General features: G+C 38.3%; 2 protein-coding genes across 2 annotated transcripts; one reads left to right on the forward strand and one right to left on the reverse strand.

The window, feature by feature from the left end:
* Positions 1–1,162: 1,162 nt before the first annotated feature.
* plppr1 (phospholipid phosphatase related 1) lies at positions 1,163–46,598 on the forward strand. Its single transcript, XM_087791131.1, has 8 exons — positions 1,163–1,320; positions 16,469–16,575; positions 24,506–24,694; positions 32,598–32,730; positions 35,479–35,729; positions 36,643–36,819; positions 43,902–44,033; positions 45,294–46,598. Exons 2-8 carry the CDS (start codon positions 16,516–16,518, stop codon positions 45,324–45,326), a joined length of 975 nt encoding a protein of 324 aa, XP_087647257.1. The 5' UTR covers positions 1,163–1,320; positions 16,469–16,515; the 3' UTR covers positions 45,327–46,598.
* A 4,605-nt stretch (positions 46,599–51,203) lies between these two features.
* On the reverse strand, positions 51,204–99,202 carry grin3a (glutamate receptor, ionotropic, N-methyl-D-aspartate 3A). Its single transcript, XM_087791132.1, has 10 exons — positions 98,438–99,202; positions 92,002–92,735; positions 79,479–80,148; positions 78,399–78,782; positions 76,461–76,606; positions 73,756–73,871; positions 71,990–72,141; positions 61,128–61,289; positions 60,987–61,057; positions 51,204–52,719 (listed from the first exon to the last, which is right to left on the reverse strand). Exons 1-10 carry the CDS (start codon positions 99,200–99,202, stop codon positions 52,185–52,187), a joined length of 3,735 nt encoding a protein of 1,244 aa, XP_087647258.1. The 3' UTR covers positions 51,204–52,184.
* Between the last annotated feature and the right edge of the window lie 44,977 nt (positions 99,203–144,179).

Here is a 144,179-nt window from a genome sequence, read left to right on the forward strand (position 1 = left end):
GCTAAGCTAAAAGAAGTCAATGCTAAGCTAACTGAAGTTGATGCTAAGCTAAAATAAGTTAATGCTAAGATAACTATAGTTGATGCTAAGCTGAAAGAAGTTAATGCCAAGCTAAATTAAGTTGATGCTAAGCTGAAAGAAGTTAATGCTAAGCTAACTATAGTTGATGCCAAGCTGAAAGAAGTTAATGCCAAGCTCAATTAAGTTGATGCTAAGCTGAAAGAAGTTAATGCTAAACTAACTATAGTTGATGCTAAGCTGAAAGAAGTTAATGCCAAGCTAAATTAAGTTGATGCTAAGCTGAAAGAAGTTAATGCTAAGCTAACTATAGTTGATGCCAAGCTGAAAGAAGTTAATGCCAAGCTCAATTAAGTTGATGCTAAGCTGAAAGAAGTTAATGCTAAACTAACTATAGTTGATGCTAAGCTGAAAGAAGTTAATGCCAAGCTAAATTAAGTTGATGCTAAGCTGAAAGAAGTTAATGCTAAGCTAACTATAGTTGATGCTAAGCTGAAAGAAGTTAATGCCAAGCTAAATTAAGTTGATGCTAAGCTGAAAGAAGTTAATGCCAAGCTAACTATAGTTGATGCTAAGCTGAAATAAGTTAATGCTAAAATAACTAAAGCTGATGCTAATCTAAAATAAGTTAATGCTAAGCTAACTATAGTTGATGCTAAGATAAAAGAAGTTACTGCTAAGCTAACTATAGTTGATGCTAAGCTGAAATAAGTTAATGCTAAACTAACTATAGTTGATGCTAAGATAAAATAAGTTAATGCTAAACTAACTATAGTTGATGCCAGGCTGAAATAAGTTAATGCTAAACTAACTACAGTTGATGCTAAGATGAAAGAAGTTAATGCTAAACTAACTATAGTTGATGCCAATCTGAAAGAGGTTAATGCTAAGCTAACTGAAGTTGATGCTAAGCTAAAATAAGTTAATGCTAAGCTAACTATAGCTAATAAGCTAACGAGCTAACATGCTATTTATCAAACACACACACATTGGGTGTAAAGAGTGGAAGAGAAACCTAACAACACGGAGCTTTAACGCTACATACTCGAAGGGCAGCCCACTCGCGCGGAGCCCACGGTCCACACACGGGGTAGAGACGCTCCTGGAGAGCGTGTTCTAGTCCCCGCCCTCCCAACACAACACCGCATCCATCCGCGTCCACGCTGCGTGATCCCCATCACAAACCCCACTCTCCGTGCCCATGGAGTAGCTGCACCCGCCGCGGAAGACCCCCAGTCTCTCCTCGCTTTTCTTTCTCCATGGATCCCACCTTCCTCCGGAATATCTCCTCCTGCCATCGCGGTGAGTGGATCGTGGCCGTGGGTGAGAGAGTGGGTGAGAGTGGGGGGTACAAGTGATCGTGGAGCTATTGTCTGTCACTGAGGCAAGTTCCGGAGCTCGATGGCACCAAACTACTCGGTTCTGTAGCACGAATCCGTGGTTCGCGTGGAAGGTGTGCTCGTGGAGCGGGACCACGCTCAGGCTCGCTCGTGGAATTGCGTGGATTTTTTTTTTTGGTGTCAAATGGATGGAATATGGAGGAGCGTTAGACCCGGATAGATAGACACCTGTCTCTCTGCACGAGCATCGACGCCCCGGTTCTGGAAGCGTTTCTACTCCAGCGTCGATGCTCGTCCACGGGAGTAGTAGTGGAATTGGATTTTTTTTTTTGGGAGGTTTTATGTGAAGGAAAATCTGTCTTGAGTTCAGCCCGAAATACACATTTGGGCCAATATCTCCCCGCCCCCCCCCCAAAAAAAAAAATCCGAGGCAGACTTCCCTGCTTACTGAGCCCAGAGAGCAGCAGAGCAACATGGAAATACAACATGAATACATCTTAATCCATATATAAAGATATAGATATATCTATATATATCACTGCTTGTGCCATCGTCAAACATCCCATGATGCTCCAGTCTGTGGTGCTTTTTTGTGGCCCTTGAATTAGAAATGATTTAGAAACGGAACGTTATTTCATTTACAATTGTACTTTTGTAGACTCTATACCTATTTGAAAACATGGGTGCATCTCTATATTCATTTTTAATACTTTAAATGTCTACAAACCTTCATGTTGACTTATGGTGTGAAGAATTTTGAGCGTTATCCATGTCTTTTTGGAGTTAAAGGCAGAAATGTATGATCATATTACAGTCGAGACTTAGCTAATTCCAAAAAAGAAACACCAAAAAATACATCTGCTCGGCTATAATGCCCTTTATTGTATTAAAGCCCAGACATTGCATCTCTATATTGATTTTTAACACTTTACATTTCTACAAACCTTCATGTTGACTTATGGTTGGAAGAATTTTGAGCGTTATCCATGTCTTTTTGGAGTTAAAGGCACAAATGTATGATCATATGATAGTTGAGACTTATCTACGTCCAAAAAAGAAACACCAAAAAATACCTCCATACTGCTTGGCTATATTGCCCCTTTATTGTATTAAAGCCCAGACATGAGAAATTACTTCAAACTATTTTTATAAAAAAGATAAAGGAGAAATTTAGGTTCGTTTTTAACATAATATTCTAGTGTAAAGGGGTAGATCTTGGGCTTGTCCACTGACACAAGCTGTGAACTGGGACACTTGAAACTACAATCAAGCTTAAAAAAAAAGCTTATTCAATTTTTTTTTTAGGTTCAATTTCTCACGTTGGGACTTTAATACAAGATGGACGAGCAGTATGGTTTTCTTTGGATGGGTTTTTTGGATGAAGAAAATTAAACTCTGGTTGCTACCGTCATGTGAACTTCTGTCTGTAACTCCAAAAAACACACATATTACTTTAAAAATTCTGCCTCAATTATCAGTCGACATGAGGGCGAGTGGAAAATGAAATAAAATTGTGGGTGAATTATCTCTTCATGTCATTAGAAAAAGTGTTTTGACAGCTGTAGTTGTACCTAAGTTGGAAGCGAGCGGGTTGTGTTTAGCGGACAGATGGCAGGTGTGTTGGCATCAGGTGAGCCTTCAGTTGTCAGCAGGGTCCGACGGCTGGACATGTTCCCCACATACGCCCACCAGAAGTGTGTGTCGGCGAGCACTTAGTGTGTGTGTGAGAGCAGACGTGCTGCCAGAAATAAGCTAGCATCACGACACCATGGTACATCTGTCATATCAAACTGATGCAAACCATAAAGTCAGCTTTTGTCGTGGTCACTGTTTTAGTATGGACTTGTTGTTGTATTATGGGATGGCAGTTTGAATCTGCGTTGTCTCTTTAGCATAATGTTGTTTTATCTTTTTTCCTAAACCATTTTAATTCAACACAATAGGAGAACATTTCTAGAATTTGTTCCTTGTGATGATAATATTGGTTTGCATTCTAGATGGGCTGATTTGGAGAACATTATTTTACATTGTATTGTAAATTAACTTGAAATATAAAACAATAATTTACTTAAAGAGGTGGTTTATTGTAGGTGCTTTGCCCACAAAGATTTCACTCTAACTTCTCCACATCTAAAGAAACCCTCAGTCGTTGACATTCCACAAATGTTCAGTTTTTTTTTTCACATAAATGTTTCATAGTTTTCACTTTTTGACCCCTGGATTTAAATCTTGTAGCACATGCTATAGCCGGGAACTCAACTCCTGCAGCTGAGCCACCGGTCGTGGTATAGGAATGTATGTAATCGAATGTATGAAATCTTATTGTACGCAATTTATCGCTTCCAAACAATCTGGGTGATGAGAGTTTAACGTCTTAATCTCTAAAAATGTGTCACGTCAGTCATGTATAAATGTAAATAAACAAATTGGATCCAGTACATTTACAGAGTAATACATATGATTTATTTTACCTGTAGACAACTGTTTTACTAGCTGTAAACAACTGTTATGCTGCTGCTATAGCAAAATAATATATACATTGTGATTGTTTATTTTTTGTTATCTTAAATCTCTAGTAAAAAGTTTTATTGTACATTTGTTATCTGATGAAATACCTCAAATTACATATGTGACAAATCAATGTTGTAGATTAAAATGAATTTAAAAGCCATGCTCTACACCAAACATTGACTTATAAACAGTATATTTTTCTATATAAACTAAATAACACTTATGAATTGCTGTGATCTGTTTTTCCTTAATCAACTATAGTCTTACTTTAACTGTAAAGTGTCTTGAGATAACTTTGTCATGATAAGACACTTTAAAATTGAATTGAATTACTTATTTAGACATTTACGAACAGCACTGGTGCCAGGATCGTTTTCATATTGTGCTGCTAAAGTGTGTATGTCAATATAGTTGTGTTTGTGTAAGTGTGTGTGTGAATGAAAATGTTGGTACAGAGAATTCTTCATCATAATAGCAAACATTAAAACGGAACACAATACTGATGCATCAACCGGGAGCCACACACTTGGCGTCAAACATGGAGTGCTGAGAAAAGTGTTTTGTTGTGGCGTTTAACCGACATGTAGCTTTCTATCATGAACTTCCTGCTTTTTAAAGAAAACATTCAAGAGATGGTTTGTATCTTTAAAAAATCACGAGTTGGGACTCGTGCAGAGTGTACATCTTTGTTAAATCTCAGATTTTCACTGAGGTGTGTTTGTAGCTTCTCAAGCTGTGAAGCCGGCTCTGCAGGGAGCGCTGTAGTGTTCGGCACTTTAGGAGGAACAGGAAACTAACTCCAGACTCTCGCCAAACATCTCCACGGTTTGAGGAGGATGTGCCCAAAACACTCAGTCACCTTAGTCCTTTTAAATATAACATTTTGAGCTTTTTATTTCTGTTAATATAAGTACATTTACAACTTGATTGACACTACATGGTCACAGAAGTGATTTGTGAGTTTGAGAATGTCCAGCTGATTGGACCAGTTTCTCACGAGTTACAAAATGCTGGCGAAGTTTTCGGCTTTCCAATGACTCCCTTGTAGGGCTGCACGATTAAAAATAAGTGCGATATTTGATGTTGGTATTATTATTAATTGAAAAATATCACTTATAACGCTCAGTCTTGCGGGACTTGCATTGAAATTTCCCGCGAAACTGAGTGACATCAGAAAGGAGCTGCCGGCGTGTCGCGAAATCACCAAATTAATTAAATTAATAATAAATCTCACCTCCTTGTACACGCACACATAACAGTTTATAAATAACATGACGCTAACAAGTTAGCTCATTAGCATACGGCAAAGACGGACATGTTTACACTTGTTTGTAAGTTCCGCGATCTTATAAAAACCCTAAAAACAACAGATGAGATGAAAAGTACTGACAATATGTTGCTTTTGAAAAAGGGGTTTGAAAGAGATGAGCGGCTGCTGACTGGATCACTTGTGTTTATGGAGCTCTCATAAGTTAGTCTTACTTCCGTGTATACACTGAGCCACGCTAAGTCAGCCTGCCGGCAAGATGCGTCGCCATAGCAACCTACCCTTGCATAGCTCACAGACAGACCGAGACGTAAACGACAACTAGACATAGAAGTACAAATTGACCACTTTACAGAACGGTCGACCTGATTGGTTGAAGTGTGCATTTAAGAAGTGCTTGATTTATACAATAGAAAATTATAAATTATCTTGCATGTTTTCGATTATGAATATCCCACGTGCCAATATCGCGATATCAATAATTTTTCGGTATATCCTGCAGCCTTACTCCTCTGGTGGATTTGCATTAGTCCGGGTAGATAAACGACTATTCTAATGATTAGTCGGACAGTTGGATTTATCCGGGGCCAAGCAATTGTGCCAGAGTCGGCCTTGCAGCGAAATCATCTCGGTTCACGTTTGAAAAATGGAAGCCATAAAATCACCGCTGGAACATCGCAGGACCTAAATTGTTTTAAAATCGCTAGACGATGGTAATTTCAAAGGAAACCGTTGGAAGAAACAACCTCCAAACCTCACATCTGATATCATTGGTTTCCTCTGCTCCCGTGCAAAGGGACTCAGTATTGATCATGTGCATACTGGATGATGTTGCCGCTCACACGGTCCTGAAGGTCCTCAGAGGTCCACAGATAGCAGGTATTTGATTTCCACATGATGTAGTTGCAGCCGAGCGAGGAGTGGGTTAGTGGGTGGGGGTCGAGGGAAGGGATGGCGAGGAGGGGAGGGTGGGGGGGGGGTAATGTATCTGTCACCGTAAAGTCTCAAGGGAATCACCGGCTGGAGGGTGAGATGAGGTCTGACTCCGGAGAATGACCGACCGCAGATTTATCAGATGGGATGCTAAATGAGGAAGGTGGATGAGAATCAGTAGAAATAAAACACAATATTAAAGCGACGACAAATACATTTTCCACTTGGCTTTAAGTAGTGAAATGAAGTGTTGAGTATTGAGGACACAAACACTGGACCTCTTCTTCTTTACCAATCCATTCAGACACAGAACCAGATGAGAGGAGAGGTTCGCTGGTTCGATCAATACTTAACAGTGGAGGGATCAACATTATGAACAACAATAAGACTTCAATTTTATTCTTTCCAGTTATTCAATTTTGACTCAGTCATTTAAATAATTTCACCATTTGAATCAAGATGATCTGTCCTTTTATCACACTTTATCTTAAAATTGACCCTTTTTGTAATTATCTTATTACAGTTTAGTTTTACTTCTTTTTTTATTTTTTTTCTCCAAGAAATTGTACAACATAATAACTACATGATGGTCTTCATCTTTGTGCAGAAAACAGTCACCAATATGTTTTTGAAAACATTTTGATCAGACTTAATTAAAAAAGTATTTACGAAAGTATTTATTTTTGCAGAGAAAACAAATCAACAAACGCATTGCCAGTTTTAATACCACTTATATTAAGAGAACACTTACTTTAATGTCATACTATGGAGCATAATGTTGTTTTATCTTTATTCCAAAACCATTTTAATTCAACACAATAGGAGAACATTTCTAGAATTTGTTCCTTGTGATGATAATATTGGTTTGCATTCTAGATGGGCTAATTTGGAGAACATTATTTTACATTGTATTGTAAATTAACTTGAAATATAAAACAATCATTTACTTAAAGAGGTGGTTTATTGTAGATTTCACTCTAACTTCTGCACATCTAAAGAAACCCTGAGTCGTTGACATTCCACAAATGTTCAGTTTATTTAACGTTTTTAAAAATTCCAGCATTTTGAGATTTCTTTTGATCTAAATATAGCTCCCAGTGAGTAGCGTTTGTAAAGTGGCATGAGAGGAATTTGCCCGAGCGCCCTTCAGCATCGCCTAAAAAAAGAAAATATAGGCGGCAGAGCTTGCAAAACTGTGTTTCCTTGTGTACGATTTACATTCATGCATATGCAAGTGCACCTCAAGCGTTGTTCATTAATGCTGTTTGTTTAGACGCGGAACAGCCAGGATTCCTGCAGGATTAATTTGCCGCTTGTACTTTGCAGGATCTGTTGACTTTAAATGATGAATGAATGAATATATAAATATATTAAGATTAACTACTATAGATTCTTTTAAACAGAGATGAGCATTTTCTTTTACCAGAAATATTTGTTTTTTACATGTCATTTGTTTTGTCATCATTTAAGTATTTACAGCTAAAACTTGAGGTCAGTCACACATTAAAATCTACCAAAAATTACCATAATATTTGCACGGTTTTAGAACTTTAGTGAGTCTTTTGAGATGACTCGCTGTTGGTGTTTTTTTATTTTATTTAAAGCATTACATTTACGTTCTTTTATTACATTATCTGAGTCTGTGATCGGGGTTTGACTTGCAAGGAATCTGGTGATACGATACGTGGCACCAATTTGTAGTATTGTGCGAGTACTTGACTCGTATGTTGCATAATTTACAGACCACATAACTCTTGTCAAGGTCGTAACTGCTTTTATTTGTTTTGAAACCAAAATATGTGCCAACATCAGCTTTAAAAGCCGCTGGAGTCGACTGTATTAGGGATGCAAATGATCGATAAATTCATTATCTTATCGATTGATGATCGATTAATCCATAAGCGGCAAGTTTTCTGAGGAGCTGATCTTCCTTCTGAATATCTACTGTATCCGTAACATAAAATGCTATCTTATAAGTTATGATATAAAGAAAAAATGCAAATCATATTCCATAATCAAAGATGTATTCATCCGCAAAATTAGAAACATTAATAACGGCACAGCAGAATAAAAACAGAAAAATACAATATTATGTAGGCTACTTTAACTTGAATATAAATTCTCTCATAGCAGCATAATAAAATAAAATACAAATAAGGTGTCACATGTGAACTATTAGAAACATTTGAAACCCCCCTTAAACTTTGTAGTGTGAAAATACCACAATAACATTAAAATAACTTAAAATATAGGCTACCTGTTCGTAGAACAAAAACATCCATAGTGCTCCTCATTACATCTGCTTTCGCTGAGTCACATACCCTACGTCCCAGCGCTGTAGTTATTGTAAGTAAGTAATTTATATTTGTAGAGCTCTTCTGCAGACCAGGCTGAGGACCACTCGCTGCTTGTAGCTAGATGTTTCGTATTTAGGTGGTGGTTTAACAAAATCGTGTTGTAGTCTTGAAATGCTACCCAAAATATCATGCATTTGCCGTCTTTGTCATCATTTATTGACTTAAAGTGAGTCCAAACTGTGCTCCATCTTGCCCTCTTTATCCTTGGTCAGTGTTGTTGTGTAAGCTTTGCTTCGCTTGTGTTCCTGTGTGCGTCTGGTGTCAAGTGCGCCCTCATGTGGACTCGCCAGGAATTACAGATTCAAATTTCAATTAATTGCAACTAATTTATTTTACTCGAGTAATTTCTTATCCACAATAAATCGATTATAGATTAATTTTCTGCATCCCTGGACTGTATCCTCTCATCCTTGGTCATCAGTGGGTTTTCACGGGATTTCAATCGCCATTTTGCTCTGGAGGATGTAATGACTGCTGCCATCTAATGACCTAAAGCATAAAGGCAACAGAAAAATGAACAAACGCTGGGAATATTTGCATGTTAATTGTAAAAGAAAATAGAATGATTTTATTTTACAAATGCATTTTTGAACTATAAACATTTGAAACTATGATAACTCTTAAATATGCTGTCAAAGCCAAAAATGAAATAAATAAATAAATGAGAAAAATAAAAATAAAAGATAATTAAGTAACTCAATACATAATCCATACAGTGGTGTCAGATATCAATACAGTATCGTGGAAAATAATATCACTATATATTGCTATATAGACATGTTCTAAAAGCCGTTGTCGGTGAGTATCCTCTCGACCACCAAGCTGCTTTGTTTTTTGGGTCAGAGGCAGCTGATGCATTCATTTCCATAATAACGAAATTACGTAGCAAATTTTGTTTTTTAAGTTTTGAGGAAGATACAACGGGAACCAAAAAAATAAACATTGAGAAAGTGACAGCAGTGCTGGAGTTTAACACCAGGGGGAAGAAGAAACAAATTCATTCAATCTAACATGATGCAATTATAAACTCTATTTGAATTAGATGTTACCCCACAAAAGTTGCTTATAACACCACCTCCTCACAATCATCGCTTATAAAATCCGACACCATGGTTCTCAGACAGAAGATTGCTGTACAACCAATACATAGATTTCTCTCTAAAAGAGATTAATCTTTGGATCTTGTTTTCAATTTAATAAAAAATTAATTTGAGCTTGAGACGCTGTATATTTGAATTATTTGAATAATAATGTATTGTCTAAAAATGTTGTAGTGGTCTGTTATGATCAAGATGGCCAGATGGTCTAAGTTTCTACTGCCATCTCTGTCACCAGATGTAAGTATAAACCATAAAAGTAAAAACATGATTGTGAATACAGGTGGTTAAAAGTAGTTTTCTCCGTAGGGTTTCTGGACTGTGTCTTTAAAATAGGGTGAGGAGCGATGTCGGAGGTCAAAAATTGAAGCCACTTGAGATGACTCCTGGCTAGCTGGGAAGGGACCCTTGGCTAAACCAACAAAATAAAAGTAATAAATGAAAGTAAAATGAAGGTAAATATTTGCCGCACCTTCAATTAAAAGGCGCAAAGAAACAACATCCATGGATATAAATGATCTGGCATCAGCAGTCAATCATACAAGATGTCACATGACCTCAGCTGGTTAAAATACTGTGGACTTGAAACAACATATTTTAAAGAAGTGAAGGCCTTCGGAGACTGTATACAACTGGAGACAGCATCTGAATAAAATAACTTTTCTCTCCCACCCTTCAATCTGGTCTCTCCAGGGAAATGTAGCATTCTTCCTCGTAGCTGATGTATTTTCTTTTCAATACCGAGGGACTTTATATTCCTTTACCCGTCTTATCAACAACATGTTTGCGATGAAGCTCACAAGGAGACTGCGGAATGTTTTTCTGTTTTTGCGTGTTTTCTTCTTTGAAATTATGAGTCGAACAATAACCTGTCATGTTGTTATAACAATCCAATGTTTAAAGAGGAAAGCACCCTCTGTCCAGTCGCCTATTAAGTCAGTTATTTTTCACCCAATTTTATTGCCTTGATTAATTCAAGCGAATATGTTGTATTATTTAAAAAAAATGATGTTATCTCAGCATTTGAAAGACCATTGATTTGATTATTATACAAACGAGGATACAAAAGGTTGTATAAATTGTCAAATTTAATTTAAAAAGACTTATTAAACCGAAGCTAAAGAGTTGTGAAGTCAGTGTTTTTATTACAACATTGATTTTCATTCATATGAATGTATTCAACCTTGACTGTTGGTGTTCCATATGTATACAAAGTAAACCATGCTCCCCGCCTCACATGAGGACTGAAGTGCTTCACCGACTGATGGCAATGATTGGCTCAACATGGGATGATTGTGGTTATTTTTCCACTGTAACCTGAGGCCATTCACTAAATGTTGTCATCACCGGCTTTCTATATACAAGAAAAAAACAGTATCCATCCTCCTCATTAAGTGATTAATATAACATATATATATATAGATATATAGATATAGTCAGGTGCATTTTTTTCCCCACATAAAACTTCTGCACACATTTTTGAGTAGTAAATCAAATCTTTATTTACACTATAATTTGTTTGATAACACTATCAATCTAATATATTTCATATTTTAACATCATTACACGCTTGTGTTCCCTTTTGATGTGTGAGTGTGAGTTAATTTATATGCATGGCCTTTGTTTCCACCCAGATTTTCATGTTCATTTACACCACGATATATTTCCGTCCAGTCTTTGATTAATGCTGACGCTAACATCTATTGCAACGAATGATCTTTGTTTGCATCACATTAACGGAACAGAAAATATAACTTGAAATGTGAAACTCTTCTGGTTGTCGTTTTCTCAGAAAATGACTCTTTAAATCGATAACTCCACATATATAAAAAGGAAGAGTTGTTGTTATTTTTTACCAAAAACATTGTAAAACACATGACAAGTGCTTTCAATGCCAACAGAGGGAATGTCTGATCTCTATATCTTGCAAAGAGAATTAAAAGAATGGTTTGGATTTTTGGCTCTGGAGGCCCTTGTTATCTACTTCCAAATAGAATATTCTGAGCCCTTATTTTTATCTCTCTAATTAGTTAAGGCTTTTACTCTCCATCATTCTTTTTTTTAAATACTTTTATACCCACACTTACATTTTCAACTACCATATTTTTCATCTTCTCATGGTTTGGCTCCTGCGACTTCTACTAAGGTGCGACTTAAAACTTATACTATATGAAATAAAAACATTTATCGTAATTTAACAAGTCTTTCATTTTCACACACTAGAGTTCACTCTAGGCTTGTTTTCCAGTATCTGCTTCTACTATTACGCACAATAGGATGACGCTCAGAAGTGACACTGATGATTAACAGATAAATGATTATGTTTCATTTTAGTGTTTTCTTTTTTGTCGCCCCATTGGTCCAATGGGAATAATTAAAGAATCCAAAATTGGAATGTGTAGTTGAGAATTATTTTTTATCATCCATAATAATATATATATCAAGTTACACGCTCCAAAAAATACAACAATACCAGCCTGTTTTGGTGCTGTAAGTATGGAATACACAAGTTCTTGGCGGAACCTTCGGGGGCAGTAAACGCATATGTGTGGGCTGTGATAGCCGAAGAAGAACCTGCTTCCAAACCTATCTCTTTTAAAAACAACACACTGACTATATAACAGTAGTTGGTTCTGTTGTTTTTTGTACATTGATAAGAAAACAAATGGTAACATCACCACTATTTGAATGTTTAATGATTTATTTTGTGATTTTTTTATTTTATTTCATAAAGTTGTGTACTTAAAAATGCAGGGTTCTTTGCTTTTTTTCAACTAATAAAATGTCAGTATCTTGACAAGCTTAGACTAAAGTTCTTCCAATTTCTACGTTGCATCGTATTTTATCTTTACCAGTTATTCTCTAATGGAGTTTTATGGTTGAAGGCCAACCCAGCTACTTGGGGTGAGACGGAAAGAACGCCATGAAAGGCAAAAACATTCATCTGATTAACCTTCTGAAAGAAGGAAACCAGAGTGCCTGTAGAAAATCCATGCAAGCAGACGGAGAACATACAAACTCACTGCTACATAAAAACAGTTGCCTTAAGTTGGGACTGAACCTTCAACCTTCCTGCTACAGTACCAACTACTACTTTCTCTGCTGCCTGTTCTTCAAGATCAATTGAAATTCAAAATGTAAACTCCACAATTGTACTCACAGAAGATCGGAACCAGAGGATTTCAAGGGGTCGGTCCCTCTCATTACACGTCCTGCTCCCCGGAAGCTCTCGCATTTCACAGTGGGATCAAAGTCTCGCTGCTCTTAACCTTCACACGCCGCCCGTCCTAGATGGTCGTCCCAAAGGGCAGCCATTCTTTTTTTCCCGAGCTGATTAATTACAGTCGGTAGAAGAGCGGCGAGACCGTCGTCCCGGCTCATCAAACTCGCCGCCTACAGGCCCTGTCAGGATCCATCAGGATCTGCGCCGCGCTCGGGCCGGACGGTGATGACTTTGTCTAGACGCTCCTGAGCCGGCGTCGAAATGCTGAGAGCGGAGCGATCGTCTGTTTCAACTTCATCTCACTTTTTTCTCTCAAACTGTCAGGGATTTCACCGCAGACGTGAACGAACACTGTGTGTGTGGCGTGAAGTCTCGTACCACCTTGACTTCATATTTCAGGTTGATTCATCCCAAAATGATGAATACATGACTTTTTTTGTTGAAGTTTAAAAAGAAGGAAAGAAACATTTGTGTCATGTGATTACACACACCTGATGTGGTTGGATCAGATTCACGACGATGCTGTTTTCTTGAGGTGCTGAGTGGCGATTTAAAGAACGAAAATGTTCGCTTAAACCACAATTCACACCAGGGCCGGGTCTAGGCAGGGGCAAGAGGGGGCCTGGCCCCCTCAAGATTTGTGGCTGCCCCCTCATACATGCCTGTCTAGACCCGGCCCTGATTCACACATTAGTGCAGCCATTGGGAAATGGAAAAATTGCACAATCACTTGTGCTGTGTCTCAAATCGCATACTAGCGTACTCAAAGTTAGTATTTTTAGTGTGTAAGTGCGTCTCAATTCTTAGTATGCGAAATTTAGTGCGCCATGCACACTAAATTGGCGTACTAAAACACCCACAAAACTGAGTATGGTTCGATGGACACTAACCACCCTAAACGGCCGCCATCTTAATGACGTTTTAAACGGAAGTTACGTCATATATACAGTATATATGCATATATATGCACATATATATATATATATATATATATATATATATATATATATATATATATATATATATATGAATATACTTACAGGTGCATTTTCCGCAGCAGTAGAAGGACGACACGTCTTCGGTGCTGATACCAGCTTAAATATCTCTCGAATATATCGATTCTCATATTTTTTCTTTATTTCTTTTTCCAAACTTGCAATCGTGCTGCCAGCAGGTGTCGACAATAGCGGTCAAACAGCTGGTTGCAACCATCGTTAAATAGAAGTAGAAGAAGAAGCTGTCGCGTCATTTCTGGTTAGTGCGTAGCGGCAGTGTTTGATTTGAGACATACTACATACTTTGCGTACTAGTTAGTATGTACACTATCCTGATGCATGCTAACTTCTAGTATACTAAGAGAAGTATGCGATTTGAGACACAGCATTGGTCTCGGTGGTTTTTGACCTCTTGAACTCTGAGATGGCGCTTCCACGATGTCTGCACTAAATCCTCCGACTGGAGTCTATATTCGTTCATGATTCGCTACATTATTTACGATCACGTCATAAGTTTGAAACACTAGGTAAGGGGTGTCAAATTCAATCACACAAGGAGCCAAAAGCTAAACAAGCAAAACTTTTTTTACAATTGAATTTGCAACTTTTCATTCTTGGAATCTCTGCCCATCATAATTTTATAACTTATATTATAGGTCAAAAAAGTCGACTGATATTTAATTTCACTTTAACAATCTCTTTGGCCACATTATTGGTCTGATTTTTGACCCTGGACTAAGAAATTGTTGTAAAGTTTATGTATAAAAACCCAGGTTTTGCAGGATGTTGTGTCATCCTTGCAGTAGTACCTGTCCGAGGTCCTCGGGGCTGATGTAACCAGATGGTAGTTTTTGCTTTTTTAGCAATTACTGAGCAGAGGTTTTAGATGAAAACTTTAAAACAACAGTATGTGTAACCGTGCAAACTGAGCTTTGGTTGTATCAGAGCAAACAGGATTTGCACGGTCATTAAACTTTGGAGTCTTTTAATACACTGCCAGGATGAATACTTATTTCTGGGGACACGACAATCTTCCTCCCCGTCGTAATATGAACTGGCATTGAGTCACCAGAGGCCGATTACACTCTAATGTGCACTGAGACGGATCATACGAACATTTAGACGAGAGTTTACTTGAGGATTTACGGAGAAATGCCAAAATTTACACGACATAAGACTCTTCATCTCCTGACAAAGCGTGTCTCAATTCAATTGGAAAACCTCCTGCCTCCCGAAAAAGTGCAGCTGTGTTGAACAAGAGTGTTGGATCAATAGTGTGCTTACTCGGCTTACAGGTGGAAAATGAAATGTCGAATTAACAACACAGGTTTTATTTTGGGACTTTTGAGACAAACACACAAACGGCTGAGACATGTTACTTCCCTAACAAAGTGGGTTGCTTCTGAATTTGTCTAAAATACTTTTTTACATTATTCATGAGAAGATTATTAAATTAAGCTCATAGTTGAAATGATATCATCTCGTACAGTGATTCCCAAACCCCCGGAATGTGGACCAGTAACAGAAAGAAAAATATGATTATATAATTTTGGTCGTATTGATTTTCATTGCCTGAAATGATTTTTTAGTTTAAAAAAAAGAAGGTGGGAATAGCTTGTGATTCTAATCATTTGAAGATGCTTGTTTCACTGATATGAAATAAACCTTTAAACTACTGAAACTGAGTGAAACGCAAACTCAAAATGATTATTGTTTATCTGTAGGTCAGTCCCTGAATATAACGGTTGCGGACCCCTGATCTCTTACAGATTAAGAAAGTAAAGGATTAGCAAGTATCGCCTTAACCTTTTAAAACCTTCATAGACAACAGTTCATAAAAGTAATATGACTCTTTTTTTGTCCAACTATTTGAATGCTTGTATTGTTGGGCTGTCTGTCACATTTTTAAGTGTGTTAAACTGTCTTTGAACTTCTAATCTTGTCTGATAGAAAATGTGAATCAAACCATGACTTTGATCTCAGAGCTGAACACGCCTTGATATGATAAGTTAAACCAAAGTATTTTCCTGCAGCTGAATACTTACTTATTGCATCCGATCCATGAGTTATACACATCGTATTTACAAATAACATATAAATTGTCAACGTATTTAAAGTCATTATAAATCCTACAGTGGTGAAGGGGGTTCAATTCAATTTCTTAATGGGCCACATTATATACTGTGACTTGTATGGAGTTCCTAAAAGACGAATGGAAGGAAGTTAAACAAAAAGTATTAATATGATGGAAAAACTTTTAAAAAGTACAAGGAAAAACATACTGAGTAAAAAAAAAATGGAAGAAGGAAGTCAAGAAGTGTAGTTTTACCATAAATCAAAGAAATGTTTTATTCTACATTTATATTATTTGAATTTAATTTAATTACAAAGGTTTCCTTTTCATTTTTTTAGGGAAACGAACAAGTAGGCATAACTTGCTAAAATAAAGTGTAAAGAACGAAATACAAACACAAAAAAGAAGATGTAATGTAAAGAATGAATTAAAAACCCTTATGTCGTCGTCTATGTTTGTTGAACTGAAATGATTTGGACGATCAAAGTTGACTTTCATTAATATTTTTAGTTTAATTAAATGCTTTAACTGTGCTATAAAGTTTAATCGAGGACAGAACATCGATGACCGTATTATTGTCACCTGTGTATCAACGTTCAACGTGAAGGATTTCCGGTCTTCATCACTGACGTTTGTCTTCTGTGTCTTTACAGAGTGAGCCTCAGTGAATCCTGAGAGGAAGTTCTCTACGCAGGAGAAGATGGCGTCCAACTACACCCTCCGCAGCTACTCCATCATTCCGTGCTTCATCTTCGTTGAGGTGAGTCCGCATGAATTTTTAAATCCCTCCGGACTTCTATGCGAGGGACACTTTTAACCATTTCAGTTACACTGGCCGAGCGTTTGTTTTGATCCTGAAACATTTAAGAATCCAACACCTTTCAACGATCATGTGATCCAGCGTTTAGTTTTTTCTGTCGGAATGCTTTCGCGCGGCTTCTAAACATCTTGACTTAATCCTCTGTTCAATTGAACGTGTCTTATCTCTCCGCCGCCGTAATGAAGGTCTGTAACTAGATGTTGTTTAATTGGTGATTGTGTTAATGACACTGATCCAGATCTTAGTCGGTCCGTGTTTATTGTTCAAGTCATGACGGAGTTCTACAAGCTCTCTGGACTTTAGGATCATGCTCTATGGTGTATAAATATGACAAAAAGAATCTGAAGTTCATTTATTAGTTGTTATACATTTACTAAATATCTTTTTATTTCATTCATATTTTTTTTTATAGAAGCTTATTACACTAGAGAAGACAGATTGTGGCATTTGTTCGTAGATTTTTCACAGCACTAAGATTATTGGTTGAAAACCGGCTTAAGTTCTACTCAATAACATTTATATCGTCTTTCAAATCAATAACGACAGATCGAAGTTTGTTAGCAAGATCAGCGACGTTAGCGAGACGGTATTATGAAACGTGAGAAAAATAATATTAACCTGCTGATGCTTATAGAACAATAAAATTCTTCAGCTACTCTGGATAAGAGGCAACAGGTTGCACGTCCATTAGGACACACAAAGACACACAAACATTCACACACACACTCACACCTACATACAATTTAAAGTTCTCAATTAACCTCCATATTATTTCGGAACATCTGACATAATCGAAGTGCATTTAGTAAACCCAAGCAAATTGCTGGCAGTAAAATGGTTGATAAAATAAATCATTTTTACCCTTATCCATATACATATTTGTATTCATTTAAACCTATTTAAATATATATTTATACCTCATTAAAGTGCGTATTAGCAATAATTTAGCAATATTATACATGTGAAAATATAACAACTGTGCGATATTATTAGTATAGATTAGTAAGAATATATTTTTTTAATACATTTGTTGTATTGTCGAGTACTTGACTCTGGCGTTGCAGAATTTACAGACCACATGACTCTTGTCATTTAAACTTCAACTAAAATATGTTCAAACTTCAGCTTTAAAAGCTACTAAAGATGACCGTATCCTCTCGTCCTCAGTCATCGCTGGGATCTCGTTGGATTTTAACGTAGCTTTAGCCGTGGAGGACGTAATTTTTGAAGTTTAATGGCGACACAACAAATGCTGTGAATATTATGTTTTTTGCAATTTAAAAAATTGCATCTTTTTACATTTAAACACACTTTATCGAAATATAGATGGTGAAATGACTCTCAAAAAAATAAAATATGATTGAGACTGTGCTGTTGAATATCAGTACAGAATTGTGCACAAAATATCGCTTGTATATTTAGGTTTATAAGTACCTATAGTCATTAAATTGAATAATTTAGCAGTTTGCATTCTATCCAAGCATCATGAGCTGTGTTTTAACATCAATAAATGTTACATAAATACACACAGTTGTTCTTAAATAGATCCCTCTGGTTCGGCGAACACACCGACTACAATAGAATGTACTGTGAAGATGTAAACGTGCGAGCGTGTGAACTGTTAAGAGATATTCTCTGTGCTGCTCTAACATCAGTGCGGCGTCCTCATAATAAGGCAGCTGTGTTCTCTCCTTCTTCCTTCCATGCTCAAGTGAAGAAGCTCCTCTGGCAAGAAGACGGCAACATTCTGTCGAGCAGCTTGCTTTCCCTTTTTTTTTTTTTTCATTTTCATTACACCATTTTCACGTCACCCTCTCAAACACATCACTCTCCCCTTTCTCACTTCCTTCCTCCCTCCCTCTCTCTCTTTGATGCCGGCGTCGCATCTCCGCCGCCGCCACCGTTTTTCTCACGCCTCCTCCTCCTCCTCCTCCTCCTCCTCATCCTCCTCCTCCTCCTCTGTATCACTCCATCTCACCATTTATCCACTGCTTTGTCTCGCTCACCTCGTTTCTTTCACTTACTCACCCCGCCTGTCACCGGGTGGGTGAGGCGGGGGGACGATCACGTGACGCTCGTAATTGGAGCAGCGAAGCACCAGGGGCGGCGGCGTCCATGTTTGTTTGTGGTCGTGTGATGATCATGTGACTTGTTGCCTCTTCCTCGATCCATCACCTCGACACAGGAGATCCATTTGTCCTCATCTTTTTCCATTAGCCTGTGTAATACGAGATGAAAGGAGTGTAAAAATAAGAACGAGGGAGGAGAAGAGGACTGGACGGATAGTGGAAGGGACAGGAAGATGAAAAGAGGAAGAGGAATGTATAATAAAGTGGGGGAGAGAGGAAGAGATCTGTGGCTCAATTAAGCCTAAAAATAATGAAGCGAGCTGGAGAAAGGGGGAGAGATAAGAGGCGGATGCGAGCAGAACCTCCTCGCAGATTATGTAACGTGGAGAGCCTCAGGATTTTATGACCCTACCTTCTGCACAAATTGAAAAATGACTGTATTTCACTCCCGCTGTGATAAATGCTTGCTGCCGGAGTTGTGTGTCCCACTTTTAATCTTGGATAATTAATGGCTGATCACTTGGATTTTCAACTTGACAAGATGTTTTTCAACACGCCTTTAAAGGAAATCTGAGGTTCCTATTCTGAGTCTGTAGTTTGGGAAATGAACCGATGATTTTCAAGTTTGTCACTTGGAAAACTTTGTTAGCCCACCGTGGTCAGGTGACAAACTCATCCAGCTGCACCCGTTGAAAGTACATACAGTATGTGGATTTACAGAAGAGAACATCCTGCTGTAAACGATTTCCATTTTTATTTTGTACTTCAATTCATAAATATCTAAATTCTTAATAAAACCTGCCTATGTTCGGACCTAATTTTCATTTTCTCTAATTTCTGTGCTCTAACCGAACAAAAGTAATTTAAAATGTTCAATCAAATATTGCTTTAATAAATAATGTTATTTTAGCAACTGGATTTTGTGTACATTTCTTTGTAATATATCAGCCTAGATCACATGAAAGGATTTTTTAGGATAAGGATGTTTCAAGTACAAAATCCTCACATGTTTTTTCGATATGTGTTGAATATCTTATATTTTTATTAATCTTCATACAAATGTTAAAATATTAAGATATGGAACTTTTTCCAGTGTGTGTATGTGTGTGTGTATATATATATATATATATATATATATATATATATATATATATATATATATATATATATATATATATGTTGTGTCGTGATAACAATTGATGATCTTAATTACAAAATTGAAGTAACATTTATTTAAACTTAAGTAAATGTTTACCCATCATCTTTTGAATTTAATTTAACAGTAAACATTTCACAGTTTGCCAAGTTAAAAACCTTAATAGTATTGACATCTCAAGCTGACTCAGGAGTACATATTGGCCTGCTTGGTATTTTATATGTCCATCATACGGGATGCATTTTATAAAGATTTTTATAGTTGTTTTTTTTTCATTTTAGTGGAGCTGGAATCTTTCATATTTCAATGTTTGAAACTTGCCTCCCTCGTCTGGAGGCCGGGCTTTGCTGGGATGTGTTCACTGGCAGTAACTAAAGGTGCTGCTGAAACCTTGTTGAAAACACAACCGTTTGTACCAGCGAGGAGGCACAGCAGGCGTCTACCTGCCCACACTAGTGGTTGATCTGTCCGAGGAATACGCATAATGTAATGTACTTTTATCAGCAGGTGCTGAATTCACTTTTGTCAAACATTCAACATGAGTTTCTGGAGTGAATGTAAGACCCGTGTGGATTCACACAAACCATTTTTTTCAGAGAAAATCCATTCGTTTCTTACTTAGTTTGCCATCATGTGTATGTGTTTACGAATATCCACTGGTGGGTAAAGTGGAAACAAATGAACCCCCACTGTGTTCACACACATTTTTTTAACCAACAAACCAAACCAGAGGTCCAAGCTCAGAAGAAGAACTGATATAGAATTCATGACTCTTCCAGTGACTCGGATCCCAATTCACTCTGACAGGGCTTCACAGTGATCCGCATTAAAGATTCATGTCTTCTAATAACAAAGACTTGGAGAACGATTTTTCACTCGGGGTCGAATAAAGTATGGCTTTCTTCCTCTTTTTAATGACTCCACTCTAGCAGGGAATTTGTGTTTTTGTGGAATGTTTTTTTGTCTCCCTTCAAGTTGAAAAGGGAAAAACATGAGGATCATAAGAGGGTTCTGTCAACTTAAGATGCTCGCTTCTGTCAGTCTTTCTTATTCTTGCCGACAAGCAACTGAAAAGTCTTGTTCTTGTTTTACTTTCCGTGTACATCTTTCAGTAGAACATCTGAGGTGAAATAAATGAGATGACTTTCATAGATATAAATGTATACACTCAACATTCTTGTAAGTGTATGAATACATATCAAAACCTTCAACTTTTATATATTAAAACGGATGATGAGCAGCCTTCAAGTATAAAAAGAATATTTTCTTAGCCTTTCAAAAACCTCTGTGACTCTTGGGTATGCAGTCTAAGTCTCTCTTGAATCTAGTCAGCGTCGTCCAACTGATACTGTAGAGGAAAAATTCAGTTTTATTTCAAACAAAATGAGCTCTGAAAGCATCTCATCATGCTACGTTACATAAGCTAACGCAATGCAAAGAATTACAAATGGATTTCTGGGTATAGTTTGTGTAATATTCCTGCAAAATAATATTTATATTAATTTTCCACGTTATTGTTCTGCAGTGCTTTGCTTATTTATCTGATTTTATTTAAGTAAATGATCATATACTGCATGATTACAAGGCTTGAAGTCAATATTGTACCATGATAGTTGGAAAAATAAAATAGAGTTAAATCAGGATGATTGATGATGAACAACGGCTGCCATTTTTATGATAATCCTTCTTAGGCTGGACAGTCTTTAATTGTTATTTATAGTTCTTCAAAATGTATATAACTCAGTCATCTATTAGGGTCAAAGAGCAGCTCCTGTCCACTACCAGTAATACAACATTTAAACTTCTAAAATCAACAAAGGAAAGAATATTGTTATTTGATTATTATTTTTCCTTTAATTTAAACCCTCAACATTACTGCGTTGATATGTTTGATTGAAAATTAATTTAATTTAAATGTATGAGGTCTGTTTTGCACCGTAAATTTTAACTTGCAAACATTAACTTAATGTTTGATTAATTTTCTCAATGTTACTTTTTTCCAACCACATTTTACAGCAACAGTCAAAACAAAGTCAGCTGGTATAAGATATTCAAACCATGAAGCTCCGTCTTTGGTTTATTTTATTTAAATGCAAATAAACTCTGTTGCCTCATTATCATTCATGAGTCAAAGAATTATCATATTTCCAGGGCCAAGTGGTGATTCACTTTATCTGTGTATCATCGGCTTTGGACTCGTTTGCAGAACAAGAGGGACGTTCAAGCCTCCTGAATAATTTGTGCAGATCTCATATTTTTGCATGAATTCAACCAATCCAGGGCTCATTTGGACGATACAAGATGCTGAATTAGATCACGGAAGTAACTAATGGAAATATAACTGTGTTCTGCGCACAAATTCTCTAAAAGTGTCACCATTGCAGGCACACACACACACATACGTGCACACACACACACAACCATCTGCCAGGACAGTGTAAGCCAAGATTTTTCCTTTTTGTTGGTTTCTTTATTCTGCTCGTTCAGTAGCACTATTTAAATCTCCTATTATTGTGCACATTTTATTCATGCGAGTCCAGGCAGGAGCTCAGCATGACATCAGCACTTCACATGGACAAGATAAACAATCTTTCTCCATCATCTTCAGGCCACAGGAATGTATTTGCTCATGAAGACTAGTGTTTGACTGGCCCGGTTGTTAAGCCGGAAGAGAAGTTGCTCACAGGCGAGACCTGTTAAATGTCATTGGAAAAGCCTTCTAAAGGTTATGCATTTCATTTGCAGGCTTGTGAAGTGTTCAGTTGTCCTCGAGCAGCATTAAATAGTTTAAGAAGTAAATTCAAACTCCAGCAGACCTTGGCTAAGTACAGACTCTGGGCGACTGAAATCTCTCTTGCTGTGAATATATGAAAGCAAACATACAGAGTCTTAATTCTTACACTGTTGACCCATTTCATAGCTTCTTTACTTTCCACTCATGATGTCGTTCCACTTCAAATCACTCCCACAATACAGAAAAAAAACTCTTTGATGTTTATGTATCGGAAAACTTCATCTTTTTAATTAAAAAAATAAGAATTATTCAATGACACCATACCCGTGGCTCCTGCAGCAGTTTTTTAAGCAATGGAGGAAATGCATTAAAAAATGTAATCCCTGTGGCTGTCTAACTTTGCATTGACACATTTTACAATCTGTATTTTACATTTCATTATTTATATTTCTTATACACTTATACGTAATTGTATGATAAAAAAAACGTTATTTTTATTATTGCTGCAACACTGACCTCTTCTGCTAGATATGTGTATTGCAGCCTACAGCGTATAAAGTGAATTAAAAAAAATCGTAATATTAAAAAAACTTTTAACAAAAACATTTAAGTAGTGATATTGTAAATTTTTCCTTCTGATACAACTAATTGTACTAAGTTAACACAGTTTGTTCTAAAGCAGCTATTCATCTGTATAATCTTAGAAGGGTTAAGGTCAGAAATGTTTTTCAACTCTTAATAATGTAAATAATCATAAATAATAATTGAGTCATTATAAAATGGAACATTTTATCAATCGTACTTATATCTGCTCGTTCATTGAAAGGTCTATGTCAAGGCCTTAAGAGTTTCTGAGGTAAGGATTTTAAATCATAAATGTATGTTGGATGAAACTCATCTGAAGATTATAGGCTTCTATTTTAATGTATTCTAGTAACATGGATGGAACAACCAGTAGTCAAAGTAAACATAATCAAAGTCCTATTTGACACGTACCAGACGATAAAGGTTATTCAATTTTGGAATTAAAGAAACTATACATAACATTTTGACGTAATTTATGTTAATAAATGTTTAAATGCTGGTGAATGTGCTTTTATTCATTGATAAAAATATTTTTATTTTCTGCAACAAGGAGGTGGTTTTGGTGAAGTCATTCTTTTCAAGAAATTGTTTTTCTTGCATTTAAATGAGAAGTGCTGCATAAACAAGATTAAACCAACATTAAATTCAAGCTTGTTTCCCCAGCAAACCCCCAGTGAAGAGGCTCTTTATTTCAGAGCAGACCATGACTGAGCAGTTATTTATTCACGTCATCACCTTTTTTTTTTTCCCACCCCAAAGTCTGGCAGATTTCACAGTGCACTGGCTCCAGATTTGAAGTCAAATGTTTCAATGGTTTGATGACACCGCTTGTGACCGGCCATCTCTCCTCCGCTCACACTTTGTGTGGTCGTCTTTTGGTCCGGCGCCAAAACCTTTTCATGGCGTCTAAACCTCGGCATAATACCCGTCGGTCGGCTCGAGTGCACATCCTCAACGTGTTTGCGGCTGAATGAGCCGGTGCAAGCGATGCTTCTCAGCAGCCGTGCAGTGATACATCGTCTGCTCCGGCGCTGGTTCGTCATCAGTGACTAAAGATACCATACATAAAAATAAATTGCCTGCGGCTCATTTCTGGGAAAAGGAGGCCAGAGACAAAAGATGATGTTGGAGGGATAAAAGGGAGAGAGGGGGTGGTGAGTGGTGCTGGTGGAAGTGATGTGGTGGTACACAGCCAGAGTAAGCATGTCTGGATGGAGTGACAACAGCTCCACCATTCATTACACGATATAACATTTAAAAAAAAAAGTTTCTAGTTCTAAACTTCTGGATCGTTTCGTCTCACTGTTCGCCATGTTCTTTTTCCAGCTGGTCATCATGTCGGGAACGGTGTTGCTGGCCTACTACATGGAGTGCACGGACCTGTTCAGCGTGCACGTGCAGGGCTTCTTCTGCAACGACGCCGAGCTGATGAAGCCGTACCCGGGCACGGAGGAGTCCAGCTTCATCCCGCCTCTCATCCTCTACAGCGTCGTGGCCGGAGCGCCCACCGCCATCGTGAGTAACTACTCTTTGACCCCCGGGGTTGAAGGTCGATAGAAACGTATTGAAGGAAAAATGTTAACACAGGTGATCAAGATGCTTCAATGATGGACTTAAAGCAACAATTTGTCGCATTTATTTTAATATTTTATGTCATGATGGTTTATTGTTGAACAGTCATGACTCGGTAGAACTCTCTAGATGTTATTGTTACGATGATCTTCGCTAAATAATTTGACAGCAGTGGGTCGGAGTGAGTGTTTTATATGAACTACTGAGAGACTTTTTCAACTTATCAGAAGATGGAAACAGACAACAATGGTCTTGATCTTGTTCGTAATATATTTTAATTCTGTATTTGTCAATATTGCAAAGGAAATTTTAATTTTTAGTAAAGTTTTTGACTCGCTTCAGGACACTGATTGAAATAAAACAAACATTGATTAAACATGATCAATTATGCAGGAGTTGAGGGAGTTTTTCGCTGCAAAAATGGATTGCGTTGCAGGCATCGATGTTCGAAATTAATTTTGGGATAATGAACTTTAATCTAAAATTGTGTCATTGCATATATAAATTAACAAAAGAAACCCTTTCCTTCAAAATTATTAGTTTTACATCCAAACTTTAACTATTCTTGAAACACAATTTGCTGATGGATGCATTTTATACCAATACTTTTATATATTTTTGGGGAATTTACACGTCAGATCTTTGCAAATAATTCTCCTGGGATCATTAAAAAAAAAGCAGAAATCATTTGTAGTTAATTATGAAACTGCTGGCTCTGAAACCAAGTGCTGCTTCCCGATTGACAAATAATTGAATGTTAAACTACATGAGTTTAAATGTGGTTCAACCTTTAACCTTGTAGACCAGATGACAGTGAGTTGTTATATCTATCTGTGACTCTTGTTCCTCTAAAAGCTCCATGTTTATCTCCACACGAGGAGGATAATGTTTGCGAGTGATTCTCTGAGCCTGAATTACTTCGGGTCAGCGGCAGGTCAGCATGGTAACATGTTCACTGAAGAGAAGCAGCTCTTCAGTTTTCTATGACGCGCTTGTTATCTGATCCGAAGAACTATTCAGGAAAATGCTATTAGTATTAATGCTGATACTCAACTTTTTGCTTGTTTATGCCCAAATATTCCAGCAGATAATGATAATATGTGTTTTCTAAACCTTGTATATTCATTTATTTAATCTTTTTGTAATGCATATGCACAACAAACTCGATTTTAATTTCCATATCACAAAGCATAACCTAATATGAACTCAACTTTCATTAGAAATTCAAACACGAAGCGAGACACTTATGAGGAACACTTCCCGCATGTAGCCACGGGGGGTCAGTGTTGCTCCGCGTTGACGCAGACCGTCCAGAGCAACAGTGTCTCAAGGCACCTGTGAGAGTTCATTATGTGAAGCCAAGTCAAATATTTTCCTCCAGCCTCGTGTGTACTCGGGCCTGTTTAACATTCTCATTTATTTTTTTTAATGTGATCTCGGCCATGTGTGAAGGATAAGAAGCGCCCGTCCTTGAATACCGATACTACTCGAGTTGCTGCAGTTTGTACTGCAGTAGCTGTATTTAAAACATGGAACACATCAGGTTCATCATCACGCACATAATTTCTTGTTCAGGAGCAACAGAAGCATTGCAGTATTTGTAACTTCAGCGTTAGGTTTTACCCCAAAAAACGAAATTTATTTAAGCAATAAAAAAGACTTAATTGTATCATTTAGTTTTCTTCATGATAAGTTTGATTTAACATACAACCAGACAAGCTTTATCATCATTAACAAACAATGTTATTTATTGGATTATTTTTCATTATTTTGCTCTGCTTTTGTCAACTTTTACTACACCTTTAAAGATGTATGAATATGTTTAAATTGATGTAGTTAGTTGTCACTGATCGAAGTCTCAAACACCGACTTTAACATCCAGAAATAAACACTCAGACACTTGACTGTTGCAGTAATTGGGTGTTGAACAGACGTGGTGTATCTTCCAGATCCTCCTGATCACGTCTCCATCAGCTAGTTTGCTGCTACACTGATGTCGGTGGTGCTTCGTATTGTTGCAGACGTTCTGCTCCCTCGGTTCGTGAAGCACCTACAGTGTCGTTCAGCTCGGTTAGACCCCAGAGATCTGGATTACTGTCACTTTGTAATCACTGAACAAATAAAACACACCCTGTTGCGCAATGTTTGTCTGTGCAGCTGAGTGAGTGTGTTAATATACCGACTCACACACACACACACACAGCTGGACCATTATCATGTCTTCAGCTGCTGCTGAGTTTAGATGTGTTTGTTTTCTTAAAGCAACAGATGGCCCAGAATACCAACGTCTTTTTTCTATTTTGTCACTTGTGAAGGATCGAAAAGAAACATTAAGATCATTAGAGAAATAAAACTACACTTATAGTGTAGTAAGAGAGAATGGGAAAGAGAGAATATTGCAATTAAAGATGTCAAATGTGTGGTTATGCTGCAAAAAGATTTTATTGTTGTACTATAAAAGGATTAATTCTGCATAATTTTTACAATTCCCTACAACTTTTAAGAAGAGAAAAGCAGGATAGAAGGACAGTAATATTTTATTATTCAGTTGAAGAAATAAAAAATATATATTCATACACAGTCCAGGGGCCCCAATATGCCCTTAAGCAGTCTACACTGAAACTCAAATGTAGAAATATACTTTGAAAATAGTTTGGATTAAAAAATAATAATAATAATTGGAACCAAAAACAGGAAATCATTTGCACCAAGTACAAAACTCAGTTTTGCTTCTTTTTTTTATTTTTATTTTCTACGGTAAGTTAAAAAAAAAAAAAAAGTGAATGTCTAGCACAAAAAATTAATTACTCATAAAAATGATACATTCTTTAAGGTGCTTTTGTACCAAGGTGTGTTTTTCCCCAATTGAAAATAAGCCCTGAAAATAAATTTAGAAAATGGAGATTTTAAATGGGTTTGACATAATAATAACGAATAAATGGAATTATTCATATGTATTAAAATGAAGCAATTGTATATTTCTACATGTTATTATTTATTATTTAGTGTTGACCGCTTGAAGGCCGTATCAAAACATGTTTTTTCTGGATCCTAGAAAACATGTGTAAGTTGTGTTCTCTAAAGTTGCTGTGTAAATATGTGTTGGATTTCCAGGTGAGATATTTAATTTGTATCTAAGAATTAATGTACGTTTTTGTACAAATGTATTATGTTTGTAGTGAGGAGAGCTTTGATGCATTAACATAATATACACCTGCTGTTATTGTGAAGTTCTGTGGTGCGTGAAAATAATCCTTGTCTGCAGAAGTGTGAGAAGAGTAGGATGTTCACGGCTTACCTTTTCGTTAAAATGACAAAAGACTGCAATATTTGTTTTAACTCTTTAACAAGATGAACCTAAAGCAGATTTTTTTTTACCTGTCAAAGTCAGACGAACGCTTCAGTGCTCTCAGAATTATTTACCGTAGATCTCGCAGACATTTACAAACTTCACATTTATTAACTCTTAACCAATAATTCCAGTCGAGGAACTCCAGACGCTGCACTGAACATTTCCTTCCCTCAGTTCTCGTCCCTGGTCTGTGCAAGAACGTGTCCTCGGTCTCTTTATCCGTCTCCCTGCTATTCTAAACTTTTAATTGTGTCCTTCGAGAGATGCTGTGTCAGGTAGTCAAGTCGTGCTTGACGCCGTAGATCTCTCTGTCTGTGGATAATCCTGCGAAGCAGCCAATCAGAATTAATGATGACAGGCCTGGGATGTCGGCCAGTTAGAAAACAGCCAGCAATTAACGTGGATGTTCCACTTGGCCGGACCAATGGGAGGCTGCGCCGCTGACACGCTCTCATTCATGCATTTGTCTGTAAATCAAGAGCGGCTGGATAATGAACGCTCGCTCATCTTCCTTTGTAGAGAGGAAAAGTCTGACGGTGACCCCTCACTGTGACCTTTGAGTCTCACCCGCCCTGTTTTGGGATTAGGAAAAACTATGGAAGGATTTTGCAATCATGTTTTTCCTTTGTCGTGTACGTATCTTCTATTCTTAGAAATGTTCAGAAATGTTAATATAGACACGTTTTTCAAGATAATTAAGGTACTTTGTATTTTAAAACCACTTAAAACACCTGGTGTTGTATACAAATTGAATTTAAAACTGAAAAACTGTAAAAAATAGAGTAGGTGGACCCTAGCAGAGGTATTATATTATATAGAATATAGATATTCACAGACTGACTTTCATATAAAAAATGTCACTAGTTTAAAGGTTTATTTTTGAGCAAACAAGCGTCTTGATATGTTAAGGGTCATGGGCTAATATAACTTTAGAAAAAATAACATTTTTCTCAAAACAACAACTTTAAAAGGTTATAATCAATATAACGAATAAAATAAAAATAAAAATGTTCCTGTGCAGCCCTGTGACGAATGCCTCACAGGCCCCGACAAAGAATTTAAAATAGTCCGAATTAAATAAGGAAATCATCCCCATTTTATATGTGTAAAACATGTTAGAAGTTTTGTTGAAATTGGCCCTATCAGTTCCCCCTTTAAATTGGCAAATGTTGGATATTAAATTCTGGAAATTTCATCATGGTATATATATACTGTATATGGGGATCATTATCACTTTGATACTGGTTCCTAAACTACTTTTTAGATACCATTTTCATAATATAAATTCCAATGAAAAGAAAATGACACATGGTAATAATCTTCAATTACATTTTGGTAAATTTCCGCTGTTTTCTTACAAAAAAAGAAAGAAAATTCCAGTGCAAAAGAACACTTGCTAACAATTGAAAAATCAATCAACTAATTGTTTTTTAATTTAAGAAAATGTGTACATTTTGAATTTTTTTTTATCCTGCGGGAATCTGGCACTGAAAGACGAAACCTGTTTACCGAAGCATTCTTGGTCTGTGCCACAAAAGATCCGCCTCCTTACAATTAAGAAAAGGAGTTAAGCTATGGGAATATATATAATATATATGTATATTTAAATGATGCTCCCGTGTGTATTACTATGTGCTTATTTGACTGTTCATGTATAACGGGGTTAAAATATATTGACTTTCTCATTTCAGACTCGCCTCCATGAGTGTAGTCTGTGTGTAAAATGAACCCCATGAGTCATCATGTTAGGGTCTGACAAGAAGCTCTATCACGTTCATTGGATTCTTAATCAATATTTATTTGTGTGAACTCTCCTTCACATGTCCTTGAACTCACGTGTGTGTGATGTTGTTTATTTGGGCCTCAAGGCAAACTATTGATAAACGCTTCATGAATCCTTCCAGATCTCGAAGCTCATTCTTAAATTTACGTCACCGATTTAAAACGATCCATTTTTATTTCCCTCTAAAATGTCTTCATTAGCTGTCACACACCTGCTCATCACATCTGTCCTCACCTTATTATTCACCATATATCAACCCTGCCTCACACAAACCTGCTGTCCCTGAATTAAAACAACCTCCAGAAGATTCTTTACGGCCCACTCTCAACTTTATTTGTGCCGTCTGAAACGATTCTTTAAGCTGCATAAATTTCTCAATAATGAGCATTTAATGTGTTTGGAAAAGTGAAAAGGTGAAAGGCATAAAAAGGGGCCGCTCTTAAAATACAGCGAGCAGTTACTATCTGTCATTTTTAATGTTGCAGGTGCACTATTTCACGCACTGAGGGGAAGTGTGGTCCCGAGCGGCCGTTAATCTGGTCCAGCGGTGGGCGAGTCAGTTATCGTGACAGAGGGCGGCTCTCTTTGTTATATGTCGGCTCGGCCGCTCTGAGGAGGAACGTAGCGTTTACTGACGCGCCTCTCTTTATTTTATTCCACTGATTCCACAAATACAAATAGGAACTCTAAATAAGACTTTCATTCAGTTTTCAACTGGATTATTATTTGATGATCCAAGTTAGAATGACACAAAAGGTACAACCCAAAGATTTACTACTTCAAATATCTGTAAAGCAATGGGTTGGGGGTCCCCAACCTTTTTTTGCACCTCGGACAGGTTTAATGTCGGCATTTTATTCACGGACCGACCGACCTTCAGATTGAAATGGCAAAAGGCACAATATCATGAGCAGCAAAAAGAAAAAAAAAGTCACCATAACGCTGAATTAGCAAGAGCTAGTCTGGACTGGTTTCTCTGCAACATTTTTTTTTTTCCATACATATAGGGTTTGTTTTACAAATTTTCACTGGTTTACAGGATAATGAATTTATTAAATTGTTAATTTTTATGTAAACTTAACTGAAACAGGTGTTATCAAGAGTCACAGGCAAACGTTACGCCCAGAAAATCTCATCTTTTTAAAAACAATTTTCAGGCTGCTTTAATCAAGAAGAAAATAAATGATTAGAGATGCAGCGATCATCATTTTTCTGGCTGATGCCTAGTTTTGTGAGTAGTAACTTAAATTGAATCTTTATTGATTACATAAAAACTATTGGATACCAACAATAAAACCAAACGACACAGGATAAAAAAATCCAACAACCTTTAAAGGAAGGTAAATAACAAACCATACAAAACTCAAAAGTGTTAAATTAAACAAAATACCGGTAACTAAAAAACGAAAATAAACAAGTGCAGACAACAGTTGACTAATCTAACCCACAATATATAAACTTATCACTGAAATAACGTCATGTTTTCCTACAAAATTTTCATAAAAAAGTAATATCAAGCAACTAGAATCTACAATAAATGTCTTGACTCCTTTATGCAGTCCCAGCACCCAAACTCCATCTCCCATCAGGCAGTGCAACAGTTGAAGCAGTCACAAAGTTTACCCTGCATTTACAGCGTTTCTGATTTTGAACTTTGTACTTTCTGTGTGTTTATTTGTTGATTGAAGGGATTTTTTTTCAGTTAAAGAGTGTTTTGAGTTTAGTTTGAAAATATGCGCACCTCAACGCGCCCTAGCAATCCCATCGTCATTGAATGCATCGTTTGCATGTGACAAAGCGGTGCAGAAAAGGAGTTCAAGTAATAACTACACTATTCTAAAGTTACATTTAACATTTGATCGGTTGATCAGAATGACGTCATAACTGCTTCTATCAATGCTGAATAATCGTGTGGTCGATCGTGCAGCCCTAGAAATTACAGATTTTTACAGATGGTATATTTGTTCTGTATGGTTCAGAGGATGCAAGCCACTTTTAACTGCCTATACCATACGTCTCTCAGTACACGGGCAACAATAGGATGTATTGAGATACAGAGAGACAGTATTGTCGAGTACTTGACTTTGTCAAGAGTCATATGTCTGTCAATTCTGCAACACCAAAGTCGTAATTGATTTCATTTGTTTTGAAAACAAAATATGTCCAAACATCAGCTTCAGAAGCTGCTGGAATCCACTGTATCCTCTCATCCTCAGTCATCAGAGGATTTAATTGTTCCTCTAGCGGTGGAGGACTTTATACAGTAACTGCTGCCAAACCAGCTGCTTTAATTTAGTTGCAACACAAACATAAACGGCGTGAATATTTGTTTATTATTTTATATTAAAAAAAACAAATGAGAAGAATAATTATTTTATTTTTTCAACTTTATTCAACTTTAAACCATAAAAGAATTACAGTAACACATGTAATGATGATTTGCAAGCCAAAAATGAAAATAAATGGATAAATCGATACAGTATTGTGGAAAAGAATATTACAATATATCGACATTTTGCTGTATTGTTCCTGCCAAGATGCTGTTAATAAAAGTCGAATTCCCCTAAATCTGTTGACTTTTCTATTCCCTGATCGACTTCTTGCACTTCATGTGCCGGCACATTTTGTTTTGAGTGACTTGTCTAACATTTATTTAACGACACTAATTATGTTATTAACTAAACCATCCTTTTCTCTCGGTGCATGTTCAGATTTTCGTGGGCGAGGTCTCCATGTATGTGATGAAATCCACGAGGGAGGGTCTGTTGGCGCAGGAGAAGACCATCGTGACAGGAGACTGTTGCTACCTCAACCCTCTCGTCCGCCGCATCATCCGCTTCATAGGTGAGTTTCCATGACCCGAGTCACGCTCGAGCAGGTAACACGCGTGTCTTTAAGAACATCGACTCACACAGTGTTTGACCAACATCACGATCCATCAGGAAGTGTAAAGAATAGAAGATGATCATGATTATATGATGTGTGTTCGAAGTTTCAATCGGCGTATTCGGTTCTTAAAGCAGTCGGAGCACTTGGAACTACATGTCCCATCATGCAGTGCAACAATAGAATTTATCACAACAATTATCCTGCATTTACAGTTTCTCTGACTTTGACTTCACAAAAGTTATCATCATGAGGTCGCCTCATTTTTTCTGTAGATATATTTTTAATTTAGTTTTCATAAATCCATTAATGATGTTCCCAGTCTTGCATTAAAAAAAATGTTGAATGATGATTCCCATAAATAATTGTCAAAATTCTAAAATCTAAAAAATATAAATACACTTCCTTAATTCGACAAATGATAATGATTGAATAAATTAAATCAACAAGCGACACAAAATAAAATAAATCAAATTGAAAAGAGGATTATTTCCTAAATTAGTTTTTTTTCACTATTATAAATGTTGGATGATAAAACATTTGGTCTAGTTATTGGCAGCTTTATGAAATACTTGGGTAACATCATTCAATTTTGTCTGTTTTTTATTGTAATACTTCTCAAAATTACATTTTTCATCTCATTAAACTCTTAAATTGTCACAACAGGCAAAAACGCGAGAGTTTAAATCTATATTCTGCACAACCTTCTGTGAGCTTATTCGGATGATTATGATTGTTATAGAAATCTGTCCCTTTCATTTATTTTTTTTCGTGTGCCAAAGCAAAAATACGGAATCAACCTTATTTATTCAACAAGAGAACCAATCAGTCACCGGAGAATTCCTGTAATTAATCTGCCGCCCCCTCGAGCAGCCAAAGTTCCCATGACCTGCGAGTGACACCATGATTTATCGTCGGTGTCGAGCGAACAGAGGAGTTGATGGAGAGCGTCAACAGATGGAATAGCAGGAAATAAATGGTGACAATAATGAAGACTGTGCTTGCCCTTTATCAACAGGGTTTGCACATTAGATGGATAAATAATTGTAAAACAGGGGATCAGTTATGCTTGTAAAATTTAGATTTTTTTGCCTGTTTTTATGACATTTACAACTTAATTGACAATAAATAATCCCAGAAAGCAATGTTTGTAAATTCTCAATATATTAATCAATAAATATGTTTGGTATTTTTGCAGTAGCTGGATCATTTTGACCCAAGATGAAACCGTGGCAACACCACTGATGTATTTGTACGTCACATTTCAAAGTTTGCGTTGTCGTACTTTCACCCATATTCTCATTTCTGTCCTTCCTCGACCAGCTTCAGCTCTTTCTCTGACGCATCTCTTCTCCTTCCTCAATTCCCTGAGCTCACCCTCGCCGCCGTTAGCTTGTTACCCTTCACACAATCCTACCTTTCATGAGCAGCGGACCCTCACAAACTCCACCCCCCCCCTCCCACCCTCCTTCCTCGGCTGCCCCCCCAGGATGGGAACACAAAGCCGAGTAATTTCATGGCTAAGCAGGTCAGATAATCAGCAGCCATATTTCACAGATGTGCAGACACACAGAGCGTTCTCCCACCTGAGTGAGATCTTTTACATTCTCACGTTTGTCGATGTTTCTTTCTTCGCTGAGTTTCCATCAACTTTCTTCCGATCTCCGCTCCAATCCGAACATGATGAGACTTCATCCAACTGAGCCTTAAGCTCTTCTCTTACTGCGTCTCGACCTGGGGTTCTTAATGTGTCCCTAAAAGATTGTCCGTCCACAGACGGTCTTGCTCTCCTGAGGTTTCTGCCTCAAAGAAGTGGTTTCTCTTCTCTTTTTCCAAGAGTTTGCCACTTAGTTTAAATGTCATTAATCAGAAAGAAACTTTCTTTAAAGTCAGCTTAAGGATTTTCTGGAGAAAAAAAAATCCTGTGAAGGAGTCAAACACACTAAATAATAATAATAATAATAATGGGTGGCTTCAGCAAGAAGGGTTGAGAGTTCACTTCCTGTTTGACGAAACCTGTGTGAAGTTTGTATCTCCTCCCCTGTGTTTGGTTTACTCTGGGTACTCCGGTTTCCTCCCTTAAACATATAGAGGTTGATTTGGAACTCCAAGTTGTCTGTAGGTGTTAGTGTGTGTTTGAATGATTGCGTTTCCTGTGACAGACTGGCGACCTTTCCAGGGTTTCCCCTCACCTTTCACCCCAACTAGCTGGGACAGTCTCCAGCCCTCAGCAGTAGAAAATGACTGAAAGATGAATAAATAAATAATTATATTTCTGTATGTTCTGTAAATAACAGAAACTATATATTTTCCCATAATTATAATAATAATAATTCATAAATGGTCAAAATAAACCTCTTCATCTAAACGATTCTTTAACTTGAGAGCAGCACACGTGTCTAAACTCCACTGATGAATGTGTTCACGGTGAGACTGAGCGAAGTCACTGGTGTGTTTATTCAAAGTTCAGACAATTTCAGTTCAATCAAACATTCGGGCCTCTCTGGATCACCGGCATCGCGGAGGTAATGACATCCACACAACAGTTGCCGACTCCTGCTAATGACACCGGGGATCCCGCAACTCAATTCCACCCCGAGCGTCACCCCCACACAAATGTGTCAGACATCTTTTGTGCGATTGTTTTTTTAAACACTCCGTCCGGCAGATGCTCATTGTCGGTCCGTGCGTGTCTCCGTGTCCCAGGTGTGTTCGCGTTCGGCCTGTTCGCCACGGACATCTTCGTCAACGCGGGGCAGGTGGTGACGGGCGGCCTCTCGCCCTACTTCCTGTCCGTCTGCAAGCCCAACTACACCGGCACCGAGTGTCGCTTCAACCACCAGTTCATCATCAACAGCAACATCTGCACGGGGAACCCGGTGGCGGTGGAGAACGCCCGGCGCTCCTTCCCCTCCAAGGACGCCTCGTTGAGCGTGTACTCCGCCGTGTACCTGACGGTGAGACTGGAATACACAAACATGTAGTACTTACACTTTTAATCACACAGGCGGCTACACCTGGAAAAAAAAATCAACTGTCAACTTTTATGTATTTACACGTTAAAATTGTTTACCAATTATTTCAGTGTTTTCAAGTGTAGCTGCTGTTTTTACCTGAAGGAAACCGCATAATAGAAACTGTCAGGACGTCACTTAAGATGATTGAAAACGCTTTTTATTTATTTATTTTGATTAATAACGTCAAGTCAAAACAAGATCCAGCATTTATCATCCAGGACTCTTGACTTTGGAATAGTTTGACTGTTGGACCCTCTTTTATTCTATGGATTTTGTACATTTTTTATCATTATGTAACAATAATAATAATAAACGGTGTAACATAAATCTAAGTATGAAGTAAATATTGTGTTCAGGGACATACACGAGTATGAATAAAAGGCATAAAGGAATAATTTAATCTCCAAAATGTATTGTTTGATTACATTTGAAAATACTTTGACTTTAAAAAATGGGTTGCTTTCATATTTGGTTTCCTTGTAGTTGAAACTTCTACAATTTGAGTGTATTTAAAATATACATGTGTTTGACTGGAAGTGTAGGATTATAAAAAACAAAAAAAACATTTACTTAAACTGAACAAAATGAGATTAAAACAAATAAACTATATATATAGATATACATATGTATGTATATCTATATATATATGTGTATATATGTATATTTATATGTAATGTTGTCTAAAATTGTTCCATTAAAAAAATATTTATCATTAATATTCTTTAGTTCAAGGTTAAAAAAATGTTTAATAACTTAAAAAATGATTAAAAAAAATCCAGTTTCTATTCATTATTTGACATTAGAGTCCAAACGGACCAATCCCTGTCAATCAAATATTTGATCCTCTCCGCAGATGTACATCACCAGCACCATCAAGACCAAGTCCAGTCGTCTGGCCAAGCCGGTTCTGTGTCTGGGGACCCTGTGCTCGGCCTTCCTGACCGGCCTGAACAGAGTCTCCGAATACCGGAACCACTGCTCCGACGTGGTGGCCGGATTCATCCTGGGATCAGCCATCGCTCTCTTCCTGGTGAGATTTATTTTTCCCCTTTATGTGGATTTTTTTTTCCACAGGAATTATAGTGTAATCATAACAATGTCACGTTTGATTTACCTTCATTTTGGAACTGGATCAAATGACAAATTATATTATTAACGCAGGCGGCGGCAGAAAGCCTTTAATTTAGGTTTGGAGCTTTTTAAAAGTCAAATTTATGTCCTTTTAACTCCACGTTGGAGTTTCCTCCTCTTCTGGGAAGGATTTGGATCTGGCTCAGCACACTTTTCCTGTGATTTATAAGCGGCGTGAATAAAGTTTAGATGTTGATTTACAAGGCAGGAGGAAAAATGTGGATCAGCTGCCGATGCAGATTAAAGGAGGGAGTGAGACTTTCACAAAATCTCCATTTACAGATGAAGGACACAGAAAGTAACATTTAGAAATGCATACAGGGCTAAAAAGTCGTCCCAGTAAAGTTCGAGACTTGAATAATTCTTATAAATTCAAATAAATGGACAGATGATAACAAACAAAAATAACCTGACAGTATCTGGACCAACTTCTCTCTCCATGCTAGCAGCACATACTCTCCACTCACAAGCTGGATGTTCAATTTTTAGGTTTGTGTCCACAAAAGTCTCCAAGTCACACATTTAGAACTTTTTTTTCTTCCTGTTTTCCATCTTAAACGAGGGGTAGGTGTTCTTCAAAACGCCTCCAAAGCTTTTTCTAATGGCTCTTTTACAGAGAATGAAAGGCAGGACGGATGGAAATTGACTTTTATAAACTCATCATCCAATTATCTCAAAGTGGTTGAAATGATTATACCTTCCTCAGGTGAATAAAATGTTAAATTTTGCAACTGGCAGCAAAAGTGTTGTTCAGATGATTTTGAACAATAGTATCTTCATAATAAATGCCACAAAAACAAACCAATGCATTCTTTATAATAGGTAAATTCACACCTGATAGAAAACGCTGTTGCCCAAAATACAAAGGTGAAAATTACTTGCAGATTGAGATTGCTGACATTGCATTATTCACCTTTATATGGTCATTATTTTACTCATTCTCAGTGTTTTAATGTAGTTCACCACCAGAGGTGTCACATGTGAAGCCTGTTTGTTGATGACAATAATATTTATGGAGTAATTCATATCTAAATATACTGTTAAAACATTTGTTCATCGTGATAGATGGGTTGGACTTTCTTCTCGTGCCTCTTACAAAAAAACTTTAATAGGATTTTTTTTTTTTTAATTAAATGCAGATCCACACAAGAGTGTTACACCTCTGTGGATTCTTGTTTTTGTCTATATGTGATAGTTTTAAGTTAAGTGGAGGGATTAAAACGGCATTAAAAGACAGAAGTCTGTCTGAATGCAAGATTAGCCGATGCTGCGGAGACATCACGGTGAAAACATTCGACTCCATCTGAAAAAAAGTTTTAGAAAGTGACTGAAAATTGAATTTTTAACTGACTCATCAAACCAACTTTACTTCTGAGAAGAAGGAAAGGTGACCCCGGTCCTCCTCTGTGACCTCTTATCACTATTTATGTTAGATTCCATCAACAAGAAAACAGCTGCTGATAGTAACTTGAGGAATATTGTCGACTCTGGGGCAATAGTTGTGAGAATATTGAAAAAGGTATTTAACAGTTTGAGTTTTGTATTGTTTGTTATTTATTTTCCTTTAAAATGTTGTTGTTTTTTTTTATACAGTGTTGTTCACTAATATTGTTGTTATTTAATAGGTATTTGTTAGCAATAGGAAAATAGTGACTTTTGTGTCTGTTTAAATTGTTAAGAAAAAAAAAGAAATTAATTTGCAGGAAAAAAGGGCTAAAATCTCCCTCTCAAGGTAACTAGTTATTAGGGAAAGTAACTTATTGGTGGAAGTAATGAGTAAACTAAAGTAACTGGGAAGTAACTTAAGGTAACGATTAACTGTTACTAATTGACTTGCCCAACACTAATCACGTCCTGCTTTGTTTATACAATGAGTCCCTTGGTGGTGGATATTTCCTGAATTGATGATATGCGGTAAACATTTTAGCCTGAAAAAAAACCGTGGGCGGAGCTTAAGCAAATTTTGATGTAAATATTTCAATGAATAGAGAATTTTGTACAAACAGACACATACTGATGAGTACAATAGAGTCCAACATCGATTTAAGACACACTTAAATCAACACATTAGTTAATCTTTTACCATTTCAACACAAAATCAAGACTTCTTCACAGACACACAGGAAAAGTTTTAGTATTTAGGAATTTGCATATTCGTTTATTACTCTTGTGTTGTTCGCCCAAGAGCTTTAGTTACTTTTAAAAAAAATTAAAAATTCCAATTAAACAAGAAGTGCATTTTTACGTTCTCAGTGGGTCGCATAAAATCTTATAAAGGGCCGAAAAACGTTCGCCGGGACGCACTTTTGAACAGCGTGTCCTACGTGTAAGACATGTGACATTGTACTGCCGAAGTAGACGGCGGAAGAAAAAAAACTCTGCATATCAAAGATGGTTTACTCGTTTCTCTCCTGGGCGTCATTACCCATAATCACTGCTGCGAGTTGAGGGCGAGGCGCCGCGGCACCAGCAGAAGAAGAGTCTTCGCTTCAGCTGTCGTGTGAGTCGTAGATTTTTAATTTCAGAGGAGCCCGAGCCAGAATCCTGACGGGGCCCTCGTGTCGACGGGAATCCTCCGTGCGTTTGAAGTCACTTAACAAAAAACATTCAGTAAAAAATCCCAAATTACTTTGAAACAAATTCAGAAATGAGCCACACTGGAAATAAGTTGAGCAATTTAGAAGTGGATTTGTTTCAAATAGGATTGGAAGGAGGTGCTTGTCTATTGAGATGACAGTTTGCGGAGTCAGTTTTGAGCAGAATTGATAAATCTCAGTCGTAAATATTGTTACGACTGCGGTGATGGATGGATTTCTTTTGTTGTTTTTTTGACTGGCTGGCGTCGAAGTGAAGACTCACGAGTCACATGTTCACAACCGTTGCATATTGAAGCCGCAGACGTCGTCCTTGCTGCATTATTGAAGGACCCGCCGAGTGTCGCTTTATTCAGAGTAATATGATCCTTTAATGACTGGACCATTACGGCCGACAAGAGTTTTGACTCAGTGATCCCGAGGGAAAGATGAAGCGCTGCAGGTCCGTCATGATTCTTTTCAGGATTTCCGAACCTTCTCATTTCACCCTAATTAACATCCCGACATGACGGCGAGGGGGGCAGCAGCCTCCGTGTGGCGCCGATGCTCCGGATCGCCCGTCTTGTCATGTGACAGCCGATAGTCTTTGATGGACGCTGATCTGACGGCAAATTAACCACATGTCGCTGCAGTCCCTCCGGTGCTGGTGCTCACGCCGAGCGTGTCCAGCAGCCCGACTTAATCTTTCTTAGAGCTTTTTTTTTTTTTTCAAGGTATCTGCAGTAAAACTTAATCTAGTCACGACTTTATGGGAGTTTTATTTATAGTTTTTCCTGTTTTCTTCATAGAAAAAATAAGTTTTGATCACCTGGAGACGCTTGGATATCCTGGAAATTGTGAAAAAGGACTTATTTTTGCAGATTATTGAGTTTATCTCCGCAGTCGGGACTCAGTCGACACGTGCCTCTCACAGCAGGATTCTTAGAGCAAATCAAAACTTAAGCAACTTTCAGGATAAACGGGGAACAGAATTTTCAATCAGTTTTTTCGGGGCCAGGATCCAAACCCAGGACCATAGAAAAGACCAGACTTTATTGTCCGACACCACCAACGGTCCACGTCCAAGGTGCCACATCCCAGATCATTGTGACTGGGTCCATGTCCAGCATGTCCTTGGTCTCCCCCCCCCCGTGGTGTCCTACCGGTGGGACATGCCCTGAACACCTCACCAGCGAGGCCCCCAGGAGATGGATGTACAAGGTGCCTCAACTGCCTCGACTGATATCTCACCGACTCCTTCAAGAAACATCTGAACTGATGACACTTTTATTCGTGCAGGCTTCTCCTTGATTCTCTGAGACTCCTGTGTTTGTCTCGGTGTTATCTTGACCTTTTAAGTATATATTTTATTGGGTTTTGTTTTGATTGTTTAAGCCCTTTGTGACCCTGGTCTAGAAAAGTGCTCTACAAACGTTACTTACTTACTCTCTCCCATGACCTTGCTTCTCACTTTATCTTCATGGGAGTTCAAGACACCCTGTAGAGAAACTAAATTTGTACCTGGAATCTTGTTCTCACTATCCATGGCTCGTGACCATAGGTGAGGGTAGAGATGTAAATCGACTGGTATACCAAGAGCTTTACCTTTTGGCTTAGCTCTCTTTCACCACCAGAGATCGGTGGAGCGTCAACATAAGTGCTGATGCCAACCCCAAATCGTCAAGGATCCGTAACCTGGAGAAAGAACTCCGCCTTATTCAGGCTGAGAACCATGGAATCTGATTTGGAGGTGATGATTTTCATCCGTGCTGATGAAGCCAATAGAATTGGAAGCACGGCTTCTACAAATTCTGTCCATAATAATCATGAACTGGATCTGTGAGGCCCTGAAGGGTCCAACCATTCCTTTTACAAACAGAAGTGTTAACTTGAAACAGCCGTAAAAAATGATACAAACATACCCGAGCATCTTTGTTAATTATTAATATCTTCCCTTCAAGACTTCAACCCCTCATCAAATTCCCTTTTGTCTGCAACACTTACATGGATCTTTATTGAAATATTGTGACTTTTAAAGTTTCAAAGAAACACTGCAAGCTTATCTGAGGGCATGATACCTGTTACCTTCCTAACCAGAACTACATGTTTGTGAAGCTCTTGTTGGCCACTTAAAATAACATTTTTCTTTTGCATTTAATCTCCTTATTAAAGATGATATGAGATTCATCATCTTATCATAAGAAAATAAATCAAAAACAAGTGTTTTTCTGCCAATTCTTGGGGAAATTCCATCCAGATGTAGAAGTGAGTTCGTCCGTTATGCAGCAAAACAATGTGCTCGGATCTACTGAAGCATAATGTTGATCTTCTTTTCCGGCCTCTTGAACCAACAAGTTGTTTGGAATCTTTCACATTCGTTGAACCCAATGAAGCGAAAGTCGTCCAGTTTTTATAAAGATTTTCAATGCCAAGTCCATCTGAAAATGAAGGATAGAAGTCAAGAGAAAGAAGGTGACGGGGTTTCTGATCAAAACATTGATCTTGTTATAGCAGGAATAGAACCTTTGTATTTAAAAAATAGTAAAAAATTGACCATATAATAATTATGTTTGTAACTTGCCTTTATACTTACTTTCTAAGCTCCGGTACGACACACTTCTCTTTTTATTCACTTGTGTTACACCCTTTCCTGGAGGCAGTTGTTGTTACCATGACAACACACTCCTATATTGAAAGTATTCCCCCTTGAGCCGGTGTTTGATATTCCCAACTGTGTGTGAGACGGTTTTCAATTTTGACAGCTTCAAACATTTAAAAAAGAGTTTTCTTCAAAAAACATTAAGAAAATGATTCATGATATTATTATTATATACCATCAAATATTCAAGCGCTTGACTTTAATGTGACCAGGTGAGGGTTGATCCGGTTCTGGTCCGGCTCTCAAGATTTCCTCCCAATGGTATCACAGCTTTGTCCGTGAGTCGCCGCATGAACTTGAAAAACCTCAAGTTTTCTTTCAGAAGAGAATCCGTGTTTCTTCGTTTCTCTTCTGCAGCCCGAGGGCTCGCTCGGCCCGGAGGTGCCGAGATCCTCCTCGTCCTTTTATTAACTGGTCCGCGTGATAGTCCCGGACCGGACGACCCGACTGATCCGCAAAATGACAGCTTTTCAAGGAAAAGGGGGGAACATGAAAAGAGTGTTGGTCTCAGTTGACTGACTGCATCACTTCTCCTCCATCATCTCTTGGATCGATGGTTCACTCCCTCATGAAGCTGTTCTCACACCAACACTTCACACAAGACACATTTATTTTGGGGAATGAATACAGAAGTATTGTTTTTTCCATCGGGTTGTAAAGAAGACATGACTTGCCTATCGCTCACTCCGGGGATGGATGCTGGACTAACGCCTTCTTTTCTTCACTTTCTTCAGTTAAAAATAAAAAAGAATATAAACTATAAAGTGCAACAAATTATCTCCAGCATGAAGGAATAGAAAATGGCTGACAAAACGATACAATATTTTATAAACTATTTGAACATAAGTGCCAGAAATAAAAACGGTTACCAGAACATCTTTTAATTAAATCTTACACCTGAAGAAGAGCAAAACACGTGGAGTTAATGTCCATCAACTCTAGATTAGAGCGACTATGAGGAGGATTAACGTTTTAGAAAAGGAGTGAAAATGTAGAGCATGACACGCATAAATGATCACATGACAAACAACATTATCATAACATGCACTTGACACAACATTTTCAGGTGACATACCTGTTGATCACACGTATGACACATGACACGCAGAAATGATTAAAGACACTTGCACTCGAGAGAGTTTTTCGTAGTAAAGTAACTGCAGCCTGGTTTATATTTTTAGACATTTATTTTTAATTTCAAACATTTGTTTTCTGGCCATCGGGTCACATTGACCCATTGATAACACAAGGGTTAATGATAAAGACATTTGGGTCAAAACTAAATCTGACCAGACTAGACCTTCTTAAAACTACTGTTTCTGTGGAACAGAAAATTAATTCCACCAGAACGTCTTCCAAATAAATCAGTTTTTCACTCATTCATTTTTTAAACCAAGGATCTGAATTTACTTTACTTAAAAAAAAGATAAGGTCAAAGGACAGTCGCCCAAAATGACTTAACTTTTTTTCAACACAAATAATAATACTGTAGTATAATATTATTATTTAGATAAGTAAGTAAGAAGAAAACAGTTTTTTTGGATCTTTTTTGAAGATTAAAGGTGTTTAAAATACTAACATTGTCTGCTGCAACATTGAAATCAAAGATTGAATTGATCCATATGTTGAAGGGGTTAAATAACAGGACAGTAAACTTCAGGACCAACAATGTTCTGTGCAAACATGACTTTGATCTGAACACCGTCTCTTCTCCGTCAGTCCTCCTGAAGCCTCTGCTCTTCCTCGCAGGGTATATGTGTGGTGAACAATTTCAAAGGCGTCCACGGAGCTGCCACTAAACAGAAGCGAGAAGACTACCGCGGTCTTCCTCTGATGACTTTCCCTCGCGTGGAGAGTCCCCTGGATACCCTCAGTGCCCAGGTAGCGTGAATACAGCCGTCATTCATTGAAGCTTCATGAGGTGTTTGACAGCGTCTGTGCTGCACTTTTGAACAAGATGGAAGACATTTGAAATATTGCTTAGAGCGTTGAGGGGCCCCTGACTTTATCTGGTCCCTCAACCCCCTTTAAAAATGAATGATATCAACTGAGAGACAGTTAAAATGTCACTATTTTTAAGAAAAGATATATAGTTTAACACAGTGTTGTGGTTCCACATTTGTAGGTGTGTGTGTGTGTGTGTGTGTGTGTATGGTTGTGTGTCCTGTGACAGGCCGTCGACATATTCAGTATGTCCCCTGCCTTTCACCCTAAGTAGCTGGGATTCACCCCAAGTGAATCAACAGTAGAAAATGAATTCAAATGAAAAGAATTGCAAAATTCATCGACAATAACGACTATAAACACTAAAGTCTAAACTTATCAAGAGTTACAAGTTATTAAATCTAAATATTACACTCTTTTTATAAAGAGCAACTAATGTTAAAACCCAAGTCTTCCTCTCCAAGATGCAGTAAGTCTCTCATCATGACCATGTTTTGAACTTATTACTTTATAAAGTTCTCCTCTGTCTAAAATCTCGGCGAACGAGAGGTTACGAGAGTGGTGTCCATTATGATGTAATAATGTTCTTCACTCCTCCTCCAGCCAGCTGTAATCACACCCTGCTTTGTTTAAACAATGAGTTCTGGAGGTGGAGTGCAGACTGATGAGTACAATAGAGTCCAAAATCTATTTAAGAAGCACTTAAATCAACACATTAGTTGCTCTTTAAGATTCCGCAAATGAATGTAAAATGTGACACAGGGTCACACGAGTCACGTGAATCCGAGTCCAAGTACAAAATAGTTTTGAGTTTAGAGTATTATTCTATAACATGATTGTTTTTCTGTAGTGGAATCATCGTATGGATTCTCGATACATTCTTGTCCGTGACCCTGCGTCTACTTTTTGATCACATATTTATTCATATAATTGGATTATTTGTGTACACATTGTTCAGCGACAACCTCTTATTTAGTACCTTAGTTCATACATTTGATCATGAATGAAGTTAAGAGTCAAATGAAGTGTCTCAGCTCGTCTGCTTCCTCGTTCCTCCGCACGCATGAGAACTCACACATCCACAAACTCATGACTGCTACTAGTTTTAATTTCCACACCCTTGTCACTCTCTGTCCTTTTCCCCTCCTTCTCTATTCACCCCTCTTCCTCCTCCCCCCCCACGTCCCCGTTTTCCAGAACCACTCGGCATCGATGACTGAGGTCACATGACTAAGGGGGCAGCACCGGGTCACGTTTGCGTCTCCACAGCACTTCCAGACACAATGACAAGGACGCATGCCACGTGGCTCCGAATGCTTAACTCGACACACTTCAGATATCCGTTCAAGTCCGCCGGGGGGGCGAGGCACGCCATGTTTGTGATGGTTTTCTAATCCCGTTCACACCAGCCAAGGCGCTTCAGATCGCAGCAGTGGTACCGACATCGCTAAAAAAAGCACACTTTTTCTCCTCCAGATACCAGAACCATCGTAAACATCGAGTGTTCGGCTCCTCCTCGCTCTTCTGTTCGTAGTTAGGATGGTGTTTTTTGCACATTTTGTATGAGCGATTGCTGTAGCTATCCTGACGCTGTTAGACCTGCACACCTCACTCCGCGTTACATCACATCCTGTCAGGTGACTCCACATCCCTCAGTCTGAAAATGAGCTACAGGAAGAAGAAGAAAAAAAAAAAAAGAAACCCGTCGATGTTGTCATTCTGTGATGTTTGTCATTTGTACAGAGGAAAAAAAAAACAGACAAACTTCTTCTTTTTATTATGGCGTTCTGTATATTATTGACCATATGAGGTCATATTTTGTAAAGATTTTTGTTAATCTGTATTATTATGATCCGTTCGGACCTGTCTGCCTGCTGTAAACCTGGATATGTTTCGGTATCTTTTGTCCCCCGGAGGAGGAGGAGGCGAGAAAGATGTTTGTTCGACGCCTGCAGTGTCGCCGTAAGAATCTTTGATCCGTCAAAGTTTTGTATATACTTGTCTGTTGTATGTCGGAGCAAATATTTCACGGGAAAATATGAAAATCAAACGACAGCATTTTTGCACCAATCGGAGGAGAAGTCAGCAATTCTGAGGTGAAGATTTATTTTCATTTTTTAAACACGAACGGAAACTGTTTCCTGTTTATTTCTAGACATTCGTTAGTGTTGTATAAAGCTTTTATTTTGACAGACTTGACTCGTCTCGTCGTTCATTCTCTGAACCCTCATCGGTGGAAAGAAAAAATGCTGTTGTTAAAGTGGAAGAAAAATCAAAATGGCCGTCAGTTTTCCTCCTCCCCTCCCCCCCCACCCAGCCCACCAGTGGATTGTGATGCTATGTTGTGACTCCATCTCCTATTGGAAGACCCAGCATGAAGAGAGAAGATGTTTTATAGATATTCCTGATTTGATTCATTATCATTGTGACTATTGTTGTCTTTACGTTCAAAGACATATATTTTTTTTTTCATGTTTTGACAAATTAAATAGTCAGTAGCAACATTGTGTCCTGTGTGTTGATCCTTGTGTTGTTTTTATTGAATTATTATGTTTTTTTTATCGCCGCTCTGATGATTCAGGCAGGAAATGAGTGCTTAAAGTAAAGTGCGTCCAGTTAATTTACAAAATAAAACAACCTTTGCTTCCATTAATTCACATTTAATTCACGACATTACTCTCTAACCAGGACATCTCAATTTTAGACGTTGTCAGGACTGTAGACCTTAATGCTCAAAGCGATTTTTGTCCGAAAATGCACTTAAAAACGTCCAAATCCCTCCATACTGCTCGTCTGTAACTTCCCCTTTATATTGAAGCCTCTTCAAGAGGATTTGTTCCGTAAAAACCCAAACAAGTACTTTTTTTTTTTTTTTTAGCAGAAGTTTAAAGGCTAACATCCTAAAGGAACAGGAAGGAAACTTTGGTTAAATATCGCAACTGCTTCCAGTGTAGACAGTAGACTGGACGAAGACAACTGAGCACCTGTTGCTACATTAAAATTAACAAACGTTTTTGTCTATAACTCTAAAAAGTAACAATTTACTTTGAAAATAATCCCAACCCTTATTTGACATGAGGGTTAGAAGAAAACGAGGGTCATCTAAAACCAGGCCGTACACACTTTAACGTATCTCCAGAGTAAACTCATGGTGAGAAAAGCATTTATGTATGTTGTGATTTTGGTCGTTCAGACTAAAGTTATGTGTCAAAAGTTCACATGTGTATCAGATTTAGGAACACGTATCCCAAAGGCCTGGGATCCGTGTTCTCATTAAAAGATTAGATACTGGTCGCATAGAGACAAAATCATAAGAAACATGTCTTAAAGCTGATCATATGATCAACTTTTACATTTTCTTTCCTGTGAAACTCCGTCAACATGCAGGTCAGATGGATTAATAACGTCAAGTCCATGAGTCTGGGACTCGCTTGACTGCATCTTTCTGAACCTTTTGAGCAATCCATTCTATCGACTGCATTACTTATTAAACTTCAGTATAGGCAATAATGGTCAATTATGATTCACTGAGGCCCTGAATACCAATTAAATGGACTTTTTTTTGTATCTTTCAAGACAAACTAAAGAGAAACTGTGACATTTGTAGATGTTAATGCTCATCTGGGACCTTCTGACAGTGTTTTCTGCGATTCCCTTTTTTTCTTTTTCGCAAAGCAGCTCCTTAATTGGAGCTGATGCCAATCTTGGTGAAACCACAGCTCTCATAAAAAAAACGAATAAGCGAGTGTGTAAGTTCAGTCAGTGAGAGCGCTGACCTCCGAAAAGTAATCGATGTAATCTGCTGAAGTATTCTCTGTGTACACTTTGTCTCCCGTTGCTACAGTTGATCGGTTTCGAAAATAGCTTGGTAAGAGTGTAACAGCCGATACAACAATGAATAATACGAGAAGAAACATCATCGATTCCACACAGAAGTCGCGTCTCTTGTCGGAGTAAATAATAATAACCGTTGTCCTCGCTCCTTCCTCCGCGTTTAAACCACCGCACTTTATTCCAACCACACAAGCAGAATAATGCTGCCGATGATTCTCCCGCTCTGATGACACCGGGTGATGTCGGCCGCCGCTCAGCAGAACATGTTTGCTCAATGACACAAAGGCAGCTGGCGGCTTAGCTCGCGCACTCGCTCTTCTGCTCTGTCAGGTATTAATTTCAGTTGTGACAGCCGGCGCTTACCCTGCAGAGTACACACACTGGCTAAATAGATAGAGAGGTGTGTGTGTGTGTGTGAGTTCAGGAACGTCTCTGTCCAAATTGCCCTCGACTCTCGGCGAGTGAAGAATGTTACTGAACATCAGCAGGAGGTTGAAGGAAAGTTGCGGCAGGTTTTGAGTTTTTTTTGGGGGGGGTTTGTCCAGATAATCAGCTCAAGGTGAAAAACTTTAATCCTAATAAATAAACATTTCCCTGACTTTGACTTGTTAAATGTTGACAGATGACGGTCAAAAGTCACATGATGAAGGGTCACCAGGATGAATGTGACCTTTGACCTTTGATTGATGACTGTTGCAGCAAAAGATGCTTCATTTCTTTTTTCCGGTAATTTAGCATTCGTTAATGGCCACAATCCAGTGATTCCTTAACTTTGTTTGACCCGAAAGATTGCGTCCCAAAACTCCCCCTAGCGCTTGTTCTTTTTTGCATTGCGGTATTATGATGATTATAATGAATATATGTTTTTTTTTTTAATTGGATAGATGGATGGATAGATGGATGGATGGATAGATGGATAGATGGATAGATAGATGGAAAGATAGATGGATGGATGGATAGATGGATAGATGGATATATAGATGGATGGATGGATGGATGGATGGATGGATGGATTAACTTCTCCCACTTATTGATCCCTCTGGAAGTCTCCTCTGGGAAATTGTTTTTCCAGCACAGAAACACAGACGATAGATTCATAAAACAAGAACAAAGTGCAATGAAAAGAATAAAAAGACAAATGACAAAAATCCAAGTATGAAAAAACATAGATCAAAGAAAAATAACACCAAGAAAAGGATACAAAGATTAACAAAGGATAGAATCATCTATTAGCTCCACTCCTGCCCCATAACTAAACAATCTAATAGCACGAGGAATGAATGAGTCCCTGAGTTTATTAGTCTAGTAAATGTTTAAATCATTTTCCTTTAGATATTTCAGGAAGAGACTCTATATTCTTAAAAAGAAAATTCAGCCTAATCCTTCAGCATTTGTGATTTTCTTTTTCCACTAGTGCAGATCTCAGTACTCACAGCCATCATGCAGTGCTTGGTCTCTCTTCACTCCATGTATACTAGACTGTTCCATGTCACGGCTGTGCATTAGCCTGTAGATGATGAGTCACAAAGTTTTGGTTTGTGACTATCTTTTGGTGTATGATTGATGTCGGCAGTTGTACAACTGGACTTTAAACTAAACAATGTTTAAAATGTTTAGTTTTGTGATAAATGATCATCAGGACACTTGATACAATCGATTAAGTCTCAGTTTTCTTTATATATTTTCTTTGTGGTGTGATTTTTTTTTTTTTTTTAAATTGAAGGCTGTTTAAACTACACTAGGAGGTTAGTTACGTTTCATAATTCAGAAGTTAAAGATATACTACATAACGTAAAGTCAGATATTACTGAGGTTTTTTTTTTGTTCTTTATTGCTGCAATAACTTCTCCACATGCTGTGTCGGTAATTCTGACACTTTTCACTCATTAAATCCATATATTTCAACACTTATTCCTATATTTTACATTAATGATTGTCTATAGAAAGATATTTGATACCATTAACTGGTATATAATCACAAAACAAGTTGTTATTCTTCTCTTCAACCCCAAACTGACTGTTCCAAGAGCTCAAAGTTGCATCTGAAGCCCATATCAACATGTATATTAAAACTTTATTGAATGTAGTTTTCAAACATATTGTCGACCATGTAAAACTTGGATCTGAACCTCAGGACCTCATGTTAACATTAACTTTAAAGACAACGTCTGCGTTTCAAAGGCAGGTTGAGGTTCACTCGCCCTCAGCTGTTGCTCAAAGGTCACACGGAGGTCAGAGTGTGTGAGGAGGATCGGAAGAGATGAATGAACACACCGTCGTTCACAAAGGGCTCAGACAATCATGGATCACACACACGTTGTTGAAGCACCAGTGCAATGCATTGTGGGTGATATACAGCTCTGGAGTGATCATCAATCTTGACTCGATCCTTCAGCCCTGGAGGTTCTGTCTCACGAAGTTGACTTCTGCTGTTGAGAGAAATGAACCTTATTATGATTTCCTGGAGGGCGAGTGAGCGACGGCAACTGCATCTGCTTTTAAAACAGGCAAACATTCACCGTCTTCGGTTGTTGGAGATCAAGCTGCTGGTTTACAAACACTTTTTACTGGTAAATCATTTTAGATACATTTTTTTCTACCTCTTCCTGGTCTTCAGTCTTACAATTTAAAATGGGTTTTTAATTTTGATGATCATGTCATTGAGTTTTTAAAACGATTCTGGAGCTCTATGACAGCTTTTCTCTGTATTTCCTTTAAGCATGATTTACAAGATAATTGCTGGTTTGTTGTTGAGCAAAACAATTTAGACCTTTGGAATCTTTTGTGTGTGTGAACTGAACTCATGATGTGACTTTAATACATCATGTCACAAACATTTAAAATAAGTTAGAAAGATTTTTGGACCAACTAACCTCTATTGCGAGAGTCAGGAAAATTCATGGGCAAGAGAAAACATGTTAATTATTATTAATTATTTGCTATTCTACCCATGTTTTACCTTTTCTTTTACTAATATGTACTCTTTACGCCATTATTTATACTCTTGTATTCCATTTGATAAAGATATATATTTATCTGCGTAGAGGAACTTTCATTTCTATTTCCTTTTTTTTCTTCATATTTCATCATTCAACTCCATAGTTTGTTGTTATAAACTGTTGGAAATTCCACAACGTATCACACAAACAATCCTGATAAACGACAAAAAACAGGTTTATTACGTCACTGCGAAAGAAAACGGGTCCATGAGTGTGAAAAGAGGCAAAACTTTTAATAGCTGGACAGGTTCAGAAACGGGTCACACGGGTCACTTTGTGGTGAAATATATCCAAGAGTGAGTCACGTGTCAACAACGTGTGGTGCTGAGTGACACCGGATCAAGTGACTCAAATCCGTGACGAGAAAGTTGACAGGAACGAGAAAATTAACTAAGAATTAAATACGAGTGTCTTTCGTCTGTCGGCTCGTGTGCAGCTTTTATTCTGAAGGACGACATCTTCATGACTCTTCATTCTGCTTCTTCCTCTCCTCACCTACAGAATATCCTTTTCTTTTCTTACTTTTCTTCGTCATACAGTTTTCACAGGTTCAAATATTTCAGGTACAGTCAGGTATTCATTTTAGCTTCAATTGACTCCGAATTTTGTTGGATTTAACCGTTTGGCTTCTCTCCGAAAATGTCCGTCCATCATCGACCTGGTGAAAGACTTCATGCTCAGGTGGTCAAATAAGGGATATTAATTTATTGAATTGTATTTTGTTCTTAATTGATTTCCTCAGCAGGAGGTGGCGAGGAAATCAGGGGGTGGTGGGGGGGTGGGTTCGGGTTCGGGTTCATCCCCAGTTCATCTGTACATGAGCGAGTCTTAACTCTGGTGTTTAAGCCTAATGGTCTAAATCGCTGACGCGTCATCGTATCTCTGATCAAGCGTCGCATCGTGAGAGGAAACCTGGATCTTTACAGTGGAGGCTTAAGAGGAGATGGACTTATGGAGGCTTCGGGAGAGGGAGGGGGGGTGTTGCAGGAGGGATGTGGACTCTTAAAAAAGGAGGTGTGGAGATGACGTGTGCACGTGTCTTCAAACAAGAGTGAGGAGGTTCGAGGTCCACCAGCACCTCCGGAGACGTTAAGAAAAGGGTTTAACAGCAGATTTCAGGGAAACTCCTGAGGCCGAGAAGGATTTCACCTCCAGATAAAAGGACGTTACAAAGGCAGGAACCTTGTCCGGAACCGACAAGATTTTTGGAAAACAGTTTTTGGTTATATTACAAAAGAAAAAAAAGAGTGGGTGTTCAGAACTCGGGGAGGGTGTTCGTGTTTGTCTGGTTTTGTGACAGAGAAAACTGTGGGAACTGGGCCGCAGTCTGGTTGGGTTGCTGGTTCTCCGCCTGGTATTGTTCCAACTCCCGCTTCCTCCTCATGGCCGTCTGGAGCTGCTGCTTGATCACCACGATCTGACCCTCCAGCTCCGACAGCTCCTGGCTGAGAGGGTTCCGGCCCACGGCCAGTCCCGGCCCGCAGTCCCCGACGCCCAGACCCCGGCACTGACCCGGTCCCGCCCCCTGTCCGGGGCCGCCCAGACTCTGGCACAAACTCCTGCCCAGCAGTTCGGAGCGACCGTTGGACGTGCTCATGATGGGCCGGTGCTTCTCCAGGAGGGGCAGCGAGTTGGAGAGAGGGAGTGGAGACGAGGCCTGGAGAGAAGAAACTTCCATCGCGGCCATGAGTTCCAGGTCGTTCTGCAGCTCGTGAGGAAGAACCCGGTGTCTGTTGCAGTGAGAGTCCGACGGCATCCAGGAGGCAGATTGGTTGTTGCCCTCGTTGCACCTGAGAACACAAAGACCAGAATGTGTCGTAGGTTAGAAGGAAGAGTTTAAAAAATGTAGATTAACGGTTGGATCAACTCAAAATGTGGGCTGGTTATAAACTTGTCTAAAACTACTTTAATCAATGGGTTTCCTTCACTAATCGACACTTATATTATTAAATCAAAATGGAATTTGAGATTTGAATCTTAAAAATGGCCAAATTTTCCACCGTGAATTTTTCTAATATGTTTAAAAAATGACAATTATATTCTCTAATGAACCAAAATGGGGAGTTTAAAAAAATAATCATCTTAGTTATAATAGCAATCGTTGAAGAAGATTTTCAAACACATGATTTTATGTACCAGAGTGAATATTTATAAAACTATATTTAATTTTTATGATGCAAAATAGTCAACCTGTTTATGATTTGGACAAATATTGTTAATGTAGATTTAATAATCCTGCTTCATCCTCCCTGGCTTCCATAGATAAATATGCAGTGGTGGAGGTTGATCACCTTGACCTAGAGACGACACAAGGGATACCACAAACACATTTGTTTTCAAGCCTTCGGGTCACCTTGACCCCTGATATAACACAATGGTTAGGGAAAAAAAAACTTTTGGCTTCTGCATTTTGATGAATTGTATTTTATTGTCCATCATATTCTTACATGCACCTTTAAGACGCTCTCAGTATGTTGATGTTGGTGTTTCTTCAGTCGCTGACTTACAACGATCACATTTACGAACTCCTGCTGAGACGGATCGGATTTTTTCCCAAACCACATATGTAGATTTAAATGAAAGAGATTCAACTTAATGTCTTTTGTGCCCCCGGGATGATTTATAATGATCTCTGTTGATGCTCTCACTTCTTGTTGATCGTCTCCTGCCAGCATCTGTCCGAACGCCTTCGATTTTGATTCATGAGCACATTTAAAAATACGGTGAATAATTCTCGCTCGGTTCTCCGCCTGCAGCCACTGGCTGGACTTCCTGCTCCAAGGTCGGAGGGAAAAAAAACAACAAATCAACAGTTTTGGTTGCGAGGCAGGAGGATCTACAAATGTCGAACGACAAATCCGTCAGGGATGTCAGCTTCTGCTTGTTGTCGATTTAGTTCCTGCTATTTACAAGGAGAGGTGAAGGTCACTACATGGCAGACCAGGGCAAAGTGCGGCCCCTTTGACTGTGTTTATGCGGCCCTATTGTCAAAGTGATCATGTATAAATGGTTTTAATGCATTTACAAGTGTATTTTGTATTTATTATTCATATACATTTTCACACTTTTTTCCCTCCTTTCTTGTGTGTAATTCTTCGAGTATATATTGATCCCTCAAACCATTCTTTTTAAGTTAGTTGAAAAAATGTTTTGAAAAAATAATCATATATACAAGAATAAAATTGCCTCTTATTTACCTTAATTAATGTCACAGCCTAATGACAAATGCCCTTTTTTGAGGGATTTTTTCGTTTTTCTTTTTGCTTGACGGCCCCTAACAACATTCACAGAATTTAAAGTGGCCCTTGAAGAGTTATAATTGCCCACCCCTGCTCCATGGGATCCTTTAAACTTTAAAATGACTAATATTATCTTTTTAAAAAATGGCGTTACAGTTTTTTTTTTTTAGAAAGGCTTTGGAAATTGTCATCAATGTATTGTGTTTAGTTCACTGACTATTGTCCAGTATCCCCCCGCTGACTCAACTGACTCCCCTCAGCATGCAGGAGCAGCGGCTCTATTTCCAGCCTCTCCCGGATGCTGAGGTTTATAAACTTATCTTCAAGGTCCAAACTTGTTTCTCCCACTTGTCCCTGCAATGTTGTATTTTGGGACACGATCCACCACTGGTGACCATAAGTAAGAGTAGGAACGTAGATCACATGGTTTTTCCTTTTGGCTTAACTCTCTTCTTACCACCATAGATCAGTGTATCATCTGCATAAAGGCAGACACCACCAAAATCCCCCCATTTTGACCTCACGCTCTATTCTTCCCTCACTTGTGAACAAAACCCCGAGATACTTGTTATGTGGTAAAGTGAGTATCTTGGGGAGTGAAAAGCGTGTCTTTTGAGTTCATGACATCACATTGCAGTTGGTCGACTGCTGGTCTCTGCTTGAACCCGACGTCTCATTAGTATCTGTCAACGACGGCAAGTCTTTCCAAAATAATGACAACTAATCCGTAGCGACTCTTCGACTGTTGATGCTCAGCTCGAGCGGCGACAATGACAGGGTCGGTTGTCTGAGAGTGTAGCAGTGGATCTGCCCGAGAGCCTGTGTGGGCGCTTAGAGTAACTTAAGGCTCTTTCGTCCATCTGTACTAAACTGGTGAGATCTGGAGACAGTAGAGGTGACTCCTGCAATGACTTTTCATCCTCGTACGTCCCACTTTCTTCACGAGTTCCCAAGATTAAACTAACCCAGATATACTGAATTTAAATGTCTCCGATGCTGTTTTTTTATTCCTTTTCTTGTTTTCCTGCTGCTCTGCTCCACGAACTCGTGGTCGTCTCCGTGACAAACCTTCTGGACGGTTGCACTGCTGCGAGTGTTTCTCAGCCCATCTGTCACTGCAGGTGTTGCTTCCTCCGACACAACCTGACATCTGCAGCAGTGTGACGTCCTTCAGCGCCAGATGCAGCGCACGACGCTTCTGAAGAGCACTTGAGCAACATCTAATCGCAGCCAGCCATTTCCATACCATGAAAACTCAACCGTTTTTCCCAAAGAAACAAGATTTTAAGGAGTTTTTCGGTATGAATCTCGGGAAGAACTAAGTGTTGGACCTTCGACCTGAATCCAGACATCTGGACATAAGTGAGAGATGAAAACATGTCACCATTTCTGGGTCGACTTAAGGATGATGATGATGGTGAAATGAGAGGAAAGTAAAAATATGTTGACAAATTCATCACATCAACGAGGTGATTTAAAGTCGCTTTGTCTATGAACGCCACTAAGGGTTCGTAAACACTTCAAATATGACGATAAAAAAAGGCTTTGAATTCATTCGAGAGAGCGAACCGTCTGAGTGGAGCATGAGGATGTTATAAGCATCAGGAAGTATGACACGGTGAAGCCTCCCCGACTGTTATTTTCTCATCAGAACTACGCAGCTGTGAAGCATCATCACACCCGAGGAAATGCCTTTTTTTCCAGACCGTTGTCAGTTCCACCCGACCGCCTCTTTAGATGCCACTTGTTGGAGTTTTTGTGGAGGTTGTCGATGTAACGAGGATGTTTAGAAATGATTATGTTGTTTCATTTCAGGTAGATTTCTCAGCTGCCAGCCTCCACTTTTATCATGAATCTGTGGAAATCTCAGGTGTGTCTGTAGGAACATGTCGTTGATGGGGCTGGGTAAAAAAAAATGATTTAATTGATTTAGAAACGATTTCTTTAATACAATATCGATAATTAGAGCATGACACAAGTAAAGCTCACTCAGAACCTCCTTGACTAAGAATTTCGCTGCGCCAACATTTGCTTCTGACAACAAGCCTTCTGGGACAAATTATTAAACTTGATGGTCATAATTACATCATAATTGACTGTGCTCTTGTAACCTCTCGTTCGCTGAGATTTCAGACAGACCTTTAACAGCTGATTCTAAATAACAGACGTTCAAATAATGCTTGTACTCAGTAGTATTATGATGCAACATAAACATCAACAACTGAAACAGTTATTAACAGGATGTATGAACGTATAAAAATTATATTTAAACTAAAGACTAAATGTCAGTTTATAGAGTTATAAACTGTGACACATGGACATTACTTTTTCTAACCAAGAATATGACCAAGAGAGAACAAAGTCACAGGACTTTAAGATTGATTTTAATATTATATTATGACAATAATAATTTTCAGATACAGTTTAAGACTGAAGAGTTTTTGTTATTTTCATTTGTTTGCACGTAACACCCCAGTCTTAGTTGTAACCCTGGTTCTATGAATCTTCTATCTCTACAGGCTGTTGCTAAGGGTTCCCTCGGGAAGCGGTTTTTCAGCTTTAAAAGTTATTATTTGGACGTTTGGACCCGAGAAGCCTTTTGCTAAAATTGTCCACCTCCGACAGTAAAAAATTGAGACTAACATGGCAACATTCTTGATGTACATGACGACTGTATGTAGATAACCAGTGTTGATGGTCATTTAGGGGCAAGGATTTTATCACAACAACGAACATCCCTTACATCTCTCTTCTCTGTCTGAGCCTGAAGACAAACCAGCTTCCTTCTTTGTGGAATCATTAAAATTCAAACCAGAGCACAAAGTGACCTCACCACGTCACACCGTGTATCTCTACATCTGCACCACCACGAGTGTTTACACGTAAAAATAGGACCTTGTGTGGAAACAGTTCTGCAGCTCCATGAACACAATGTTGTAGGGATGGTTGTGGGGGGATTACTGACTCGCTTCTTAATTCTCTCGGACAGGAATATGTCAGACGCCTTTAGCTACTTCTGCATCCTTGTCAAATCGGTTAAGAAGTTTATGGTCAATTGAAGTAGCCACAACTGTTCTGATTTAGAGTTTCTCTCTGGTGAGCTCTTGTTTTTGGTGCGTCCACTTTCTCTGCGACACAAAAACTCCAGCTGCTTTTTCTTTAAGCTCCTGAAACAACTTCTGCTTGAGTCTCCCTTGTGGCCTCCTACCAGTGGGACAGGCCTCTGAACACCTCACCGGTGAGGCGTCCAGGAGACATCCTAGTCAGATTTCCACGACAAATGACTTCTCTTGACACAGAGAAGCCGCTATACTCTGAGTCTCTTCAGGATGGCCGAGCTTTTAACTCCATCAGTGTCTAGATAAACTGATGTGACAGAGATGTGTTCTTGATGGCAACAACTCTATAAACCATATGTTCTTCAACATCTACTTTTTTTTAATCTATTTTTAAAAAGTGTAAGCACAAAATCCTTCTTTCTTCTTTGTGATGTATAGAAAATATTTTTGACCACATATGAGTTTTACTCAAGATACATTGTGTCTAAATACATTGTGTAGCAACTAGAAGGCGACACACCCTATGACGTGATGATCGAGTCACTCGGTTGATCTGGGAATATGTCGGTATTCCCTCAGAAGAGCTTCAGGAGGTTTATTTTAACGTCTTCACCTTTGCATGGATGGTTGGCTAAATCAAATCCAAATAAGCTTTTGTGAGCATCATCGGTTCTGTAATTAATTAACAGCCGTGTGTGTGTGGAGGGGGGGGTTTGGAGGGGTTTTGGAATTGGTTTGTGGTTTTGACTGAAGATATGGTCTGTTGGCTTCATCACAGAGGATAAAGTGGGTTGAAAAAAGTTGAAGGGCCTTTCCCTTGAAGTATCTTGGGGACTTTTTTCATGAGTAAGGGAAGAATTAGGCGTGAGTTCCGCTGGCAGATTGGAAGGGCCAGTGGTGGTTATATAAAATAGCGAAACAAAAAGGCAAAACTCTCCGTATACTGGTTTTACTAAGTCTCAACCCTCACCTATGATCAGGAGAGCTGGGTAGTGTCGCAAAGTACAATATCGCGGGCGGGTACAAGCGACCAGAAATGAGTTGCAGGCTGAAACATCTCGGGTCCACAGGGCAGAGGTTGTACCACCTGACCCCGAGGAAGATGAAGGGGTAGGTAACCAATGTTTTAGAATCTCAAACGACTAGAAGTCAGTTTTTGAGTAAATAGCAACATGTTCGTTAAAGTGCGCTTTTGAAAGTACATTATGAGAAAAATCATCTTGCAATACTGTCGATGTATAGTGTATTTTCTCAGTGGTCACGCGATGTGTCACTCGTTCCGACCGTGTTTTTGTGAAGTATCTTAATATAGTAACAACTTGAATGAAGGCACAAACAATGATTCTAAAAACCGTCACGTGCAACAGTACAGAAGATACATTTGAGGTGAGAAAGGGGTTAATGGGGTCAGCGTTCAATACGTCCTCGTGAGAAAGATTCTCATTCCTTCGATTCTGTACAAAAGTTCAAGCTCGAGACATACTTTCTTCAAATGGACTCGCCACCTTTGCTTAAATGGGCTGCCAGAAGCGCCGCGATGAAGGATGATAATTATGCAGTCGTGATGATCTATCTACATTACCGCACTCTGGCCTCACACGACCTTCGCTCCGGAGTCATTACATCTGTGTTCACCGTGTTGTGCCTCCTCCACACGATGGAAAAAAAAAGGCCTTGATTCTACAGCGGTAACAAGGAGAGGCTTCGAAAAAAACTGAACCTCATCTAACAAATCCACTCAAAAAACCATCCGTTCCCACATAAGGAGCCGAAAACGGAGGCGATAAATCACGGAAATGAACAAGATCAGCCAATATGAGTAATCACAGCTAACCCTGAAAACATATTAATGACAATGTGGTCCAGTTTAGAGTTGTCCAAATGACTTAATGGACCGTTTTGCGCTCGTCGGGACAGAGTGCAGCTCGGCAACATTTTGGCAGGACAAAGAAAATTTGAGTTTTAAATGGTTTTCATTCCCGCCCACTTCAGCATGAGATGATCATTCACTGATAACCAGATTCCATCAAACTACTAACTTTGGTTTATAACTGAATTAAAAAACTGCTGCTCCTGATGAATTCAGACACCGTCGCTGAGTATTTAGAAACAACTGTCAACGGTTTTAATTCAAAGGAGGAGTAGATGTTCTTCAAAATAATATGAAAACGCTTGATTTTAAACTTGTAAGTGCTTTGATAAGAATGTTCTCAGTAACCAGACACTAACCAGTGACTTGTATGTTGGACTAAGTGTTTGATAAGTTTACTCATATAAAAACCTGCCTCGCATGTTTCAAATGTTGAAGTCTTCCTCTCCAAGATACAGTAAGTCTCTTATCATGACCATGTTTTGAACGTATTACTTTATAAAGTTCTTCCCCGTCTGAAATCTTGGCGAATGAGAGGTTACGAGATTCTATAATGGCATAATAAAGGCCTCACTTCTCCTCCAGCCAGCTGTAATCACACCCCGCTTTGTTTATACAACGAGTCCCTTGGCGGTGGAGACTTGCAGGATTGATGATGCGTGGTGAAGAAGATTGATGATTGACCAATCACAGAAGAATGGTGTTTTCAGTGGGCGGGGCTTAAACTCATTTTCTAATGTAAATAATTAAATAAAAAGAGAGTTTTGTATAAACAGACACTGATGTGTACAATAGAGTCCAACATCTATTTTAGATACACTTAAATCAAAATATTAGTTGTGTTACATTCCAGGTGTATCGAGATACTGACAGATTTTTTGATGTTGTTTTGCACATGAGGTTGAACTATAAGCAATAAAGAGACTTTGATAATAATGACATATACTTTTACTTTCGTTAATTCTGTGTTTTATATGCTATCCTCTAGTGCTTCAGTTTCAACGTGCCTCTGTAGATGTACTTGTGTGCGAGTAAAACGTAGTACTCGGAGTAAATCAGTATTTTTGGCACGTACCGTAGCTTATCGTCATCGTAGTTTATGACCAACACAAAAACGGTTACGATATTGTTAATCTGGACTTCGGAGTGTTTAGTCAACAGACGGTGAGTTACGGTTGCAGGTGAAGACGATGGTTAATGTCGACAGTTAAACTGGAGCAGCAGTCTGGTGCATTCAGAAGAATCATGGATCGTCATCTACAGCGAGTGAACTGCCTCGCGCCCACCAGCAACACTTAACTGATTGGCTCCTATTTATGGCGGTCGTTTAAGATACGTGGCGGACGCCATCACGTGGAGGCCTCGCGGCGGCTTTCAACTCTAGCTAGCTGTTGGATTAAAATTATTATTCACCATACGTATATGGCATACTTAAATTAATGCTAAAGATAATATATATATAATTATAATTTATAAATTACTCGCTTAATCTAAGAACTGAAACGTTTGAATACAGATTCACAATCAACATTTCACTTCAGACTGATACACTGTAGAGATACGACATCGGTTATTTAAACGGGCAACTTGAAAGAACCATTTGCCGGAAAGAGACGACCTCCTGGCCCGGAAATTTGCCTTAAATATCGTGATGTTTCTACAGCTCGAGACCTTTTCTCCGGGACTATTAACCTGTACAGTCGCCGAGAGGAAGTGTGTACAGTCGCGATTGTAAAGCTTGTATTTTGTTTGACTTCGAGCGGCGAATAAACAACCCGTGACACACTCTCAAATGACCATCTTTCTCCACAAAGCGAAGCATAAGAACCGGTTATGGAGCGACGGAACGGACTCCTGTTTTGAACTGTTTTAGAGTCCAAGGACTTTACCTCTTCTCCGGCTTGGTCACCGTCTGGACTTTGTCCTCACAGAAGACGGAGTTGAGGGCTCTGTGCAGTCTCTGCAAGAGAAGCAGTGTTGTTGATACTTCGTCCACGTGACCCCGTGTGTGTGTTTGTCTCGAGGAGTACCTGGCTGGTGTGGAGCCAGTACTTGAAGCGAGGCTCCTTGACCCTCGGGATCACCAGCTTGTACACGATGTGTTCCGCCAGGGTGGTCAGCAGAGACAAGGCCACGCCCACACACAGCATCACGAACAGGCCTGAGAAGTGTTTGATGCCCATTTGAAGCGTCTGTGAAGAGACAAGGAATAACAGGACTTACAAAAAAACACAGTTGGAAACTCGCTGAGGTGCGGGAAGTCTGCCTTAAAGATAAACTCCGACTGTTGGTAGAAACGTCTGTAAAGGGATTCAAGAGATTCAGCAGAGTGAGATGTACAGTGGAACCGTGACTGTCAGATCTTAAAGGTTTTATAAATGTATTTACAGAAGCAATCCAGAGTGAAGAAGCATGAACTGAAATTCAACTGGACTGAACCTTGTCCAGGATCTCTGAAAATACATAAATGAATATCGGACCAAAAGAAACCAAAGTCTCATACTTTAAAGTAACTGTGCTCAACCGTTCTCCTCTTGAACTTCTTCTATTTAAAAAAAAGAAATCCTCCACCGTCTTTTTCAAATCCCAGGATTCTGGAGCAAGCACAGTCGGCTCCGGGTCCTTCGGGGACGATGAATAAGTTTCAGCAGCTCTTTCATTCAGATTAAACCGGCTTACATTAAGAAGTGAAGATGAAGAGTTTTTCTCCAGTCTGTGGGACCAGACGTGTTCTCAGACCACATCAAAAAATCTCACCGACCGTCAGACCTGGAGGCTCGAGAGCGACGGTGGATGTGCAGCAACATGTGTGAACTCGGGACATTCAACTGCTCAGGTTTCACATTATAATGGTGTTTGCTGAAGAAATTCACCTCCAGACCATGATTTTCTGTCTACAATCGCACACCTGCTGACCCGACAGTGACTTGTGATGTCATCAGCTTCGATACATGAATATCTCATCATTGTTAAATTAATGTTAAATTAAAAATTATTTTTTTATTTATTTATTGTATGTTCTGATGTGCCTTGTCTTGTTTCTATTGCATAATTGCACACTTTAAGATTAAAGGGCACCTAATGTGTTGATTTAAGTGTCTCTTAAATTGTTCTAGGACCTCTATTATACTCTATTGTACTCATCAGTATGTTTCTTTTTTCACAAAACACTCATTTAATAAAGATATTTATATTAGAAAATACGCTTAAGCCCCGCCCACTTGAAAAGCTCTGTTTTGGCTGAGAAGAAATCTCGTCCAAGCAACCACGCCCACTCTGCTCTGATTGGTCACAAAAAAATGACTTGCATTCAAAGACTCACGTTAATTTCAAACTCACCCCTGAAACTCTCGTTTTGTACATTAAAAACTAATAATAAAAATAAGGTTTGCTGCTTAATGTACACAAAAACACCTAAAGTGTTGGTGGGATTTCAGTCGGAGAGAACTTTATTTAGTAATAACTTCAAAACGGAGCAACGTCATGATGAATGAACTACTACATTTTGAAGAGAACGACTTCAACATTTACAAGTATATAATGGTATAGTATAGTATAGTATAGTATAGTATATATATTTATATATGTCAGGATAGTTGGGTTTTCACATTAGTTGCCCTTTAAAGCATCTCCATTGAAAATCAAACAGATTGTTCCCTGGCTCCCTCAACTGTTAAAACAGTGCAATTGCATGTTTGTGATCATATCGTTAGCCCCGCCGCCACATATTGTTTACGAAAAGACTCAAAGCAAAGCAGATATAACAGCAAACTAACAGCTCTGTTTATCAGAAAGAATAAAGACAGACATGTAAACTGTTTTACTTTCTCCTTACAAGTAAAAATCAATAACAATAACAAACTTTTAACCGTACAATGCAATACAAACATTCAAATTACTAACAGACATTACCAAAAATGTATATGTTCTAATTATAAAACGAAAACTGTTGTTATGTATTAATTGCTCGTAAGTTTTATAAGTGGAATGGGACGTGGTTCAGCCAATCAGCATCGTCGTCACTTGTAGCACCGACACATTCCGTTGGGGTGAAAGACACCCGCGTCTTTTTGATAATATAACCTTTTAATGTTGGTACAAAGTGTCATTTATTAGCTAGGTTGAAGTTTCGTTCACAAATAAAAAAGCTTATAGACGTTTGCGTTTACGGCATGAGACATCATTACATTGGAAATGACAACGCTGACTGAAATGAAAACGCCGTCCGAAATTGTACTTTACACCGGAAATGCAATAGTCTCAACCTATTGACATAAAGCCTTCCAGAAATCTAAGAAGCACTTTTTAAAAAGTCAACTTTTAAGCAGTTTACTCATCTAACAATCCCCTCTGGGTGTTTTCAATATGAGGGGCTGATCCTGAGGTGGTGGCCAACGCTGCAGTTAAGGATCTGTTAATTCCACCATCTTGACGAGGCCAATGGGAAATATTCTGGTAATTTATGGTCGTTTCTCACCCAAAAGACGGAGCGAGATGATGGACAGAGTGGCCAAACAGTCTCTCAGTAAGGAGTGCGTCTCCTTGAGACGCAGATGGTTTATCGTCTAATAAAAACTGGAAGCGCCACATTTGAGGTTTTTCAAGCGAGTGACTCGGGATAACTTGGTTGGAACTGGCAGCTTCAAACATGGAGGAGATAAATTCAGCCAAATTATGGTTTTGAAAGAAGATCTACTTGATACTGACAACTGTACAGTTCTAAATAAACGTGTTACTCAAATTAAGCCGGTTTAGTTGCCGTGGTCTGAACCAGTAATCGATTTACTTTATATTTAAATTGAATTGTACGTGTTTTTATTTTTAATTTACCGCCGTAAAATCCATTAGTGCACATCCTCAACGAGGTCACGACTTCAAATTACAAGTTTGGCAAGTTGTGAGGAGTCATCGTTCTTCACTTTTGCTCGACAAACCCCATTAAAAAGCGCTTACGTAGACAAAAACACAGCATTGACAAATGTGATGCATCATCCATGAGTCGAGCACAAATATTGCTGCTGCAGCTGGATCACAAGTCTGAGTGGTCGGGACGAGGATGAATGCCGGATCGTCCGGGTCACGGACGCGGCGTTGGCGTCTTAATCATGAATGTTTTCTCAACCGCTCCCTAAAATAAGTCGCGGCTGAAGGAAGGTTATTTTCCGAAAGATGCTGCATCACCTTCTAACCTTGCGTGACTCACTTTATTCTGTCTTTCTGTGGCCGAAGAAAGTTGACTCGAAGTACACGACTAACTTGGGTGATCGTCCCAACGACCAGACCAGGTCGCACAGAAAGCATTTTTGATTCATATTGTCTGTTGTATTGATTTTAAAAAGTTTAAAAGAGACAACAAGAAACGACTTTTATCGTTAAAAGTTATATTTCTTCAATTTCATATGAGTATAATACTACATATTTTCCTTTCTTAAAGACTAGGGCTGCTGTGTTTGTCAATGTTGTATTGGCTTTTTAAAGTATGTATTTTAATAAGAATATCTTGCATTGTGAACGTAGAGTAGTTTCTCGTGACAAAAAAAAAAGAATAAATCCTAGCTATCATTTCTCAGGTGCCATCAACTAAAAATGCTGAAAGGGAAGGGTCTAAAGTTAGCAGAATATCAAATTGTTGAATGCCTAATTTTGTTTAAATAATTCTTGCACACTTTCTGTAAATCATATAAACTTTATTTCACTTCTCAAATATCACTGTGTTTGTCACCTATAAGATATATTTAACTGGATTTTTTTATCCAAACAACCAATGATTTATAAAGGAAAATCATGAAAATGTACAGGGGCGCCCAAACTTTTTCATACCACTGTATCTCTTTTGGAATTATACAAAAATAAACTAACAATTGTAGTCTCAGGATCCTTCAGTGGCTCCATTATTCGGTGGATTTTATTGTTGCTCTTGTTGATGAAGCTTTTCTGACATTCTTTATATTTTTTAACTCAAGTATTTGATTCTACAGATGCTGCCTGAGCATGTGTGTGTGTGTGTGTGTGTGTGTGTGTGTGTGTGTGTGTGTGTGTGTGTGTGTGTGTGTGTGTGTGTGTGTGTGTGTGTGGGGGTGGGTGTGTGTGTGTGTGTGTGTGTGTGTGTGTGTGTGTGTGTGTGTGTGAGGGGGTAATGATGCAAACTATTGATTCAATAATTGTTTGTATGTTGATGTCTGTATCCTTCTAAATTTTACAAGAATACTTTCATTAAGTAAAGTGTGTAGCCTGTACTTACACTAAAGTGGCTGCTGGCTCGTCTTGTTTCTGTTCCACCAGAGCACTTACACATTTTCCACAAGCTCTGTGCTGTTAAAATAGAAGTAAATTCTATTTATTTTTATTTGATTGTGGCGCCAATGTTGATGGGATGGTTGCAGCAGGAAATAAGTGACAAAAGTACAGTGTCTCCAAACACCAGATCAGCTGTTTTAATCGACAGCTGGCTGATCCAATGAAATCCTTAAGTGCTTCAAATGAATGGGCGGAGCTTAAGACAAAGAAAGCAACCCATTGGTTCGAACTCTAATGTAAATATGCTAACATTAACAGACTCATATATCAAAGTCAAAGGTCAACCGACAAAAATATAATATGACAAGAAAAATATGAAGTGATGATGATTTCAGTCTTGTCACTTTCTGGACATTAAGTCTCTTTTGGTGTGAGTCCAGGGATAGTCTTGTCTAACCCTGTCAATCAGTATCTGAACCTTTTCTTAACGTTGACTTTATTTGAATCAACTTAACATTTGTTTTTATTCAGTTTTATAAACTAAACTTTAGAGAAGCAATTTAAAGATAAGCACTAACAATTCCCCGGGCAGAAACACACACACACACACACACACATACAAACCAAATGGACTAAACATAAATAAAAAATGCACTTCTCCCCTTTCTTTATATTTTTGCATGGATGATGTATAAACCTCCGTTAAAACTTTGTCTTATTCGACTGATTCAGAGACGGTTGATTTACATGAGCAACTACACAATCCTCACACAAACAAATACACACATTCTGAATCAAGAGTATTACTATTGCCGGGCTGAAAGTTAATGGCTTTATTTTAACGGTGCGTTAAAGAATCGATCGCCGGGTCTGTTATCACGCGACACAATCACGGCTCCAGTTGTGTCTTTCTTTCTTCATCCATTTCTTCTCCCCTCGGTGCTTGAACTGTATTGTCGGGACTTTAATGTTCCGCTAAAGATAAATAAGGCGAGGACGATGGCACGTTTTATCTCTGCTGGTGTTGGACTTGGACGGCTAACGTTTGGGTAATTCAATAATGTGTCATTTATGGGTTTTCTCGTCTTTATGGCTTCCAATAGGCTCCATGTCTGCTGGGTGACGGGGAGGAGGACGCCTGCCAAAGACTTTGGCTGCTCCTCTGAAACCGATCCATCACATTTTCCATCTTTTTTGAATCCCAACTCTGCCGCCGGTGGCACAGTGATCATTCATTGGAATAACAGATTGCTGAGAAAATGCTGAGTGTTGGTTAAACTTTGTGCTTGTATCAGACGAATACGCTGTTGTCCACTCCGACGGAAGAATGTCAGAAGGTTGGATTCAAGCTTGAGGCGACCTGAAGCCTGTGTGGAGTTTCTATGTTCCTTCTGTGCGTGTGTGAGTTTACTCTGGGTACTTATGTTTCCTCCCATAGCCCAAGAACATACAAAGGTTAATTGAGAACTTTGTATTTTCTATAGGTGTGACTGATGTCCTATGATAGGCTGGTGAGCTGTTCAGGGTGTCCCCTGCCTCTCACCCCCAGGAGCTGGGACAGACTCAACCCCCCTTGTGACCCCGCTATGGGCATCATAATAATCTTATTAGTCTGCATTAACCCTTAGATATTGTGTTACTAGCATGTCCTGCCTCCATATCCTCGTACTTTTGGTACGGGGAAGGCTGGACAAAAAGACAAGGGACACCCTGGAAAGGTCTCTACATCCTTATGTACGTTAACTATTTTGAAGATATTTAAACCTGAAATCAAAAGTCATGCAAGATCGGAGATGGAAATGAAAGTTGAAATATACATATATATTATATATATATATATATATACATATATATATACATATATATATATATATATGTATATTTTATATTGTAACAAGCAGAGCAACGAATATTTCAGTTTGACGTCATTTTCAACATCCAACATGAACTTTTAAATATACCAATGAAAGTGATTCGCGGAGACATAACACTCTGCGCCAGCAGCCGCCTGGCAAATCCCCTCATGCTGGCAACTTCACACTCACACAATTTAGCCCCGAAATGATTTCAGGAAGCAACTCAAGTCTGGTCAAAATGAGAAAAAAAAACAGGAATACAACACTCTAATACTGTAGAAACTTGTTATTTTATTCTTCAAAATTTTAAGTTGTGTGTTTATTCCAATACTGTGAACCACTCTGGCACCAGTATCTGATCAAACAATATCCATCCCTATCTTAAATAATAGAGAGGAAGATGTAGGTAGAAAATAACAATCTGGCAAAATTTAATTCATATATTTTCATATATTTTGAATTAGCAGTTCATTGATTTCCTCGATTGAATTTAAAGGAAACATTTTTTTTTTTTTTTCGATAATGTTTCTGGAGAGTAAAGCGTTAAACTCTCAGAATAAGCAACATTTATTTAAAGAATCAATCAGAGATTATTCTATATTTTAGCTAAATTACAAACATTTTGAAAGATTCAAACATACGTATACTGTATTTATATATTTTAGCTAAATACATCGCAAAATATTTTTATCTCTTTAATCAGGCTTCGATTTAGGAAAAGTTTTGCAGCTCTGAGAACATTTTTAATTGGCTGGGAAATGATCTTAAATGGCACTAAACACGATAAAGGTTCTGGTGCAGAGGAACCACTGAAGCAAGAATCACGTCGAACGAGGCTGTTTCTGTGCACGAGTCGTCGGCGACACTCGGCACAAATTCTGGGTCATATTATTTTTCCCTGGTGTTGATTTTTCAAGCTGGTTCAGCAGGAGTCGCTGCAGGCAGAAGCCACATGTTGCTGGAACTGTACCCGGAGCAATTGAAACGTCTGAAAATATTGATAGCACACATTACAACAACAGTGTTGCAAAATACACACACACACACATACACTCGCACACACACGGCTACACACTCTCTTTCTTCTCAACAGCTACTGGAAGAAGATTTAAATCCAGAATGAAGAACCTTCGATTCTCAATAACAATATTGATATTCAAACGTTTTTTTGTGCCATTTAGCATTACTGGTACCTATGAAATGATTTACTTTATTGGATTTTTTTTTTTATTGTTGAGACATTTAATCAGATAAAATATAGTTTTGTAGAAAATTAACTTAAATTGTTACTGGGCGGTTTCAACTCAAACTAACTGCAGCTACAGAGTTAGCCACATGCTAAGCTAGTCTCAGGAAAATTATCAAATCAAGTTTTAGGAACTTGGCGCCTTGGCTCTGTCAAGGGTTTGAATCATGATGTATAACAAACTTACGTCAATAAAATCTATAAAAACTTTTATTTTATTTCCATTTTGCAGAAACGGACATCAAATGAATATTGTAGTTATTGCTGTCACTTAATCTCAAAAGCGTATACAAATGTATTTTCTTCACCATTTCCTCATTTTTAATTTTGTTTATATTTATAAATAATATATATACATCGTCCATGAAACACCAAAGTGACCTTGACTGAGACAAAGTTTTTTTACTTTGCATTTCTACTCCCCCCTCCCGCAAAAAATCCCCCCCAAAAACCCCAAATATATGCAAAAAGGATTGTGGAAAAGCGTGGGCGTGTTCAGATCTGTCGCACACTACTGGGAGTCGAAGTCGCAGCTGTGGCGGCCGGACTGCTAATAGAGGTAAGTGCACTAACAGAGTCTGAACCGCATCGTCTGCAGATATGTGGCCGCAGTCACTTGAGCAACAGACGTTACGACACTAATGTAAAAAAAAAAGAAAATAATGTTTGGGGCGACTTGGGAAGCAGGACCTATAATGTTATATATAACTTTTATATTTAATGGAAACCAAAAACTGCTTATGTTTTAACTTTATTTTAATCAATTAATGCAAGTCGCCTTGCAAAGCTCTTAGCACTGTGACCAAAAGAAAGAAAAGATGATTTATACATTCATGTTTTTATTTCTGATGCATTGATTATTACATTCTGTGACTTTTGGCACTTCTGGACGCTAATGATAAACCTGCTGACTCAGCGTTATGGTGAGATGTCGTGACGAGGCATCACGATACAGTGCTTTATAGTCTTTGGCTCTGATCTAATAATTCAACGGAACCCGGCATAACTTTCAAACAGAGGGCGCCATCTAGTGGGCTTTCAAAATCAAGACGCTGTATCATGATACAGTAACAGCTGATTCACGAAGCCTTATAAACGCATCTTTAAATATGTACTTTTTTAATAAAAAAACAATAGTTTTTTCCAGGTTCTGCTATTTACTTTTTGCTAAAAAGGTCAGTCCATCGAACTAATGGCTACATTAAACCACTCCGTGAGCAAAGGAGGTTTGTGGAGCCATGACTTAGCATATTTTCTTGTTTTTTAAAACATCAGGCATCACTTTGTATGGATCACGATCTTCTTCTAGACCTGTCAACAGATGCAGATCGATGAGTGACCCTCGACATTTGAGGGAATCGCCAGCCGAGCGTCGATTCCCTCAAAAGTCCTGAAGCAGATGTTGGGATAACAAGCTTCGATACCTGTCGGGTCAATAAGTCCATGAACGCTAACACACGTTTGGTTCAAATTACACACGACTTGAAGATCGTCTCGAGCTAAATCTGTTCAGTTTAGATTCTCCTAATGAACGGGTTATGAGTGGAAAATTAGTTTTTCTTCTCTTCAACTCTCCGACTGAGAACGATGAGCCAGAACTGACACACAAAATGCAACACACTGTGTTCGTGTTTAACACTGTGATGAAGATTTCTGAGCTGAACAATAAAACAGTTGTGAAAAGCAATTAAGGTAAAGCAAAAGTCTGATCCCTGTACAAGCTAACAAGGATTATCGACAGTAGCAAACACTCTTTACCTCCATCAGGTCGACAAACAAGAGAGTGTTTGTCAATGTAAGGGTCAATTAACTTCGGACAAACTCTTTCTCCGTTAACATTGAGCCGTCTTGTTCCATTGACCACATCGTTGGAGCTAACCACGGTTAAGTTAAGGGAAGCGTGGACGGGTCAGACCTCGTCTCTGCACTCGTCCCTGAAATGAAAGTCTTGCTCAGGACGCAGAGAGAAACGATCCCTCGGGTTTTCACTGGATGCAAATGTTTCCTGAGATTCGTAGATTGAATGTAGAATAGTTTGTCTTCTTTAACTTCTCTTTAACTAACACGTATTTTACACTCGACAAAAAGCGAGAACTCCAGGCAGGAAATAAGTGATAAAAGTAAAGTATGTTCCGATACAAAATACAAAATAAATTTGCAGACATTAAGTCAGTTAATTCAAAAGTCTTCATCGATTTAATCCAGCCGTTTTCCAAACAACAAATCAGATGGTTTTATTGAGAGATTTCAATGCTCTGACTAAATGGGCGGAGCTAATGATGACAAAGAAATCCCATTGGTTCATTTCCTGTGGAAGATCAGATTTAATCAACTTGACCTTCACAAACATGGTTTCTCTGGTCGTGGAGTTTCAATAAAGGTGTAAATGCACTTATTACGTCATAATGGACTCTCGTAACCTCTTGTTCGCTGAGATTTCAGACAGGGGAGAACTTTATAAAGTAATAAGTTCAAAACATCGTCATGATGAGAGACTTACTGCAACTTGAAGAGGAAGACTTCAACATTTGAGTGAGTGAGTGAGTCAGAAGAGTTGAAGTTTGACATTAGTTGCTCTTTAAAGTCCAGTCAGAGTCAATATGACTTTATTTACCAGACCAGTGTCCACAGAAGCTGCAATTGTATGCCACAAAAAAAGGTGGTCATAATGTTATCACGGATGTTTGCCTAACAAAATACCATAAACGCCGTCGACATGAACAAAAAGTCAAATAAGATTAGTTTTAAAAAGAAATCCATTTTTTTAAGTGAGTGAACATTCCATTATACATGTTTCTGCATAAACTCGGCATTACAAGAGTTGTGTCTCTTGTAAACAACACGGAGACAGACAAAGTGTGTTTGTTTTGTTCGTCTGTTTCAATGTGTTTCGCTGAGACTAAGAACTTTTGTTTATCAAGTGAATCTGGAGAACATTTAAACACGTCTTATTGATCAGATAAATATTTGTGGAACATGAGGGTTAGGTTAGGTTAGGTAGAACTTTATTGAACCCTCAGAAGGTCTTCTTCGGGAAATGGTTTTTTTTCCAATTAGCCACAGTAATACAGCAATTATTCATAAAAAATAATAAAAATAAGAACAAAGAGAAATAAAGAGAAAGAACAAGATGATATGATCTAAGTCTAAAGATAAAGATAAAAAACATAGATCAAAAAAAATAAAAAAGACAAAGGATACAAAGATTAACATAGAACAGAACATCGTGATACTTTTACTCCACTCCTGCCCCCAATACTCAGCGTCTTAACTTAACTTAACTTAAACTTAAGCGTCTCATGAAAACTAAAAGGGTCGGAATTGAGGACATTTTTATCGATCGATGTTTAGAGGTATAAGTCAACAATGTGTTTTCATGGATCAACTTAAAACAGACGTTACTCGCTGGACGATGTATGAGATAAAAGAGTTTAAAAACACTTTGTTCCTCCTGCTTCCATCATGTTCACTGAGTCAAAGCCGTTGTAACAAGTCGTGAGAATCTGAGTACGGGGGGGTTTTTTTTTAGAAAAGCAGGACTTTCTGTTCTCACCTCAGTGACGGCGAAGCTGCGCTTCCCGCAGGGCACGACCTTGTACCATTTGTCATGCAGCATGTCCATGAAGCCGTCGGACTTGTACTGACTAACAAGCTCCGAGATGTTGGAGGTGAGCGGAGAGTTCTGAGGGAGCCCGATCCCGTAACCTGTCGGCGGAGAGACACAAACACAGGCGTCAGGTGCGAGTCCCGCTGATGCTTCTGCATTTTCACAATTTATGTCGGTCATGTCAGCCATCAAGCCGGATTCACTTGCGTCTCGCTCGCTCTTGTTTGGATGTGACAGCGCGTCAATCATCCTCCGCAGACGTCAACATTTTCAGGGAAGGAACAGCAGTCGCTACTTTCAGCTCGGAGCATTCTTTTGATGTGCTTTGCATGTTTCATGTGACGAGGGTCGGCACTCTGAGCGAAACAATACGGGGCCCGGCGTTATGAACGACTCTCAGGCACGACAGGCTGGAAATTTACCGATAGCCAATTATCCAAGTACCTTGCCTTGCAAAAAGTGCCTCTGATGGATGGGTATTGTATCCAGGCGGCTTAAGGGTACATTAAGTAATTAAGGCAAAGGTTGGAATGTGGCTCCGTGGTGGCCTGTAATGGAGGTAACCGCCGTGGGAACCGTCTCACGCCGTGGAGAGAGAGAGAGAAAGTCTTGCTAAATGGCCGTCAGATTAACAGCAGACAGAAGAGATTGTTCGCGACTGAACTGCTCCGTGATTGATGGTTCTTCACCGGCAAATGTCTTCGATGACTCACGAGGGGTTGAATTCCCTCGTATCCTTAAGTATCATTGAAACGATGGTCGTGGTGAATGGCTTGAAAAAACTATTGTGTGTTTCACTTTGTTTAAACCTGAAATTATTTTAACATTTCACTCAATTTCTACTCGCCCTCACGTCGACTAAAGGTTGGAAGAATTTCCAGAGTAATCCGTTCCTTTTTAGAGTTCTAGGCAGAAGTGTAAGTCCATATGATGGTCAAGAATTGCGCCCACTTTTGTTCGCCCTCCTCAAAAAAAAAGACACTCTTAAAGACAATCTTGACACTCGGAGTGTTTCCTGTCTGTTTAGCATGTTAGCCCTTTAGCTTCTGCTACAAAAAGCTTAAAATAAAGACTTGATTTTGTTTTTTTCGGAACAATTTCTCTTGTCGAGGCTTTAAAACAAGAGGGACATTATAGAAGAGCAGTATGGAGGTATTTGGATGTTTTAAAGTTTGTCCTTTTGGACATAGAAAAGTGAGCTTTGGTCGAGACCATTATATTGACATATTTTCTGCCTGGAGCTCCAAAGACACACAGATTACTCTGAGATCCAAACCCTTAGTTGACATGAGGGTGAGTAGAAATTGAGTGAATACCATCAAGCTATCTCACACTACTTCTTTAATTTTTGCTAAAAAATAAAAATGTCTCAACGCGTGTCTCCATTCAGAGAAATCTTATCTATTCCTAATACAATAATTTCCTTCTTGAGATGGAATCAACGGGCGACGTAACCGTGGAGGAGAAATTTAATTTGACAATAAAGAGCTTTGCCTTCTGGCCAAGTTCTCTCCTGGTTTTCAAGGTGCAGTAAAAACAAACTTACGGTGACCCCCCAGCTTCAATCAATCTTCTGCCTCATTAATCCCGCTCCAATAAACTAGACCTCGTTCAAGGCGACTTTTCCCGACGTGTTCCACCCGACACACACACACACACGCGTGTGTTTAGAACCGTCAAACTCGGGGGGTAAGATCGTGGATCAGGAATACCTTCGATGGCGAACGGTTTCCCGACCGTTAACGTTTTGCAGTCGGCATCGATGGAGACTTCGTAGTCGAGCAGAGCTTTGTCCATGATGAACGCGTCCAGTTTCTGAGGGTCGGCCCTGAAGTCCAGAAAAAACACAGGTTGAAGATTCAAGATGAAGACACTAATGTGTTTCAATGAAGGACCAGGAACATCATAGGCGTTCAATCCTTTACCTTGTTCTAGTCTAAAGTCGGGGCTTCTTTGTGGCCATAGATCATACTTCTCTCAGCCACTGTCATCAAATTAGCCACTTAACTCGTTGGTTACCTCAGGGTCAAGGTGACCCAGTGGCCCAGAAACAAATGTGTTTGGGGTATCCCTTGTGTTGCTTCTGGGTCAAAGTGTTTTCGGGCCACCGGGTCACCTTGACCCAGAGACACCAAAAGAGTTAGAAGCTGGTCTGGAGTTGAATGAACAAATATCTGACAGATCTTCAGTACAATGTCATTGAGTCGTGGTATCGATGCAACAATGAAGAACATTTTTCTCCAAATTATGAATAGTTTTTTCAAGTATTTTTCTTCCAAATTCTACTGAACAAAATTTGTGGATGATCTGAGATTATTTCATACCTAATATTTATACTGTATATAACTTTGTAATGGAATCATTTTATGACTACTTATATAAACTTTCCCAAGTAATATATTTTTTCATTTAAGTGAAAACGCAAACAAAAATATTTTTCAAATTTTTATACAGTATATCAACATCTTTCTATTTTCGGAAGCTGAAAATTAGTTAAAGATATAATATCCTAATGATTGGACTCATAAATCAAAAGTATCTTTTAGTAATTTATCTCTGTTTGTTTATTTTAAACATTTGACAACTTCTTGTTTTGCTAAAACCTTTTCCAGACACTGAAATCATCAGGGTTAACACAAGGTTAATTGCTGACTGAGTGATTATTATAAGCTTGTGATGATCACTCTGGTCAACATCGACAGGATGTTGTTCCAACTTCAGCAAAATCATCTTCAATGGTGGGGTTTTATCATATTTCTGCTGACAGACGCACAAACCAGCGCAGGCATAAACATAACCTTTCCGGTCATTGTCTAATATCTGCGACAGGTAAACAAACAAATGAGTATTATGAAGAAAATCCGAGTGTCACGCTGCTTTAACGTCAAGCATTAGATTTGTTATGCAAAGATAGGTTTGGAATCCACCATGAAAGGTCATTTTGTGATTAAACAGAGTTTTCTAACTGCCTTTGGGTTTGTTTTTGAAACACGTTCAAACTTCTGATGAGACTTTTGTCTTACATTTATGCCGCAAATTCTGTTATAGAAGTTAAAGAAATAAAGAAAATGTTTAAACATAGATAGCTTTTGGTAAATAATCATTAAAAACCTCACCATTAAAGAAAATTTTTTCTAATTATACATATTATTCTCGTTTATATTCAATCTATTTAGTCTTTAGTGGTTGAACCTGAACAGTTCGAATCAATCACAATCGTATTTTTATTTATTTCATATTTGTTTGTTCTTTGAAAAATGGGTCGAGACAAGAACAGGTGCCAGATCGTCTCACTTCCTCAGGCAGTACTGGCTTTTTTCCTTGCTCTGCTTGTTTATTTTGGTCACTTCCTCAACTATTTTGTTTGTTCTTTCACTTATTTGAATTGTGTTTCTTGTCCAAAATCTTCCCTTTATTTTTCCACGACTTGGCAATTGTTTTGGTTAAGTCTCCCAATAAGATACAGAGATTTTTTTAAAATATTTTAGGGTTGCAGTTACTTTCAGATATTATGTCAATGGTTTTCCTTCCAAAATCTTAAACCAAGATAATTTTCTCGGCTCATGAATCCCATTAAGATCAGAAGATCAGCTAAACTTATTTGTGCTGCTTTAACCATTTACATCACAGATCAAACTTTGATTGTTGTACTGCATTATGGGTCTTGTAGTAGGATCAATGGAAGTTCTGGAGTCCTGCTGCTTCATTTAAAGTTGATTTACATGTATATTATCTTCCAACATCTGCTTTCATCCGATGAGTCCTACATGATAAATCTCCTGTTTAAATAGTAATAAAACCATTAGATGTTTTTGAACAGTGATTTTCTCTCTGCCGTGTTTACGTCTAACCCAGACGTAAATACATCAAAAGGACGTTCGCTTATATCCTCCTGGGAGAAAGTGCTCGATGCATTATGGAACTCCTGAGTGTCGTCTGGTTCCCTGCTTTGTAATTTTGCCATGACATTTCCCCCCGGACCTTTCAATTAGCATATAACAAGCTCGGTAAAATATCGTCAAATCTTGCTGGATCCATTGAAATTGTGTCCTGCACAACCTCTGCTCGACTCCAGCTGCTACGCCTCACTTTGTGCTGCTCCGCTCCGCAGGGATGCCGGGTGAATGTCGAAGCAGCTTAGGATGACAGCAATGGCGGGTAAGCAGCGGCCTGAGATCAGAATGTAAACAGGCAGCTTTGCAGTGGAGAAAATGACAGCAGCTTTTTTTTTTTTAAAGTTTTTCTTTCCCTGGACATGCAATTCATATTTCACTTTGACAGAGACGATAACAGATTCTTCTCTCTCTTTCTCTTTCTCTCTCTCTCTCTCTCTCTCTCTCTCTCTGACCACAGGGAAGACGAGAGAGGTGGAAGCTCAAGAGGTGAAGGCAGAGGTTTGACATCACAAGTAATTTACTTGAGATTGTGAATTCCATCTGGCGTCGCTGGAACGTTGTAGCGTCTCATGTACTCGTGCATCTCGGGGAAACTCTTCTTGAGGTAGTCCTCGGCGCTGCTCTCTCTCACCGTGGCGAATCGGAATCCCTGAGAGGGATGGTGCAACTGTGAGAAAGAACCAATAAACCAACATGTTACCTTAAAAATCACCCCATTATTTTTCCATTTTCACACTTTTCTCATCAGCCACAGCGGTCGGGTCAAAAAAGAAAAAAAACACCAAACTGTTTCTCTATTTAATCGCCGGTCCTCGATCAATACACACTTACCTAGAGTGTATTTTGGTGGAAGTCTGTAAACAATGTTAACCGCAAATGCAAAGTTTGTTTTATCGGACAATTCAATTCTACACGAGATGAAAAAATAATGACAAAACAAGGTTTTATTATAGCTTTTGAGCCGAGGCATGAATAATGCAGGCAGAAAACAGACAGCGGTGAATGACAGCGAGCTGGACGGAGAGCGAGTTTGGTGTGTGAGTTAAATTTTAATGAGGAAGAACATCTTTTGGAAAATTGTTTTACTCAACGGGAGACTAATGTGTTGATTTAAGTGTCTCTTAAATATAGGTTGGACTCTTTTGTATTCATCAGTATGTGTCTGTTTGTACAAAACTCTCTTTTTATTGTTCTTAAGCCACGCACACTGAAAACAGTTAGTGTTTCTGGAAATAAAATCTTGTTTACCATACGCACTCTACTGGGATTTATCAAGCATCGAGGTTTGTCACTGCACGTCCTCAATTCTGGAAATCTCCACCTCCAAGGGACTATTATTATGGACTCCGCTCTCGTAACCTCTTGTTCGCCGATATTTCAGAGAGAGGAGAACTTTATACAGTAATACGTTCAAAACATGGTCACGATGAGAGACTTACTGCATCTTGGAGAGGAAGACTTCCAAGAGAATTTGAGTTTTCACATTAGTTGCACTTTGAGTTATCTGGGCAGTGTAGTTTACGATACCAACTTAAATAATCATCATTCAAAATAAATTAAAAACAGAAGTTAATTCCTTTCTAACCTTTTTTATACGTAAAATAGTTCAATTTCTACATCCTAGTTTTGAAGTTGAAAAGTTAAGTTGCTTTTCTTCCGCTTTTTTTCCATTTAAACTTTGATCACTTGTTGGAAAACCCACATTAATGTCAAGTTGTTGTACAGATTAAATATGATGCTATTAGTATACTATACTATATTTGAAAAAGAGACAAAAGGTCCCACTGGTTTCCCTTTAAACAAACATAAATCCAATAAGTTGTAATAAAGCCATGTGACTATAATTGAACATATTGTAGTCGGTGAATGGTTAACAAAGTCTCGGCCATGTATCTAGATTTCACCGACTTTTCTATTGGTACCATTTTGAACTGGACGTCAAGATTTTGGATTTCAGAGGCTGTCACGCTTCATGCCAGACTTTCACATTTCCAGACGAAGTGTCTCACAGACTCAGGGAGAGACTATTCTCCAGGTGGAGGAGCTTAAGTGCCGAAGGTAAGATTGAGTGCGAGATGGATGGACACATCGGTGCTGTGTCCTCATCTGAACCGGTCTGTAAGCACTTGATTAACACGTCTATGTTGATCTATGTTCTTACTCTCTATGGCGTGTTTGGGTTCTTGCTAAAAAGGACACGACGACAAACATCGGGTAGAGTTTTCTCTGGAGAATTTCTCGACTCTCCCTTCGAGATAATGTAAAGAGCCAAACCATTTAAAGAGACGTAAAGTCGAATCGCTTCTCCTTCTGATCAATTCTCCTTCTGATTCCTTGGGACTTGCTAGTAAGAAATTGACCTCATCCAGAGGTTTCTGGGGAGAGGAAAGTCCGAGGCGCTTCGGCCCAGATACTATCGCGACCTGAATTCAAAAATCGGCAAAAAGGCGACACAGTACCTTTGGATCGTGGATCCCCGACAACTGTTCGTAAGTCTTCTCTCCGACCATGACGGCGGCCAGGTTGGCCGTGTAGGTGGACAGACAGAAGAGGCAGAAGATGGCCCAGAGGTTCATCAGCAGGCGACCCGTCCAGCACTTCGGGGGCTTGATGGCCACGGTTCGCCCGAAGAGAATTGCATAACACACGTTCAGCGCCGAGGAGAAGGAGAACACTCGGTCCCGGTTGCGTCCTCGCGGCGTCATGCCGAAAGGGCTGAGCCACTCGTAGATGGTGAGGAAGACGGCGGTGACGTGGAGGGACACGAAGATGCCGAGCCACATGGACCAGTGGAGGGGCCACATGAAGGCGCCGATGGGGGCCGCCGTGTCGCGAGTCCGAACCTGTGAGGCGGGAAAAGAGTCGAAGTGAATCAATTTCAAGTTGTCTTTTTGGTTTTATAAGCTTGTTAATTGACAGAAAAGTCTGTTTAAATAAGAAAATATCACCCGCAACCTGGAGAATACCTGTTTATGATACCAGATCAAAAGTCTGCCCCGGTTAGAAAATAATGACTTTCACAAAAAACCGAACAGGAAGTAAACAAAATACAAAACATAAAGAGAGCTTTTTCCATTATTCCCAAACATCTGTGGAGGAGCAACAGTCCTCACTGTTTATGCAATTTATTATTGCCAATCTTAACAAGTTCTATTTCGCATCCCAGGTTTACGGAGCGTAAAAAAAAAAAAAAAAAAAGGGCAGGATGCAATAAACATCTCTTCTCTTCTTCCTCCCTGGACCTTTCAAACGCAGCCGGTGCAGAGTGATTACTTCCAGCAGCACTTTGTCTGTCAACTAGTGAAACCCGGGAATAAAAAATTGCGGTAATTGAGTCATCGGATAAAGCTGCGTCCTCACCAGGACAGACAGTGCAGAGGTTTGCATTAGAATCCAACTTAAGCGTCATAAAACACGACAATCTTGACCAGCAGCATACTGAGCGCGGAGAGTTGAGGTCGGGTCAATGACGGAAGTGGAGCAAAGAGTCCGAGCTTTGATGGATGTAACAGCGGGAAAATAAAAAACATAATACTGACCAGGATTCCCAGGCTGGTGGAGAAGAAGGGCGACGTGAAGTCAATCACTTGGCTCCTCGCTGAATTAATGCTGAACGAAGTCACGGCCAGGTGGGCGGCGCCACTGAGCAGGTCGCCCACGAGTCCGGTCCAGCGGCCGTTCTTGAACCCGCCGTACTTCCCGTCGCCGACTATGTAGAGGTCAAAGGTGAATCCCATGTCCTCGCCCAGCTTCTCCAGCAGGTCAATGCAGTAGCCGTAGCAGCATTTCTTCAGCTCCGTGGGGACGGATCCATTGGGCCCGGCGATGTTCTGGAAATACCCCTTCAGTACGGACGAGTCGTTGGTGAGAGGGTCCAGGCAGAGCTGACCCGCCGGACATAGACCGTCACTATCCACCTCCCGGGTGAAGACGAACGGATGCTCCACCAGTGTCACCACCCGCAAGTGCAACTTCGGCGACCTGCGCCAATCCCCTCCGGCGCCAGAACCCGGATGGCTTGGCCACGCTCCCTGGTCCATCAGAACCTTCCCGCGGCGCCAGCGCCCCAGGCGCGTCCACGTCGGCTGGCCAAGCGGGTCGAGCTGCAGGGACCAGATGTAGTGATGAGACTCGGAGATGACAGTCTTTTTCCAACTGTCTCTGGATATAAACCCACTGTGGCCTTCAAACGATGTGTTGGACAGGAACCTGAAGGGGAGAGCCGGGGCGTCGGGCGGGGGAGAGAGAAACTGCAGTTAGTCATAATTCAAACTGGATTTACATATTTATAAACATATATGGGTCACACCAGGCTGACGGGAAAACCTGCGCCTTGAAAATGTCAAAATGTGTCAAGATGTTTTTAAAAGGATACAAACTATTCATTGAAGTCTGATGCATGTTTTAATGTATTTTTTGAATATATAACCATTTATAAATCAATTTTTCTATGCATTTTTTTTTACTAAGAACATGAACAATTAAACCAAAGAGTCACAACTAGAAATACAATATGAACCAAAAAAATAGAACCGTATTATTATTAATATTAATCTAAATTATTTGCCAAATTTATTTAGTTGTAAAAAAAAACGGATTAAACACAACACACTGAGCAATACTTCTGAACACAACTCAAACAATAAACCACAACAATATATTCCATTTAAGTTACAGCGATCGAAGGTGACATCCGTCTGCTATTATGAAAATGTACTGAAGGACACGTCAATCTGCAGATCTCCTGACAGATGTTCTGCCGACTAAGTGTTCAGATATTGATGGAATTACTAAATACTGAAAAAGAGAGTTTTCACTCCTGTCTCAGCTTTGATTGATACATTAATATTTTCTACCATTTTATCATCTTATCTATGAAAATCTTTTTTTTTTTAATCAAAGGAATCAATATATCATCGCAGCCGGTGAATGAATGAATGAGTGAATGAAGTTTTTATTCATTCCATTCAGCAAATACATAGATCTAAGGTCTAAAGTGCACATGATTATTTATCTCCACTGATTTTAAATCGTTGTCTTAATTTAGTCATTCTGGAAGCAAAATTATAAATATAAATATATATGTAAATTTGAAAATTGACTGTTAGCAAAGACAAGTTTTAAATATGCCAAGATGAAGTTTTTAAAACTAGTAGTCACTGAAACATTTTGTAGTATGTATATCTTGGATACAGGAAGTATTTGAAGGATTCACTTGTATGGCCTCTAACTGCTGCTGCTCCTTTTTTTATAACCAGCAGAAATGTTCCAAAAACAAAGCATACAGTCCCTGAAATAAATCAACTTCCATGTGACAAATGTGTTCTTACAGTAGCTGAACATTGTTTTAGGGTTTCTAGATGTGAGGACAGAGCCAGAGCTGCTATCACTGTTGATCTATTAGTTACTATTGTAACTAATTATTTATTTATTTTATCGTATAAACATGCATTGAATTAGCTCTTGCACCTAAATTAAAACAAAAGAAAAAATACAATTTTATACATTCCATAGTCAAGTTCTGGTCCAAATGCTGTGAATGGTAATGACTTTATACATTATTATATATTTTGTCAAATGTTAAAGTGACAATGTAAACGATAAACAAATCTCGCATCATTACAGAAGCATGTTCTAAACCATCGTCCATGTTTCTCAACGAGAGGTCAAGAGATAAAATCACGAGTGAGTTTTATTCTCCTGGCCGTGTGAGAGTTGATGAAACCAACAGTAACGTGCAGTCGTGTGACTCGGGGCCTCCAGCGTCGGGACGTTGCTTCTCGGCGTGATCATCTCTGCTCGGTGTCACTGTCAGCAGAATGTTTGCGCTCGTGTCTCTTTCACAAACACAAATAATGAACACGACACGCGGAACACAGAGAGCCCGGGTCGTCCGAGCGGCGCCGCAGACGCGTGACGAGTGCAAACGGGGATTTTTTCTCAACTTGTGTTGCTCTCGGTGGAAACTTTCATCAGCTTTAGAGACCGAACAAACTGTCGAAACCAGACGCATAAATAAACATTTGTGAGGAAAACAAATAAAAATCCTGTTACACACCGACAACACTGACAAGACAGAGGATGTTGGTTCTGACATTAACTGTAGTAACCAGAGGGAGAAGAAACACAAGATATCTTTGCTCCATTTCTCTTTTGGTGTCGTTTCCCCTGATAAAATGTTTTTTCTAAAAATGTAGTATTTAAAAATATAGTCATTGACGGAGATTCAATCCTACCTCGCCTGGCAAAGACCCTCATGCACAACGTTACATTTAACTAAATTAAACCCTGTTTTTATTTTATTTCTATTATCACTCTGGGTAATAACATTGTTTTAAAAGTTCTGTTTTAGAAGTGAATCAGATAAAACTGAAACTTGTCCCCACTTTTGACATAATTGAGTCTATTTTGTTTTTTTAGGTTAACATGGTCAGTTTCCTGTGCACATGACACACATGATTAAAGGACAAAGATAAAGACATTATGTCACATCAATAATAAATAAACAGAATAACATAAATTCAAGTATGATTGTCTTCAGTAACAACGTATTAATAAGAAGCAGAAATAATAATAATAGTCAATATATGTTATTTTTTGTACTGCTGTAAATACAGTATTTTATTTTATTTTTTCAACTTTTTGTGACTCAGTTTGACATATTTGTTTTAAATCATCTGGTTGATCAAAGTATTTGCGATGGACAAAACTAAACAAAAATCCACCAATAAAATCCATAATTAACATACTTATACATCTTACACTTAAATAAAGCTTTATTTATTTTATTTAATCTATATTTTATTTTGTATTTATTGAAAGATAAACCCTTTTCAAATATTAGTATTTAAAATGTAAACAAGTTGTGACCAAAACATCTGTTAATGAAGCGTCTATGATCAAGTGAACCTAATCCTTCTCCAACAACACGTAATCAAGTATATAATAAAGTATCGTACGACCCTTAAAGTCTCAGGACGACCAGTGGCTTCATCTGTTCTCCAGATGTCTGATGACATCTCGGTGTTTCATCAGCTCTCCTGCCACTGATGGCGTCACAGTCAGGAGTCTAGAATCCACTGAAAACCCTCTCCCTCAAGAAGAGACATCACTATTTTACACTTAACTTAACAACTACAGCATTTCTTGGTCTATTGACCAATGAACGATTCTCGGAGAAGGTTTTAAGAACATTTCGATGGATTTCTGATCCATGCGACTCGATTGTAAGTCAACAGCTCTGGCGTCCGTTCATGCACGTGTGCACAAAACACTTGAACTGGAGTCGCTGTAAACAGGATTCATCAGCTGCTTCTTGTTAGCCGCGGCTGGGAAACAGGAATTCATCGTCGCGGAGAGAGAACGTCTTCTCTATCGCCCGCTTTGATGGATCATCTTCTAATTGCTGCGTCTTGTTCACTGATTTTCCTCGCCGGAGATTCTAAGGTCAAAAAGAGTTAATTCACTTCGCTGGTGCACGAGCGTGGACACCAGAGCATGTGGAGGCAACTCAACACGTGTCGGCGTCGTTTAGCAGAACAAATTGCTGCGTTTTGTCACTTCCTGTTTTTGTAATTGTAGCATTTTTTTTAATGATACGACAGTATGTTGATCACTGTGATGTTGACTGTTTTAAGGTCCTTTTTAAGTCATATAAATATAAAATGCCTCGTTGTACATTTACACAATATAAAACAATTTATACACCAAAAAAATACAAGTTCATATTTGACTTTTAATTCCTTTTTAATGTCGGGATTACAAAGCTTTCCTGCTTCGTTCATAATGAGAAAACCAACCAAATAAAACATATTTAATAATGTATTTTGCAACTTAAACTTTCTTTGTGTTGGTTATCAAGATACCTTTTAAACAAAAGTATTTATTTAGATTCTTAGTTAAACTTCCATCTACATTTTAAACTGTGTTTTGCTTGTTGACGGAGAAAAACAAATCTAATGTTATTAATGCTAAGCTATGCTAACTGTTAGTTTGTTTTTTGACACTAACATACTATCATGAAGCTTCATAAGGCAGTGTCTTAAGTCCACTAGATGGCGCTCCGAAGTCTAACCAGCTTGATGAAAGACCATTTTAAAGTGAGAGCGCCACCTATTGAACCAATGAATATTCATTAGCCCATCGCTAATGCTAACGGATATGCTAACTGCTTTTCTACTAGCATAGTTAATTTCTTCACTATTTGTTTAGTCAATTTGTATTTTTAATTCTACATTTTTTTTATTCAAAATTGTAAAACAATTGAAAAGTGTCTTGAAAACAAACTAATTAATAATAATTAATAATTACAAATAAAAGTAAACAAGTGGAATAGTAGATAGCGGGTAGCTAGTTGCTGACACATATTTTGTTGTTATAGGATGTTATAGTATCTAGATATTGTCTTTAACCTTTTACTCTGACTCAAGCTAGTATCAACCCAAAATAATAGTCAAATACTCTCTTGATATATGAAAAAATATGAATATATTGAATATTTAATTACATTTTAATACCATCACTGGCTGCTCGAGTGAAACCTGTCATGTCGGACGACACTTAAAACAAAAGTGATCTGAGGAAACACATGAAACTGTGGAAGGGTTTTGAGTGACAGCTTCACGATACATCATCTATCATCGGTGTTGCCTGTTCACGTCCTGCTGCTCGTCCAGATGTCCGACCCGTAATGAAGACATGTTCCGTGGATGCGGTTACTCAGATTCTAGTCGTTGTGTTACCTTCTGGCTCAGACATTTGAATCAATCCAATCTTTATGGAGATTTAAACAGATTGTTTTGCTGGAGAAACACATGAAGGAACTACACACAACTAGCTCAGAACATCTAGTATGTGAATCGTTCAAACTGAAATAACACAGTAAAAAACATAAATAAAATGATTGGTTCATAAAATGACAAATATAATTCAACACTGTCAATCGTAGTTGAATAAAAAGATCCGTCTTCACTACCATGTTTGTTATTAGACCTCGCAAACCATTAGTACATCTGACCCTCGTTTTCATTTGAATGTATTTCATTTAATTCTAAACAAATATATTGAAGAGAAAGTGTGATAACTAAGGATAATAATGGATCTTTTGATATAAAACCAATCCAAGTTATTGTTAATTTACAAGTAACTTAGTATTTTGTTTATTTTTACATGGATAATTATGTAGTATGTTCATGAGTGTATTAACTATATGGATATCCTTTCTGCATATGCATTTATACATTGTATAATGTTTACTATGTAATATTGTATTATATTTATTCTTACAAGTTTATTTATGCAGTATAATTTTACAAATGTACTTTTTATATAGTTTATATAGTATGTTTTGTTATGTTTGCTTTGCTTTATTTTGCTTTTAAATATGATTAATTATTTATTATGTACAAATAGTTAAATATATTACATATATATGAAACTTGTTTGAAATAACAATTAATTAATTAATTAATTAATTCAATCCATTTTATTAACACGCTCATAATTGGTTATTAATATTCATATTATCTTTACATATTCCATGTTTGCCACTGTAGTGTCGTTTCCTGTTATTTTAAATGAGCGAGCGTCGCTCTGAACATCGTGAAAGTCGTCATCCTGCTGCACGAGCGCTCAAGCTCAACATCTTTTTACACCATTTATGAATAAATATATCATTTAATGGGCTGCGGGGGAAAACCACACGAGGGTGGAACAGTGATTAATATAGAATCAAATGGAAAATTCTTGCTTTGGGCTTTTCATTCTCAACAAAACCAATTTGGTCCAATAATTCAAGCTACTTTTGTCAAATGTTAAATAAGTTAAAAACGTATATGAAGCTTTTATTGGTCACACTATTTACTAACTCATATTTGGTCGCAATGTTGAAGGAGAATGTTTGATATTTACTAAAAAAGAACTTCGCCCTCTACAAAGAGTCACTTCTTTTTTCATTTCATTTATCTGTGGGACCTTTTTGCATCATCCACTTGTTATCAGCTCGTTTCCATGATGAGAGGCCCGTCAGAAGTCAAACTCCCAATCTACCTGAATAAAACACGTCCAAACTTTAATTATAAGGACCTCAGGGATTATAATTAAATAAGGCACTTCATGACTGAGCCAAAGTATAAACTGTTTTTGTTTTTTTCTGACTGGGTTCTGTGGCCCTTGTCACCGGGAGGAAAGTCAAAAAGATGATTATGTTTACAACATCACTCAATCCTGCACTTGACAGGGAGTCACTTGTGGTCTGGTGCAGTCTGTCCCGGAGACAAAAGGGGGGAAGAGGCAGGGATCTCCTTGAGAGGTCACCGGAATACTCCCGAGACGTACACAGGACTTCAAAGATCATGAAGCAGGAAATGAAACATAGGATAAAATACAGTCATTGATTTGTCAAATTGTAAATAAAATGAGCTGAAGCTTCAACTTAGTAATAACATAAATACAAATAACACGAGTAATAGTATAAAAGAATACATAAGACAGATAATGTGTACATAACAAATAAAATGACACATAAATAAATGTTCACATGACCTAGTTACAGTAAAAAACTGTTTCATTACAGTTTAAATTGTTTGATTACAGTTGAAAATGGTTTGATTTTAGTTAAAAATTGTTTGATTACAGCTGAAAATAGTTTGATTTCAGTAAAAAATAAATAATAGTTGGATTGCAATTGAAAATAGTTGGATTTCAGTTAAAAATAGTTGGATTACAATTGAAAATAGTTTGATTATAGTTGAAAACTGTTTGATTTCGGTTGAAAATTGTTTGATTATAGTTGAAAATTGTTTGATTACAGTTGAGAATTGTTTGATTATAGTTGAAAATTGTTTGATTACAGTTGAAAATTGTTTGATTTTAGTTTAAATAGTTTGATTTCAGTTGAAAATTGTTTGATAACGGTTGAAAATTGTTTGATAACAGTTGAAAATTGTTTGATAACGGTTGAAAATTGTTTGATAGCAGTTGAAAATTGTTTGATAACGGTTGAAAATTGTTTGATAACAGTTGAAAATTGTTCGATTACTGTTTAAATTTGTTTGATTATAGTTGAAAATGGTTTGATTTCAGTTGAAATTTGTTTTATTTCAGTTTTAATTGTTTGATAACAATTTAAAATTGTTCGATTACAGTTTAAAATAGTTTGATTACAGTTAAAAATAGTTTGATTTCAGTTAAACATAGTTTGATTACAGTTGAAAATTAAAGATTGTAGTTGTTGATGTAAACAAAACAAACATGTGTTTGAGTCAAAGTGTACTAATATTTAAAAAAAACAACACAACTTTACTGAAACAGGTGTAAAGCCTAAAATGAGATTGAAACAAATAGACTAACACATGTATAGACTCAACCTGTGGTTCGTTAAGAGTCAACAATAAACCTGTTTGTTTTTGTAAAGTGGGAGGAAACAGGAGAGCCGCCTGTAAGTAAAAGCCCTCTGAACAGAAAAGGTCGAAAAACAAATTGGAAAAAACAATTCAGATAGAAAATAGACTTTGTTATCGAGGCAGTTTTTTATCTTTTCTTTCACTGAGGTCTCCTCAAACTACTTGTTGCTTATTTGTTGTAACACAAAAATCCTCACCAATCCTTCTCAGACTTGTGTAGTTCAGACCTTCTATGATTTTTCTTACGACACAAGACTTTATGTCTTTAAAAACCAGACTGGTGGGACAACACCTCACAACTGCCCTCAAAATATAATCCCCGAGCAAGACAATACTCCGAGGATCTCTTCCACTCTGTTGAAAGTGTGTTCAATCATGTAACACAATGTCAGTCCGACTCACTGTAATGTCATGTCGTGCTCGAGGACACAGGAGACATCTGCTTATCCATCAATCAAGATTTTTGAACTTTAAAGATCACTTAGCAAAGTATTCAAGGATGTTTTCAAAAGTTTTCTTTGGTCTGTTTTGTTGCTTTTCCGAAGAAGACCATGTTCCCAAATGTCATGTTCATGTTCATGTCCACTCGTGTGGATCTACAGCAGCTCAGCCAACTACACATTCCAGTCGCTGACTCCTCTTGTACCCGAAACCTTGTTCTCTGGGTCACTACCCACCACTGGGGACCACAGGTGAGGTTAAAGATGTTGATCGACCGGTATAATAAGAGCTTTGAACTTTACTCTCTTGGACATGTAACAGTTGAAGGAAAATGAGTCATCTTTGAATGTAAGTGAATTTATTTATTTTAAGATCGATCTTAAACCTTTAATATTTATTATTATCTTCGTATAATTATCTCAAAGAGTGAGAGAGTCAGGCATCTGACACAAACCATAACCAGGAATTTAATTGGAATGAAATGATTATTTGTACTTGTAGTTGGAAACCAGGGAACCTGTAACACAACCTCCACTGCAACGACCTCTCCGTCTCACTGCATCAGTTCTTACTTCCTGTGCCGCTCTGGCGATGTGGCTACCAGTGAGAGCTCGAAGAAAGTAGGTTGGACACCTGAATTAAAAATGTAGTTCGCTCCAAACCATTTCTAACAAATCCTCCTACAGAGTGTGGAGAATTTTGCTGGTGTTAGGTAGTTTCATTTGGCCTAAGAAACAGTTTTGAATACCATATTTTTTGGACTAAAGGGGCACTTAATTTATATTTTTTGTTTCATTTTGTTTTTTAATTATTGTTGCGATTATTGACTTAACTGTTATTTTGGTAATGTGGTAAGTAATTAAGTAAAAGTTATTTAGCAGGCAGCATCTGTCAAAATGTTTTAGTATGACTTTGGTAAATTACAAAGCGGCACCGTTGTATTATATGGATAAACGGATAGATAGACTCAGTAGGTAGGTAGGTAGGGAGGTAGGGAGGTAGGCAAGGAGAAAGGGAGTTAGGTAGGTGGGTAGTGGGTAAGTATGTAGGCGGGTAGGTAGGCTGGCAGGTCTTTAGGTAGGTAGGCAGGTAGGCAGGCAAGGAAGTAGATAGGTAGGTAGGCAGGCAGGCAGGCAGGCAGGTAGGTAAGGGGGAAGGGAGTTAGGTAAGTTTTGCTTTGTGTTACACACTATGGAATTCCACTACTAAAATTGAAAAAACTTCCGACATAAATTGTCTTTCTTTAAGAATGTTGTGGAGCTAAACGCCTCTGGTGTTACAGTCATAAAGACCCCCAGATATGAAGTTTGTGTCCCTCTGGGAGAGGTATGTGCTGTTAAAGTGCTTTAAAGTATTCAATTTAATTGTTACTTGAAAGATTTAAACAGACTTTTTACAGCACATAAGGTGGACTAAGTGTGTATTGCTGATATTTACTGTATTGTTTCCTTCATATTCATATTTTTCCACAAATAAACATCTGAATGAAACAATCTTCCAGCTAAAGCCAACAGAAAGTCAACCTCGGTGTGTTTTTCTTCTTAATACAATTGTTTCTTTCGAGCTGTTTTGCAGCAGCAAACGCCAGTTGGGATTCAGAAATGGCACACAAACTCTTATCGAGACACAATCCTTTTCCTTTGTTCTGCTCTCAGCTGTCGATAGTTCGCTTCTATTAGCTTGACATATTTTCATCCACTGCCTCTCACCTCGTCCCATCAGCAGTAATGCCTCTCAAATGTTCTGCACTTCTGATTGCCTCCTTTGATGTATTTTTCACTCCAACACTTTCTCCTGTTTGGGTTTGTCGAGGGCTAATTCACACGGTTTCTCACAGCTAATGTGACAGAACTCCATTAAGTGGTTTGTGTTGGAGTCTGAATGGACTGAATGTGGACTCATCAATATTCATGTTGTGAAGGTTCAGGTAACTACACCCGTATTACACCAGGTTTACTGTTGTTGTGCAGCAATAACACAACGACATGTAGACCCTGCACTTGTGTGAAGGGGTTTCAATAAGGAAGGAAATGGCTTCACCTCATGTGGACCCCATTAACTCAGGTGCAGTTGTGTGTACGGATTGTTTCCGTCCACGAGCATTTCCAGGCGTCAGTTCTCCAGGGAAGCCTCGAGTCAGCAAGACGGATGAGGGTGAAGAGATCAGGGGACTCGGAAATGTATGGAAACCAAATTGTGTCAAATTGAATTTCCACCCGACAATGCCTGTGCTGGTGATGTAAATATGTGAGCAGGTACAGCGTGACTCGATTCCATGAGGATCCAGGCGACACTTTCTCTATAAAAAACACGCTGGCATTTTACTTATCGCTCTTACGATCCAAAGCTGACATTTATGACGCTCAAAGAGGTTATTTACTGCCCCTGACATCAAAAGTATTGTTTGCTGTTCACTGTAAAGCTATTCCAGATATCAATGTTAAACCAACATTAACCTACTAATATACTTCTTGTTCACGATGGCAACTGGTTTTCATCCAATTGTTAAAGCAGGTTCATCTTTTTCCTGTTAGGTAAATCTTTAGAAACAAACCCTTGCAAGTTAAGAACGATGTCAATGCTTTTTGACTCAGTGTTAATTTGTTATTTTGCCCCGGTTACAATGCAAAACATTCCCCGCAGCTATATATAATATAATTTGTCTCTACACTTTTCATAAGTACACCTCTGCATTACATTGTATGCTTCGAAAATGAAAGAAATTAAATAAATATAAACGTATACGAAACTATAAAATATATCAAGTGCATTAATTTGCCTGAAATAATGATAATAAAAAATCTAATAAACTCAATAAAATCTTCAAATCATAAACTATTTTTAAACGTTTTTTAACCAACTAAATCGGACCATTTGATTCTGAAAAAAATAAAATATATTAAATATATCTTAAACTCAATAGAGCACAATAAAAACATCAACATTTCAATATAATTTTGCTGTTTCATGAATCAAAATGAAGGAATAAACAAAGCCAGATGATTGTTGGTGATATTCAGCACTCATGAAAAGATTCAAGCAGCTTGTCACGAGACTGAGATTTAAAGTCTTTAAGTGACGCCTTAAATATTTTGTCTTCTTACTCTCTGCTGCCATCGTGTTCAGTAAAGTCAAGCAATACCTTCGCTTCAACAAATTTCCTCGTCTTAGCTTTGTCTCATTGTCTCCGTCTCTCTCTGCCTTCTTGTCACTAAATATTTATCCATTTTATATCTTGAGGCTTGGTTTACTTACTGCATTTTATATCTCTTTCTCTACTGTGTGCTTGCTTGCTTGGTGTTGCCCCCTACTGTAGTGGATGTACAATTACACTTATTGGTCTGACAATAACAGCATGTTCTCGCCTCACTATTTGAGAAGGACTTTTTTACTAATTGTAACTTTCATTATTCTCTTCAGACATTTACTTTTTTTTGTCGCAGGAAAACATAATAATGAGAGGTTAGTTCCGTTTCTTTTTCTCTTTTTTTTTTAACACTGACGCATGAAGACAATGAAGGAGCTTGGACCCGGAAGGAAAGCTCAAAAACTCAAAGCTTAGAGACTGTATGAGTAAATTCCAATATTTGCTACATCGACTAATAAGTAGTTAAAGCTCAACTATGTGATATTCATACAGTATTTGTCTCCGGCGCCCTCTACAGTTCAGTGTAATATCATGTTGTTTCCGCCAGGAAGGTTCTAAGCCTTACGAAAACATTGTTTCCGACCCACTTCTGAAAAAGAAGTTTGGTGGTCGTGTGGACACTCGTGGGTATAAATCTAAATAGTTTCTACTACATAAGTCATGACTGTTCACAACAATCATTAAATGATCTTTAAAGGTACTTTGAGCTGCTCTCAGTAATTATCAACACTTTCTAATCCTAATTAAAGAAAAGTTTACAACACTTAGAGACTTTTCCATGTTTACTTGTGTATCATCGTTGAGTGTATCATCGGATTCTCAATTCTTAAGCACTTTACTGTCTCACTGTTGTGTTACACAACCTTCACAGCGACAAGGTTTATGGAAGACATTAGTTTGAATGCTTTTGACAAACAATGTTGTGTTCCTGCCTGACAGCCTTCGTCGGCAGTAACTCCGGCTCAAAATAAAAAAGGCAGTTTTAATAAAACTCTCATGACGTGGAATTACTTTTTCAATAAATTGGTTTCTCTTTCCAGGGCATGGGTTTTGGCAGTAAACAGTTCTTACCTTGACAGGTATTCTCCGGAGCTCCCCGACCTCGGCTGCGTGTCCAAACAGTTTGTAGTTCCAGGAATGAGCGCCAGAGCCGGATTCTCCTGGGCGGCGCTGCCAACTGCCCGCGCCACCAGCTCCAAAGAGTCATGGACGTAGTGATCCGAGGAAGGGGACCCCATAACCCCGTGCGACAGCAACCCCAAGGGCAATCCTTCCGTCCTGAGCTCAGCCACATTCTGGCTGTCCCCCAAAACCCAGTGATAGTCTGGCAGCATCATCCGCGTGGCCAGCGTCCAAAGTCGCCGGAGATCACGGATCTCGCAACCAAACGTCACGACCCCTCTTGTGGACGCGGCGTCTCTGAGGGCCTCCAGCTGTTTCATCACCGCCTGCTGCTGGTCCGCCTTCAGCGAGAAGGCGGGCGGTGAGGTATTGGGGGGCAAATGAGGTAAAGTCAACAATGCCGGCGAGGAGTCGACCCCCGTCTGAGCACTCAGAGCGGCTCCTGAGGACGATAAAGTCGTGGACGACTGTAACAAAGTCAAAGAGGAGGATGTCAGGTTGACAAGCGTTCCCAGGTGGAAGCGGGTGTTGTTCTTGATGAGTAAAAGAAAGTCACTTATGTCCAGGTCCTGGCAGAGGAGAACGCTTATCTCCCACCAGCCGTTCATCATCAACAGGGAGTAGACGAGATGGGACGGCGGCGCCTCCACTGTCTGCATGGCCATTTGCACATGGAGAGGATTCTTCCATGGGGTAGTCAAAGAGAGATGATGATGATGATGAGGAGCGAATGAGTGGATGAAAGGGCATTGTTGAGGAAAAACAAAGAGAAACAATCGGGGGAGAAATGTGTAATAAGTGGGATGGAAGGTATCCAGTTAAACAAAGAAACAAATGAAGCGTAAGAATGAAAAGATTGATGTGCCAGTTAGCGTGGCACAAAGATTAGAATCGGATTAAATAAACCAAACGAAACAGATCCAGAGGGTTTGTAAATTGGATGAAGGGATAAATCGGGGCAAGCAGAAGGTGAAAACAGATGTAGTTGAGTGAAAAAGAAGGAGGGAAAGAAAGACAAAAAAGGTTAAAAATTCAAAAGTGGAATTACTTTCTTTTCCAAGAATGCAATCTGTTCCTTGAGAACAAACACAGACAGGAACACATATTGGATTCCGGCCCGCACTCACCTGCGCCCATGAATATCATTACACACATGAAACACATCACAACGGTATTTTCAAAGGCTTCATCGCCTGCTTTAGGTGATTAATATGATCCAGTCGGACTGAAGACGCAGTTATGACTTGGTCTGTGATCAAAATTTAAACACTTGCGAGCAAAATGGCCACTCGAGGCGGGAGTAGCAATAATATACTTAGTTTTAATTACAGAAAAAACTGTTTGAAAAAAAGTATGATTTATTCTACCGTTTTTACCTTTACCATAAATGTAACTAAAGTAAAGTAAAGTAAGTTTTGGCTATACATACATTCTATAAAAAAGCAAAAGACAATAAAGTTTTATATTATTTTATAGGGTAATAAAATAAAAAAGGTGGCAAAAGGTTGCAGAAACTTAAAAAAAGTTCTTACTTAAACACAAGCGTTGCAGTAAAAAGTCCATTACGGTCCAATTATTGGAGTGTAAATGAGATTATTCCTCTGTTTGTTTACAGAGATGGATTGTTTCTATCACAAAAGCACCAACATAAGCAATAGCAACTGGTTTGATCGAAGATTTTAATGGAAACACACGATTAAATGTCGCCGCCTCGCTCTGTGTGTGTGGGACCCTCAACACAGCCAAGTGTTTTGATGAAGTCCTGGTTTGTCTGTTTCCCTCCTGTGCCAAAGTATACTTTGAGTAAATGTGAAGGTGCAGCCCTTGCATTATGGGAAAAGTGTGTGAGTTGTTGTGCCAATGGACAAATCCAATAGAGCGGAAATAAGTTGGTTAGTTTGTTTTTGTTCCACCATCACAGGGTCAATGGTCTGAAAAACTTTTTAGAACTCGTGTTAATTTAGCAAAAATTTGGCAAAACCCATTTGATTCCCCTGATAGTGAGTCAATTGACATTTATCCAGTCTCAACATCTTACATGATCGCTTTTAATGGAGTTGTTTTCTTGTAAGATGACAAAAGATCAGAGTCAAACTCAACCAGACAAGGCGTCGTCTAAGTCTTCGGCCAAATAAAAAGTCTATTCGACAAACTGTCCGTAACGAGAAATGATGGCCTCAATATAACTTGATCACCTCAGTGTTTGTGCTTCTATCACATTATTCTGAAATATTCCAACACTCAACGAGCAATTGTTCGACACTTTTCGTAGAACCTGGGTTATGTTCTTTACTCTTGCTTGGGGACCATTGTGGTGTTGATGAGCCATGATAAAAAAAAACATTCTGATGGCACAACCGAGAAAATGGTCAACAAGCTTAAATGTTGTAACTCTTTGGTGAAGCGAGAAGAACTGGAATGAGCTTTTCATGCTGGTTTGCTGTTATCACGAGCCGGCGCGCCAGCAGTGGAGCGGGCCACGGCCATGTCTAATTAATAATTAGCTTTAAAATTTGAGCGATAAAACCAGTCCAGCAGAAGGGCTGTGGAACAGGGCGGTGATAAGGTGATCTCTGAAGGGTCTTCAAAGCTAACAACTTAATAACCTTCATTTAGAAGTTTTTTTGTCATGCTGTTGCTGTAACAGCGATGAACTTTCGTAAGTGTTTGTCTCATAAAATCCACGTGTTTGTTTTGTTTTTAGATCGTCCTACAGTTTCGCTGTTGTGGGTTGTTTATTTCCCTGATTCCCGAACATCAAAGCTTCCTGCCAGTCTCTGCACTGAGGTAACTATATCTATAGCTCCAGTGCCGACTTCAGATGTCTGGATCACAAAACACGTGAGCTTGTCTTAGCAACTTTTGGAATGTAAGATCGATTTTCACCGAATCCTGTTTGTCTTGTGAGATTATCAAACACTTTCTCCTCAGGAATACATTTCATGAAGATTTTCTCAGCATTGCTTCTTGATTTTGTGCTTTTGGCTCCCAAATAAAGTAATTTACTGGTCTGCAGATTTTGACCAGATGTCGGTATGGCTGACACAGTAAGGGTCTGTAACCCAGCACTGGCCAGACCTCCTTACACGAACCTTCTCCATTTAAAAAAAAAAAAATTGGATCAAATTAGAGACTTTAGGACAATTGCCTGGATCTAGAACTTCTCAACCTGCTTCCTTTCATAGGGACACCCTCTGGAGAAAAACTAATTTCTGTCAGTTGTGAGCTCGGGTAACGGACTGACAGATTCAGATTCAGTCGTCAATGGAGGAATTTGATTTCGAACATGACGGGTTGCTTAGAGTCTTGATGTCGCTTCATCGATCTGTCTGTCATTGTCAACCTTTTCCCTGAATGAGATGCTTAAAGCTGAACGTTCCACCATTTTCTGAAACATGGTTTCAAGCTGAGCTGGTAACCATCCACGACTGCAGTGATGTTTGAAGGTTTTATGTAGCCATTAGCACCATCTGAGGACAGCTGGGATGACATTCTGAGGCGACCAATCAGAAGACGCTCTCCTCTCTGAGGTCACATTCTCATAGAACATGACATAATTCCTGTAACTATTCATCAATAATCATTGATATAAATGAAAAAACATGGTTTTAAATTGTTAATGTGTTCTTCTTTACTAAAGAAGAGTCTCTTTTATAAATGGTTTCCATTCGTCCCTTCATCCACCAGATCTGTCAGTCATGACTTTAAGGAAGCAGCTCAAGCTCTTAACACCCACTGATAGTTTTCCTTGTGAAAGAGCAGGAAATTCAATATAACCCAGACGATACACACATGCCAGTACACACACCGACACACACACACACACACACACACACATACACACACACCGACACACTCAGTCTTAGACCATTAGTAAGAGTGAAAGGTTCTGGGACATGTGCCACCCTCTAAGCAACACTCGGGTGTATCAGTGTGTTAAAGAAAGCTCGACTTGTCTCGTTCCTGGCCTGATTTGTTCTACCTAATCTAAGATTTACATTTTTGTTTTTTGATCATCTTCAATATAAACGCTTTATTCGAAGAAGACATGTTTAAACACTATGTATTTATCTTGTATTTTACTATAAGACATAATAAATCATCTATATCAGGATTTAAATCTATTTTATGCCAGTGATTATTAAACATTTTTAATTTCTTTAATTGCCTTTGTTGAGAAGCAGAAACTCTAAAGCTGAGTTCACCAACACACAACGCAAAGTTAAACCACAAACGCTGCTGCTGTGGTGCAAATAATTGTGACGCTGTTTCCATGCAGCTCACATTAAAGAGAATGAATTCTCACGATTTCTCATTTCACGCTGAAGAGAACTCCCAAGGCGACACTCCAAGGACGCCGGATCATTGATCACTCTTCCATTTCCGAAGACACATTTGGCCAAGCTAAGGTCAGAATTCCAAGTATTAAATCTTTGTCTTTATTTTCTATCCACACAATTTTAGTAGGATGGAAAATAGTTTGTTTTTTTTTAACTTTCAATTCTTGAATGAAGGTTTTAAATCCTGATCAATGTTTGATCGAGAAAAACAAAAGATTCAACCCACACATATAACCTCTCATGGAATTCTATAGTGATAGAGAAACAACATTTTAACTTGTTTTCAAAGTTCATGAGAAAACTTCAGCACCTTCATGGATCAAGTCGCTGCAGTCGCCATTGTTTGTAGTCATTTTTGATAAAGGATCGAACTCTTGAATCTGCTGCTCTTTCAAGTTTCGGGTCTTTAATCAGGCTCTTTAGAGCCTCGTCCTTTTGTGCTTGCGCTGCGAGTTCTTACCTGTCTGGTCCCATTTGTTAACCTGAAAAACCTGTTTTTTCATCCTTTGTTCATGACCAACATGTGGTTTAAATGTGTTCTGGGCCCCTGAAGTAGACAAATGTCCACAAATTCACACACAAAAAGTGAAATAACTTCAATTTATCGGGGTTGAGGTGTTTAAATAGTTCTTGACGAGACATCGCTTTTAACCCTTAAAAAATAAGGATGTGTTTTGATTTTCACTTCTAGTTATTGACGCAATACTGACTTATTTGTATCATTGAAGACAGCATAGTGCTTTAGTTTAAAACATTTACTTCACATTCCATAGAAAAACTATTACATAAAAACATCCTGTCCTTGATTTCAGCACCACGGACAGCTCTTCCCACTCTCTCTTCGAGGTCCGGCTCACAAAAGCTTCTTTCATGTTCAGGCTATTTATCTGGCGTGAAGTTAATCATAGTTCTTGAGAAATTATTCATTTCAGTGCGGCTTTTGCTCTGAATAATTTCTGTCAGATTCCCAATTCTTCACTTCCGACACTGAAGCTGTGGTTAAGTTACGGCTCTTAGCATGAGTCTGGTTCTCTTGTGGTTTCTGCCTCAATGAGCTTTTATTTATTTATTTTTCTACTTCTGTAAAAAAAAATCTTGGGATAGCTGCGATTGAGATGACGTCTTCCTTTTTTTAAATCATCTTTTTTTTTTGTTTGTTTTTTAAATAATAGAATTATAAATAAGGCTTAAAATATATAATGGAAAGCAACGAAAATGGTGACATGAACACCAGGAGGGAGTTATGTGGTTGATTGGAATCTGGCAGTAACTCAGAGTTTATACTTCTTATCCCTTGTGTTGTCTCTGGGTCAAGGTGACCCAAAGGCCTGAAAACAAATGTGTTTGTGGTATCCCTTGTGTGGTCTCTGGGTCAAGGTGAACCACCTTCCTAGCTTCCATAAACACATATGCATTGGTGGAAGACAGACACAACACAAGGGATATCATATTAAATACCAGTAAAGGTGGTTGAACATCATCTCATCCGTATCTCTTGATTAACTCTTGACTCTAACACTTAACTTTCTTTCCTATGTTGATTTATTCCCACAGGACATTTCATTTAAATGTATCTAGAAATGAGATGAGATGAAAAAGATGACATTGTATGTTGACAGTTGGCGTAGTTAATGACTCCTTCTATTGTCATTTTCTTAACTAGTGAAATTAGAATATTTACGCAATACGACTTCATTGTACACACATAACATCTGAAATTTAGAATTCATTTTTCGTTTGGACGCTGCTGTAGAAGTCTTTTGCTGATATTCCTTCCATTTATGTTCGATAAAAGTTCCTTTAAGAGTTTCTGATATCCTGCGGCTGAAAATGTTATATGAGGACATGAGTTTGAAGTTTTTACTTGTATTTAAATTATTTAAAGTCTGGACATATTAAAAAAAAAAAAAGATGAATTGATGATGAGGTTTAACTATAAATATATATTTTTTCATCATTTAAAAGGGACCATCTACTATGTGGCTCAAAGGTGTGATGACATTGACCCCTCTGCGCACCCCCCCCCCCAGCACCTGACCCCTCACCTCGCTGTGACGTCTGAACTCCCTCTGGACCACGCTGACCACCGGGATCCGAAGAGCCTGAGACACAAACTCCAACTTGACAAACTCGTCTCGGTTCCGTGGGAACGAGATCATGGCGGAGACCCCTTGCACGACCACCGTGTGACACACGCTCTCCACGAAAGACAGCGGGTCCTCGTTGTCGGGGGTCCCCGAGGAAGCGAAGGAGAAAGCTGGAAGCTCCCCAAGTCCAGACCCCACAGCCATGACCAGCTCCAGGGACAGGTTGAAGGGAAGCACGTCGGCCCGGTTCAGAGCCTCGGCGGCCAGAAGCATCGAGTCCCGAGGGGAGAACACCCGACTCTCCCTTGGGGGGTTCTCCTCCCGCTGCCGGGGCTGGGATTTACTCCTCCCGGGGCCCCGCTGGGTGTTTGTGGCCCCTCGGCTCCGGAGGCTCCCGAACTCCGCCGCACTCCTCTGGACCCGCTCCACGCGTCTGTCTCTGGTCTCAGGACCCCTTCCAGGCCCAGACTCCTCAGAGGGCACCAGTCGAGGCTGCACATGCAGAGCCCCGACCCGGACCGTGTGTCCGATCCGCTTGAGCACCTGGCACGGCTGCGGGTGAGAGTGCGCGCCCGGCGGGAGGAAGACCAGGGCGCACAAGAGGAAGCGGAACAATGGCGAGACCCTCGCGTCTGACCCAGCAGCTGCCGGACCCTTCCTCATCTTCATCCTCTCCGCGCAGAACCCGGCGCTCCGTCTGACCGCAGCCCGGCGGGGGTCCATGCCCGAGCCGCTCCTGCCACCGCGAGAGTGAGGAGGAGAGTCCGGCTCCAGGACCAGCTCCTCCAGGTCCAGACTGGAGCAAAGTTGCGCGCGTGTGTCCACAAGACAACAGGCTGCTGCTGGTGCGCGCACACGGAGGACGGGATCCACGCAGAAGCAGACAATGTGTACCCCCCACAAGTCCCGCTTTTCATCTCCAAAAGAATTCCATCATCGACTCCTCGTGAGGGATCCACACGTGTGGTCGAACATCTCGTAATCCACGGAGCAACAAGCCCACGGGAGGAGGCTGCGGCGACGCTGGCTCGTGCGCATTCCAGAGCAGGGGAATCCTCCAGAATCCAGGTTGAAATAAAGTGGTTCCATCATCGTCCAGAAGCATTAGTTCCAGCAGGAGCAGCGACCTGGAGCGCGCGGTGGTGGACCCTCTGCTCTCTGGTTCCTGTGAAACCACATTCTGCGCACAATCCACTGTGATTTAACCCCCGTTTCCACTTCACACACACGCGCACGCCCCCAAACTGAGGTCTGGGTTTGTCGCGTCACGCACCGAAGAAGACGTTTGCATTATTGGATGTTTAAAAACACAGACATTCTTCTGTCTTTTTTTAGTGACTTTAAGATCCACTAGAGATTAGGAATGTGACGCCAAATGCGTAATTATTCTATTTACATTTTATACACAGAATTATTTTTGTAAGGCTTTTGAAAAACGTCCAGAAAAAATGTTACTTCCTAAACAATGTAGTTAAAAGTACTTTTATTTATGTTTTAATTCGTTTTGAAGGACAATCAAAAAATATTGGGAAGGAACAGTCGGAAAAACAAAGTTAAATTCAGAGTTGAATTGGTTGAGATTTTTTAAATTACAAAATAAAATCGTTACATACATTGTTTTCATAGTCTTACATCACAATGATAAATCCAGTCAGAGTGCCTCAAGTGGCCCCCAAACCACAGTTTTCTAAGAAAACGCTGACTGACTGAAAAAGTGACTTGTTCCTTGTGGACGGGAAGAGTTTCTATAAAGATATTCCTCTGTTGTGACTATAGATAATGCATTGGTTGGTTCTAGCATGTCGGTCAAACTCAAGGTCTGAAAGCCAAACACGTCCTCTTAAGCCATTTTATGTGGCCTGCAACAGCTTTAACCCAAGTGTTATCTCAGGGTCAAGGTGACCCAAGATGACCACAAGGGCTAAATGCATATAGTTTTCATGTAATTAAATTGGATTCTTGGCTGAAAAAAAAGGCAATAAAAACTAGATAAGAATCAGAATCTGAATGGGAATTTGTTGCCAGAAATGTAACTACACGCCAAACTAAACTGAAACTGAAAATTTCGAAAAAGAATCTAGAATAAAACGGATATACTATAAAAAAATTAAAAAAAACTAAATAAGTGACTCGTAAACTTATAAGGGTGCTAATTTGACCCCTTTTGATTTAAAACTAAACAAATAAACTGTTAGAATCAATACTATTGTCAGGGTAGAAGACGTCCATGTGAAAATCATGTTTCTTCTATTATTTTAAATTTTCATCTAAATGTGTATTAACATGACTTTGAGTTGCTTCGATTGTTCAAAGCCAAACAAACTCTGGCGTTGAAGTTATAATGTTTTTGTTGCTTTATTTTAATTTGTGCGTCTTTCCTTTTATGTTCAAATAGTTGTATTTGTTATACATGTTCCAAAAAAACAACAAAAAAGTTAAAATGTAAGTTCAACAGCATGGACTTATTCTAAAATGAACAGGTCAGTGATTGGAGGAGCACGGTCATGTGTCCGGTACTGAGGCAGCGTTGAGCTAATCTGCAAAAAAAGCCTTTAACCCTGATGGTATTGGACAGATTTGTCTTGCAAGTGAGGAAAACCAATTACTTCATTGCCAGCCCGAGTCACATCCGAGGCTTCACGTGTTGCCGCGGTAACCCACGGGTCAAGGGTCACCATTGACCAGTTCAACAGCCTCAGTTTAAATGGACACTCAGATTAATGATCGGCTAATGCGCTGATCGAGATTAATGATCGGCTAATGGTCACGCCTGAAATGAGACGACGCACCAGCGGGATATTCGCGATCAATTTATTCCGATCGATCGGCGGAAGCAGATTTTGGCAGAGGCGGAGGAGGCAAAACAAAAGAGCGAGGGAGCTCTGATTTGGTCCAGGCGGTGCTGGAAGGAACATGGTTTAGTAAAGTTACTCAGAATGTGTGCGATGACATTTTGCAAGAAATGGCTCGAGAGGAAAAGTGGAAAGAAGAGAAAACATCAGACGCACAAATATTGATGAAATCACCAAGACTCGGTTTTGTGTATTAATATCCTGTTGTGTCATATGCGTACCTTTACATGGAAACCTCTGTCTCAAGAACTTTCTCCGCCCACATACACATCAGTGGTATTTGTTCAGTAAAAGAATGATCTCAATTTATGCCTTATTTTAGTGGAAGACAACTTTTAATCAGATGAAGAAACACAGAAAACAATGCATTTCAAGGATTGTTTGTCTTTGTCTACAATGACACCTGAAGCAACAACACCTTTGTTTTCTAAATCCTTGTCTCGGTTTTTTATGCTGACTAAATACTTTTTATTCTTACTTCTTTCCGACTGAAAGCACACTTTCTATCCTCATCATTCCGAAAACCTCATCAGGTAGATGAGGAAAAAACATGTGTCGACGTAATTGTTGATACACTAATGATACCTAATGACACCTTGACGATGTTCAGGAGCTGTGATTGGCTGACTGGAATTTTTAGACATAAGCTTTTCAAAATACGTTCAGTATTTAAAGCGTTGTGGTACGATCTCAAACTCTCATATATTAGGGTTGTAGTAAGATATTATCATTATTTATGTCGCAATAAATAAAAAGTACTGTCAGCTCTCTCAAACCAATGATACTGTTTGAAGGACACTTGTGGTTTTTGAAGGACATCACGTTAAACTAAGTCATTAATACCAAACCTTTGAACACAGACCAAGTAGTGTTGTTGGCTCTAGAGAAGTACATGCACATTTTAATCTTGATGCTAATACAGCTTTGTATTCATAAGGTCAACTGACTGACACAGCTTTTCTGCAGAGAACAACATTTGTTTGTTGATATTTAATATATTCACTGATACAAAAACAGCTTGTTGAAGTTCATTGTGGATCACATTGTCGATATGCTTTTAAAGTCTATCATGAATTGCCGTCAAGTTCAATTCCGAACTACATAAAGTGGTTCGTCGAACTGCATGTCGACTTTATCTTCCTCTTTGATGTCCATTGAATTGCCTTCAGCCTGGTTGTCTCTATAATTCAATGCACATTATCCACATTTTGTTCTCAGAAATGTCCTTCTCACTCAAAACTGAAAATTAAAAACAGAAAGTCGGCATTACATTTTCTTTTTGGGATACTGGTCTGTCAAGTGACAGAGGCAGACTCACAAAGCAGGATTAAGTATCCAAACAAAAAAAGTTTTTCTTTTCTTTTTACAAAAAGTCCCATCTTAAATGCAGATTACATTAAACAATCAAGAAAAAGTATCAAGAAATTAACAGTTGCTTACAGTTCATGTGACTTATTTTAACTAATCAATCAATAATCAGTTCTTACCAAGCAGATAGATATATATTCTTAAATTTAAAATGGTTTAAGATTACTCTGTTATGACATGATGCTTGAAACTATTATACTAGGTTAGATTAGTTTTACTTTAGAATAGAAGGTACATCAAGTTTCATAGAAGCAAGGACAAGAACAAAGTACAAATAAAAAGATGAAAGTGCAAAGAGATAACAAAGTGCAAATATAAAAAGCATAGATTAAAGGAACTAGCTGAAGTACCCCTGCTTTGCCCGGGGAATTCTATAGAATTAATTATTTATAGAAATCTTATAGAAACTGCAAAAAATCCCCAAACTGAAGCTGCTCAGAACCAAAAACAGTAAAAGAAAGGTGATGTTTTGGGCTGTAACTTGCTAAATATATGAGTTTGAACATAGTTTAAAACTTTTTTTGGAATGAGTCGTACCAAAAATGAGCTATTGACACATTTGTTATACCAAAAAAGGATTTGCTAGCAGCCTTTTGAGCCTTTTGCGGACGAATAAGGTCCAGAAACAAAGAAGCTCCTGCCAGTCATCTTGAGACCAAGAAGATCTCTTGGACCCATGTAACACCTGTGAGAGTGAAACCAAGCTAACTCAAGTGCCCTTGAAAAAAATACTGCTTAACCAAATACTTAAAAACGCTTACTCGTATAACAATAAATCATCTCACCCACTTTGTCACACAAGGTACCAATCTTTATGCATTGGAATATTACTGACCAAACACTCAATACTCAACAACTATTTTCTTACCATCATCTGGTAAGAAAATAATCCAACTGTGGTAAAACAAAAACTGTCTCTGGGTTTAATACCCACCATTCCCACTAAAAAGCCTTTACTTTTGACTTTTTTTTAATTCTCTGGTGACAACAAGACACATGTCTACAGTACGTTCCAGTTCAGTGTTAATTAGGACGCTCAGATCCGCCCGGATCTCTCTCTGTTCTTTTAATGGGTGTAAAAAGTAAAGTTCCATCTGCATGGGTGGGCGATATTTCCAAGAGTGACCACAGATAATGAAAAGCTAATGTTTTTCTTGGCAGAGGTTCAACCAGCGGCTTGGACTTCTGATTAGCAGATTACGCCAGATTAAACTCTGTGACACACACACACACTCTCGCTGTCCTCCTGCAATCTTTTCCGACTCTCACCGGAGACCAAACATGTGACTTGTGAAGGATTGTGTCTTTGTTAAGACAACTCGGAGCGACAGCAGCTGTGCGACGGTAATTGTGTTGTGCTGAAGGCTAACTCTGTTTTGAAACGAAGGGAAAAGAGGCCTGGAGGAGGAGGTTTCTGATCATAGTCTAGAGGCAGACATGTTGAATATAAGGGTGTACGGTGGAGTATGTTCTCCATGTTCTTCCAAGGGTTTACTCCGTGTACTCCACTGTCCAAAACATACTGATGTTGATTCATTACTCTAAATATTATCAGTTGTTTGTGTCTGTTAGCACTGCAAAATGCTAAAGACCTGTTCAGGGTGTGGCCCGCCTCTTGTCCCTGACTAGCTGGGACATGCTTCACCCCCCCCCCCCCAAGATGCTGATTAAGAAATAATTAGCAGAAAATAAATGCATGTTTTGTTAATAAATATAAATAATTATTTAACTTTATTCAATCTCTTGAGGAGCCATTATTTTAAAACTCTTAAAGTTATAAAATAAATGAATAAAAAACAAATACTATGACATGAATGGAAAAGAAAGTCTTATTCATGAGGAAGTACAATGAAGGTATTCAAAAATCAGAAAAAAAAGAAAAAGATATCAAATCTGACACAATCATGTACCAAAGTGTAAACCCTCACAAATGAGATGATATAAATTACTCAAAATGATTGTTAAAAAAGATTTTTGTCAGTCATGTTGTATTATGTATTAAGATAATACATTCGTAACTTAAATTTTGTGGATACATTAAACGTGTAAGACAGCTTTTATATCTTTGCTTTGAATTCTATTAGTGAAATCAGCTTATTATATAACATCATAACAAGCCAGACATTTCTCTGCCAAAACTTCTCACCACAGACAAGGTCAACTTTTTAATACATAAACTCAAATATAGTTGGCCTTAAATTTGATTTTAAAGTGAAATGTTGTGTTGCCACGGAAATATATCAAATTCCCTGCTAATTTACATAAAAACTGCTCCACAGATGTTTCTCTTCTCTTCTCTTGAACATAATATTTCGTAGATAAACACAACGCTTGTTTTTTTGGATCATTGACCGTCATGTGTTTGTTAACTTCAACAGTTACTGTACCTTAAATCACTTTTGAAGAAATAACACGTTAATAAAGTCAAGAAACATCTACATGAACTGCATTTGGCCATTAAAAGACAAAAAGCACTCAAACATTTTATCTCACACACCGACTGTCTTCTGGAAACCCCCCCGAGATGAGAAAAGCCCGATGCAGCTGGAGAGTGCAACACTTTTATCGTTCCTGAGGTCGTCTCCAGACGGACTGGTGCCACACAGTCCCTCAACATCAGCTGTCCTCCGTAGCCTCTGATTTCAAGGCCATCTTATTGTTTCCTCGAGTGTACAGTTGAAACATTAAATGGGAAAATGGTCTCACACTTTTCCCTCTACCCTGCCCAGCTTTGACTTCCAAACGCCTCTCTTACTTGTCTCCTGTGATGGCATAACCTTGAGTTTCTTTCCACAGCACCTCACGCATACTCAGGCTTCATCGTCCCCTTGTGCCGCATACAAGATCATTTGTTTCTTTGGGTCTATAGAACGTGTCATGGGTAAAAGAATCCCTCAAGTGAACCCTCCCACTTCTGACATCATTCATCAAAGAGGGTGTCGCATACGTGCCTCAACCTGGCCTCGTACCCTGGTGTTCTGTGGAAAATAATCTGCTGACTCTTAATATAGTCGTGCTTCACCATTTCTTTGCTCCCTGACACAAGATTCAAATGTTGTCTCATATGTCCTTGCAATGCCAGTAGACCATAGTAATTTTAAGGTACCGACAGACCGACCGACCGACCGACCTGCCTACCTACCTACCTACCTACCTACCTACCTACCTACCTACCTACCTACCTACCTACCTACCTACCTACCTACCTACCTACCTACCTGCCTTCCTGCCTGCCTGCCTGCCTGCCTGCCTACCTTCCTACCTACCTACCTACCAACCTACCAACCTACCTACCTACCTACCTACCTACCTACCTACCTACCTACCTACCTACCTACCTACCTACCTACCTACCTACCTACCTACCTACCTTCCTGCCTGCCTGCCTGCCTGCCTGCCTGCCTACCTTCCTACCTACCTACCTACCAACCTACCTACCTACCTACCTACCTACCTACCTACCTACCTACCTACCTGCCTTCCTGCCTGCCTGCCTGCCTGCCTACCTTCCTACCTGCCTACCTACCTACCTACCAACCTACCTACCTACCTACCTACCTACCTACCTACCTACCTACCTACCTACCTACCTACCTACCTACCTACCTACCTACCTACCTACCTACCTACCTACCTACCTACCAACCTACCACCTACCTACCTACCTACCTACCTACCTACCTACCTACCTACCTACCTACCTACCTACCTACCTACCTACCTACCTACCTACTTACCTACCTACTACCTACCTACCTACCTACCTACCTACCTACCTACCTACCTACCTACCTACCTACCTACCTACCTACCTACCTACCTACCTACCTACCTACCTACCTACCTACCTACCTACCTGCCTACCTACCTTCCTACCTACCTACCTCCCTACCTCCATGACTACCTACCAACATACCTACCTGCCTACCTACCTACCTACCTACCTACCTACAAACATACCTACCTACTTACCTACCTACCTACCATTTTTGGGAGAAAGACATTGTGCAATTAAAGCTATAAACTAACAAACATTCCCACTGCCTTTGTAGTCCGTTTGCATCCTCTGTCACAAAACCCCAAATTACCTCAAGCCAAGACCTTGAAGGTGGACTCGAACAACAAGGTTATCAATTAAGACTTATATAATAGATAAAAAACAAATCCCTGGAACTGGAAGGAAAGAAATGAAAGCACAGAGTAAAGTAAACTGATTTTAAAAAGTAACAGAAATCCCAAAAATTAGGAATAAAAGAGATTAGAACGTAAGCATTTGAAAGAGAAACCTTAGAATATGAGAAATGACCTTCATGGTAATGAAGAGGATCTGACACCACAGACTGGAACCAGGAAGCTTTTTTAGTCACAGCTGGTATTGATTGATTATCAGCTCGAGCCAGGTGTCATAGAGATAAAACCCACCAAAATAAAAGAACAGGAATCTCAGGACATGACATGATTCGTATTCTGACGACGGTCCACAGGACTCAGCACTGAATCAGTCCCGCTTTTCCCAACATGCTCCGGTCTTTACTTGAATTTCACCCTCTCATGTGACCAACCATTTGTCTCAGAAGATTGAAGGTTCTTGTCCTGACTTAATGCTGACTCGAGTATATCCTGTTGTTCTTCTTGTGGTCGCACGAGGGACAGAAAACTGGTATTTGTGTCTGTAGTTTAAAGGCTGGGTGTCCTGACTGCGAGAGGCACACGAATGAAAGAGATGCTGCAGAAAGAGGGAGAAATCAGAGGATTGCGCTCAGAAAGAAATGAGCTCCAAGAGTTACTTTGAAGCTTCCACTGAAACGGCGAGAGTGTTCCCCAAAGTCAGAAGCGGCAAAGACTTCCTGTCCTGGATGGAGGCAACCGCGACCCATTTCTGACTAGTGCCTTAAAACCCAGTTGCCCCATTTAAACATGGTCGATATATGATGTGATACATTGTTGTCAAGGTTCACTTCAAGACTCCTCGTGAAAATAAATGATTCCAGGATGTTGAACCATATTGTTAAAGTCTTGTGTTTCACTTTAATCTTGAAAAGCCGATGAGATGTTTGTTTTAATGTTTGTAATAAAGTTTAGAACCGCTGCTGATAACGAGTGAGGAGGAAGTAGTGTAGCAAAGCTTTCACAGCTCTATAAGAACTTTAAAGAGGCCCTTTGGTTAGTGTTGCATTGAAGTGCATTCATGAATAGAAACTGAATGAGCTTAAAAAGTATTATGACATATATTTTTTGAACAGTTTCGTCTTATCATCTGTGAAAGTTGTAAGTGTCGTCACTTTTACATTCATCGTGTTTTTTCTGCCTCTGATATGACCTTTTTCTTTTTAAATTAATTTGATTTGTGTACTTTTACTTTGCTTCAGATGTTGTGAGAAGCTATGGAGATCTTTAAAGGGCACCTAATGTGAAAACCCAACTCTCCTGACTTATTCACATGTTCTAAATGTTAAAGTCGTCCTCTTCAAAATGTAGTAGGTCATTCATCATGACGTTGCTCCGTTTTGAAGTTATTACTTAATAAAGTTTTCCCCCGTCTGAACTCTCGCCAAACGAGTTTACAGTTTAAATAATACATTCTGACGTCATGACGACATTCTTTTGTGCAAAAAGAAACATACTGATGAGTATAATAGGGTATAATAGTCCTAGTACAATTTAAGAGACACTTAAATCTGCACATTAGGTACCCTTTAACGAAAGAAACTCACACTGGTAACTAATTTATCATTTTGCCGTGCCCAGTCTGGGTCTGGTTCTGCTTGAGGTTTCTGCCTGTTAAGTAGGTTTGGCTTCGCCATTGTCGCTCATTGTGATTGTCTGGGACTTTAATTTCTCTTCTTTCTTCTGTTGGGTGTTTTCAGATAACATTTTCAAAAACATTTGAATGTATTTAACAATTTTAAACTTTAGCAAACTCACAAGAATATTGTTCAGTGTTGTTTAAAGTCCAACAAAGAGTACATTTGGCCACTAAAAGAGTTCAATTTGGCAAAGTGTTGATTCTAACAACATATTTTTTACTTAAATATTTACCTATAAATAAATAAAAATGTCTCATCAACATATACAATCAGGAAGTTAGAGAAAAGGTGTTAATTAATACATTTTTATAAAAATAAAAAAATAGCTATTTCTGTAGCTATAGCTGTTTCTCTTCAATACATTTTTCATTATTATTATTCACTTATTCAACTTGTTTTCCCGAAGAAAAATAGTTATTCCGTCTAATTGTTTATCTATTGAAGACATGTCATCATACAACACACCTGCTCTGCTGCTGGTCATTTTGGATCCTTGACTTTTCTGGCAAATTTAAGCACATTAAAAACCGTCCGTATCAAATCAGGACCCAAGACAAACTGTGATGGGTAATTGCTTCTGTAAACATCAGCAAAACGAAATCAATAGCTCTCAGTCATATCAGGGAGAGTCTTATTACCGGAGTGCATTTAAATTCAGCTGGCAGACGACACTGGCAGCGACGATGAAAATGCTAATATTGACACGATGCAGAAGCTTTCATTGGTGATGTCATAATCTCATGCTGATGTTAGCATGATGCTAATCTGTAATCACTTTCACAGAACACACGGTCAGGCCCGAGGTCGGCGACCTTGTTTATTCTAGATTTTACATCCGACCCTCAGTGACTGACCAGTTATGAATAAGTGGGGGAAAAACATAAAAACTGCCCTAATTCTTAACATTTTTCCATCCAAATACCAATAATCTATTGCGAGTCTGTTTTTTCCGCAGCTGCTGCTCATCATCCTTGACTTGAAATGAGTTTTCTAACCTTCCTGGAAAATTTGATGCCGTGAGAATGAACAAACATGTTGACCAAAACACATTAAGATTCCGGCTGCGTCGCGGCGCCGCACTCATAATGAGCTTCTGTCTGCTATTTTTTATTTAAACACAACATCCTTATTTCCAATTATTCATTTAATCAATGATCCTGCCCACTTGTCATGGCAAATAAATCAGTGTTCAGCAGCAAAACACTTCATCACGGCTTTGTGAACCAGATCAGCGTCACACTGTCTGGAAAATCATCGAGTTTATGATCTTATGGGTTTAATTTACTCTGAGCAGCAAAGAATCTATAACATGCCTTGGTATTAACTGGATTCAAATAACGACTGTTTCGTTATGGTGTAAAAAATATAATTATGATTCTTATAAATCTCCATCATGGACTTTTATATATTCATACATTGGAATTGGATTGTAAGTAAGTAAGTAATTTGTATTTATATAGCGCTTTTCCAGACCAGGGTCACAAAGCGCTTAAACAATCAAAACAATATTCACTAAAATATAAACTTTAAAGAACAAGATAAAACTGAGAACAACACAGGAGTTCCAGAAATTAAGGAAAAGTCTGCACAAATAAGAAGGTCTTAAGATGTTTCTTGAAGGAGTCAGTAGATCATCCAACACAGAGGAAGAGAAGGATCGTTCCAAATCTTAGGAGCAACAGCCTGGAAGGATTTCTCTCCTCTGGTCCTGAACCGTGTGCGAGGAACCATCAGTAGATTCTGATCCACAGACCTCAGAGCCCGAGCTGGGGTGTAAGGCTGGATCAGATCAGAATTGTGAGTGAACATTATCGAGAAATGATTTGTGGTTTTACCTAGCCTAGCTGAGATTAACTACTGTGGATGTTTTTTGTTCTTCGTTGATGTACTGTAGTTTTCGTTTTTAATTCGATTTAATTTGGCGAATTTCACTGTTTATCCTTTTTAGAAACATATATAATTGTACTGTGTATGAAATAGTTATTTAGATCCCTGTTCCTTGAGGTGAAAAATGTATAATTTCCAATAAACCTTTGTTTAATTTTTATATTTAGAATTTGCAACAAAAAAAGACCATAGATATAATCCAGTTAAAGACTCTTACTGGAAATTATTACATTCTCTTCATCATAGAAGAAGTCTGGTTCTACTCCAGTTTTCTGTTTTCTCTTCTCTTATAAAGTGTAGTTTAAAAAGGGGGTTTTGAAATAACTCTGTTTGGATTTGTGATGTTGCCATGTTAGTGATGTTTCCCACCATTTAGGCTTCTTTAAAACATGTTGATTTTTGGAAAAAATAACAATTTTTTGTGTTTTTTTTGTGTTTTGTTTGTTTGGACTGGTTTTATGTTGATTATTGACATGGATGTGGTAAACCCTTTTAGAAGGAGACATTTCTGTTTACTGTTTATGTGGTATCATGAAACAGCGTCCTCATTTTGAAAGGCCACTAGATGGCACTCTTAGTTTGAAAATGATGCCAGGTTGTTCAGAGCCAAAGATTATTAAGCAGAGAGAGTGCCATCTAGTGGCCTTTTAAATGAAGACACTGTATCATGATGCTCCATCAGCTGTTTCATAAGGCCTTATATCTACTGCATACTTTACTCAGACTTGTATTTTCAGACCTTAAAGCGGTTTAAAGAGTAGAAGTAACAGAACATTTTCCCTGTGGCCAGAGTTAAAAAATGTATCATTAATATCTATTTATGAGGCCAAGACACATAGATTTATATTATATAACAAATGTTTTTTATTCAACTGTGTTTTGTTGTACAGCACATAATCTAAGTTCTCAGTGCAAAAAGAAACAACTTTAATTTGTTGATAAAAAACACTATTAACATTTACTTTATTCATTTCAGAGCGAGATGCAAGAAAGCAGCGTTGACTCATCCATGGTGACTGGGATGAGGTTTGAGGCAAATAAAGGCGAAACATTAAGTTTTCTGGTCAGGTGAGTGTTGTTGTTTTCCATGTCCTCGTCCAAATAAACCTCTTAAATCTCACCTGTACACATTCCATTCATTCCATTACATCTTCATCAACGACAAGTCTGTGTGGTGAACATTCACCTTCTTCGTCTTCTCAAACCCTGAAGTAAAATACTTTTTTGAAAAGTAGAAAGAAGAAATAAGTGGTTAATATTTTTGAGGGGAACTAAAACTATCTCTTTAGCTTGAACCAAACAAAAGTGCAGTTGATTTCAAACGGCCTTCAGTCTCATAAACTTTCATATTCAACCAGAACATTCAAAACAATTGCAAAAACAAAACATCTTAAATTCTCCTCTGTCACACAGTAGTCGCTTGTCCCTCCTCATGTTTCCCTCTCCTGACGTCATCTCTGATCACTGATTGTTTCCTCTTGTTCCCTCGTCCCTCATGTGTTTAATAGTCTGTGTCTTCCTTTGTCTTATGCCAGAGTGTTTGTGTTCATCCTGCACCTCCAGCCCTTGTCCCACGCCACGACTACGCCAAGTTTCCAAGTTTGTATTTCTGTTTCTTGATCCTCTTTGGTGAGTGAGTTTTTGGTTGCAATTTGTTCTGTAACGTGAAGTTCAAGTTATAGTCGTTGTATTTGTTTTTGTCGTAAAGTTTTTGTTGTTAAGTTTTTGCCAGAGTTTCTGGGAAGTTTAGTTTATTTCAGTTTTCATTGCCCTCTGAGTCTGTGACGTTTCTGTTATATTTTGTCTTCGTTCTGGAGGTCTTTTTCCTCAGTCTGTTTGGTGTTTGGTTTCTCTGTTTCATGCCGAGGTGTTTTGTGATTGTCATTCATAACATAATTCTTGAAATCCCTTTGCTTAAAATTAATCAAGTAAAGAAATATACCTTGTAAACAGTGACGTGCGGTGAGGTTGATGGTTGGTGAGGCACTGACTCCTTTAGTGTCAGATATATATACAAGTATACTTTATAAACCCAAGAGGGAAAATTATTATTTTGGCAACAGGTTATTTCCTATTTCATCAGCATTCTACGCACACATATGAAGTTTAAAAAAAATATGTGATTTAATTCATCATTTCTCAACAAGTCTATATTGAATTGTTATTATATTTTGTGGGATTTTAGTCTCCATCCTCTAGATCTATGGCAGTCATTCATTGTGGATCAATATTGATTTTATAGCTTCATAAACCTGTCATCTTTGACATGGATATAAGAGTCATAGCTGAAATATAATGTTTTAATTATCAATTTATTTAAAGTTTTGTATTGAAAATCTTTAACCTGCCATATTTAATTAGCTTGAGACCTTTCAATTGGCTGAATATCTAAATTAGTTTTAAACAATCAATCAAAATCAATTTAGAAATAGACGAATGATCTAATGAAAACATTTCATAAGGATTAGCAAACTTGGATTCAAACAGTATAGAGTATGACCGTGATAATAGAGCGTTTATTTCTTCCTACTGTGGGGAATTGACCATAAAGTTTAGCAAGAACCCTCCAGATCTAACTTTGGCTCAAGATTGAAGAATCCTAAGCGACGATTAGCTTGACAGCAGAATGATGTCAGCGCTGTATTTGTATTAAAATGTTAAGTTACGAAGACTCGATCACATGTTTGTCAGTGTTAACTAGTGATAAAAGATATCCCTGCCTTATGTTGCTTCTGATTGGTTAATATTGTGTCAGGCATTCTAGATTTATACAAAAAGTACCAACGTTTATTATAAATATTGAGTATTAAATGGGTCAATATAGGCATGAGAAAAACAAAGAATATTTTATTGAAGGACAAAATGTAGTTTTTTATTATATGATCGAGATTAAAACCGTTTCTGGTCTTAATTTTATCAAAATAATTAAAGTCCATGTGTCTTTTCATCGCCACTCAAAAACGTTACTTTGATGTAAATGTCCACGTTATTTCTTTTAGTTTTAAAAGTCTCTCCGCCTCAATTGAAATGTTACATAGTCTTTTCACTGCGGTTGTATTTCCCATCTGCGAAACTAAATAAGACCCTTAAGAACATTACACTTTAATGGTTAAAGACATCAGCCTGACTGTGGAAAATCAAGGCAAATAAACGTATCTGTGAGAATTATATTGGAGAGATTCAGGGATACGGAAACCGACGCGTGTCAATTGCATGTATCAACACAGTTTTTGATGGATTCTGAGTCTTGTCCTCAACCTCGGACTGAAAACCTCAAGCTGTTTTAAAGAAGAAGAATCAAATGAAAAGACTTCAAAGCCTTGATTCTAAATCGTTGAAGAAGTTTTCGGGTTGAACTGTTTTGAGATATCATTATAAACTTCTGTTCTGACTCTTGGAATGATGTCACTGTTCACAGGTGGTCCTTGATCTTTTTCCCCTCATCAAACTTTTTGCACTTCTTGACAAAAGTTTTGCCTTAAAACAAAGACTGTGGCCGGAGAAACATCATCATTAATAAATGAACTCGGTCGATGATGTAACCGTGGATCACAGCCACATGTTTCACACCCAGTCGTCGATGTGGACAATAAACTGTGTTCAGGAGGTCCGCGGCGATGGATTCAAGATAATTGACATCATGACCAGCCTTGATCAATACGTCTGGCTTGTTATCGCCGGATGTCAATTCTACGCCACTTTTTTTTGTTTCCCTTCGCCGAGGAAGTCCGAGCTTGTAATCAGAATGGTGGAACATCTGTGCTATTGATTGTCTGTTTTCTACTGAAGTTGTCTGGAGACGGTCGAGTAATGATCACGGAGGAGCGAGCAGATGCGAGAGATTTATTCATTTCACAGCGAGATGCAAGAAAGCGGCGTTGACTTATTCCATGGTGACTGGAATGAGGTTTGAGGCAAATAAAGGCGAAAGATTACTAGAAATGAAAAGTATTTTGTGTCCTCGGGGGACCCACATCCACCGAGATTCAAGAGTCCTTTTATTTATAATTTGATTAAAAATCATTGAATGCATTTCCTGTGATACAGAAATCAGAAGTTTTTTGCTAATATGAAGGTTATATTTAACGAGATAAAAGTCGTTAATTTTTTAACATTTTCTGTATTTGTTTTGTTGCTTTTAAAGCTTAAGATGGAACTGCTGCTCCAGTTATTTGGATAGGTCACTGTGGAATAGGTCATGGTTGGACATGTGAGAAGGAAAACTAAGTTTACCTGTAGGAATAATCTTAAACTGGTTTAAAGCTAACAGAGAATGGTTAACTTCTTATAAGTTATAAGTTAGTTATAAGATCTTTATCTTTAGACTTAGATTGTGTCATCTTGTTCTTTCTCTTTATGTTCTTGTTCTTATTTTATTTTGATTTATTTTTTATGAAAAATTGCTGTATTTTCTGTGGCTATTGGAAAAAAACAAACCTTACCTTACCTTAACAGTTAGCATCACCCCTTTCCAGATGCTTTCATATCCTTTAAAAGAGACAATCTGATGTTTTTGCGACTAATAATTAAGCGTCTAACTTGTGTTCCTGCTACGAATAAATAATGAATTTGTTTCTTTTAATTTCAATCTCTTGTCCATTACATCACTTTCAGTATTTTGGTAAGTTTTTTTCTTTAACAATTGTACATGTTTGATGATACAAAACTAACGTTTGTGAAATTGTAGCGTTTGCAATTTTCGTCAGCTTTTAAACAATGATCAACTGTGAGATGTTATTAGATATTGAAAAAAACAATGACTTTTAAGGATGTAGAAATAGAGATAGAATGAGAGTCTAGTAATAAATGCCATCAGATGTTGTCCATGCAGTTCTGTGGAAGTTCCTCTTGGTCTCCATTGGATTTCCATCTGTTGCCTTCTCCACACATTACTTACAACAGCGTGTGACGTCTGAGCCGTAAGTGGACTTCTATGTCGGCGTTCTGGACACGTAGAGGAAGACGGTTGTCCTCGTGTCAGGCTAGGACGCAGCCTTGTGATGAAGTCAAACCCGAGGTGTTAGGTGTTCCTAAAAGAGAACCTTGGAGGAGAGACGCTGTCATGTCGGGCTCAGTGAGGCCAGACACGGCCTGATGAAAATTCATGAGCGCTGCTACCTAAAGAGACGGGGAGCGACGCACGCTGAAAGATTTATTCATTAAAGCTTTCTTCAGCGCAAATAACTGTAGCAACAGAGGTAAACTTTAAGCTGTTTCTCATTGTTTGCCCCTCAGGTTCATGGTTGTTGTGTCGTTTGATCATTTAAGTAAAAGTGTGACACTCATTACAACCCACAGTTTTCAATTATAGTTTCTTTGAAATTGTTTGATTGTACTTTAAATCGTTTCATTATAGTCGTGGATTGTTTGAATATAGATGACAATCGTTTTATGGTTGTATTTATAGTTGTAAAATATTTGAAGTATAGTTTTTTCAATTGTTTGATTAAAGTTAAAAATTGTTTGATAAAAATAAAATTGTTTGATGGAAATAAAATTGTTTGATTTCAGTTGAAAATAGTTTGATTATAGTTGAAAGTTGTTTAAATTCATTTGAAAATTGTTTGATTATAGTTGATAGTTGTTTGATTTCAGTTGAAAATAGTTTGATTTCAGTTGAAAGTTGTTTAAATTCATTTGAAAATTGTTTGATTATAGTTGATAGTTGTTTGATTTCAGTTGAAAATAGTTTGATTATAGTTGAAAGTTGTTTGATTTCAGTTGAAAGTTGTTTAAATTCAGTTGAAAATTGTTTGATTATAGCTGAAAATTGTTTGATTATAGTTGATAGTTGTTTGATTTCAGTTGAAAGCTGTTTAAATTCAGTTGAAAATTGTTTGATTATAGTTGAAAATTGTTTGATTTCAGTTGTAAATTGTTTGATTTCAGTTGAAAATGCTTTACTTTTGTTAACAAATGCTTTATTACAGTTGAAAATGGTTTGATTTCAGTTGACAGTTGACAACACAGAAACTGTTTGACAGATTGGAATTTGATTCACTACAGTTGAAAATATTAATTGTTGAAAATTCATCCACTCATATAGTGACCTTCATTTATACTAAATGACTCTATTAAAGTTGAATGAATAATTGACTAACTGCTGACAATCCTTCTACTGGTCAGTCTAATGTCTGAACCCTCATGAGGAAGAACTAGTTTAGAAAACCTCTAACCAAATCCCGAATTATATTCTTGACTTGCACCACTGTCAGAGGACGTGCTGTGGTCAACCGAGCTGAGAACTGAGAGTGAGAAACACAACAAAACCCTCTCAGCTTGTCTCTGTGTGAAATCAGCAGAATAAATCCCATAATATTTCAGAGCGTCACATTTTTTCCAGTGTGGCACTGGAGTCAGCATTTAGCTCAATTTTCAGATTTCTGTTTTGTGGAGGCCCGGGGATTAGTGGCCCAGCAGGGGGGCTCCCTCGCCAGGGTATTACACTACAGGACGACCTGAGACGAGTCTCTCTCTCGCAGCTACTTCCCTCAATCTCCGCCTCACACTCTGCCGCCTCAGCCGCCGTCTGTTTCTGCCCATCTCCTTGAATTTATGCTGCTATTCCTCTTTTATTAGCCATCACCTGCTAATACTTGAAACCCTCCTCTCGTCGTAACATAACTCCCTCGTTCTTTCACCGTCTTTGGATCCGTCCTTCAATCCTCTGCTGTCGGTGGTTAAGGCTGAGCATCGTTTTCATTTCCCCGGCAGTGTTTGTGTTTTTCCCGGTTCGAGTGTCCATCATTCACAGCCGCATCAATAAAACCCGATCCATCATTGATGATGGATAGATATTACAGAAGCAGGGGAAGTGGTTATGGTGGTAGTAAATGTTTTGGAGTCAAACATGTGGAGAAGGAAAGATGGACCTTGAAATAAATTCAGTTAGATGATTTAAATATTAAATCATCAGCATTCAATCATTCCTACAAGAGTGCTCTTAAACAAATGTTTTTGTATCGACTGTAATTGGATGAGACTGAGATACATAACTGGGTCGTTCATCGCTAACAGCCTGTAGCAATCAGTTAGATTAAAGTAATCTTTTTCTATTAGAAATAAATGAACGGGCTCCTAATGTGTTGATTTAAGTGTCTTAAATTGATCTTGTACCTATTGTACTCATCAGTAGTGTCTTTTTTGTACTTCTATTGTACTCTTTTAATAAAGATATTTACATTAGAAAATGTGCTTAAGCCCCGCCCACTGAAGCCGCTTGGTTTTCCACAAGCTCAAGCCTCGTTTCCCATAACCACGCCCACTCTGCCGTGATTGATCAAACGTCGAGGTTTGTCAGCGCATGTCATCAATCCAGGAAGTCTCCACGCCCAAGAGACGTGTATATAGAGAGAAGATGAGGGACTTAATGTATCTTAGAGGGGAAGACTTCAACATTTGAGTAAATATGGATACTTGGGTTTTCACATTAGTTGCTCTGTAACAGGAGCTCATTTAATCACCTGTTCACTTCTATCTCTCCATATTCCACAGATTTATTGTCATCCAGATTTCCGGATCCAGGATCCTCTCCATCTCCCTTCCTTTGCTCAGGGCAGAAGACGGTTCACACAGAGTCTCGTTTTGATTGAGGTTTCTGCCTGTTAAAAGAGAGTTTTTCCCTCACCACTGTGACTCATTGTTATTTCATGTTTTTATCTTCTCTTATAAAGTGTAATTTCAACTGTAAAATGTCTTCACATAACTGTTGGACACTTGAAATAACATTGAATTGAGTTGGAAAAAAAAGAAGACATCTTCTTCCCTGAAAGATTCTTCTAATCTCTGGGCCAGTTTGAATCTGCTGCATCACTTCAGTGGGCGACGCATTCGTGCAAGTATAAAACCTAAGATGTAAACTTGGTTCTCATGGTATTCCAGCCAGCATCTTCGATAAGACTTTCAAAGAGCCGAAGCGTTCAAGGGGTTCAATGATCAGGGTTTAGCTCCTTTGAAGGAATTTCTGTTCTCCGTCGACGTCTGAAGAGCCTTGATGTCACATCATCGGGTATTAATCGTCGACTGTTAATAAGACTTCCAATACCGTCCGTCATTTGTCAAACTGCAACTGTAGACGAGTAGATTTCCTCGTGAGAGAGTAGATGAGGAGCTTAGATCACGTTGAAAGAGAGTCATTTGCTGCCGGCGTCTGTTTCAGGAGGTATTTTCGGGGGAATTGTCTCATAAATGGCTTCAGGCATACAATAGTTTCTCCTCCTGCTGAGGGATTACCATGTTGTCTGCTGGCATCACTCCAGCTCCCCTCATTGTTTTTAGAAAGTTTTATATCCGTGTGTTCAAGACCAACGACTAAAAAGGTTATCTATATTCTTCTTCTTTTCTTCTTCTTCTTTTTTTTCTTATGATGTGTAGTAATTTACTCAGGGAGGTCACAAAGCTATTGCTAGTCAACATTATGTGTGTGAATGTCATCTTGTTCTGTATTTATTATGTTCACATTTGTTTTGAAAAGACAGAAATGTGTGAAAGTGTTCACAGTATTTTCCAGCTCCATCGTGACTCATCTGTGGGTGTGTGACCTCAAACTGATCTCCAGTGACTCGTTCTTTGTTTTTAATTGCTGTCGTAGGTACCGTTCCGCTTACTATTGGATAAGTGAGCGAAACGTCAACTGAAACTATTTAAGGCACTTTTTAAGTCACACCACACATGAGACTTTATATTAACAAAAAGTCGAATCTTTGTCAATAGGATTATCCTCCAAGTTCTGTCCATTCTGTCTTTTTTTAGTCTAGTAACTCTCACTGTACCTTCCTCTCCACAGCGACATGATCCAGCTGTTCAAGGCATTGAAACCTTTGCACTACTCAGTTCCAGCGCTACTCTAACTGGCCTCGACCAAATACTACTCTTTTGTGATGCCTTGCTACCTATTCACGGTGGGTGGGGTCGTCATAGCGCCACAGAACTCGGGGGCAATGGTGTACTAACTAGAAAGGTGTGGACCTCGTCGTTCTGAGCATCATACCGTACTTCTTCTCGAAAGGGGTTTGGTTTAAATGGCTGGTTTAGTCGCTGGTCTAGCAGTCTGTCAAAGTCACCTTTTTCGTACCAGCTCGGCAAGTGCTAAAATGGACAATAGTCTCTAGAGCAGGGGTCACAAACCAAAGAACAAGCCGAAGGGCTTTCATTGTATTTCTCATACAATAACCATCTTATTATATTTGTTGATATTGTGTTTCCCCATTTGAGAATTAATAATGTCATGAGCATAATTAATCATCCATATAATATATATTTGGTTATTTCGGAAGTGTGTTCATATCTGGTGGTAACCTTTTGGGTCACATACCGTAGTAGCTCGCAGTTGTAAAAAGGTTGGTGACCCCTGATCTCTAGCGTGTCCTAGGTGTCCCCCCTGGTCTTCTACCGGTGGTACATGCCCTGAACAACTCACCAGTGAATTTTAAAAGGAAAATGTATTGATTAATCGTATTTTAAAAAGACTGGCATGAGACTATCGAGCACGTCCAATTCACAAAGATCTTTTTTTTTTTTTAAATATCAGGACTGCCAAGTTTCACACTTTGAGTTTGCCAGTCGCGCAATTTGAACCCATTCTCACACCTCACACCTCACACCTCACGCCACACGCCAATCCAAACCCTAGTCAAGTGAGTAGAAAATGAAATGAGTGAAGTTTCAATGTTGGGTGAACTATCACTTTTATACTTTCTATAGAGTTTGTATAGTAATAGCATAAAGCTAAACAAACTAACGACCCTTATATGGCATCATATTTCATTTTTAAGGTCAAAACGGTTTTTGCTGCTCCCAGTGTTTCCTTTACTGTATTCAAAGGGTTCCTTGAGGACACTAGCCAATCACTGAAGCCACCACACAATATTAACCAATCAGAAGCAAGATGAGGCGGGTTTATCCAACAGTTCAGCATTTCTTCTCACATAGATAGAAACAGCGAGTGGTCGAGTCATCTTAACTTAACAACAACATGCTGTCAATCCATCAGTTGTTCGGGTTTCTTCTGTCATGAGCCGCATTTTAATTTGGAAAGTTCCCGCTAAACCATGCGGTAAATTTCTCAATCGCCGTTCAGAAGGAGGAAATTAACTTCTGTCTTTCAAATTAAGAGCAGCCCATCCAACAACCCCCCACCCCGGTAGCCCTGTTATATAATGTGTTCACATGTGGTACAAGTGTCTTCAAAATGCTCAGGTTTAAGTTTCGTCATGAAAATGTCATCATGTAAGAAGTCCGGACCTAAAGGGAAGGCGGACCATAATGGTGGACACCATGTGTCGCTACCACGGGGACACACAGTCTGGACACTTCAAGTTTCACTTTATTGTGTCATTTTTCTAAAGATAAAGCTGAAACTGAACAACCACAAGAGTGTACAGCTGAGACCTGAATAAAAGATGACAGTGCTACGATGAGTCAGAGCCGAAGAAAAGGAAGAGATTCACACAAACTGGTTAACTCTCGGCCGGGATGCGATGCATCGAAACAATGGAGACTGACTCTGAAGAAGACGCTGGTTAATTGCCATTGAGATGAGATCAGGATGTGAAAGTGATACAGAACATCTTGTCGACAATCTTGTTCCTTGACCAGGGAGCGACGGTTGCTAACAACCACCTCCACAGATCCCGACGTTCCCCCGGTGGAAGCAACTCATTAAAATAAAATCAGGATTGATCAAAACAGACAAACAAAGCCAACACAACAACCTCCTCCAACTATCCGGATGAATCTGTTGGGCTGTTCAGGGATGTTTACTTAACTTGCTTAACTTGTTTATCGGTGATGTGTTCCGTCCCGACTGTCTTGTGCCGCGGCTCATTAAACTAATAATGGCTTCATGCTTGATTAACTACAGTGGTCTTAGACCCCCCTGAAGGTTGCTGCACTCCACCTAAAAGGAAGATTAAGTCATCAGAGCGCCGATAAGAAGGCTTTACCAAAAATGATTCAAAAAAAGTTTGCTGATCTTCATCAGGATTAGAAGCATTAGACGTGGTTGGATTGGCAGGTGGAGTCCTGCGGGGGTATTTACGTACATCACTTCAGGAAGATGGTGTAGATTTGCATTTTTTGGCGTCGGATGACACGCGGAGATCAAATTGATGAAATCGTCAGTTGTGGCTCCAAAATTCTTGTCTTGACAGAGGTTGAAATGGGAGGATTGGTTTATCCGTGTTGACAAATGTAGAAGGAAAATCTTCAGGATTGAGAACACACATGGAATTATTTGCGGTTTTCAGAGTCTTATGTTGTTGTTTATTCTTTCATACACTCGATATATTCAATTGGACTTGTCTTATCTCAAACTCTTAAAGGCTGAGCAGAAATATGATGCAGAAAGAAACACTTTCTTTAAAAACCCAACTCTTCTGACTCACTTACATTTTTCAAATGCTGAAGTCTTCCTCTCCAAGATGGAATAAGTCTCTCATTATGACCATGTTTTGAACTTATTACTTGATGAAGTTCTCCTCCGTCTGAAATCTCGATGAACGAGAGGTTACGAGAGCGGAGTCCATTATTATGTTATAATGACTTCACTCCTCCTCCAGCCAGCTGTAATCATGACTGCATTGTTTATACAAAGAGTCCCTTGGAGGTGGAGACTTCCGAATTAATGACTTCCAACATCAATGTTTGACCAATAACAGCAGAGTGGGTGTGGTTATGTTTAACAAGACATCTTTTCATCCTTCAACACTTAAGCTGTTGACAATGTTCTTTAGTAAGTAAGTAAGTAAGTAAGTAATATTTATTTATATAGCGCTTTTCGAGACCAGGGTCACAAAGCGCTTAAACAATCAAAACAATACTCAAAAAAGTACATACTTTAAAGATCAAGATAATATTGAGAACAACACAGGAGTTCCAGAAAATCAAGGAAAAGCCTGAACAAATAGAAACGTCTTAAGATGTTTCTTAAAGGAGTCAGTAGATCCATCAAGCGTAAAGAGAGAGGAAGATCGTTCCAAAGCTTGTCAGAAAAAGAAAAAGTGTTTTCAGTGGGCGGGGCTTAAGAACATTTTCGAATGTAAATATTTCAATGAAAAGAGAGTTATGTAAAAATAGACACATACTGATGATACAATAGAGTGCAAGATCTATTTAAGACACACTTAAATCAACACATTAGTTACTTTTTAAAATGTATTTACAAATAATATATTCCTTCAGTGTTCTTGACCTCTGGAGCAGTTTACAAGACGAGTCATATGATTTCTATGTCACTGTAAAGCCAATTTTCCGAACCCAATCTTCTATAAAAATTTCATTTAAATGAAAGTGTCCACTGCTCAAATGAGGCTCATTTTGAGACCCTTTACCCCCAAAATCATTTAACTTGAAGAAAAAAAAATCGAAATATGCAACAGTAGGCTGGCTGAAAAAAATTAATTTGATGGTTGAATAGCAATAGTTTGAAGAGTAGTTTTTGTTTTTTTCCTCAAGTCCCGGCAAAACTCAGACCCAGGAGAAGTCAGTGAAGTAATGGAGGATTTCTGTAAATGCAAATATATTGTGTATATTGGTTCAATAAGTGGTCCCCAACCCCCAGGCTGAGGACGGGTATAGGTCAATGAGGAATTTGATTATATATTATTGTTATTTTATGTCTCTATTGTGTATTACTGTCTGAAATATGTTATAAATATGTATCTTCATGACACTATTGACACTATTGACACCTCAAAATGCCTGTTTCAGTCATGTTTACCAGAAAAATAAGGCTGTGAACTAGTGAAAATCAAATCTATACGATTTATTTCTATGGTACATTTTTGGATGGTTTTATCCGATACTGGATAAACCCATCATTTAGAACGTGTACCAAGGTTTGAACAGTGCCTAAATTTAATTTAAAATTAAACTTGGTACTTTAGTTTTCTGGGGTGACATCGTTTATGGAGACTAAAGGGTTAAACTTTCTGAAGGCAGAACATTTTTTGAAGATTCAAACAGACATTTACTGTATTTAATCTAAATAAAAAAATCAATTGCCAATATTTTCTCTCTGCAATTTATTGCAATTTTTTTTCTGTCTTTTTATGACAAATAAAATGAGCCCATCATAGTTAAGTGATGCATAGAATCTATTCAACAGCTCTGAGAGGGTTTAAAGTTGGTGGAGAATCATCCTATATGTAACACAATGCAGGCTTATATCTCAAGCAAAGGTTTTCATCTCAATCACTGATGTCGTTACAGGTCACGATATCAACAGGAACATTAATCTACATTGATCAGGCCTCATAAAACGACTTGGCAAACTGTTCATCTCATCCAATGGTTCAATTCTGTCTCTTTTATAACTGAGTTATTAACCCGTGTGTCACTAAGTATTATCTACATAGATCCCAGACAGCAATTCTGAAAACGCCTTAAGAGAAAAAAGTCTAATCAGTTTTTACAGTTAATGAAACGGCCAAAACTCATATCTACACGTGAGCTTCTCCTCCGTTCACTTAACCTTCAGCAGCGTCTCACCTCATTTCAAGCTAAATGAGGATCTTGAGATTCCAAAGTTGTTCAGGAATAGATGGATCCCGACTCGACCCTTTAAGTATTTTATGCAGATGATACTTTATATCTTTGCCCGTAGAGGAACTCTACCTGATATAAACTAAAAAAAAAAAGCACAATCTGTGTCCTCCCCTTCCTCGCCACTTCCACTCAGCGGATCATCGATTTTGGCATTGTTAGTTTCTTGTCACGCCGCCCAAAAACACACTTTAGTGGCCACTTTTACAGAAGAAAAGGGCTGTAAAACAATGAATAGAGATTTGCTGACTCGCCAATTCATAATTTACACCGCAGATTAAACAGCCTGAAGTCGACACAACTTTTCACAAGTGAGATTTTCAGCTTCAGTGAGGAAACACAAGAATAAATTTATCGGGTAAGAATTTGATTATTTACATTATAAACTCTTCTCATACAAAGTAAACAAGTTATTAAGATCACAGCAAGCGTCGGGAATAGCTTGTGGCTAGAATAGATGATAGATTCAGAACATCTGTCGTGCTGTAAATGGAACTAATTACAAAGTAATCCAATTAATCACAAATTATGTCGACTTGATCTAAATGATTATCAAACATGCATGTCGACTCAACTGGGTCATTTTTCTGTGATTCAATCTAAGACTGCTGCCAGTCAATATTTAGACTTGCAGACAAAGAGTAGAGTAGAGTAAATCTTCCGGATTTAAACATGGTGACACGATAATAAATGAAAAAAATCTCATAATAATATTGGCTTTTTTTAAAAACACCCTGAGCCGTCAATCTCAACATCAATAATAACCTATTATTTTTCAGGCTTTTAATTGAATTTTTATTGAGATTTCTTGAAATATAAATGTTAAATCAATGTTTCAAATGATTCAGCTGTAGCAGTGCATTGATGGGAAAATCATAAGAAAGATTACATTTATTTTCATCATAGAGAAATTTGTCTTTGGTTGGTGACGGTTGTAGCAAAAATTGACACTGTTGGTGAATTGAATGGAAACATTTACAGTATTAAAGGGGATAAAAAAGGAAGTTGTAACACTAACTACAACAGCAGGCCTCTTGTGTTGTTGTATGACAGCATGTTTTAACTTCACGCCGAACAATAATAATGATTTAGAATCAGAATCAGAAAAACTTTATTATCTGACATGTCAGAAAATTGTCTTCAGCATGGTTCAACATGAACAACAGGACACAAACACCATAGACAAGACTAAACACAGAGAAACAGCAGACTTGAAGTTGTGGAAAGTGACTAGTGCAATCAGTCAATATAGTATAATAAATAAATGACCATAATGCAATGACCATCTAAAAGAAGGAAGGAGGGACGGGGAGTAGGGGTTATCATTGTCTGTTCAATATTTTGATGGCAGTGGGAATAAAAGAGTTTCTGGAAGTGTTTTTCCTGAAGGAGGGGACTCTGTAGCGGCGGCCTGATGGGAGTACCTGGAAAGACTTATGCAAGGGATGGCTGGGATCTGATGTGATGTTGTTTGCTTTCCATTCTATTGCTTGTGTGTGAAGTACAGATAATTGGGTTTGATTGTTGCCAATTATTTGACTTGCTTGGTTAATGACCCTGGAAAGCTTTGATTTACTTTTAACAGACTTGAAGCTGAACCAGGATGAGATATTGAACGTGAGCATTGATTCAATGAGAGATTTGTAAACCACTGTTAAAATGTCCTTTTTCGACACTAAAGTTTCCTTAGCAGGAATAGCCATTTCTGTGCCTTCTTGTACGTAAGTAAGTAAGTAAGTAATATTTATTTATATAGCGCTTTTCGAGACCAGGGTCACAAAGCGCTTAAACAATCAAAACAATACTCAAAAAAGTACATACTTTAAAGATCAAGATAATACTGAGAACAACACAGGAGTTCGAGAAATTCAAGGAAAAGCCTGAACAAATAGAAACGTCTTAAGATGTTTCTTAAAGGAGTCAGTAGATCCATCAAGCGCAAAGAGAGAGGAAGATCGTTCCAAAGCTTAGGAGCAACAGCCTGAAAAGATTTCTCTCCTCTGGTCCTGAGCCGTGTTCAGGAACTATAAGTAGATTCTGATCCACAGACCTCAGAGCCCGAGCTGGGGTGTAAGGCTGGATCAGATCAGTGATGTAAGGAGGAGCCTGACCATGAATAGATCTGAAAGTAAGAACCAGAATTTTAAAGTTGATCCTGAAAGAAACTGGAAGCCAGTGAAGAGTTTTAAGGACCGGAGAGATGTGAGTTCTTCTACTTGAGCGGGTCAGAATTCTTGTGCACTGAGTCAGTGTGCTGGGAGTAGGACAGGCAACTTCCTACCCATGCAGCTTCAGGGGTTCAAAGAGGAGGTGAGGGTGTGGAGCATTAGGTGTTCGCTTCCCCCGACAGCATAGTTCCTTGGTTTTGGAGATGTTAAGTTCCAAGGAGCTTTCTTCTATCCAGTCCAAGAGCTTGCCCACCAGCCCATGGTATGCAACAAGGGAGTTCATGTCCCTGATGTGGGCTACAAGGGCCATGTGGTCTTCATACTTTAGCAGTGAAAAGTCTGTGTTGTTGCATGTGATGTTGTTTGTGTATATAGAAAATAAAAATGGGGGATAAAACACAGCCCTGGGGGACTCCTGTGCTTAAAACAATGTTTTCGGATGTAAAACCATTGACCACGACATGTTGGGGTCTATCCAATAAAAAGTATTTTATCCATAAAATCAGAGTTGGGTTGACTTCTAATTCCAGGAGATGGTCACATAGAATGTCAACCATGTTAAAAAATATATATATATTTAAATATTTAGTTATTCAAACAACCGTTTCTTCTGTTTTATTTTGTAGGTCTTCTTCCTGTTTCATGTTTCTGGTCTGAGGCCAGTCCTCAGCTGCGTTCAATCACTTCAACAAGCCTCAAAAGCAGAGTCAAGCTTGTACTCGGTGACAGCGAGATACGTCAATGGCCAAGTCCTGAACTCTGGATTATCATCGCCTGTCACCTCTAACCACGATGATCTCCCTTTGTTGTGTTCTTTGTGTGATTTTCTTTCTACTTTGTCGTGCGTTTGTTGATACTTTTGAACTTATACTTGATTGAACACCAACGGATAGAGAAAGAAAAGCAGAGTACAAACCCGCGTCAACCAGTTCATTCCAGCATCGGAAATGATCAGCATGAGCACCCTAATAACAACACAGGAATGTTTATTAAATTAATTAAATGAATAAAGTAAATATAAATAAAGTAAGAGATAAATAAAAATACTCAGTTGTTAAAAAACATGTACCGCATACAGTACATGTATTTCACATTTATATACTAATGTTTTTCATCGTATAGTTTTATTTTTTAGGATTTTTTCTGTTTGTTTTTTTTAAATGAGTGTCTCTACCCAAAATCATCCAGCAGTATTAAGATTCAGACCAGGTTCGGCTTCACCCCGTTGTACCTCGGGATTATTCTCGGACCAAAATCTTATCCCCCCCTGTGGACAGTTCCTGACATCCCAGCTCTTTATTTTACTTACTATTTTCCTTTTGTATTTTTGTTTTAGTTGACGATACTCAGTCTTGACTATTTCTGTTTAGGACATCACTAATAAAGACGGTTAGAACTTTCCTCTAATTTATTATCGACTGTTTCCGCTCCTGGATCTTCTGTCTACTGTCCTTTAAAATCCTTTATCTGTGTTCATTGAAAGTTTAATTGAAATCTGTTCATAACTTTTTAAATCATGTTGACACAGACAGATGAGTCACTCACTTTAGCGGAGGTGAATAAATTACCAAAATCATGGTTGCAGGATGTAATTTTGCCTTAATGATGCTTTTAATTCTGTTTTTGAAGGTAAAATAAGAATCTTATATCCTGGAATAAACTGTTCAAATTTTAAAATGGCCTGACCTCGTGTCTCTAGGCATTTTTTTTTTTAATCTTCTATCGTCAAAAACGTAAGTCTTTTAATGGTTTTGTATTGTAGGCATCTTAGATACACACTCCATGAAGTATTTTTTTTACGCCGGTAGATGTAACTGTCTTCACTGCCTTCTTGTCCTTGTAGAAGATGTAAATATCTAAAGAAAAAATACATTACAACAAGAAATTCAAGTATAAATTACAAACAACAAGTCCTGATGTCCACTGACACTAGAAAAATAAACCTCATCCCTGATTATTGCTCCAATTTTCTGACACTTGTGAAACTCGCCTGCTTTCCAGTTACTTCAAAGGTTTTGATTCAATTTCCTCTCGTCTTGTCAAAATTCTCCGACGTCCACCGTCGTTAATTCCACTCACCGTGGAGCGGAAACCTTTGAGTTCGAGTGTCAGACAAACGCTGCTTTAGGTTCTTTCATGGCGATGTTTTGTCTGGTCTTATAGAATCTTCTCCGAGGCTCCGGGTTCTTTTCATTTGGTCACTTGGATAAATGGCGACGCCTCGGATGCTGCAGGAACAGTTTAGACTTTATGGTGTGAAAACGGTTTCATTGCAGCTTTATAGTGCTGAGAGAGGTTATTTAAGGATAGATCACAGGTGTGTGTGTGTGTGTGGGGGGGGGGGGGGTGTGTGTGTGCTGGGCCAAATCAGTTGGCAAGATTGCGTTCTGTGTCAGCTTTTATTGGAAATCAAGCAGTGCGGAGACAGAAGAGCTTTTAAGAGCGGTTATTATGTTTGGATATAAAACGCTTTCTTGAGTCTGAGGGTTGTGGTTTTCTGATATCACGCTAGTGTTGCAGTGCTGGACGCAGCTCTGTGTGTGTGCAACATTTTACAAGCACGAGAAGAATAAAAAATACACAAAATGATTAGCAGACATTTCAAACTTCAGCTCTGTTGCATTGAATTTGACCTGCCTGGAGCATAAGATGTGTCTGTTTATTAAAAATAATGTTGTTTTACTTACAAAAGACAACTTAAAAAAAAGCACCTCTATACACTGTGTACCAAAATGTACTGCAACCGTCATCATAGCAGTTTAAATAAGCTATTTTGGAAATCTCAATCATATTTAAGTTTTTTTAATTATTCAGTTTTAATTTAAATCATGAGAAAACATCCAAACTCCTGTATTTTTTTTAAGAATTAAACTTACCCCACAAAAATAAATCTGTCCGGCACTAAACGCCTGCAACAGATGATCAACTCTCTGAGCTCCTTCACACCAATTAGAATATTAAATTCCAGCCAAAAGCAGCAACTTCTGCACTGCAGTCGATGTTCGCTTCGTTGTGGTGAGTATGATAAATGCTGCAAGTGCTCACAGTGATATTTCATGAAACAAAGCAGCTCAATAAATACTATTTTTTTCCAGCGAGATGAAGAGTTTACACGTCATTTTGATTCATTTTCAGGTTCTTTCTTTAGAGAATAATTTATTCTCTTCTCCTACTTGGATATTTCAGTTTCATAAAGTCGTGAATGTCTTGCCAGATATAGAATAACTTAGATTTGTTGTGTTTTGACGCTCCACTAAATGTTCATGTTGATATGGTGATCTTTAAATATGTCTGTCTTTTAGGTAAGTTAAGGGACAGATATTAAAGATAGAAAATCTCAATATGGCGATATATCGCGATATTCCTTCCCACGATACTGTATCGATATTTGATAGAATTGTGTTTTTTAAATAATATCTTTTCTTTTTGGCTTGCAAATCATATTTCATGTATTTCAATCTCTTATGGTTTATAGTTGAATAATGTGTGTAAAATTAAATATATTTTTTTATAATTGACATGCAAATATTCATGCTGCGGTTATTTTTCAGTTGAAATTAACTTCTGGCCACTTGATGGCAGCAGTCATTACGTCCTACGCAACTAAATGAACATTGCAATCCCGCAAGAATTCGGCGATGACTGAGGACGAGAGGATACAGTCGACTCCAGCAGCTTTTAAAGCTGATGTTTAGACATATTTTGTTTTCAAAACAAATGAAAGCAGTTACGACTTTATCAAGAGTCGTGTGGTCTTTAAACTGTGCAACACCAGAGTCAAGTACTCGACAATACTACAAGTATATCCTTGTTCCTACAGTATCACAATATATGGCATTGTACAGTATTGTTGACCCTGTATCGTGATGCACATCATATCTGCAGATTCTTGCAATTACACAGCCATATGTAATGTGTTTGAAACATCAATTATTTTAGTTTTTTTTACTTTTGAATTGTGAGTCAAAATAAGACGTAGAAAAAGAAAGTAACTATAGCAAAGCAGCAAACCAAAATAAACTTATGTTCTGTTTGTTGAGACCTTTTTTTTATTGTATTGTTTGTTTGTCCAGGCGTAACATCAATGTGATAAAATACTAAAGAACCTGACGTGAATCATCTCTCAGTGGAAACATGACTCCGTCTACGCATAAGTGCTTCTCCTTTGAAATTAATGAAGCGTGTCCAATAAGTGGGATCCTAATAACTCTTGAGCCAACACCTCACCTCATTACCACAATGTCAAGAAGATGTTTCTCTAATACACCTTCATAATTTGAAGCCCATTTCTGCAGGTGCGAGTGAGTCCAAGCGCTCAAAAGAAATCATCAGAAATAAAAATGAAAGGGCTTCAGTCCAGCTTCCTGTTTCAGTTCTCACACGCTGGAATTATCAATTAGCATGCGGCTAACCACAAGATAGCATTTTTCTTTGAGTCACCACTGAATTATGTTTTTAGTTAAACCTTAAGCAGAAGATGATTTGTGTCAGGGAGTGATGGGACTGCTCACGAAACAAGTCATTCTTAAATATAAATGTAAAAAAGGTTATCTTTATCTGTTTAATTTGACTTTGGTATTTTATTCTTTTAATATAATCACATTTACAACTTTCTTGACACTACACAGTTACGGAAAAAAAGGTTAACAAAACTTTGAAACCTGCAATTTAAGAAATTAACGAATCAATTTTTTTGTCATAAGCTCCGCCCATTGATTTGAAGCGCTAAAACATGAATTTGTTTTTTATCTAACTGTAAAAAGAAATACGGCTGATTTTGTGTCTGGAAGATGAAGATTAATGTGCCAACACAGCCATCCGTTATTTAGTGTTTTTACAGAATTGAAATTAGTTAATTTATGTTTTATTTTGTAAATTCTAGCCACTTTACTTCTATAACTCATTTCCTGTCTGAATGACCCCATCATCAAAATCACAAACCTTTATTTTAGCATGAGAAAAGAAAAGCCAAAAAAAAAATAGCAACGTTGATCCTGTTTGTTTTGTTCCTGTTTATGGCCTGCCTTTAATTTAATTTATGTTGTTTAAACTGTCAATCAATATCAGGCCTTGTGATTAAAATCGACCCCCTTTAAAAAAAAAAAAGAAAAGCAGAGTAATCCACCAGAGACTCAGCGTTGAGGAATATCTACTGAAGCTGGATCGGAAAAGAACGTTTCTTCCAAAATCTTTAAGCAGCTAAGCAGCTAATTCAACTAAGTGTGATTCACCAGTAGGTGGCGCTTCTTAGATCTAGTCTAAAATAAAGACAGAGAGCTTTGCATTTTTGAATGTTTGCCTGTTTGAAGTTAAGTCTTGAACTTGAACCTAAATAAATAAAAAAAAATGTAATTATTATAAAAGTGTATAAAGTCTTCAGGATGGTGACACACAAAATACTGATATTACATAACTCATGATGTCATTTAGATGCTGATAGAAAAAAAAAACAGTCTTGAGTAAACCGACAAGTTCAAGGTAGCATCTGCCCACCGGAGCAGCATCCCACATCTGTGACAATTAATAAGGCATGAAATTATAAAACAACATTATTTGTAAAACACCGCCTGTGGAGAGGCTGATCTCAGCACTCCTGCTCAAACAAACAGATGGAGTTTTAAATATGCAACGAGCCGCTCAAGAATGTGCCATTAATTATGAATACCTTTTATATTTTTCTATCGACATCAGCGTCAGGAGTTTTAAAAGATTTTAAACATCAACGGACTTATATTAACTTGTCTGGGACCTATTTTAATATTATGTCTCAGGAAATTGATGATTTATATTCCATTAAAAAAAAAAGTCAAATGAATAAAACAAGACGACTAAATCCATTTTACATTTTTGAAAATCAGATTTATGGACTAATGGTGGAAGGTGCACTTTCATGTAGTCGGCAGTGACGTCAGGTTGAAATAATTTAGTTACTCTAAACGTCTTTTAGGATCTCGGACACGAATTGTCACTTATATAACAAAAAAGTGTGGTGGCTGTAGGTACCAGATGTGTTCGGGGGTAGAAGAAGAGCTTTACATTAATAATCACATCTGTGTTGTTTGCATTATATATGGAGTCTCTTCACTTAACGCTCACTTCATAGGTTAAACTTTACTGAAATTAAGGTGGACTTGAAATAACCTTATTTGATCTGATGAATTTAGGTCATTTCTACATTAGAACCTGCGTCCTCTTAGAACATTAAATTCACACACATGTAGGAACACTAACGACAACATTAATTTTAGTGAAAACATAATCGCAGGAATGTCAGCAAAAGACTTCTAAAGCCACTAAAGGGACATTGAACAAAAAAATAAAATAAAAAGCCACTAAGTCGCGTATAACTTTCATGTCCGGAAACTTCACTATAGAATTAAGTTCTACTTGAGCAGTCAGCGAGGTCTTTGTGAATAAAGTAAAAACCTCCGTCATATCCTGGTCAGCTGATCGTCCAGTGATGATTTTAAAGACGCCCGTCCGTCACAATCACTTGACGCCATGTTTATGTCGTATGTAATGTGAAAACCCAACTCTCCTCACATGTTTCAAATTGAAGTCTTCCTCTCCAAGGTGCAATAAGTCTCTTATCATAACCATGTTTTGAACTTAAATCCGAAGAAACACCTTGGCGTTAATAGCACCACACTCTAACCACAATCTTGCAGTACTTCATCGTATTTGTATTATAAATGATATACATTTTGCTCCCCCCCTGAAAACTAAAGAAAGAAACAGAAATTCTGAAAATGTTTTTCTTGGATCATGTATAAAATATAGTTTTAATTTCATCATAAATTCATATCATAGGGGTCTTCTGTCCCACTCTTGAGCCTCCATTGACCTGATGAGGTTGCCCCTATAAAACCTTCACTGACACACACACACACACACACACACACACACACACACACACACACACACACACACACACACACACACACACACACACACACACACACACAATGTGACTGAAGAACATCCTCTCACACATGTCATTAAATCACTTCAGATTTAAAGCAGCATCAGTCACACCAAATAAACAATCAAAGTGTGACTGAATGTCAAAATAAATCATGAGTCACAATAACTGAAAAAAATATAATTTAATATAATAATAAAAGTGATTTATCACAAAAAAGGGCTTTACCTGTCATCATATTGAATTTTGTAGTCTAAAAATATGTTCAAACATTTCGACTTGAGTGCTTCAGGTTTAAAAATGTTTAGTTCCTTATTTCTCTTCACTTCCATTCTGAACTATCTCTTAAAACACTTTTGCTTCTCTTCTGTCAGAGTTCTATCATTTCTTTCATGATTCCTCTTGATCTTTGGAATAAAACTGAAGTTAGAATATCATTTTCTCAACCGAACATCCAAATAAATCAGCTTCTGAATATCATTCTACTGAGTGACTCACAAAAGATCTGCCTGTTGTTATTCCTGTGTTTAGTGATTATTGCCATCATAAAAATGCTTACTTTTCGAACATCTAAGTTCTGGTTGATTTAACTTTAAAATTGCCTCTAGGTAAGAGTACCTGAAGTTGGAGCACCACCTTTGAGTCTTAGTCCAAAGTATTACATTTACGTGGATAATAGTTAATTAATTGGCCTTATTAATTAACTATGAAACACTAGTTTGAATCAATCTCATTAACTGAAGTTACTAATTATTGTCGTAATTAATGTTCTTTATTGAGTAAGAGGCTCAATTGATTATACAAAAACATGAAAAATTTTAAAGGAAACTGACGTGCTTTTTATAGGATTTATTGAAGGAAACAAAGAGAAAAGGGAGAAAAGTTAAGAACAATGGAATGGAATGATGCTGCTTTCTTTGATATCATGGAAGGAACAATATTAATTAATCAGGAAGTAACTAACTTGAAGGCTTTGATAATTGTCAACTTCAGCAAAAGCTTTACAACTTATTTTAAGCTAATCTTGCTACCTCTGATCAATCTGAAAAATCCAGACACATCAATCAATGCAAGAGTGACAATATTACAGTCGTCGAGAGGAAGGACGAAGGCGTGATGACGAAGAGGCGTTTGAGGTGAGGAGGATGAGGAAGATGTGAGCAGGAGCAGGCGCACGTGTTGACGACGAGGCGGTTGAAGCGCTGACGCCGGGTCTTCTTGGGTCCTGGTCCTGGTCCTTTGTTGCAGGCTGGCAAAGATCTTTCTTGACAGAGTTGTCGTAACCGACCAGAGACATATCTTTACTCGGTTCGCAGGATCACAAGTCTCTGGAAGAGCAGTTTGGTTGCTTGGTGGAAAGGGGGGGCAGGAGTCAGGAACGAGGGTTAAGAGTCAAGAGGATGGGAAGCCAAGAGTCCAGTGAAGTGTCAAGAGCGGGTAAGGGCTAAAGTGTCAGGATTTGTTTCGCGCTGTCCTTTAAAACCATTCTTTCCGGCTCCGGGATTGGTGGGTGACATCGGATTCCCCAGCCGGCATTGGCTAGAGAATGTTCCACCTGGTCCCCTCACTCTGTCTTTCTCCTCCTTCTGATCGACTTTGAAACTTCTTTTATTTGACGTTATTAAAAGATCTGAGGCGCACATAAAATGATATCTATCATAACTTTCCCAGCTCTTTCTGAGGATCAGAATGATATGTATGTTCAGACAGCATATAGACATCAAACCACTTTTATGTTTGGTTATATAGTTCAAGTGACTTCCTTCTTTGGCTTCTCTGTATCTGAAAATATTTTATTGAACAAGAAAATGACATTTAATACTCTGCAAGCCATCTGGTGGTAATGGTTCTCTGGTCATTCTGGTAAGTCGTAAAACGTGGACTTTGGTTTTTTTAGTGTAAGCAAAAACACACATGAAGGACTTCACTAAATGTGAGTAGTTTTGAAAGTTGGATTGTAGTTCTGCATGTTTAAGGTGAGAAGTTTGTATTTTTGACTTTCATCACGTTGACATCAGTATTGAGGGAGACAGATCTTCAATCTGAGCGAACAAGGGGTTACAAGAGCGGTGTCCATTATGACGTAATAATGGCTTCACTCCTCTTCCAGCCATTTGTAATCACACCTTTGGAGGTGGAGACTTCAAAGATTAATGATGTGCAGTGACAAACTTTATTTGTTGACCAAGCTGGTTATGGTAAACAAGATTTTAGTTTCAGGAAAACTGTTTGTGAACAGTAAGTGTTTTCAGTGGGCGGGGCTTAAGCAGATTGACGAATGTTAATATTTCAATTTAAAGAGAGTTTTGTACAAACGGACACATACTGAAGAGTACAATAGAGTCCAACATCTATTTAATACACACTTAAATCAACACATTATAGGAATCAAGTCTTTTTCAGCACAAGGGATACATGGCTTTGAAACATTTGACGCCTCAGTGAGACCTAAAAATTGGTAGATCTACTTTGTTGTGACAAGAATTCTCCAACCTTGTGTTTGTGGTTAAGGTTTTCAGTTCGGTTGAAGGTTTGACCGCGATACATACGGATGAAGTTGAAAGGTATTTTCTTTCCCTCAAGGCTTGTTTACTTTTCCTTCCCTTCCCGTGATTGTTGCTCCTAATAAACACTTATCAGTGATGGAACCAGAGGGAGCACATGTTCTCTCCTGCTCTCTCTGCTCTGTTCTGTCGCTGGTCAAACGAGTCAGCTGGGACTCGGAGAACATCAATCCAGCTGCCAATACTGCACTACTGAGCCATCCATCCTGCATGTGTGTGTTTGTGTGTGTGAGGGAGATGTGGTGCTGTGTTGGTCTGCAGTCGACAGATGTTGACAACATTAACTTGATTGTTGCTTTGAGAGGAACCTTTTATTATTATTCACTTCTTTACTGTTGACTTCATCGAGCACCTTTTGCTGGTGATGGGTTCGATTTTTTTATTGTTAATGCTGAAGCCAGAGTCTATTATTGCTGTATTTGTGTGTCTTAGGAAGCAATAACCGACACAATACTGTAGCCCTGTGGCCCTCCATTTATTAAAGTGGACGTTAGACTACATTTTTATTTAACGTCAGTTGTTTTAGGAAAATAAAGATAAATCAAAGATGACACGTCAAATGTTATCAATAACGTTCATATAATATAATAGTATATATACATATAATAGTTCAGATGGAACATATTTCTAACGTAAAAATAACACAAAATCAGACAAAAATGGCCAGAATCCACAATGAAACTACACAAAAATCCGCAAAACACCTAACAACAAAAAATAAATTTAATTTGTCAAAGATTTTCAGAAATAAAACAGCTGATGAAACCTAAACAATAACTGAAACTCGCTTCAAGCCTTGTCTGAGAAAGACGTTTAGAAATAGTACATTATATATAGACTAACATTGCTATCAATAAAAAATTAACGTTTTTTGGAGAGTTATTTTTATTTTTAAATGCGTTATGCGTCTGCTAAATTATGTACAGTTGGTTCATATAGACTAAATTCATGAAAAGATTATTTTCTAGTACAGAGATCAAACCCAACACCTTTGCATTAGCACCCCACTCTATAGTATTTTGTTTTTTAAGTGGAGACCTCTGTCTTAAAACATGTTGGCAATCATCCTTATTTAATGTATTAATAAGTATATAAATTATCTGAATTTTCCTCTGCCATGAAAACGAACTAATGAAAAGAGCAGAAATTCTGCAAATATTTTTTATGGATCATGTATAAAATATGGTTTAAATTTAATCAAAATTGGACATATTTTAAATCTGTTAAATCTTCATTTTTGTTGAGCCTCCATTGACCTGATGAAGTTCCCCCCTATATAACTTTCACTAGCACACATCCTCTCACACACGTTATTCTGAAAAACATTTCAGATTTAAAGCAGGATCAGTCACATCAAATAAATAATCAAAGTGTGAATGAATGTCAAAATAAAAAACGAGTCACAATAACTGAAAAAATATAATATAATTTAATATAATAATAAAAGTGATTTATCACAAAAAAAGGGCTTTACCTGTCATCGTGTTGAATTTTGTAGTCTAAAAATATGATGACTTGAGTGGTTCAGGTTTAAAAAAGTTTTAGTTCCTTATTTCTCTTCACTTCCATTCTGAACTATCTCTTAAAACACTTTCGCTTCTCTTCTCTCAGAGTTCTATCATTTCTTTCAAGATTCCTCTTGATCTTTGGAATAAAACTGAAGTTAGAATATCATTTTCTCAACGGAACATCCAAATAAACCAGCTTCTGAATAACATTCCACTGACTGACTCACAAAAAGATCTGCCTGTTGTGATTCATGTGAGTAGTTTTGAGAGTTGGATTGTTGTTCTGCAGGTTTAAGGTGAGACTTTCATCACGTTGACATCAGTATGGAGGGAGACAGATCTTCAACTCTAGACTCCACCTTTGCTCCTGAAAAGAATATTTCATCAGCCCCCCGGGGTCACGATGGCTACCATCAACAAACACCGTCAAGTTGCGATGACGCCTGCCAGCCAGAGGAAGTTGGCTGAGAGGATTGCGTAGGAAGTCGACCCCGCGGAGTCTTCAGCGCGCTGATCTGAGAACACATCCGAGGTCCCACTGAATCTAAAAAGTGCCTCAACTGGATTGTTTTCATTGAATTTCTCTCTCCAACCATGTCACCTAGTTTCATTCACTGTATAAGTTTGCTTGTCTGGTATAATGTCGGATCCAGTAACATGGACTCGGTTTTAAAGTAGAACAAAGAACAGTTAAGTCACGCGTGACCAATATTATGCTATTTCAGGAATACAGAGTCATGGGAATATAATAAAAAATGGAAATGCTATGTACTGTATTGAATTGAGTGTTTAAGTATCAGGCTGTTTTTAGGTTTTTTTATTGGGTTAGGTTTTTTTAATATGTTTGTAAAAGGCTGGGAGTGCATGTGACTTCCAGTCTAGTTGCAGCCAGCCTCAAGTGGACACTCGGTGAACTGCGGCTTTTTGCATAATGACATGGACTTTCAATATAAAACCGGATGTTGCATCTTGTCTTTGAAATTCTAAAAAGTAAGATAAGAAGACAAGAGTCTAACGGACACAGAACCACTTGAAACAAGGCAGTTAGAAACACAATTAAAAACTGCATCAGGGTTGTTGTTGTGGACCGACGATAAGGTTGAGCTTTTTTTTAAGATTTACACCTTGTAAAAATGATGTGCTGGTGTTTTGGTCACTGTAGTCCAATGTTATTATTGTTGCTCATTATAATGATGGAGGAGCCAAATAAATCTGTTAGTAGTTCCAATAATCTCAGCATTTTCTACAGGATGAGAAAGACTCGGCATTGTCTTTGTCGTAAAGTGATGACTCAGATCTGAAAAGGGGGGACACATCATCAATTTATAAATAGTTTGGCTCCCCTGACCAACACACAAAACACAATTTTCAAATCTACTCTCTCTAAGACACTTCTTCAATAAAGTGTTTTCCTGAAGAAATAGATTTGATGTGGTGGAAAGTTGCCTGTCCAACTCAAAACTACTGAAACGACTCACTCTGTCAGAAGCTCAGTATTTTATGTTTATCAGACAAGATGAAAAAAATCTAGTTCAGCTGGTTCTTAAAACTACTACCAGTCTTTGATCTAAACAAGACAAAGACTAACATTGTCTTAACTGTGGAAGTGCCATGATTAGGTCATAAAAAAGGCGATTGGGAAAAGATACATCGACAGGGTAAAAATCTACAAATATAAATTGTAAATATTTGAATTGATATAATAACACTCATTTTTGGTGCTAAGGGAAGTAAATAAACAAATGTTTGTATAAAAAAGGAAATTTGTAAATCAAATTTATTTTCTGCAACTTTTTTTTACAGGTCTAGTGCTTTTACCATGTGGTATAGGTTTAGTATCCATTAAATACCTACATGTTGGACGCGTAATTTATAATAATAAAAAATTAAAAAGCGGGAAATACTTAAACAGAGAACTGACCTGTGGGTAAAAAAGTGGTTGGTAATACATCTTTTGAATATTCTTGAAACAGTTTTTTATTAAATAAAAAGTATTTGAATACAATTAATTTCCTTATTAATATAAACATTTCTGTTATTGTGTTATATTCCCATTAGTCACATAAATAAAGTGTATTTACCTGAGTTCAAATTTATTTTTGATATATCTTTACCTTAGTTTCCTGTCAATATGTCTATTTCCAGTCACTCTCTCACCTTCTGAAGACAGTGGTTCATCACACTATAGAATTCTTCCGGACCATCCCACTTCTGACACCACTTGTCGCAGAGATTCGCTTCGATCAAATATTTGGTCTTTGGAGAACAGTTGCAAATATATTTTTCTATCTGATTTTGAAACTATAAAATACACAGAAAAATATATAAAGAAATATAAATTTAGATTGTAGATGCGTGCGTCTCTTTGGTGTTCATCCAATTGAGTGTTTAATGTAAAATATACATTTCACTGTAGCTTTCGGAGATGGTCTGCCACTTGAATAAATCGTTGTATATTATAAAGATGCATTTCAGCCTCATCTGAGTGATAGAATGCTGCCAGGAATCCACTTTCCACCCAACTATTTCGCCCAAACGCGGGTCAGTGCGGAGCATAAGAAAACAAAATTATTGTTCGGCATTAGAAGAAATGAAATGTCACAAGTCAAGTTGGTCCCCGGCCAGTGCATTCATCACTGTCCCTGACGCCCCCCCGCCCCCTCCTTCGACATGTATTCAGGGTGAGGAAGCTGCTGACAGTAGAACGTGGAGCAGATGAAGGCCGTGTCAACGGTTGGTGCTCTTAGAGAGAAACGTTTTTTCATGGCTCGCTGTCATAACACGAGCGTCTGGCCACGCATCACTCACACTCGTGAACATTCGCGTGTTTGTCGCGCCCGGTAAACATGGTGTTTCGGTAAGAAGCTGGATCACGTCAACAGCCATGAATGCTAAGCAGGAAGTTAAACATGAGCTGATTATGTGAGAAGTTTAGGAAGTCGGGAGGAGGTGTCGACACAATCAGTGTCCTTTCTCAAAACCAATATGGAAAGCAGCGACTTAAATAACTCAGCAGACGGTGGAAACTTGGTAAACAACCGGGAACTTTTGACTGCGAGTCGAGCACTGCTATACCTTCCTCCTGGAGACCCTGACTTCCTCCCACACAGCTCAGCTGGCAGCTACTTGCTCACGTCGACTCCTCAGACCTCCGGCAAGTGCTCCACACTGTAGCTGAGAAGAGACAATCGTTGTCTTGTGTGAGACATACGACAAGAATTCTTCATTAATCTGCTTTTATTTGGGTCTATAAATCGAACCCAGTTATCTCTTGAGTGTGTGGTATCCATTTTTTTTTCATTTAAACCTTTCAAACACGATAGTAAAGTTCTTTGTAGAATAAAAATTCATTCATACATTGAAATAATGACAGGGGTTGAATTCTATCCCAGCTACTCGGGGGTGAGGGACACCCTGAATATGTCGCACAACGGACTCACACCTACAGACAATTTAAAGCCATTAATGAACCTATGTATGTCATTTGACGGTGGTAGGAAACCGGAGTACCCGGAGTAAGCCCATGCAGTCACAGGCAGAACATACAGCAGTTTGCCTGCTAGCACTTGATATATATTAAAAAGCCACATTTCAGACCTGGTCAAAGTGCGGCCCATGAGCAATACGTTGCCCTTTGACCTGTTTTTATGCAACTGTCCTGCATTCAGAAGTTTTTCAGAACATGCTGAGAACCATGGATTCAGAATTGGAGGTGCTTATTTTCATGCCTGCTGCTTCACAATCGGTCAAAAACCACTTCAGAGAGAGTTTGTGAAGCCATAGTTCCAAAAAGAAATAAAATAAGAGACGGCAAAACATGATGGTGAAAAATTGAGAAAATGATTGAGAAAAATACTAAAGCATCAAATTTGAGTTTAAAAACCATTAATACCAAGGTAACACATTTCTGCCGTATTTAATAAAATGTTTTCCTTTTCCTTTTGTACTTGCATTAATTAAACAGAGGCAGGGATTATCTCTTGGTGATGGACGACCTTCTTTATCCTGGCAGTTTCAAATGTTTTTCTTAGAGCCATGAAGGTAATTGCCATTTTTACTAAAGAGAAACTTTGAATGGATTTACGAGCTACCTCACTTTTATTTTCCATTTCATTAAAATGTAGAACTTTTTTTCTTAAATACTTTGGCCCAGTGATTATTGAGCAAACAGAAATCCTGTGATTTAACAAGACATTTCAAGATGGTCTGCTCTATAGTGCATCCACAAGTCTCTCTGACCTCTGAGCTCAAGGCTACATTGACACAATGACTGGATGTGAGAAAATTCAATCCACGAATTGACCCGCTCATTATCAGTGTTATTGTGAACATCGTTGAGGCAGTTATCTGAGTCGGTTTGAATCCATCCGCCGGTGTTTTCCTGCAGCTTGTCGACGTAATAAAGTGAAGAGTGTTATTGATTTGGACTCGCTCTGACTCCTGCGATCAGCTTCATCTCCACGTCGACCTGTATCGACCAGATTAATTCCAGGAGACAATAAAACTTGAACTGTTCTACTAATCACCTCTGCCAGAGCCTAAACTGATTGTTGTGCACTATTTGTGTGTGTGTGCGTGTGTGTGGGAGTGTGTGTGTGTGTGCGCGTGTGTGAGGGGGGTGCGGGAGCATGTTTCAATTCATGACACTATAAGAAGTATCAGGATGTTTTTTTTACATTTAACTTTATCCCTATCAAACCTTTTGTTGGTAATTTTATCCATTCTTTTTATTTTAAGACTTTCAGTACCGAAATTTGTACTATTTTAATGTATTTTTCCTATTGTTAGTGAAGACCATTTAAAAACATTTTGTTCAAGCAAAGTGTATTTTCATAATCTAACATTAAAGTAGCGATATGTAGATTCAAAACTATGTTTTTGTCCCCCCCTAATGTCAGAACAGTGTAACTGTAATGTAACGGCTCCCCTGTTATGCCTTTTTTCAAATACTTAAAGACTTTTTTTTCTCATTTTATCATCCTAGTAACTGAAAAAGTCTCTCAGTAAAACCCTGTCTCTGACCCACTGCAGTTTGGTGTTCACATGACTCTCGGGGTGAGTCGTCCAGGCAAAGTTATGTAGTGCAGAGTATCGTTAAAATAATTGCTAGAGTCTCTGTCATGATTGTTTAGAATTAAACTTATATTACAGAAAATAAAAATACAGTAATAATAATAATAATTTGAAAAATGTCACATGTGGCTGCTTTAATTGACAAAATAAAACAGTTGTAATTATTGCCAAAAAATACAAAATATGATGTTTTTTTTCTACAATTCTACACACAATTTAAAATAAATACATCACAAATATGTGACACAGAAGAGGTCCATGTATGTATTTTTGGAATAAATCATCGATTACATTTTTATCCATAAGAAAGGAGGGAGAGCGCTGGCGCTTATCCCAGTAAGCTGTAATCACGCCCGCTTTGTTTAAACAACGTGTCCCTTGGAGGAGGAGACTTAGGCGGCCAATGACTCGCGGTGACAAACCTCGATGTTTGACTAATCACAGCAGAGTGGGTGTGGTTAACAAGAGTTTCAGTGGGCAAGGCTTAAGCACATTTTCAAATGTAAATATTTCAATGAAAAGAGAGTTTTGTACAAACAGACACTGATGATCCAATAGAGTCCAACATCTATTTAAGACACACTTAAATCAACATATTAGTTGTTCTTTCAAGAAACACTATAGTTATTGTCTTAACCTACGTTGGGATTCAAGTGTTCGGAAGACCACAAATCGCCATTTATTTTTTTTACGTCCCAAAACATCAAGTTTTGAGAAACTTGTGTAGCTCAAGATAAGAAATAGTGAAAGACTTTTTGGTTCATGCGATTGTTGTGTGTTTTCTTTCACGATACAATCCAGAAAGCCAAGCTCTGAATTCTGCGTCTGCAGAAACCTTCGGCTTCCACAGCCACCCAACCTGTCACCACCTAAAACAGTTTGACTTGTGGTTGTCATTTATCCGTCAACAAAAAAAAAAAACCCTCCTGGGAGAATAAATAAGTAATAATTCGATCTGAGTAAAACTACCACGTTTCTAGCATTGTGTGGTTTTATTCTTGTCGGACGGACCTCATGAAAAATGTATTCACCATTTACATTTTCTGCCGATGGAAGATCAGGAAGTACAAAATAAAAAAACAGTGAAGCTCAGGAGGAAGTAAGCAGTCAGGATTAAGAATTATGTTTGTTTATTATCTACAAGTGATAAGAAGAAGGGAGGAGATAAGAGAGAGAAGCATCAACGTGTCCTGCTGGGACACCAGGGAGACGTTTGCTGGGAAGAAGACAAGATAAAATTCTTTCTTTTTTTTTTTTCATTTGCTCTTAAGTTCAAACTGATGTTTCTGGCAGGAAAGAGGGATGACTTGAGTGAGGAAGAGACGGCAGTGGAGCATGAGACTGCAGACTCTCATGAGCTCCGCTAAAGGTTAGGATCCAGCTGCTGCGCTGAAATGAAACAAAAGTTGGAATAAGTCTGTAGTTTAAAAGGTGTCGGAGTGAAGCAGACGCAGCATTAATGATTTATCGGAACACACTGCGGCGGCAGCATGAATGCAGATAAGTGTAGTAAAACTGGGTGAAGATGAAATATTGATCAGTCTTCTTAGTGGTGATTAAAATGACGTGTCAGCGCATTCATTTACATTTAGACAATTTACTCTTTAACGTGTTGACTGAAAATATTCGAAGTAAAATGTACTTACTATAAACGACGAAGACAACATGAACTGAGCTGATATTATACCTTAAACAATACATGTTTGCGTAGAGGCTTGAAACATATTTATTAGAAAGATGGATTTATTTAGACAGATGGATTCCAAAGAGTCTATTTATCGTAATTTAAAAAGACAGATATTGTCGTTGGTGCAGAAAATCCTGAATAATGTATTATTATTGGATTCATTTGAGCCACTGCATACAACCATTACGTAAGAGAAAGATAATAAAACAGGTTGTAACTATCTCCAACTCAGGAGTCAATCAATAAATTCCATTTAACTTAATTAAAAGTGTCAAATCATAACATGGTCATTTGACTACACAAAGAAAAAAATAAGTTTTAG

This window comes from Callionymus lyra, chromosome 5 (genome assembly GCF_982586985.1).
Source record: "Callionymus lyra chromosome 5, fCalLyr1.hap1.1, whole genome shotgun sequence".
NCBI classification, from domain to species: domain Eukaryota; kingdom Metazoa; phylum Chordata; class Actinopteri; order Syngnathiformes; family Callionymidae; genus Callionymus; species Callionymus lyra.

Bases quoted from the DNA above. Each gene is read 5' to 3' on its own strand.
- grin3a (XM_087791132.1), bottom strand. From the start codon at position 99,202: ATGGACCCCCGCCGGGCTGCGGTCAGACGGAGCGCCGGGTTCTGCGCG. The intron at 92,736-98,437 runs GTGAGGGGTCAG...ACCCCATGGAAG, and splicing joins AGTTCAGACGTCACAGCGAG to AATCCTCTCCATGTGCAAAT. The intron at 80,149-92,001 runs GTAAGAACTGTT...TCTCCCCTTCAG, and splicing joins TCCGGAGAATACCTGTCAAG to GTTCCTGTCCAACACATCGT.
- plppr1 (XM_087791131.1), top strand. From the start codon at position 16,516: ATGGCGTCCAACTACACCCTCCGCAGCTACTCCATCATTCCGTGCTTC. The intron at 16,576-24,505 runs GTGAGTCCGCAT...TTCTTTTTCCAG, and splicing joins CGTGCTTCATCTTCGTTGAG to CTGGTCATCATGTCGGGAAC. The intron at 36,820-43,901 runs GTGAGATTTATT...TCTTCCTCGCAG, and splicing joins CAGCCATCGCTCTCTTCCTG to GGTATATGTGTGGTGAACAA.